General features: G+C 41.8%; 2 protein-coding genes across 7 annotated transcripts; one reads left to right on the top strand and one right to left on the bottom strand.

Annotated features, from left to right (window-relative positions):
• The first annotated feature begins 24078 nt into the window (after positions 1 to 24078).
• On the top strand, positions 24079 to 37910 carry SGO1 (shugoshin 1). Of its 4 annotated transcripts, XM_036332735.1 has the most exons (10): positions 24084 to 24215; positions 25016 to 25152; positions 26466 to 26614; positions 26696 to 26892; positions 29150 to 29226; positions 31019 to 31077; positions 31929 to 32015; positions 32197 to 33000; positions 36438 to 36627; positions 36848 to 37910. In XM_036332735.1, coding segments are annotated over exons 2-10 (1674 nt in total). In that variant the 5' UTR covers positions 24084 to 24215; positions 25016 to 25150; the 3' UTR covers positions 36957 to 37910. The 4 variants fall into 4 exon arrangements, with proteins under 4 accessions (XP_036188630.1, XP_036188628.1, XP_036188631.1 ...); XM_036332737.1 differs by lacking the exon at positions 25016 to 25152 and having other exon boundaries at positions 24079 to 24215; XM_036332738.1 differs by lacking the exon at positions 31929 to 32015 and having other exon boundaries at positions 24086 to 24215; positions 36848 to 37391.
• An 8284-nt stretch (positions 37911 to 46194) lies between these two features.
• Positions 46195 to 134534, bottom strand: KAT2B (lysine acetyltransferase 2B). 3 transcript variants are annotated; one of them, XM_036332731.1, is made up of 18 exons: positions 134205 to 134534; positions 110384 to 110510; positions 91866 to 92011; positions 87666 to 87758; positions 86142 to 86323; positions 80437 to 80628; positions 75701 to 75807; positions 71356 to 71481; positions 69788 to 69924; positions 69233 to 69441; positions 68073 to 68199; positions 61496 to 61606; positions 57455 to 57598; positions 54540 to 54654; positions 52537 to 52573; positions 52221 to 52284; positions 52042 to 52126; positions 46195 to 48259 (listed from the first exon to the last, which is right to left on the bottom strand). In XM_036332731.1, exons 1-18 carry the CDS (start codon positions 134517 to 134519, stop codon positions 48066 to 48068), a joined length of 2511 nt encoding a protein of 836 aa, XP_036188624.1. In that variant the 5' UTR covers positions 134520 to 134534; the 3' UTR covers positions 46195 to 48065. The 3 variants fall into 3 exon arrangements, with proteins under 3 accessions (XP_036188624.1, XP_036188625.1, XP_036188627.1); XM_036332732.1 differs by having other exon boundaries at positions 52227 to 52284; XM_036332734.1 differs by lacking the exon at positions 134205 to 134534 and adding an exon at positions 113827 to 113933.
• Between the last annotated feature and the right edge of the window lie 9645 nt (positions 134535 to 144179).

Raw genomic sequence — 144179 nt, 5'->3', positions numbered from 1 at the left:
GAAACTGGCATTTAATCTTCTAAACTTCTATCTTTCCTAAAATATATCAGTTTGAAATAGAAAAATCATGTAATAGTATTTTTTGAAATTCATTATTCCACATTCCACTCTGAGTTTATGATTACTTTTGTTGAGAGAATAAAACATATGAAAATTTCTTATTCTACTCACATACTGTATGTTAGAAATTAAAGTTTATATAACAGTAGTCATTTTATTCTTTAAAAATTCTATCCAGCACATAAGAAAACAGCTGGACATTTTTTAAATATAATTTTGAAGAACAATGGTATTTCTAGCTCAAAATTTCTATTTATAAACTACAGTATAATGGGGAAGGCTTTTTGTCAAATAAAAAGTATATTGTATTTCTATTAATAAAAGTAACACATGTTCATTAACTCATGACACGGAAATACTAATATGTTTTTAAAAGAGAACAAAAAGTAGTAACCATTCATAATTCCTCTACCCTAAAGTAACTAATATTTACACTCTGGTAGATAATATCAGGCTATTTGTTCTATACATATTCACATATGTATCTAGGGAGTACAAAAATAGTATCACTATAATACAAGTTATTTTCTAGTTTCCTTTTTTTCTAAAAGATTAGAAGATATAATATTATGTTATATAGATGCACTGTGTTCCAAATGTTAATATATTACCTTTTGTATATATCCAATATCCTAGTGTCAAACATTTCTGTTGCTGCCAATTTTTCTCTATAAAAGACAACTATAAATATAAAATTAGCAAAGTGCAGCTATATTAATATCCAATAAAGGAATCTTTTAAAAAGTATTAGAAAACAAAGAATGACTACTTCATGATTAAAAGGGTCATTTCAGCCTGGCCATTGTGAATCAGTGGTTGAGCGTCAACCCATGAACCATAAGGTCACAGTTCAGTTCCGGTCAGGGCACATGCCCGGGTTATGGGCTCAATCCCCAGTAGGGGTCATGCAGGAGATAGCCGATTGATGATGTTTCTCTCTCATAGATATTTATCTCTCTATCCCTCTCCCTTCCTTTCTCCCTAAAAAAAATCAATGAAAACATATATACTTTTTAAAGGGTCACTTCACTAAAATGATACAAAGATTTTAAATTTGATCACATCTGAAACATCCTATCTAATAAAAGAGAAACATGGTAATTAGTGTACATCCGCTACCCTTCCCATTGGCTAATCAGCGAGATATGCAAATTAACTGCCAGCCAAGATGGCAGCCGGCAGCCAGGCAGCTTGAAGCTAACATGAGGCTTGCTTGCTTCAGTGACAGAGGAAACCAGCGTTCCCCGCCTGCCGCTGCCGGCCTCTGAGCTTGCAGTTTGAAACATTGTTACAAATATAGAAGCTAAACAAAACCCCAGAAACCTGCTTTCAGCCCGCCGGGATCTCAGAGCTGGAGTTGATACAGTATTTCGATTATAGAACCCAAACAAACCAGATACCTGCTTTCAGCAGCAGAGGCCCCAGAGCTGGAGCCAGAGCTAAAGCTGGCCCAGAATAAAAAAAAGAAAAAGAAAAAAAGGAGCAGTTGGGAGCTTCAGTCACCCGCCAGCCTGAAAACAGCCCTCAGCCCCTCACCCAAACTGGCCAGGCACCCCAGTGGGGACCCCCACCCTGAAGGGTGTGTGACCAGCTGCAAACAGCCATCATCCCCTCACCCAGGCTGGCCAGGCACCCCAGTGGGGACCCCCACCCTGATCCAGGACACCCTTCAGGGCAAACCAGCCGGCCCCCACCCGTGCACCAGGCCTCTATCCTATATAGTAAAAGGGTAATATGCCTCCCAGCACCGGGATCAGCAGAGCCGCGAGGCCTCCCAGCACCAGGATCAGCAGAGCTGAGAGGCCTCCCGGCACCGGGATCAGTGTGACAGGGGGCAGCACCCAAACCCCCTGATTGCCCTGCGGCTCTGTGTGTGACAGGGGGCGGGGCCACAACCTCCCTATCCACCCTCCTCTGTTCGTGACAGGGGAAGGCGCCCCAACCCCCTGATCAGCCCTGCTCTGTGCCTGATAGGGGGGAGCTCCCTAACCCCCTGATCGCCCTGCGGCTCTGTTTGTGACAGGTTGCAGCGCCCCAAACCCCCCCCCCCCCACGGGCCCTGCTCTGTGTGTGACAGGGTAGAGCCATAATCTCCCCATCGGCCCTGCCCTAAGTGTGAGAGTGGTGGCGCCCCAAACCCCTAATCGGCCCTTTTCTGTGGGTGATAGAGGGCGGTGCCCCAACCCCCCCACCCTACGGGCCCTGCTCTGTGTGTGATGGGGTAGAGCCATAACCTCCCCATCGGCCCTGCCCTGAGTGTGACAGTGGCGGCGCCCCAACCCCCTGATCGGCCCTGCTCTGTGGGTGATAGAGGGCAGCGCCCCAACCCCCTGATCCGCCCTGCTCTGTGCGTGACAGGGGGGAGCTCCCCAAGCCCCTGATGGGCCCTGCTCTGTGCGTGACAGGGGGCAGCACCCCAAACCCCTGATTGGCCCTGCTCTGTGCGTGACAGGGTACGGAGCCCCAACCCTCCTGATGGGCCCTGCTCTGAGTGACAGGGGGTGGCGCCACAACCTCCCCATTGACCCTGCCTTGAGTGTGACAGGGGGCGGTGCCCCAAACCCCCAATCGGCCCTACCCTGAGCGTGACTGAGGGTGGCATCACAACCTCCCGATCCGCCCTGCTCTGTGCATGACAGGGGGCAGCGCCCCAACTCCCCAATCAGCCCTGCTCTGAGCCCAACCAGGGGCTGCACCTAGGGATTGGGCCTGCCCTCTGCTACCCGGGAGCAGGCCTAAGCCAGCAGGTCGTTATCTCCCGAGGGTTCCCAGACTGCAAGAGGGCACAGGCCGGGATGAGGGACTCCCCTCCCACCCCCCCCCCCCCCGAGTGCACAAATTTTTGTGCACCGGGCCTCTAGTAGCTTTATATTTAAAAACAAAACTTGACAGAAGAAAAATATATATGTTGACAATAGAGAAAGAATTTATATGAGAAATTTAATAAAGGATAATGAACCCAACAATTAAAAAAATACCTACACTTGCCCTGGCCAGCTTGGCTCAGTGAATAGAGCATGGGCCTGTGGACTGAAGGGTCCTGGGTTCGATTACGGTCAAGGGCACATTCCTGGGTTGCAGGCTCGATGCCCAGTAGGGGGCGTGCAGGAGGCAGCCAATCAATGATTCTTTCTCATCATTGATGTTTCTATCTCTCCCTCTCCTTCATCTCTGAAATCAATTAAAAAAAATATTTTTTAAAAAAAACCTACCCTTTTTAAGAACAAACAGTATATAAAAATTGACAATTTTCTACACATAAAGCAAAATTCAACAGTTTTTAATAATTATTTTCATATGGACAATAATGCAATTTTAAAAGGATGTTACAAAGAGAATTCTTAAAGTACATTTGGAAATTAAGAAATTTTCTTAAATTCAGACTAAAAGAAACCATCAAAATAAAAATTAGAGATTATATGGAATTTAATTATAAAAAATAATAGTACCTGTAAAAAATTTATAATTTAGTTCATTAGGAAAGAAGAAAAGCTTAGCATTAATTCACTGAGCTTGCAACTTAAGATGTTAGAAAAAAACAAAATAATAAAGTAAAAAATAAAATGAAATAGAAACTAATTTACTAAGGAAAAAATAATCAGAGAAAAAAGATCAATGAACTACAAGTTGACTCTTGAAAAATACTAATAAAATAGACAAGCTGCCAAAACCGGTTTGGCTCGGTGGATAGAGCGTCGGCTTGCGGACTGAAAGGTCCCAGGTTCGATTCCGGTCAAGGGCATGTACCTGGGTTGCGGGCACATCCCCAGTAGGAGATGTACAGGAGGCAGCTGATCGATGTTCCTCTCTCATCGATGTTTCTAACTCTCTATCTCTCTCCCTTCCTCTCTGTAAAAAATCAATAAAATATATTTTAAAAAAAATAGACAAGCTTCTAGCAGTTGATTAAGAATAAAAGACAGACACCTTCCCCAAAAATGTTAAAATGAAAAAGTAAACAGCATGGTGATTACCAGAGGGAAGGGGGATGGAGGCAGATAGAAGAGGGTAAAGGGAGGAGAAATGGTGATGGAAAGAGACTTCACTTTGAATGGTGAACACACAATACAATATACGGGTGATGTAGAATAGAATTGTAAATTTGAAACATATATAATTTAATAAACAATCTCACCCCAATAAATTCAATAAAAACTTTAAAGAAATTCAGCATTTATTTATTAATTTAAGATGCTTTAAAAACTCTTTTACCAAACTATAAAAATAAAATGTCACTGCATTAAAAAGAAGGCTTCAGGGGAATCACAGACGGCAGATGACTAGAAAATAAACCTCTTCACCTGAGAATTGACTACATTCAACCTCCTAAATCAACTAGAGATATGAAGAGCTATCAAGACACCTAAAGCCAGGAGACTGAAATCTGCAAGCACTAGTGAACGCCAGCTGGAGCCACATTTTCTGAATCTCCATCATAGCTGCACCACATCAATCCCCCTGTCCCTCACTCACAAACGGATTGCCTCCCAAGTGTGTTTTAGTCCATTCTTTGGAAATCAGGATACATTATTCTCATAGAAACAAGGTTATAGACAGTGTAGAATAGACCTCAGAAGTCCACTTATCCCATCTATAGATGAATTATGTTACTAATAGGCCCGCAGAATCTAACCATCATTGACAGTATTATTTCTCAGGGAAAACTTCTACCCCAAACACCATAGTACTTGTTTCTTCTTAATGTTGCTCTGTCCAAAGCACAGGGATGAGATTCCGGTGGCTCTATAAGCACCAGAAAGAAATTTTAATAAGTAAAAAGCATCCACGGTCCTAGACCCCTTCCGCCCTCTACCTATATCAAATCTCCAGTTAGACAGTCTCAGACATAACCAGTGACAGCATGAAAGAGTCCTGAGAACACCCAGAAGATACCGTGATTGGAACCTTTGATTCATTCCCAGCAAGCTTTGTAAAGCGGTCTTATGGCAGCCAGACCTAGAAATGAGTCCTCTGGTCAAGGTTCATGTCTAAGGTAAGTTTTTGAGTTCCATATTCAATCAAGAGCTGTCTGAACTGTAGCAAGTAAATATTATCAATAGGAGGTTAGGGGATAATAAGCACTCCCTTCCCTAAAGCAGAAGAAACCAAGAACATATTATTGAGCCAGAGAGGCCCATTGGCCTGTCAGTCACAGCACAGCACTGTGGATAAATGGACTTCCTGTAGATGCTCTACAACAACCTTGGGAGACAAATGGGTGACAGACACAGTTCCTTCCATTTTTTCATGAAGAAGAAATGAAGCCCAGAAAGTATAAGTGGCAGACTTCCAGAAAGCTTTTAAAAAATAAGAAGCAAGGAAGACAACTCGACTTGCATTGTGAACATACAATGCAATATACAGATGATGTATTATAGAATTGTGCCCCTGAAACTTTTATAATTTTATTAACCAATGTCACCCCAATAAATTCAATTTTAAAATAGAAATAAGAAATGAACCTTTCAAAGTAAGCCACTTCCCCCCTAGATGAAAAGACCTGCATCAAGTACAAGTATTTCCTGTTGAGACCTCCTAAAAGTCTTTTGGGATTTGTTGATAAAGCATCACTCGGGTTTCATGGAGGAAAAAATTGTAATTTATAACTGTGACATTTTGCAAATGTTTCAACTTCATAGCTAATTATGCTTCCTAGGACTTTTCCTAGATTTTTCTTGACTATTTGAATTAGTGATGAATTACTTGGCATATTTCTTCTGATTACATATGAAATTAAATCTTATTTCTAGTGGGTCCCTCCCCTTCTACTTCTTTTCTAATTATCTGGACTACTCAAAAAGAATATTTATGTCTACTCTCATTTCTCACAAATATGTGCTATATGTTTTATACATATATGTCAAACTTGCCAAATTCATCTTCCAACTCTAGAAAAGATAATCTTCTAGTCTACTTTATGCTCAAATTATCTTTATAAATTATATTTTATTATGCAAATCCATCTTTCCATCACAAATAAGACTTCTCAGAAATTTCTTTGGACTGAACGAGATGAAGGGTTTTGAAATACAGGGTTTTTTAAAAAAAAATGTGACAGATATACAATATAGAAAAGGAGAAAAACTGAACAGGCTGGTAACAATAGATGCCTCTTACTCTACAGTTACATAAGCCTCAAGAAATCCTTGTTACACTTTCATCAGGCATCTCAATTGAAGTTTTTCTTTAAGGCATTCAGCATGCCACCCTTCACAGACATTTTTCCCATTCTAATGAAAAGATTAATGTACTCTTCAGATGATTCATTTTTTAAAAATTCATTTCTGCAAATAGATGATACCAGCCTTCTCTGGCTTCATCTGTAGTCAAATGTAAGGCCCTTCACACTCACTGTCTCCCAGGATAATTAGCAAGAAAAAGTAATTTAAAACAACACAAATGCCAAAGAACAATAAGAAAGACTGGCCATCTTCCCTGCTTAAGTTATACTTCCTACTGTCTCTGCTGTCATTTGGGAGGCGTGAACCATACTGATAAATAGATGAAAAAGCTGTAGGTGGTCATACAATCACAATGGTCAGTGCAGGACAATGGATAAGGGAAAATGAGCCAGACCAAGGAACAAAAAAAAGGACTAGAGGCAAAATAGACTTCTTTCTTTCCATTAATCACAAGAGCCTCTGCTTCTGTCTTCCCCAGGACACACAATTCCCCTCCAAACCTGAAAATTATATCTAAGAATAAAAAGTGCATTTTAGTCTGGAGTCACCTTGTCATCAACCAAAGGAACAATCACCCACAGCAACTGGGCCAGAGACTAGATGGAAGGGAAGTTGCTGTTTTTATTCAGCTGCTGTCACCGACATCTCCAAGTAGCGGCCACAGCACTGAGAATGGGACGACCCTACACAGAGCTAGAGAGAGATGCTACTATATACCAATGACAGATTACAAATAATTTATTTTTTTTTTGTCAGTTTTATCAAGATATAATTGATATACATCACTGTATAAGTTTAGGGTATACAGGATAATGGTTTAACTTACATATATTTTCTGTGTATTGATTACACAATTAAGAAAAGAAGTTATCATAGGGAACAATTTTAATAAAGTCTTAAAATAAATCCAAGCTATCCTAACCCCTCCTCCACCACCACAGCTATGAGGAGGTTATGCCTTGCAAGCCACAGTCCCCCTCCCATCAAGGAAGATAGAAGATAATTAACAGCATCATGCAATCCCAAGGTCAGAGCTCACACACAGCAGGCCTGCTGTTTGTTAGAGACAGTCTCTCCAGTGATTTGCTCCGGCAGATCCAGGGACTTGCCATCTAGACTTGTGAGTCCCTCCTGACTGATTTCCACCTTAGACACTACTCATCTCAACACTGACCAAGCACCCACTACCAGTGATGTAATCTCTGCCACTGTTAGTTCCTAGCCTAGGAGACTATTATTACAGTAAGCTGTAATAGGGATATAACCAATGTCAATACAGGGTGTCCCCAGAAGAATAGCATTGAGTATGTGGAAAGAAAGATAAGGAAGTCTTTCCAGGAGAAAGAGGAGGGGGGGCAGGAGAGGGGGAAGGACAGAGATGCCTGAGGTCAATCTTAAAGGATAAGTGGGAATGAGGCAGCAGGATGGGGAGGCAGACAACTTGACAGAGAAGATGGCGTCTGCAAAGACATAAAGGCAGGAGATACACATGGTGCTTCTCAGACAGTCAGGTGAACAGAAATCCCTGGAAAAGCTTGTTAAAACGCAGGTTCTGATTCGGGAGGGCAGGGTGAGACCTGAGCTTCTGCATTTCTAACAAACTCTCAGGCGAGGCCAACGCTGCTGATGGGAGGACACATTTGCTGGGTGGAGAACCACACTTGGAGTAGCCAGGGGATACAGCGGTCCATTTCCAAACTCTGCTGCATATTGGAATCATCTGGAAATTCTAAAAAAGAACTGATGCCTCGCTCCACCCCCAGACATTGCTGATATAAAAGACTATGGGATGCAACCTGGGCATCAGGATTTTTTAAATCTCCCCCACATGTTTCTAATATTCAACAACATTTTGAAGTTTCTGGCATTCAAAGGGCCAAAAGAGGGCCCAATGTCTACGGAGAACTGGAGGGAAATGTAATGGGAGAGGTCAGCAGATGCCAATTATAAAGAACGCACCGCACCCCCCCCCCCTTCGAATTTCCACACTAAAAACTCTGGATATATATCGATATAAAGATAGATAAATAGATATAGAAAGAGATAGATAGATAGATAGATAGATAGATAGATAGATAGATAGATAGATGATAGATAGATAGATAGATAGATAGATAGATAGATAGATAGATAGACAGACATATCCCACTGCCTGTAAAGATGTCATTTTTTGAATAGCTAATAGACATCTCAAACTATTCTGTAAAAACCCAAACTCCTGATCCACTCTCACTCCCACCAAAAAAAAAGCTCTTTTCCACCTTTAGTCTTCCCCATCTCAGTCTCAGCTCCATCCTTCCTGGCACTCTAGAAATAACCCTTGAATCTCATACCCTATATCTAAACTGACAGCAAATCCTGTTGGTTTTACCTTCAAAATAGATCCAGAACTGTTTGGGATTTCTTCAAAATAAAATGGTAGGGGAGAACTGAGTAGGTTATAGATGAAAAATAATTAGACCTAAGCTGATCATGTTTTAAAGTTGGAGGAATTGATTGTATTCTCTCAATATTTAATATATTCAAAGGTTTCCACCATGAAAAGTTTGCATATAGCTTTTCACTGCCTTCATCACCACCTTAATGATCTAAGCCAGCAGTTCTCAACCTGTGGGTCGCGACCCCTTTAGGGGTCGAACAACCCTTTCACAGGGGTTGCCTAAGACCATCGGAAAACACATATATAACTACATATTGTTTTTGTGATTAATCACTATGCTTTAATTATGTTCAATTTGTAACAATGAAAATACATCCTGCATATCAGATATTTACATTACGATTCATAACAGTAGAAAAATTACAGTTATGAAGTAGCAAAGAAAATAATTTTATGGTTGGGGGTCACCACAACATGAGGAACTGCATTAGGAGGGTTGAGAACCACTGGTCTAAGCAATCACCAGCTCATACATGGATTATTATAAGTGCTCTTTAATTGCCTCTAAAGCCCTAGCTAATTGATTTTTAGTCTTGCTCCATTTCCATCTAGTATTCTCAACAAAGCAGCAGAGGCATCCAGTTAAGAAAGTTCATATTACTCCTCTGCTCAAAACTCTCCAACAGCTTCTCCCTCGCAGGAAAAATCAAAGACTTCATCGTGGCCCGTGATCTGCACCATCCTGTCCCCATTTCTTCTTACCTGTTTGGTCTTATTTCCTACTTATTCCTCCCTGTAAACACATTCACCTTCTTACTTTTTCACCAAAACATGCTGCACAACCCCTCCTTACTGACTTTGCAGGTGTTTTCCGTCCACCTGCAAACCCTGTCCTCACCTCCTTTGGGTCCTCCCCTCCTTCGGGTCCTCACTCCAATGCCATTTCCTTTGTGAGGCTTCCCTGACTTCTCTGCTTTCCATTTAAAGACCTGCCTCCAGCACTTCCCTGCTTTATTTTTCACACATGCTTATCATGTGCTGACATATCTGTTACTTTCTTTCTCCTCTGTATTGCCTTCTATCCTGCCTGCCCTACCATACCCAACTAGAATATAAGCGCAGTAAAAACAGTGATTTGTTTATTTGTTTACTACCTGATTCCAAGCCCCTTAAATAAGTTGTCTGGTCAGTGGTAGTTGCTCTATATATATATCTGTTGACTGGCTGGATGATTCAATTAATCAACTAACATTCACCCTGGCCACATTAGATAAGAGGCGGGTTTTTTATAAGATTGTTTTTGTTGGATAAGATTTTTTTTTTTTTTTTACTCCACATAAAGTACTTGGTATAGTGTGCCACAATATCAGAAAGTGGTAGTTCTTACATATTTCCCTATAGCAGCAGTTGGCAAATTTTTTTTCTATAAGGGACCAGCCTTTCCTTCGGAGTCATACAACCTCTGCTATAACTACTCAACTCTGCTATTATAGCACAAAAGGAGCCATAGACTACAGAGAAGCACAGGGCATGGTTGTGCTCCAGTAAAACTTTACCTACAGATTTGGCCCATGGGTTGTGGTGTGCCAGCCCCACCTTGTAGCAGAGCTTCCCAGTTTTGTTACTGAGATTAGTGCAAAAGAATTGCCTATCTTATGTCAAACAATGAAACCGAAAGCAGTAGAAATAACCAATCACTCAAAATAAATGAAAACTTCAAAACAATAAGAGGCTCAAATAAGCAATCCACTCAAGATTCAGTAAGGTATTTTGGCATAGCTTGATAGCACTTTGAATTTCTTAGAAATAATGAGGCATCTGACAGTTGATAAAGTTTTTTGGGGTTTTTTTAATCCTCACCCAAGGATATTTTTCCATTGGTTTTTAGAGATAGTGGAAGAGAGAGGGAAAGACAGAGAGAAATAGCAATGTGAGAGAAACACATCGATTGGTTGCCTACTGCATGCACCCTGACCACGGCCCGAGCCAGGAAGGAGCCTGCAATCCAACCGAGGTATGTGCCCTTGACCAGAATCAGACCCGGGATCCCCTCAGGCTGCAGGTTGACTCCCCTCTGAGCCAAACCAGTTAGGACTGATAAAGTTTTGATGAAATATGGTAAATTCTTTTCCCCTTAAAATACCTACAATAGTTTCTAGTCCCTGAACCTTGACTAACATTATGCGCTTTTATCTAACTTGCCTAGAAGAATTTGTGTATATTCCATCTATAACACTCTTTTGATCTATCAGTAAATTAGAAAGAAAGATAGATGGAATAACTTGCTCTTTTGAAACAAGGTTAATTCCTGAGTTTCTTAATATAATCTACACTAATAAAAACCAAACATGTAAACTGACTATACCTTCGCTACACCTTAAGCCACGCCCACCAGCCAATCAGAGCAACTATATGCAAATTAACCCAACCAAGATGGGGGCTGGCAGCCACAGAGCTGGAGCAAGCAGGAGGCTTGGTTGCCCCAATGATGGAGGAAGCCAACTTCCCACCTGCCGTGGCCAGCTCTGAGCTCCACTCAAAGCAACAAAGTTTCAATTATGGAAGCTAAATAAACCCCAGATAGCTGCTTTCAGCCAGCCGTGGCCATGGAGCTGGAGCGAGCAGGAGGCTTCCCTCCCACCCGCCCTGGCCAGCTCTGAGCTCCTCTCAAGGCTAAAAAGTTTCAATTATAGAAGGTAAATAAATCCCAGAATAAAAAAAAGAAAAAAGAAATAAAGGAGATGCTGGGAGCTTCCGTCGCCAGGGGGGCTCAGCCCCTCACCCAGACTGGCCAGCCACTCCAGTGGGGACCCCCCACCCTAAAGGGGGTGTGACCAGCCTGCAAACACCCATCAGCCCCTCACCCAGGCTGGCCAGGCACCCCAGCGGGATCCCCCACCCTGATCCAGACACGCTTCAGGACAAACCAGCCAACCCCCAACCATGCACCAGGCCTCTATCCTATATAATAAAAGGGTAATATGCAAACTGACCCTAACAGCAGAACGACCTGGAATGACTGGTCACTATGACACACACTGACCACCAGGGGGCAGACGCTCAATGCAGGAGCTGCTCCCTGGTGGTCAGTGCGCTCCCACAGGGGGAGCTCTGCTCAGCCACAAGCCAGGCTGACGGCTGCCAGTACAGCGGTGGTGGTGGGAGCCTCTCCCGCCTCCTCAACAGCGCTAAGGATGTCCGAATGCAGCTTAGGTAGGCCTGCTCCCTGCTGGCAAGTGGACATCCCCTGAGGGCTCCCGGGCTTCCAGAGGGATGTCTGATTGTCAGCTTAGGACAAATCCCCCGGGGAGCGGGCCTAAGCCAGCAGGTGGTCATCCCCCAAAAGGTCCCAGACTGCGAGAGGGCCCAGGCCAGGCTGAGGGACGCCCCCCCCCCACCCCCAGTGCACAAATTTTTGTGCACTGGGCCTCTAGTTGTTACTATAATTCTTAATGTAATTGTTTAAAATTACTTTATCTTGTTTATAATCTTTTCAGGATAGTGAGCAAATTTACATTATCTATTTTTATAAAATCTGCTTTATCCACTTTTTTTAACCCCAGGACTAATTTGCCTATCTCTAGTTTTCTTATTTCCCTTCAGGATAACCAATACTGGCTCAGCGATCTAAACTAGAATTTTTCATAATATTGAAAGAAGCTGTAATTTAGATCACTGACAGCTTCTTTCAATATTATGAAAAATTATCCTTTATCAATAAGAAAGCAGATTCATTTAGGATATTAGAGTATGCAACATGTAGGACTATCTCTCGCAAAATGGTCTACTCATAGCAATACATACTGAGAGGGGAAGAAGCCAGAAATGCATGAGATTTGTGCACTAAAGCAGAACAAGGGTTGAGGGAATAACTCAAAACAAGCTTTCACTTCAAATAACCAGCCAGATGTCCAAAGGCAAAATGAAAGTAACCACATCACAATTTCCAATTAAATCTATCTTCCAGTGTATTAATTCTGTCTTCAGCGGGGTCAAAGCTACTTTTCAATCTGTCCACTGAGTTTTTAATGTCAGCGGCTATATTTTCCATTTCTGAAAGTTCTATTTGGTTGTATTTGTTTCTTTTTCTCAAGTCTTCTTGGTCTTTTTTGTGGGTTCTGCTTTTTGGGGTTTTTTTTTTCATGGTTTTTGTTCCAGTTATATCCTTAACTATTTCAAACACACTTATTTTTATCTTTACTACCCAGAGTTCTTTTATCTGAAGTTCTTGATAGTATATTACTGCTGCTTATTGTGTATGCTGACTCTCACTGGTGGCATATTGTTTTCTTTGTGCTTTGTAATTTTGTATTGTGAACTCTTCAGCAACCTTCAGAACTCTACTGCTGGGAATTTTGTACTCTCTGGATTAAGGGAGTTCCTCCAGAGAAGTTTTACACTTACTTTGCCAAATGCCCAGGGTTTTCACAATCTCACACCTGTTTCATGTTAACTTATTGGCTGAAAGTATCCAGAACCATACAGATAGAAATATTTTAATCCCAACTCAATAGGGATATAGTTATAGATTTTCAAGAAAGATTTTTTTCTATCTAAAATCTAAAGGAAGACATATAAATATTCTTCAGACACTATTCTGTACCAGTAACTAGATGGTTTTGCTAGAGTGACTCTTCAAAGGCCCCAGCTTTCTATGGGGATGTCAAATGCAATCTTAAACTCATGGAATCCCACAGAATTATCTCCTATTCCTGTGTAGGCACTAAGATCTAAACATCTGTGTGATGAAGACAGGATTCCATCTCCCGCTCCTGAACCCGCTCCTCAGCTGTCACACCATCCAGCGTAGTTTGGCTCATGCTTTCTAGCAGAAAATTGTATTTCTTTTCTATTTTATCTAGCAGGTGTGTTTTATAACAGGAAGATTTCTGGGTAATCTAGTTTGCCATACTGCCAGAAATAGCAGTAGCGAATGTTAGCATGCTGCCATAAATAATAGTAGGATGCATTAAAACTAAGCATCTCAAACCTGAAGAAAAGCCATTACAATTTTTCAGGGATTGATAAAGTCATGCAACACTAAATATAGGATTTTACAAAGTGTCGTGAAATGTGGTAATAAATATTTAGAAGCTTCTTTTGAGGTTTCTGATTTTAAAGCAAAGGTAAAAAAGCACAGCCACGTCCATTGGGGAAACACTTGCTCTGTCACAGTTAAAATGGCTGAAATAATACCCCCCAAAAAGCATACGGTGAGACTTAAAATATATATCTTTGTCAGGAAATATTGTTGGATGATATATGGAAAGCATTATAGAAGAGTGAAGAAACAAATGTTGGAACAAATTACACAGTGTTGAAGGTTTGCTGTATATGTGGATGAAGAACTAATGTTTCTAACTCATTTCACCTATGGTATTCTCTGGATTCTGTTTCCAATAATAAAATAAGAGCACAAGAGAGCAAAGTGCTCCAGAAGATCATGGGTGAGGTTAGCTTTACAAAACAAGACATTTAAAAATATAGGGGGCTCCTTGCAGTCCTTCACAGAGGGCAAATTTCTTAGATCAGGTTCCCTGGAAAGCAGATGCTGAGGAGAGTTGCATATAGAAATTTTACTGGAGAGTGCTCTCAGGATCAACTATCTGGGAAGTGAAGTAGGCAGGATTAGGCAGAGGGGGAAATTGAACTGAGATACCACCATGTCCTCAATCAATCCCCTGGAGAGCTCTGGAGCTGGGGTGGCCCTTCAGCATTGTCCCGCCTTGCAGCAAGCTGGCCAGGCCTCCTTTATTCCAGCACCAACCAGTTATGGAATAAGAGCTGCCCTGGAGTGGGGAAGGTGAACTTGGGTGAGGCATCTTTCTTCCACTGAGTGCAATACCTAGAGAAGACCTATCAGCCACCAGCACAGTATGAAGGACTGTAAGCCGTGCACCACAGCATCTGCTAAAGCAATGACACAGAGGACTGCAGCTGAGGCTGTGGCAAAGTCTTTAAAAGAACTGGCAGACTTAAAGATGAGTTCTTCATTTTTCCTGTATAAAAAATTAACTGACCCAAATGTGCTAACCTGTGCTATACTGACAATTAACAAGAATGTGACACAATGAAAAATAAATTCAATCTAATACACCTGTAGAGAACATAGTTAGGTTATCTGACTTGCTTAAACAATAGAGAACCCACCTCTATGGGGCATCTCACTGAGAAGTAATAGAAGGGACCTCTTATAGGATTTGTTAGGTGACTTGGGGAAGAGTTCAAGAAAGAGTTCAATCCAGGGTTTTGCTCTGGATTGGATGTTACTCTTATCTAGAAGGTGAGAAGAATGGAGTGAGACTAAAGCTGTCATTGGCAGAGAAGCAGCAGTCATTCATATCAGCCAGGATATGGGGAATGTTTGGTCATGTTTGTGGATTGGTCATCATTATCCTCATCTGGCTGCAGGCATAGATGTCTGCTAATGATGCAGAGTAATCATAGCTGGAATCAACTCATGCACCTATTTCCCGGGATACACCGCAGGGTTATCCATTAGTACCTTCACCGGATAAATGAGCAGGGCCAGGTTGACCTGCACCACATTCACATTCCCTTTTTGCCTCCTCTGTGACAGTTATAATTTTGACTTCAGACCTGAGAGAAATGACAGGTTTTGAAAACAAGATGTCTGCCCCTTTTCCAAACACCATGCCTTGGAAAGCATTTATAAATCCCAGTCTCAAACTCTGCACTCAAGTACTGCTGTTCAGATCTACTACACCTGTTTCCTAATTCATATAACCTTGGGAGATATATACATATACATTTACACATATAATTTCACATACCTGAAGCCAGAATTTTCATAAATATTCCACCTACTGTAATAATTGGTTCCCTTTAATTGCTTTAGAAAATTTGTGCAATGTATTAAAATCAAGTGTTGGGAAACTCCATGGTCCCACCTACTTTTATTTTGGAATTGAATCTAACTCTGGACTACAATGTAATTATACTCAGTGCTTCTTAAACCTTCATAAAGCAATTCTTCCATGCTTAAAAAAAAGTGAAAATATTTTGTTGTTGAAACTAGGGCTGTGAGTTCTGACCTTTCACTGACAAAAACCATAATAAGCCCCTTCTGGTGCCCGCACTCCCACCTTGGTGTCTTATCTCTTGCCCTTTCTCCTCTGAGCCCATGCCCCTTATCCCAGGTGGAGACAGGAAAGTAGATCTCTCTCCAAAATGGGGTTTAGAACCTAAGTGGTCAAGAGGGTGAGTGACCAAAGACCAGGTGTCCTACAATTGGTCACGTACTGCAGTGGTCCTCAGACTTCACTGCATGTTACAATGACCTGGAAGCTTTTAAAAACCCCTAGTATGTGGCTTCACTCCATCTACCTACTCACCAAATCAAGCTACCCAGGGGTGGTACTAACAGTAATTTCTAAACTCCCCAGGTGATTCTAGTGCGCACAAAGTTTGAGAGTCACTGTCTTAGACAAGCAGCACTGGCAATACCTGGGAGCTGGTTAGAAAGGCAGAATCTCGGGTTTACCCTCAAATCTGCTGAGTCAGAGTCTGCATTTTAACAAGACCCCCAGGTGACTGGCATGCACATAAAGGTCTGGTTAATATCAATCAGAATCCCCTGGTGAGCTAATAAAGAGGCGAGGCCAGGTTCAATGAGATAAGCTAAGACTTTTGCCTCAGTGTCTTTACCAAGTTCCCCAGTGAAAAAGTTTCAATATCTGACCACCCCAATCTGTCTCTTCAGTAAGGCAAAACTTACTACCTCAGCGCACATTTACATTCTCCCAGTCTGACAGAGTTAGCTGACCACTGTTAATAGGAATAATTCACTATTTAATGTTCTGCAACAAGTCAATTTAATTGTATGATCTACAGCTAGAGTTAACCATATTTTATTTTAATTACAACTCCATACTATATTGTGACCAAAAGCAGATGCTATTAATAAACACTGCATTTCGCCAAGCCAGTGTGTCTCAGAGGTTGAGTGTCGACCCATGAACCAGGAGGTCATGGTTTGATTCCCAGTCAGGGCACATGCCCAAGTTTCGGGCTCGATCCCCAGTGTGGGGCATGCAGGAGGCAGCGGTCAATGTTTCTCTCTCATCATTGATGTTTCTATCTTTCTCCATCCCCCTTCCTCTCTGAAATCAATAAAAATATATTTTTAAAACAGAAATATAAACACTGTATTTCTATTTGAGCAACATAATATTTAAAACACAAAAATGCTGGAAAATAATAAATTCTCATTTTTTTCCTATTGTTACACACTGCACATGAAGCTGATACATTTCCTTTGTAACTAGCCATGCTAATATAATAGGACTGCCATAGAAAATCTAAAAATTAATTAGTTTGGGATTGTGCAACTGTGTGGGCACCTCTTGACTACTTCTAGAAATTATATTCTAGTTGTTGTACCTCCTTTGCAATTTGCCTCTTTCTCTGACACACAGTGCCATCTTAAGGCAAAACTTATCTTCTCTCAGTGCACATTTCCATTCTAGTCTTTCAGCAGTTCTAGGGTCAATAAAAATTCTGTTTATTTGAAGAAAGTTGTTCACAAAAGAAATTAGAAAATAATATCAAAAGGATAAACTACAAGGTAGATACTTGAGGATATCAGTATATATAAAAGCCTAATATGCAAAGTGTCCCCTTGGGAGTTCGACCGGGAGACCAGGAGTTAGATCAGTCGCTATGACGTACGCTGACCACCAGGGTGTGGCACAAAACAAAGGAAGGCCCGGCCTGATAGCTGGCCAGTCCTAGGGACCCTACCTATGCATGAATTTCATGCACCAGGCCTCTAATTTTGTATAACAGAAATGAACATAGAATAAATGTTTCTAAGCAAAATATATAATTGAGTGTGTATGATTCACAAAGTTTTTTTTAATTTAATGAAAAGCTGTATCAGAGTTTCGATCTTTGTATACTTACAATTAATTTGACTTAATAAAAAATGATGTGAGAGGATACTGGAAGAAGAGAGCAAATGAAACTTCAGACTCTGTTGTTTCTATCTCTCCCTTGTGCTAGAATAATTAGCCATACAGCTCTGTAATGAGTAGTTAAATTAGGTGAGGTAAGGTGGTTAATAAGGTGAGGCAGGAACATGTTGAGGGGGAGAGAATACAAGAAATCACTTCAAGAAACTGTGAGACTTTCAATAAATCACTTAACCTCCAAAATCTATAATTTGAAGGAGATTGAACTAAGCAAACTAATTTTATTCCAAGTTTAACATTCTTATTATTCCTTTAATGCTTTTAATTGTTTTACTGATACATAAGTGTTTACTAGTTCACTAGAGACCCACTGCATGAATTCGTGCACCAGTGGGATCCCTCGGCCTGGCTGGCAATCAGGGCCGATCGGGGCTATCTTGCCCAGTCCCAATTGGGGCCGTCCAGCAAGGGGGTTGAGGGGAGGGACTGCTGGAGGTTGGTCGGCTGTGGGAGGTTGGCTGTGGGAGCACACTAACCACCAGAGGGTAGCTCCTGCGTTAAGCGTCTGCCCCGTGGTGGTCAGTGCATGTCATAGCTACCAGCGGTCATTCAATTGTAAAGGTCACTTAGGCTTTTATATATATATAGATTACATCAACACATAAAATCAAACTCAGCATTAAAATAGCATAACATTGCCCTGGCCGGCTTGGCTCAGTGGATAGAGCATCAGCCTGAGGATTGAAGGGTCCCAGGTTCGATTCCGGCCAAGGGCACATGCCTGGGTTGCAGGCTTGATCCCCAGTGGGGGGCGTGCAGGAGGCAGCCAATCAATGATTCTCTCTCATCATTGATGTTTCTATCTCTCTCTCCTTCTCCCTTCTTCTCTGAAATTAATAAAGAAATATATTTTAAAAAATAGCATAACATTATGTTCTGTGTTAATAGCATAAAGCTTTAATGGAAATGACCCATCTCTGGCATGTGTGTACTCCCTGCCCTATGGCATACCTATGACAGTCACAATAAATTGACAAGGACATTATTTCCCTTGAGATAGTACTAACTCAGAATCCTTCTCAACACAAAATTCAACAGTCAATACTTCATTCATTCATTCATTCATTCATACAACAAATATTTATTTTGTGCCTCTTCAGGGATCCCATATAAAACAAAATAGACATGGGTCCTGTCCTCCTAGAACAGTGGTCGGCAAACTGGCCCCTTGAGTGTGGCTCTTCCACAAAATACCATGTGCGGGCACACACATACAGTGCGACTGAAACTTCGTGGCCCATGCCACGGGCCAAAGAGCCGCATGTGGCTCGCGAGCCGCGGTTTATCGACCACTGTCCTAGAACTTATGCATTTTAGGAAAGACAGACACTGAAAAAAATAAGTTCAACATGATAAAATGTGGCATGAAAAATAAAACCCTTCTTTTTTAAATATATTTTATTGATTTTTTACAGAGAGGAAGGGAGAGAGATAGAGAGAGTTAGAAACATCGATGAGAGAGAAACATCGATCAGCTGCCTCCTGCACATCTCCTATTGGGGATGTGCCCGCAACCTAGGTATATGCCCTTGACCGGAATCAAACCTGGGACCTTTCAGTCCGCAGGCCGACGCTCTATCCACTGAGCCAAACCAGTTTCGGCATAAAACCTTTTTTTACTATAGTTGGTTTCAGACGTAGACTCTGCTTAAGCTCCAAGCTTAAGAAAATATGTCCTGGAATTTACATATTTTCCTATACAAGGCCTTCCATTTACATTAACCATTCCTGTGAAAAGGAGGTATGAAATGTTTATTATAACCGAGCACATTGCTACCTTAACAATATAAAAATTCTATTATTAAGGGAAAAGAGAAGAAGGGATATCAGGTAGGCAAGAGTAGTCTCTATCTTAGTGTTAAAAAATGCATTTGTTCTGTGAATGAATAAAATCTTCATTAAAGTCACTCCAATTTCCTCAACTATCAACATTCATTTTCTTTTTTTTCTTCACCCAAGGAGTGAGAATATTTTTTTCCACTGATTTTTAGAGAGTGGAAGGGAGGAGGGAGGGGAAGCAAGAAAGAGAAACACCGATGTGTAAGATTCCTGGTCTAGGGGCGGGATCAAATCTATAAGCCAGGTAGGTGCCCCTGACCCGGAAATGAACCTGCAACCATCTGGTGCAAAGGCCAACCCTGCAACCACTGAGCCATGCCTGCCTGGGCAAAACATTCATTTTCTTTTATTTTTTTAAGTTCTGTGAAATAACTTTACTTTTTAAAATGTGTCTTTATTGTTGAAAGTGTTACAGATTTCCCCCTTTTCCCCCACTGACCCCTTCTAACTCACCCCCCGCTCCCTGCAATATTCATTTTCTAACTCTGTCTTGGCAATATTTATTTCCTTATTATCTTAGGTCATTAGCTTTTTTGACTATTAAATAATTGTTACATAACTTTCTGTTATGTAACAAGTCTGTACCTTGTTTTCTCAACTAAATTAAGTCCTATGTTTACCTTTTCCTCTTTACTTATGGAATATTATCAGTGTGCTATGAATAATTTCTCTTAATATGTGTGTTTGTTCATTCAGGCTACTATACCAAGATACCACCGTGGCTTAAACAATAGGGATTTATTTCCCAGAGTTCTGGAGGCTGAGAATTCCAGGACCAAGGTGTTGACAGATTCAGTGCTTATTGAGAGCTTCCTGGTTCATAGATGGTGACTTCTTGCTGTGCCCTCACATGATAGAAGGGAATAGGGAGCTCTGTGGGGGTCTCTTTTATAATCGCGTTAATCCGATTCATGAGGACTCTGCCTTCATGACCTAAGTAGCTCCCAAATATCCTACCTCTTAATACCATCACATTGGGCATTAGGATTTTAACATGTGAATTTGGGGGGTGGCGTGGGGGTGGGGGACAACCATTCATACCATAGCAAGAAGTAATTTCCAATATTTAAAGAGAATAACATACTTCAGAAAAGAGATAAGGGGAATAACCGCTTTCTATTGTGATGATTAATTTGATTGACTATATATCTCAAATTGCTTTAGGTGTACTTCCACTATGGATTTTTTAAAGTATAGTAGTCCCCTTTAAGTGAAGTGGGGGAGATATGTTCTAAGACTCCCCAGTGGATGCCTGAAACCACAAATAGTACCAAACCATATATATATAGTTTTTTTCCTATATATACATACCTTTAAGAGGTAGCATTGCAGATGAGCTTCCATCTAAGTAGAACTATGTGGTGTGAGTACTCAGGTATTCTGTGGAAACAAGAGAAAAAGGGTTAATAGTTGGAGCAAATCATAAACTTCGTTTCCGGGTCTAAAGATCAATCAGTCAAGAAATTTTCTAGGTTTGAGATCAAAGCATCTTTTTTTTTTAATTTTACTTTTAGCCTATAGATTTTTTAAACTATCTTTTTTTTTTTTTTTTTTTTTTTTAGATCGAAGCATCCATCTCTTCAGGTGGCAGAATGATGACAGTTTCAATCTGATGAATTTTCCTGGTTTGCAGTTTGAATGTCTGGTGATATCAGGGTGTTGTGGTGAACTCTCTGAGTGGCCTGCACAGACATAGGCATGAAGAAGGCACATATATGATCTGCTGTGGTGATGTCTCTGAAGTTTATATTGAGTGGTTCCCCTTTAGCTAGTTAGAATATGGAGAAAAGGATAGTTTTAGGTTTTAGTGATTCTAAGTCTAAAAGATGGGAGAAATTTGGAAATGTTGGTTTGAAGAGTTGTAGCCAGATATTAGGGAAACTAGAGGAATTCAGGATCCAGTCCAGTTTTCAGGTAGATAACAAAACCTCAAAGACAGTAAACAGGACTAGAATCTGATAATGGGTACACAATAGTTTTCTACTGCAATACAATTTTTCTCTCTACAGTCACCTCATTTTTACCAAAGATATTCACAGTAACGCTATTTCATTTGCAAAATAAGTCCTAGTCTCATTAAATTTGGCCTAGTTTTAAACACATATAGCAGGAATAGTAATTTTATGCATGTTTTTAGAGATGATATTTCACTTAAAGTTTTGCTAATATCCAAAGAGCTTTATTGACTCCATAAAGTCAACTTTAGTTTCTTAAAATTGTCTGGTATTAAAGAATCTCAGATTAGATTTTAATAGTTTCTTGAGGCTAAAAAGCATGAAAGTTCAATGGGATTCAAAGTGAGTACACAGTTCAGCCCTGGCCAGTTTGGCTCAGTGGATAGAGCATCGGCCTGCGGACTGAAGGGACCCGGGTTCAATTCTGGCCAAGGGCACATGCCTGGCTTGCGGGCTTGATCCCCAGTGGGGGGCATGCAGGAGGCAGCCAATCAATGATTCTCTCTCATTATTGATGTTTCTATCTCTCTATTTCTCTCTCTTCCTCTCTGAAATCAATAAAAATATATAAAAACAAGTGAATACACAATTCAAAGATAAAACTGTTAAGAATTACAAGAAGGCCATAGACTATTAAACCAAGTGTGAAGCCCTTCTGAACACATGGCCCCAAGTACAAAGTAAGTGTATCATGGAAGCCATTTAGTGAGCATCCTGCACACTGTATGGCAATAAGGCAGCAAAAGGCAGTTACAGACACATATGCATCTCATATATTCATGTGCATGTTCTACTGTCTCATCAGGCTTCACTTACAAGTCACAAGTTCAAAGATAAATGATTAAGCATTTCAAGATGGCAAGAGCAGAGCATTAAACCAACTGCAGGGCCTTTTGGTTGAAAACAGGTCATGCGCCCATGAATCCAGCCCTGCTCTCACCTTTCACTTCATACCCTCTGGCCTCAAGTAATTAAAAAACCTCTCTGCTCCTTGCTTCTTGATTCTTCTGCACATAGGCGTCACACTGCCCAGGTGTAGCAAACTGAGGACTAATGGAGGTAGTCTGGTGGATGACACTGGAGAACAAGTTGTTGTTGGATGTAGAGAAGGATATTCTAATCTCTTCCACTGAAACCAGGAAGGAATGAGGTGAGGCTTAGACTAGGGTAAGGGTGTAAATGTTATCTTTCTAAAAATTTCTTTTTACTTAGAAAATAAATAGTATACAATCTTATATTGGTTATGTCAGTGTGCGCTGTACGGATTTAATATTTTTATATCTTACAATGTGATTACCCCACTAATTAAATGTGGGTTTTTTTAACAAACAAAAAAAAACCTATAACTTTCATAAATTGAATGTCTAAATTCAAAGCACTTGATTAGGTTGTTTATCCATTGCTTTATTGTCCCAGTGAATATTTATCAACTTACTTCAAATTGCTAAACAGATGTTAAAGATTTAACTATGAACAGGTAGATGGAGTTCCTACCCTTATTCAACTTGAATAACCAGGCAATGGATGACAAGTCAGTGCCACAAGGTAACCCAGGGGAACATGCATGGCACGAAGGAAGCACAAAGCAGGGCACTTAATGGAGCTTTGAGGACAGATAAGGCTTCTGCAAGAATTTACCTCGACAATGACACCTGCAGCATGCATAAGAGTTAAATGTTACATGGGATGCGGGGGCGGGGAAACCCTTCTTGATGCACAGCACAGTGTGGGCAAAACCAGCAAGAGGAATTCCAACGAAACGCAAGAAAATTCAGAACAGCTGGGACCAGGAATCATGGGGATCTTTCAGGACCAAACACCTAGGAGCTCTTAAATGCCGTGGCAGCCTAAATTTAGGAGTTTCCTAATCAATCATATCTGCTTGGTCCAAATGTCACCATGAAGAACAGAAAGGAGTGGAGCCAGCGGTCAGAGTAGGCACCTGCGCGGCTCATGGAACGAGACCGGGTAGTGGGCTGGCTTAGGGGATGGGAAATAGCGACGTTTGGACGTGGGAAATATTCAGAAAATAGAACTGGGTGACTGGACGTTGAAAGGCTAAGGGAGAATAACCAATCAATCAGAAAGATTCCCCAGACTCCAGTGGGGAACTGGATGGACGCTGGTGCCATTTCCTGCCGGTTAAAGAGCCACAGGTAGCCGGGTTAAGAGAAAGAGCCCGCCGCCGAATATCTCAGGTATCTGCAACTTCCCCAATAAGATCCTGTGAATCCAAATGTGCTCCCTACTGTCCTTCCTAAAAGCTGCCTCGGTGCAGCAGTTCGACTGCCTGGGCGGGCAACCAAACAAGGAGCTTCTTCTCGCAAGAGGGAACCCTAGAGCACAGCCTCGAAGATGGGACGCCGCAAAACTAAAGTTAAAACAGGAAGCTTCTGAGCCCTAAAATACCCACCCTTCAAAGGACTGGGAGCGGCTCCACCCCCAGAAGCCAACAACTCAGAGCGCAAAAGTGCCGGCAGGTCCACCCGCTTGACAGCCGGCTCCGCCCTCCCGGGACTCGGGAGGAGAGTGCCCGGATGTGGATGCTTGACGACAGTGCGTCACGTGAGGACGCCCGGGGGCGGGGCTCTGCCTGCGTCGGCGAATGCGCCGCCGCCTCACGTGACCGCCACCCAGCCAGCCAATGGGCGAGAGCGGAGGCGAATTTCGAATGTGGCTGCGGTAGTCGGCGGGTGACGGGAGACGGGGCTGGCGGTCCGGGAGCTCGGTACACGCTCCGCCGGGTGCTGTCGCGGAGCCTGGGGATGTGAGGAGGAAGACAGACGCGGCAGAGGTGGTGGCCAAGGTACGGCTGCGGGCGCGCCGGTGGGAGGCGGGTCTCCTGGCCCTTTTCCGGCAGCGCGCCTCCCGCCCCCCCCCCCCCCCCCGGCCCACGGGCTTTCCGGAAGCCCCTCGGAGAAAGAGGAGGCCGCACAGCGTTCGGATGGGGATCGGAGGCGTCGTGACCCCGATTCCTCTTCCCGCTGGGTCTCTCTGCCGTTCTAAGTTCGGCGTCCAAAAACGGAGGCTGCGGAGTCGGACTCACCGGGTGCCTTTGTCCTGGCCACCCGACCCGCGCTTCCCGAGGATCCAGTTTCCTCTTCTGTGGAATAAACGGGGTCCGGAACCTCCTGTCCCGGAGAATTGTGTGAATTATGCGATGTGTAAATAAAACACTTAACGATCGTTCAAAGCCAGGCTCGGCATAAAGCACAGAGCCAGGCAGCTGTGTTTTGTGCTTTTGCTTGGCCGGTTCCCCCGGAGAAGCCGGCCTGACAGTGTCCCGGTGCCCTGCCTGGGCGGCTGGAATGATGGAGGAATTGAGATGCAGGTCAAATATTCTGCGTCCTTTTCAATCCAGAGCGCGACTGTCATCCCGCGCAGTGACTTGTTTTCATTCATTCTCTCCACCACGCTCCCTGCTGTGCCATCATCGGCCTAGACAAGAAATGAAACTGACACGGCATTGCTGTATGATTTTAAGTTGACTACGTGTGATAACTACATTTTTTTCGGGGGGGGGGGGGTAAGATAACACTTGGTTTTTAAAATACCTTCACTAAACTAACTTGGTCCATTACTTAATCTGTAATCAAACATCTCCAGCTCCAACTTCAAAAACGACACTGTGGTACCTTGTGTTATACAACCCACTTAACATAAGTGCTTCAAGAAATAGTTGTGCCTTCCCTGCTGGGGACATCCCAGGGTATATGTTATTGATGTCGGCGGAAAGGAAATATGTAAGTGAGATCTACAGTATCTATACCTAAGACCCCGGACACTGCAAAGGGGGTGAAAAGTCCTCCAGAAAATGTAAGTTTCAGGAGTAGATGTGACTAAGGAGAGGAAGGTGGCCTCTGTAGTGAAATTGTTTGCATGGATTGTTGTAGGAAAGAACTACTTTTTGCGATTTTAAGATCTGCACAAGTGCAGTCTGAGGTAAAAGATGTTCATGGGAAGTAGTGTGACAAGCTTAGTAGCAGAATGCTGAAGCCTATCTGGTTTGCCTCAGTAGGTACACTTACGTACTAATATACTCACTAGCATATTCCACTGTCAATGCATGTTTTGCTAATTTCTGCTTTGCTATATTCAGGATGTACTGGAGTTAGCAGGCCTGAGTTTTAGAAAACTTTGAGGACACTGGCCTGTTTCTGTGCGCCAGTTCCTGCTGGTTCTAGCTCTGTCGTTGTTCTAATAGCCTATGAAAATTGTATATAGTGCTGCATAGTTTAACTAAACCTCAGATCACTTTGACTTTAGTGAGAGTGTATGCATGTCTAAAGTAATACTGAGTTAAAAGAATATGGAAGAGAAAGAATTAATCAAGTGACCTAATCGGATAAACAATAGAGAAAAACTGGAAAACAAAGCCCAGATATATGATTGCCTCTCATCTAAAGCTGTAAGCCGAATAAACACTAAAAGTTGGTCATAGGTATTGCCTGTAGGAGACATTAGTAATAATGACATCAAAATATAATATTAAGCTCTAACCGGTTTGGCTCAGTGGATAGAGCATCGGCCTGCGGACTGAAAGGTCCCAGGTTCGATTCCGGTCAAAGGCATGTACCTTGGTTACGGGCACATCCCCAGTAGGGGGTGTGCAGGAGGCAGCTGATCCATGTATCTCTCTCATCAATGTTTCTAACTCTCTATCCCTCTCTCTTCCTCTCTGTAAAAAATCAATTAAAAAAAATTATATATATATATATATAATATTAAGCATTTCCAGTAGTGCTTACTATATGGTAAGCCCCCAATGAGTATTTGTTAAAGAATAAATAAGTGGCATATTACAGTCTTTGGGTTGGAAATCCATATTAAACCTTCCCTATAAAGTACTTGAAGAGGATAATATGCCAAAAATATCAACAAGATTTAAAAGCTGCAAAATCTAGGTTATTACCAGGTTAGCTATGTACTTTGAGCTAATTTTTCAGTTACTAAATCTCTGTTTAATGATTCTTTATGAACAGCCTCTGTTTTCACACTTGCTTTATATTTGATATTTTTTTAAAGTGAAATATTTTTTATTGTTTTAAATTCCTAGGCAGAAGATGGCCAAGGAAAGGAACCTCAAAAAGTCCTTTCAAGAAAGTCTTGAAGAAATAAAGAAACGAATGAAAGAGAAAAGGAATAAAAACTTGGCAGAGATTGGCAAACGAAAGTCTTTTGTAGTTGCACCATGCCAAATAATCAGTAAGATTTTCATGCTGTTCTTTTGCATCACTTTATAAGTTTAAATTTAATAACTAATAAAAAAAATTTATCCTCTTTTAGCCAACACTTCTACACTGCTAAAAAACTACCAAGACAACAACAAAATGTTAGTTTTAGCTTTGGAAAATGAAAAATCCAAAGTGAGAGAAGCCCAAGACATCATCCTCCAGCTGAGAAAAGAATGTTACTTCCTCACATACCAGTTATATGCATTGAAAGAAAAACTTACTTCACAACAAACAGAAGAACCTGCTCAGGTATTTTCATTACAAAAGCTCTTAGGGGAAAAAAATGGTAAAGTATGAATTAGTAGTTTAGTCACTTAGGCTAGTTTAATTAATTACTGATAACTGTAAATCAGTACTATAAATCTTAGCTTTTTTATGTAGTTTTGCTACATCTAGTGGGGTTTTATAAAAACTGTTAATTTGGGGGTGGGAGCATTTATGTGCTTCTAGAGAATCATTTTTATCTACTAGGTGGCTAAATAAAGATTATTCATTAATTCCCAAACAAGAAATATCCTGAACATTTTTCTGTCCACATTTTTAATTGGATTCTGTTTGTATCCAAGGTTCTATAAAAGGATAAGCCAGACTATAACAGACATGGGAAAAGCTTGGTTTAGAATATTCTTTGTGTCTCATTGAAGGTTAATCCTGAGAAGAGTAATGATGAGCCAGTTTCTTCTTTTTCCCAGAAGCCACTGCCAGGGAAATGCATGGGGCAGAGAAAGAGAAAGCAGTGTTGAGTTTCTAGTGTTAACAATTACGTTCTTCCCTGGTGGCCGTTTGATTGCTATACCAGTGAAGACAGTTGTGTTAGCAGGAGACCAGAGAAGAAAGCCAGACCATAGTGATTAGAGTAGGGACATGGACCTGAGAAAGGAATTAAAGTCACCTCTCTGTTGACAAGAGTCAGTGAAAGAGTTCTTGCTTCCCTGCAACTAAGGTGATTCCACATTTTTTCTATGTGTGATATATAGAATGTATGTGTATATTATATTCCTATCCAGTGTAGTAGAGAATTTTCCTTATAAAGGTAAAATATGATTTCTTTACCTTTATGTGAGGTTGGATTATTTAATTAAAATTTTTTTCCTTCAAAAATGCATCTTTTCTAATTTTTTTCTTTTCCTTTTTCTGGCAAATAGCTTTAAAATACTGCCTATCTGCTAATAACTTACAAATTTATAGCTCAAGACCTACACATACACAGCACAACTATTTGACATGGCCACTTAAATATTTATAAAGGATTTTAAACATATTCTGTAGGGAACAAAACTCTATTTCCCACCCTACCAAAGATATTGTGTACTTCTATCTCCCTCCTTAAGTCACGCATCTCAATAAAACAACCTTCCCCATTTGTTCAACTCAAAACCTTCCACTTGGCTTTACTGCCATAGCCACAGAATTCCAGTCCTAGCTAATATCATGTCTTGTTTCGTTTACTATGATGACTTCCTAACTCCTTGGCCCTTTTCAATCCATGTTTCACAGTGGCCAGACTGATGTTTTTGTTGTCGTTGTTAATCCTCACTCGAGGCTGTTTTTTCCATTGATTTTTATAGAAAGGAAAGGAGGGAGAGAGAGAGAAACATTGATGTGAGAGAATGCCCTGACCAGGTCCTGGGATCGAGCCTGCAACCGAGGTACAGGCCCTTAACTGAAATTGAACCTGAAATCCTTCAGTCCTCTGGCCAGTGCTTTACCACTGAGCCAAACCAACTAGGGTCAGACTGATCTTTTTAAAAATTGGGTCATTTGTACTTCCCTGCTTAATATTTAAGTGACTTTCCATCACACATAAACTAAAATTTAAACTCATGGTTCTCAGAGCCCTACATTATCTAGCCAATGGCTTTTTTCTAAACACACAAGGTTTTTTTGTATATCATGACCTTTGTATTTGCTGTATCCATGGCTTTCTCTTCCCCCAGCTCTTTCAATGGCTGGCTCCTTTGCATTCTTCAGATTTCAGATGAAAATCACCCTATCTAAAAGAGCCCTCCACCTCAATTACTTTCTGTCACTTCACTATTTCCTTTGTAGCATTTAATACACTGAAATTATTTATATACCTGTCTTTTTTAAGAAAAATTTCCCTACACTAGAATGCAAGTTTTAAGAAGGTAGAACTAAAAAAATGTTTAGACCCATTTTCTGGAACAGTGCCTGGCACCATGATAGACTATCAATAAGTGTTTGTTGTTATTTTTTTTTATTATATTTTTATTGATTTCAGAGAGGAAGGGAGAGAGAGATAGAAACATCAGTGAAAATCATTGATTGGCTGCCTCCTGCATGCCCCCCACTGGGGATCAAGCCCGCAATCAGGGCATGTGCTGTTGTCCAGAATCAAACCTGGGACCCTTCAGTTCCCAGGCTGACGCTCTATGCACTGAGCCAAACCAGCTAGGGCAATAAGTGCTTATTTTTTAATAAATTAATGTTTTGGGATGAATATTTCAGTTTTACTAATGTTTTCTTTCTTTTAATACATTCACAGAACCATGAAGTAAGTTCTTCTGGAATGAACTCCGGTGATGACAAGAACTCTGAGGATTTATTTGTGAAGGATTTACCGTTAGTATCAAATTCATTGTTATGCTTATTGATATCAGAGGAGATGTAATTCTGTGATCCATTTATGGAAGGATATTTGCATCATATTGAGCCCTATTTTGAGCCTCATGTTCTCTCTACTGAGCATATAGTTAAAAAAACTTGATGTGTTAAAATTCTGTTATAAATAGCCAAACCAAATCTTTCTTATAGTTACTTTTTTGATGTCTAAGAATAAGAAGCTTTTCTAGAATTTTTAAATTATTCCCTTCAGTTGTATTTTTCTTATGCCAAGTTTTTATTCTAAGAAGGATTGGTTATTCAAATGATGGTATTTTGCTAGTACTACAGATAAGTCTGTTTTAGAAAAGAAATATAATAAAACATATTTAATACCACTGTCACATTGCCTTGCTAAACCAACTTATTCCTTAATACAATCAGATCCCATATATCCTCTTGTCCTTCTCTTGGATCAAGTATACTTTGTTTGTTTATGAATTACTGCGATATAATTAAAATGCACAGTTGGTAATTATACAGTTCAATGAGTTTGACTAATGTATAGTCAAACCAAGATCTCAGTTAAGATACAGCCCTAGCTGGTTTGACTCAGTGGCTAGAGTGTCGGCCTGCGGACCATCAGGTCCCAGGTTCGATTCCGGTCAAGAGCATGTACCTTGGTTGCAGGATCCTCCCTGGCCCAGGCCCTGGTTGGGGCTCATGCAGGAGGCAACCAATCAATGTGTTTCTCTCACATTGATAATTTTCTCTGTCTTTCCCTCTCTCTTCTACTCTCTCTCTCTAAAAATCAATGGAAAAATATCCTCAGGTGAGGATTATAAAAAGAAAAAACAAGATACAGAGCATGGCCATAACTCGAGCCTGAAGTTTCTCAGTCTTAACACTATTGACTTTGGGCCAGGTCATTCTTTGTTTTAGAAGGCTGTCCTAAGCATTCTGGGTATTTAGCAATATCAAGTGGGAACTATTGCCATAAGCCATTTATTTCCTCATATCCCTTTGAGTCTGTGCCCCAGTCCTCATAGAGATAATCACTAATATGATTTCTATCCCCATATTAATTTTAATAATTAATTCTAAAACTGCTGAACTTTAACATCTGACAAAATATTTATGTAATGGGCAAAAAGTAAAATGAGATAATTGGGTCTTTATAAGATTTTTTAAATTGTTATTAGTTTGTTACCATGACTGTGTTGCCTAAACCTGTATTTAAATTTTGATTTCTAGAGGTGAAAAAATTATCTACAGTAAATAAAAAACAAAGTTATAATTAAAATGAAACAGCCAATAATAGTATTAGAGCATAGAGAAAATTCTTTTTCCATGCACCAAAGGACAGGATTTTTTATTTTTTTAATGAACAGTGTTAACTTCAGAGTAGTCAGTAGTTAAGCATCATAAAAGCCAGTACTACCAAAAACTCAGCTAATGATAAAGCAAGCTCCTAAAGCGTGGAATAATCACACCGCATTCCTTTGGTATATTTTATGTCAATTCCCATTGGCTGTTTCTCCAGTTAAATGAAATTATGAGTTATGTCATGTTTTAAGAAAGAACTGTCCAATTTTATATATTAGTTAATCCAGTAAGAATTGAATGTCAGTCGTAACAAATCGGCCTCCATGTAATCAGTACAAATGTTGTTTGGTTTCCTTTGATGTAGAATAGATGTACAGACTTAGAATGAAATTATGAAATATAATATTCTACTTTCAAGAAAAATCTTAAATTTATTTTTATTTCATAATTGTTAATTAAATTTCTATTTTTCAATGGTATTTCTAAGGCAAGCTCCTCTTCAGGAAGATCACCTTCCAGAACAAGGAGAATCGTTCCAAATAGAAGGTAATTCAAGTGAAAATCTGAAAATATAATGTGAAGGGTAAGATGAGGTCTTTGAAAAAAAGTAACATAATTAAATTTCTCTAATTTTCCTTTTTAACTTTTTAATCTTTTCACCTGATATTCTTCTACTTAAAGCATATCTGTTTATTTTACAAAAAATAATAAGAGTTTTAAAGTATATCCATTTATTTTGCCAAATCTATAATTAGAAACCTTAGCTATAACTGTGGCTGCAATTTCCTGAACCTGACAACATATTAAGATCTGTGTTAGGCATTTTACATATATTATCTCAACCATCACAACAACCTTGCAATATAGGTACACTCAGTCCCATATTATATAGACTCAAAGAAGTAACCCAGATGGTAAGAATCAAGCTTTAAACTCAAAGCTAACCTCCAAAGCCATGCCCTTCTTTCTACTTTTAAATCATTGTGTCCCTATTCTCAAATATCAATCCTCTACTTAACTAAGTTCTAAAGAAGGGAAAGCATTTGAATAAGCAGTTCCAAATTTTCCCACTTTAAAATGCAGATTATATTTCCTACCTGAAATGCTTTCCAGTTATTCCAATTTTTCTCATTTTTCAAATAACAACTTAGTTTCACTTTCCTTGTGTATTTGTCCTACTTTGGAATATGAGATCCCTTTTCTCTCAATCCTATACACATAGATACATGTAAACTACTAGTTATTCTTTAAATGAGGGGCACATAAAACCCCAGGTTAGAATATTTTTGAATATTAATATAAGATTCTTCCACAGGTGATATATAAGCTATCAAATGATCACTGCCAAATAACCGGATGGTAATATTAATTTCTCTACATTTTTATTTACTTACTAGAGGCCCGATGCACGAAATTCGTGCAAGGGGCTTGGCCTTCGCAGCCCTTGCTTCATTTGGAAGGACGTCCAGAAGGTCGTCCAGAAGGTCATTTGGCTGTCCCGTCTAATTAGCATGTTACGCTTTTTTACTATAGATAGATTGTAAATGTGGAGAAACTACAGAATGGCTTCACTTATTCCATTTTTAACTTTGACTTCTAAGATCCTTGAAATTAAAATTTCCATAAAGTAAAACTATTTTTCTCATTTGTTTTTTAAATTCTCAGAGCAAATGCCTACTATTCCTCCAGACAGTCTGGGATTTGATTTGGATTCAGCTGAAGATACATCTACTGATAATATCTTACCTAGAACTGTATCTCTCCGCCGCAACTTAAAGAAACATTTTAACAATTTAGGCCAATTCAACACCTTCGATAATTTTGAAATCAGTCATATGTCAGAGCAGTCTTCTGGGTTGGAAACAATTAGATTTGTAGACCCACTAGTAGACATGCACAGAACTGAAAATGTAGAACAAAATATTTATCAGTGGAACAAGGATCAAATTAACATATCACCAAAGCTGACTCACCCTGGAGGATCTGCTAAAAGAAAAGAAAATATTTTAGAGTATAAATCTGAGCAAACTAAAAATAAACAAAGAAGAAAAAGAGGAGAGAAAAGAAAAGCTAACAGAAGGAGAAAATCAAAATATGTATGTAAGTATAAAGGAATCACAAGTAAAAATAGAAAACCTGTTTCCAAAAAAAAGGTGGATGATTTTATCACTTCCAATGATGCTTACAATTTTAATTTGGAAGAAGGTGTTCATCCTTCTCCTTTCCGACAAAAAATGAGCAATGATTCTAAAAAAGAAGAAGATGCCAATGTATCCGAAGTGAGCAGCTATGAATCAAGTAGTTCAGAAGAGGATTCTGATGACCTCTATTTGCCCACTTGCAAGGACAGTCCAAGTCTCACCAGCCAATCAGATAGGAGCCCAGCCACCAGGCCTCGATCTACAAGAGCACTACGATGTAGGGATGAAAAAGAGATGGAGAGTTCTCAGCCAACAAAAACTCCTACCAGTAAGTGATCTACTTGTTTGCCTGCATTTTTAATGTTTATGATAAATGATCACTCCTGATGCTTATATACTATACTTACCATCTGTTTCTCTGGGGGAGGTTAGAGACTTGCCATCTGTCTCTTTGGGAGAAATTAACAGTCTGATTAAATAATGGAGGGTCTAGGGGTGGAAATCACTATTGCTCTGAACTGCTTTAAGGTAATTTAGGTTCTCTTTAAGAACAAATATGGGGGGAAGTAGAAGAGGTTAAAATGGGGAATAAATGGTGACCAAAGGAGACTTGACTTTGGGTGGTGAACATACAATATACAAATGATGTATCATAAAATTATACACTTGAAACCTGTATAATTTTATTAACCAATGTCACCCCAATAAATTCAATAACAATTTTAAATTAAAAGAACAAATACTACTTGTGGAGGAAGCATTTCTACTTTTAGTAAATGAAGCTTTTCAAGGCAAGGAAAAACTTTTTGTGGAGTTAGGTTGAATTAAAACATCTTTCATAAACTCACCTGAAACACCCCTTAAAATGAAATCAACTTAAATCCAGGACCTGTCATTTTAATTGCTTCGCTTTATATTCGATTTGACAGGAACTATGATTTTAAATAATTTTCTAGTTAGTGGATGTGGCCTAATAAGACCAAAAAACTCTTTCCTCAATTGATGGGCTTAGTATTCTTTTGTAAGACATCTAAAAACTGGCTTAGGCCCTAACCGGTTTGGCTCCGTGGATAGAGCATCAGCCTGTGGACTGAGGGGTCCCAGTTTCAATTCCGGTCAAGGGCAGGTACCTTGGTTGTGGACACATCCCCAGTAGGGGGTGTGCAGGAGGCAGCTGATCGATGTTTCTCTCTCATTGATGTTTATAACTCTCTACCCATATCCCTTCCTCTCTATAAAAAAAAATCAATAAAATATTAAAACATTAAAAAAAAAAACTGGCTTAGAAGATCTTGCCTTTGTTAGATCAAAAGTCAGCATGATTCAGAGGTTGAGGATATAGCCTGCACCTGCCCACAAAGATTCTCATCTGGGATTTAATTAGTTTGGAAAAAATAACATACACAGTCAGGTTTTATCATTCTCAAAATTGATCCTAAGAACAACTCTGTGAAGTAAAGGTGTAATCATGCTTGCTTGTTTGTAAGGAAACTAAAGCCTAAAAGACTTTCCAAGGCCAACCAGTTAGGTGGGATAGCTTACAAATACCTTTTTTAAAAATATGCTATGACTCGAGGCCCAGTGCACAAATTCGTGCATAGGTGGGGTCCCTCTGGGTGGCCTGCAGGGATCAGGCTGAAACCCACAGTCCAACGCTGCCTTCAGCTCCTACCTGCTGCTCCTGCTCATCCCAGCCCCACTGTACCTGCCGCAGGCTTGCGCCCAATCAGTCCCGATCAGGAGAGGCTTGCGGTGCCGCAGCAGTGCTCACCAGCTATGAGCCCTGTGTCTGGCGCCCTCCCAAGGGGAGTGACCTGCAGAATCGGGCTGAAACCGGCTCTCTGACATCCCAAAGGGTTCCAGATTGCGAGAGGGCACAGGCCAGGCTGAGGGACCCCACCAGTGCATGATTGAGCTGGGGAGGGACTGCAGGAGGGCTCCAGGGCATGTCCAGCCCATCTCGCTCAGTCCCAAACAGCCAGACCCCAGCAGCAAGCTAACCTACTGATTAGAGCATCTGACGCCTGGTGGTCAGTGCATCTCATAGCAACTGGTCGACCAGTTGATTGTCTGCCCCCTGGTGGTCAGTGCACGTCATAGTGAGCTGTTGAGCAGTCTTAGCATATCATTAGCATATTATGCTTTATTGGTTGTTCTGCTGTTCGGTCTATTTGCATATTACCCTTTTATTATATAGGATGATGCTAGAGTCAATCACACAATTTTGGCAAAATGTTGATAATTATTGAAGCTTGGTAACTATACTATTGTCTCCATCTTTGTGTACATTTGAAAATTTCCATACATTTTTAAAAGAAAACATGCACATTCTAAATAGTGTTACTCAGGGTGTGGTCCCTGGACCTTCAGCATGAGGGTTACCTGGAAATTTCTTACAATTGCAGAATCTCAGGCGATACTCCTTAATCTTGAGTCAGAATCTGCATCTTTTTTAAAAGTTCCCTGGGAGATTTGTGTATACATTAAACTTTACAGAATATAACAGTTGATCTGATGTTTTTACTTAACCATATTTTCCAAATTGAAAATTAGAATAATTAGTATAGTACAGTATGCTCATGTGGGTACAAAAAAAAGAATATTTGTGCCCTAACGGGTTTGGCTCAGTGGATAGAGCATCAGCCTGTGGACTGAAGGGTCTCAGGTTCGATTCTGGTCAAGGGCATGTATCTTGGTTGCAGGCACATCTCCAGTAGGGGGTGTGCAGGAGGCAGCCAATCGATGTTTCTCTCTCATCGATGTTTCTAACTCTCTATCCCTCTCCCTTCCTCTCTATAAAAAATCAATAAAATATATTTTTTTTAAAAAAAGAAGAATATTTGAAACCCAGATAATCCTAGAGAACAGGGTTACTAAGTATAAAGTCATTTTACAGTCACAATGTAGTTAGTTGTTCTCGGGAAATGATTTGCTTTTCAAAGCTATTTGAAAAGATTGTTTGTTTTGCTGTTTCCTTACTGTATGCTAGGTATCTGTCCCCCAGTATAGATATTGTTCCAAAGTAGAATAATGTGGGTACGTATGATAGGAAAAACACTGGATAACTCTTTAACCTACTAGCTTTACTAGAGGAAACTCCATTTCTCCTGGTTTACACAGAGGCTGTGATTTAGAGTTCTCATTTATGTAAGAGAATGAGTTTAAGTGGCTTTATAAGAATATAGAAAGCCACTTGATGATAAGTTTTGGCACTGAAAGAGATAGAGGCCTTAATGACTCTAAAGAGCAAGATGTGACTAAAATGGCCCTGACCAGTTTGGCTCAGTGGCTAGAGCGTCGGCCTGCGGACTGAAGGGTCCCGGGTTCGATTCCGGGCAAGGGCATGTACCTTGGTTGTGGGCACATTCCCAGTGGGAGGTGTGCAGGACGCAGCTGGTCGATGTTTCTCTCTTATCGATATTTCTAACTCTGTCTCTCCCTTCCTCTCTGTAAAAAAAAATCAATAAAATATATAAAAAAAAGATGTGACTAAAATGAAATTCCATAGTTAATTTTCAAGAATTTTAACTTTTAGTAAACTATCGTGTCAGTTTTTCATATCTACAATACTTAGCATTTCAATGTCATCTGGGATGAAAACCTGATAAACAGGTTTAAAAATCTGTATTATAAAATGCTGGATTCTGTATATATTTCGGATATGTAATTGCATACGATTTTATTTCCTATGGGGGGTGTGTGTGTGTGTGTGTTTTGTTTTGTTGGGTTTTTTGGACTCATATTCAGTAAAAGTTGTTTTTGTAGGTGCAGTACCTGAAACTCACCAGTCACCTCGTTTTAGCCTGAAGGATATCACCAATGTCCCCTTGTATACTGAAGTGAAAATTAGAAAACTTTCTCTTTCTCCACAACAGAAGAAAGAAGGCCCAGGAGGGTCTCTGCCTAAGCGTAGGTGCACAGTCAGTGTGAACTATAAGGAACCCACACTCGCTTCGTAAGTATTTAATGTGTGGGAACTCACTTTTAATGATACAGTTGGGGGGCGGGGGGAATAAGGTAATGGAGCTTTGTACAAGAGTGAATCTTACTTGATATATAAAATTTTGATTAAAAAAACTGAAATGGGAATATTAACACTGGCCTATTTTACAGTAACTTTATCCTAAAGAGTAAGTCAGTATTGGGGTGCTGAAGAGCTCTTTTTATCTTTATAGGAAACTAAGAAGAGGAGACCCTTTTACAGATTTGTGTTTCTTGAATTCACCTGTTTTTAAGCAAAAAAAGGATTCCAGACGCAGTTCTAAAAAGAAAAAAAAAGTATGAAGCAAATACAGTAAAGCATTTGTTGGACATGGTTTAAATACATCCCAAAGAGAATAGAAAAAGTAAATAAGTAAATTCATCCCGCAGCCCTTTCTATTGCTCCAAGAGAGAATCTATAAGATAGCACACAAGTGGGGTGGACTGTGCCATAGAATATTCTCTTGATGGGACTTTAGATCACAGATGTTTTTTAAAAACTATACTTCAAATGTGATCTTTTTGCTTAAGCCTTTAATAGATTTGGTTTATTTTTTATTTTAAATATAAACAACTGGACTGAAGCACTATTATAGTTAGATTTCTTACACTGCCTAACACCCATAATTTTAGTCAAAATGTATCTTATGCCAACATTTTGGGAATTAATGATTATTCAAATAACATATTGTAATTAGAAGCTTCTGGCCCTTTTACTTTTCCCTTTAGTGGGGATTACGAGAATGACTTTTGAAAACAGGCTGAGGATCTTTTGAAACTCCTTATATAATATTTGAATAAAGTAAATTCTTGATATTCACAGTAGGGTATACTCTATTGTTTGTGTCTCCCTTATACCATTGTTGTATTTAATTTTTCAGATAAAATGTGCATGAGTTCATGACATTAATTTAAAGGAGAAAGAAGTGCATGGCTTTGGAGAAAATTGATATTAGAGTGAGGGACTAGTTAAGTAACTAATTGAACCCCAAGCTAAGCTCTGGAAATATATTGTTCAAAGTGATACCTCAACAAAATCACAAATTATTATGTCATGGACTTTCAGGATAGTTACTTATTTAGTCAACTCAAATGTTAAATGACTGAATGCCAAGGATTTATTTGTATTTTTGATTAACCAATGAGAGGGAATTAGTTCAGTTCTGAAAGTTTGAAGCCACTGCTTGTATATACCTCTTTAAACTTTAAAGTACTGTAGATTATCGATTTTTAAAGAGCAATAAAATTTATATAATATAGTGTTTGTATTTTTCTTATTTGTAAGATATTTTTCTTTTTTTTGGGGGGGGGGCGGTTAATCCTCACCCAAGGATATTTTTCTATTGATTTTTAGAGAGAGTGGAAGGGAGAGGGAGAGACAGAGAAACATCGATGTGAGAGAGACACATCAATTGGTTGCCTCCTGTATGTGCCCTGACCAGGGCCAGCGATCAAGCCTGCAACTGAGGTACGTGCCCTAGACCAGAATCGATCCCAGGACCCCTCAGTTCTATCCACTGAGCCAAACTGGCTTGGGCTGTTTTTCTTTAAATATCAAAGAGTATGCATGTGGTCATCTTACTTTCTAGCCTCACTGTTCTCATCCTTCTTGAACACTTCTCTTCCCACTTTGGTTTTTTTCTGTAGTCACTACCATGAAGCTCTTAGCTCACCCACCATACTCTCAACATTTCTCTCAACTTTTCGTTGTGGAATGATCAACCAATTCTATTTTGGTGGAGGATTCTTCCAATCCTGACCTCCAATTTTCTTGACTATACCTCCCTGCATTCTGTATCAGGCACACCCCAAATCTTTTCATCAGCCAAAATTTTATTTCTGACCTCCAAAGCCATGCGCTTCTTTCTACTTTTAACGTCCCTGTTCTCAGATACCAGTCCTCACTGATTTGAATGTCCTACTTTCCCATCACAATCTCTTCCCCCCCCTTTATTTGTTCAACCAGTCCCCTTACACCTGTTCTTTAAATTCATAAAAACTCTTAAATGGCTGTCTTAATGTAATTAAGATTAAATCCAATTTAAAATTAATTTTTCAATCATAGTAGCCACATTTCAAATGCTCAGTAGCCACTTATTGGGGACAATGCAGACAGAGTATTTCCATCTCCACAGAAAGTTCTATAGGACAATGCTGCTCTGGGCCAGCAGTGGGCAAACTATAGCCTTTGGACCAAATACAGCCCTCTGCCTGCTTTTGTATGATCTGCAAGCTAAAAAATGTCTTGTTTTTAAATGGTTGAAAAAAAAATGAAATCTTGGCTATTGATTTGGTGGTAAAAACACTAAATTTGAACCCAATAAAGCACTTACATAAAATTTTTGATTTCACCTTTTTGGCCTGCAACCTAAAATATTTATTTTCCAGCCTTTACCGAGAACGTTTGCCAACTCCTGCTCTAGATATTTATTGCCTTTACTTTGGTAGATCGTTCTCTGTTGACATTTTCTGACCTAGTTTTGATCCTTCATCTTCAAAATCATCATTCCAAATTTGGTGTTTTTGTTCTTTTAATATTTCTGCATTCTTGCTGTAATGTTTATCCATAGACTGTTAAGGATTGTTTTAACATTTTACATGAATGTTATATTGTATATACCTCTTTGCAACTGACTTGTAACTTAACTGTGTAAGATTTATCCATGCTGGCAAATGTAGGTTATTTTCATTGTAGAGTATTTTGTTATATAAATAAATCAGACGTTCTTCTTTTGAGATATAATTTGCTTCCACTTTTTCATTACTACAAATTATTGCTTCAGTGAATATTCTACATCCTTGTACATGTGTTAAGTTTCCATGGAGTTGATTACCTAGAAGTGGCTCTGCTCTCTAAAGTGGTTGTACCCATCCTCCTGACACCGGAAGTGTATCACTCTCCTAATAGCTTAAGTTTCCAGTTTCCCCATCACTATCACTTGGTGTTACTGAACATTAAAAAATTAGCCAGACCAATAAGTGTGAAACGGTTTATGTTTTAATTACTTAAAAGATTTTATTTTGTGAGAATTCATGTGTTTATTGGTCATTCTCATTCTTTCTATGAATTGCTTATATCTTTGGCCCACTTTTCTACTAGAATATCTTTTCTAGTACAGTTTCTTTATATATTCTAGCATTCTTTGTCTTTATTTACATGGGTTACTCCAGTTACTGGTTTATAATTTTCTTGTAATTTTTTTTTTCTGGCTTTAGATTTAGGCTATTTAGATTATTATACTAGCCTCATAACATGTTTTCTGAAAAATAACCTATTTTCTGTGTTTGTGTAGGATACTTTTTCCTTAAATATTCAACAAATTAGTGAAGCCATTTGTGCTTTGAGTTTTGTTTGAAAAAAAAAGGTTTTTCATTATAAATTTAGTTTAATTAATACGGGGATGTTTAGGTTTTATATTTCTTCTTTAGTCAGTTTTGCTAATCTATCACACAAGGTATTATTCATTTCATCTAATTATCAAATGAGTTGGCATGTTGTTGTTTATCCCCTTATCCTTTTAATATCTTATATACAAGAGCTCTAGTTATGTCCTCTCTCATTCCTGATACGTACTGGTAATTTGTACTTTCTCTTTTTTCTTGATAAGCCTAGCTAGAAGTTTATCTATTTTAAAGAACTGGTAATTACAGTGAGTTGACTTTCTGTTCATTCATTTCCTATTTCATTGATTTGTACTCCTTCGTATTCTTCCTTCTACTTTGGGTTTAATTTGCTGTTTCTCTACTTTTTTAAGGTAGGCTGAATTCAGACCTCTCTTATTTTAATGAGTATTTTAATGCTATGTTTCCTCTTCAGCACTGTATAAGCTGTATCCCACAAGTGATCTATTATTTTCACCTTCATTTAATGAAAGATATTTTCTAATTTTGCTGTGACTTTTTGTCTTTTTTACCTCTATGCATTCTGGATAGCTTGTAGTGCCATATCAAGTTTACTTATGTTTCCTTCTGCTATGTCAAATATATTGATCCCATCCAGTGAATTTTTCACCTCTGGAAACTCCCATTTGGTTCTTTTTAATATATGGGGTGGGCAAAAGTAGGCTTACAGTTATAATACAATAGAAAATACAAGGATACAGTATTTCACATACTCACCTGTAAACCTACTTTTGCCCCACTGTGTATCTTCTATTTTCCTCCACATTGTACTCATGTCTTTTTTATATCCTTGAGCATACTTATGTTTATAAATGCTGTTATAATATCCTTGCCTGCTAATTCCACTATCTCATTCAGATCTGGATCAGTTTTTATTGGTCAATTTTCCTCTTATGTATACCTTTCTTAAGACATGACGTATCTAGTCTCCACTGAATGTGCCATGTGTTTAAGAAGGTCTGTGCTCCAGTTTCTGGGTGTAAATGACTCCCAGCCCTGTGCAAGCTCTGAGAGTTGTGTGGCTTCTCGGTAATTATTCTTTACCTCACAGCTGTTCTTTCCCTAGCTTCGTGAAGTTTCACCCTACACATGTGCAGGTTAGTATTTCACTAAGACTTAGGGACCCCTAAGCAGATTCTGGAGCTCTCTCTGCATAGCTCCTTTGCCTTCAGTACTCTGCTAGCAAATTCTAGCTTCCTCGAGGATTCTATCTTCTCAACTCAGTGGTAGTATTGGACTCCGTTTGGATTCCCTCTTTTGAAACTGCCATGGGAAGAAATATGGGCTCATTCTGCTGATTTTCCTTCTCTCTAGGATCATGGCCCTATTATACCTGTTGTCCAATTTCTGAAAACAGTTTATTAATATACCAAGTCAAATTTTCTCATATTCACTTCCAGTGTGTGAACAAGTGCCATAGTAGTTATACCTTCATGGGCCGAGGTGGAAGCCAATGATTTACAGTGGGGCCTTGACTTACGAGTGTCCCGACTAATGAGTTTTTAGAGATACGAGCCATCTCTCTCTCGGCCGATTTTTTGCTTAGAGTTGCGAGCTAAAATTCGGGTTACAAGCCAGCTTTAAATACCCCACCGCTAGTTGGCGCAGCGAACGTCACAGTGAAGGCCACATCATCAGCCCAGCATCACGTGTCTCGTTCACTTTTTGATTTGACATACGAGTAATTTGAGTTACGAGCTCCGTCACAGAACGAATTAAACTCGTAAGTCAAGGCCCCACTGTATTCTGCTTTGGAGTCACTGATTTTTATTAACAGTCATGCCTTTTATTGATTACAAGAGAATTCTTAGTTTCTTGAATATTGCTTTTTCCTCTATTCTCTCCTTACACAACTTCTAATACTAATAATTATTCGATTTTGACTTAACTAAATTCAGTACCAGGCACTGTCCTAGGCATTTGGGATACCTCGGTAAGCAAAACAAATACGCTGCCTGAATGGAATTCACATCGTTTTACAGCCTAACCCAGGGGTGGGCAAACTTTTTGACTCGAGGGCCACAATGGGTTCTTAAACTGGACCGGAGGGCCGGAACAAAAGCATGGATGGAGTGTTTGTGTGAACTAATATAAATTCAAAGTAAACATCATTACATAAAAGAGTACGGTCTTTTTTTTTCAATAGTTTTATTCATTTCAAACGGGCCGGATCTGGCCCGCGGGCTGTAGTTTGCCCACAGCTGGCCTAACCTCTGTCTCTTAAACCCTTTTCCCTAGTTCTTTACCTGTGTTGTTTCATTTCATCAGTTCTATGTTCCAGGTCACGCATTCTGTCCTTGGATGTATCATACATAGCCTATTTAGCCCGTTTTGCTATTTTTAACAATTATACGCACTTATTTTCTTTCAGAGTATTGATGTTGTTTTCACATTAGGTGTCTAAACTTGGTATTTTTTTTGTTTGCTAACTTTTATGATTTGTTTGCTCATGCTTCCTAGTTTTCTATGAACTCATCCTTCATGGGACAAAAATTTGATCGTGCTTAACAGCTTAACTTCCTACTAGTATTTCCCTTAGAGTCCAGTATTCTCAATATGACATATTATGGCACTATACCGTCTCAGACCATTCCTCTCCTGTTGGGTTATCGCATTAACGTCATTCTTGACTGCTTCAGGGATTTCTCAGCCTACACTGTTTCTGCCTGCCTGCCTCCAAACTTTGCCTTAGTTAGTGCCCACATTTGCAGCACACAGATTAAGTCATTTCCTCTGGGAAGCTTTCCCTAAACTCCCACTTACCAGATTGTCCCTTTTTTTTTCTTTTTCTCATATATGAGCGTTTATTCCAATACTGCCAGCAGCAGGGGAGAGCAGCAGATCCACAAGTATCTGCTCTGCAGCCCCCCTTTAGCCAGCTGCTTATGTAGGGTAGGATCGTCTCTTCCTTTTTATAGTCAGCACTATACCCATGGAAGCTCCAGAATTTCCTTACAGACAAGATCCTGTGATGGTACTCGTTTGAGGTTGGGGAAGGGAACAAGGGAGTGCTTAGGCAAACTTGAAGCTACAGATAGTGGATAAGTATCTTAATTTAACTTGTATGCTGATGAAGCTACCCTTGGTACCACCACTGTAAGCTCTACCTTCCATTGTAGCCTTCTTCATAGTTGTAATTATTCAATGTCTGACCTCCCCATGAAAATGTATACGACTGTGATCATTTTTTACTAGCACACACTCTAGGTTTCGGTAGCTCTTGTGGGCCTATTATTAACGCCCAGGCTCCTTAGCAAGGTGTTTCCTGGCTTTCTGCAACCTGATCCCCACAACACATCATCAACCTTCACCCAACCTCATAGTAATCTCTCACCACTGAATTCACAGGTGTTACCTTGTCACATGATTCACATTTCATTTCCAGTAATAGATTTAAGTCTTCAAAAGCTGGCCACTCATATTTATAAAATATTTTAAAAGATATAGGAGGGATATAGCACAAAGCTACAACGGTGTGTGTTTGAGTGTTGAGAGGAGCAGTGCTGGCACACTTACTTAAAAGCAGTCTGTGGGAAAAAGATTTGAATTAGAGCTTGATTACAAGTTTATTATAAACCAAGTGTACTCTATCCAACTGAAACAGCCTACAGCAACCAAACCCGAGGACTTTCTTATAGCCCTTTGCCATTCTGTTGCAGGTCTCTGTTCTTGCATATTTTAAAGCATAAATTAGATGCCCCTCTATTAACTGTAGAAAATGGGAGGTTACCAGAGAACAAATGAATTTTACGAAGAGTCCAAGAACCAGGGTAACATGTAATGAAAAAGTGCACAAAGTGAACATGTGCATTATTTTAAGAAGGTCCTTAGCTTCTAAGTTCTCCAAGGGATTTCTTTTAAAGAACTTTAAACCTAGATACACTAAAACTGGCAACCTTTGGTTTAGCTCCGGAAATCACACACACACACATTACACATGTTGTTTCTCATCTTTTAAACTAACTGCCAAGACCATATTGGCCTTCCCAATAATAAGAGGGAGCAGGAAAGTTAACTTGCTTTCCTTGCTTTGCTCTACTCTGTTGAAATTATATTGCTCTTTAATAAACCCAAAGAAAACCTCCAGCTTTGTCACTGTTACAAGTTCCTTTTTGCACAAAACAAAAGATGCTCCCATGAAGAATCCAAGGCATAAATATCCATAAAATGCAATGGGCTTTTCATGATGCAAGAGTGTTCTCACCTCCTCAGCACCTTCTGTTTACTTTATTAAAGCTCTTTCTCCAAATATAAATGAAAAGCTGCTTGGTTTCTTTTCTTCTCTTTCAGTTCATTTTTCATCTCTTTACCTGTGACATTACTAACACTATATATGCTCTGCCAATCTCCATCTTAACTTGTACTAATAGCACTGATACACCCAAAGGACAAAGTAAATAGCACCACACCACCAAGAGCCGTAAGACTCAAGTAGAGCCATTGATTTCAGTCCCTGCCACCACTTTCCTTACCCCCAACCACCACCCTCTACACACTCTCACCTTTTTCTGCCAGGGGGAAAAAAAATGTTTAAATAGTCAAGAAATCTAAAAATGTTTCAATATGTGGGGGTTGGGGGGGGGGCGGAGAAGCCAACTTAATTACTACCTCTTGCCGTTATGACTTTTGATATTCCAAAGTAGCTGCCCTCTTTTCTTTGGGGTTTTTACTTTGCTAAAAGGAGAATGCTAGTTAAGGGGCAGAGCAGAACAGCTCAGAACATTATGGAAAATGCCAAGGGCTGCCACTAGGAACCCTTCCTTGTGCAGGTTTTAGACTCAAATAAACACTGAGGGTTGGTCTGAAGAGTATCAGCTTAAAGGGGATGGATGACACATTAGTAACCTGCTCACAGTACCTCAGTCTGATCCTATTTCTACTTTTTAGGCTCCATAATTACAAATTTTGCTTCCAGGTAATATGAAGGCCTCAAAGTCTTCTTTCCACTACCTTCTTCTAATGAAGACAACCAGTTTTTAATTGTGTATTGAATAATCAAAAAAATTAGAGCGATTTTTGACTATGAATATATGGGGTGGGGGTGAGAGAGAAACTCACCTCCATTGCAGACATTTCCTTTCCTGTAGAAGGACATCCTTCATCCCCTGGCTTCCTCTGCCCCTCATTCATTCCTCCTCAGGAGGGTCTTACCTAACTGGTGAGCCAGAGTGAAGAACTGGACTGGGTTGTTCTGTTCCTTCCTCACCTGCGCCTCTTCAGAATTGTTCTGCCTTCACACAGCACCATTACTCTTGGCCGTGTACTGGGCTTAATGATAAAGGCCATGCCCTTGGATGGGGAAGTTGGTAGTGGTGCAGAGCTGTTGGCGATACTTGATAAGAATGTCTACCGAGAAAATAAACTTCTACAAGATACCAAACAGTGCCTCAGTACAAAGCACTAAAGCCAGTCCAAGATACTTGTAACATCATTCTTCATTAGAAATCTAGATGCCAGTCAAGATTTTCTTACAGTTGAGGCATTTTTTTTTCATTGTGAGCATTCTGAGTATCTCCTCACATTCTAGGATTCATTATCAGAAAGTCCAATATCCCCAGGTACATAAGCCATATTCTCCAATACACACTTTATTATTAATAAAGAGATTTTAGCAATCATATATGCCTATGCTCTTGACTTCTCAGTTCAGAATTCAGAAGAGGAGAGCTCCTTGGTGGGTCCTCATACACCCCAACAGGACACAGTGTTATTTCCTACAGTCCGCTTTTTTTGTAATGGAAGCTCATATGGGAGAAACGTAAAAATCAGCTGTATTTGTATCTCTCTGCTCACTCATCTGTTTCACTGGTGCAAAGTAGAGGAGCTGGGGGGAATTTTTTATTTCTAAAGCAGTAACAGTCTTCTCTAGCTGGACTGTATTTTTTCTTATTTAATGAGTGATGGTGGGCAAAATGCAGTGGACAACTCAAGAGACACAGGTACAGTAAGCGTCCCTCCTCCTGAAAAGCTCTCACTGATGAGCTGGAGATTTTCATGAAACTTCCCACAAATGCAATGCTTCTAAACATCTTCACAAAATGCGTTAAGAACTAAGAATGAAGGATACACTCCTTGGTCATCAACCAGATCTTTTTTCCCCTGTTAAAGTCAATCTGCTAGAAGAAAACACACCACCAGATTTGAGAGCTTTTTAAAATATAATTTAAAACTATTTTGTACCAGTACAATATATTAATTTTACAAATGTAAAATTTTTATCAGCTGTTAAAGCATTTGCAAAAACCACACATCCTACTTCAGCTTTATTGCACAATATCTATAAGAAAATATTAATTTTTAAATTAGAAAACATAAAAATGCTTTCAATATAGAAGAGACCATCTGATTTTAAAGACAATACTCTATAAGAATGTCTACCCAGAAAATAACGAACTTTCACAGGATACCAAGCTGGACAGATGCTTCGGCAGATCCAGTACAAAGCGCGGTGTAAAACCGGTCCAGGATACTTTACCCAAATTGTATCATCATTCTTCATTAGAAATCTAGATGCCACTCAAGGTGGTTTCTTATACTTAAAAAAGTTGAGGCATTTTTTCATGTGAGCATTCTGAACTTCTCTTGCCTTATTAACAAATAATACTTCCAATTTAACAGCCATTTGCAAGTTTTTTTCCCTTTATGCAGATGATCTCTGGCAGTTGTTTTGAATGACTATGAACTGATCGTCTTTATTCGTTTATGCTGATAGAAAACATCAAGTTAAATACATTTTTAAAACCCAGTTCTTTACAAAAATCAGTTTATAAATGTGTGTCACAAAAATTAGTGTCGAGACCATCAAGAATGGACTTCAGTTGCTTTATGTTAGCTGGTTCTCCCAGAGTTGGGATGGCAGGTGTCCCACTTATCTATGTAGTGTTGATCAGGAACGAAATCCAAGCACTAGGATGGAATCCCAAGACAGATTAATAAGGCTGTACGATGGGCTTTAGTGGGATATTACCCTGGGTCCATAAACCGATGTACGTGTTAAAATACTGACAGCAAATCTTGGTGGTAATTTAAGTCACCTTAGACAATATACACAATCTGAAGATGCAAAGGGAAAAATGTCCATACATAACATTATCAGTGGGGTGTTGTGTAGAAAAGAAACCCCTATTTATTAGAACAAGAATCCAGCATGTTTGATACATATATAGATTATACCTCTTTTCTTATTAAAGCATGTTGATTCAATTAAAAGTGTTTTCAAATGTATGCCTTTGTGGCCCAGGAAATTGCCTTTTGGAACTTACGGCCTGCATAAGCAACGTCATATATAATAGTATACGTTTGTGTAGAGAAAATAATTATTAAAATAGTGGTTATGCACTCACAAGTTTTTTGCAGGTAGATAGAATTATCAAAATCCCAGGTGCTTATTAAAAAGTTTGCATTATTTAGAATTTCTTCCTTAGGAATCAAAGCAGTTACTTTTCTGGAACGGCATCTTTCAGAACTGCTCAAAGCACCTCATCTAGATGAGTGTTTTTAAAAAATATATAAAGTCTACAGTGAGACTTCAAACATCACATATTTCACCTTTTATGGGCTTTTTATCACATATCCCTTCCTTAGAAATCCTTCAGAAAAAAATAAAAATAAACTCTCACATTCTATTAGAAAAAAATGGGAACATTCATGGTCTGACTTTTCTGGATTCCCCCAAATCTTGGTACTATGTGCAATTTCCTCATATACAGGTTTTGAGGAAACCCCTGATCATCTCCTATTGAATATTCAGCTAATGGACATGCCATAGAAAATTGACATTAATAGTAGTAAATAGATTAAAATCTATTTCATAAAATAAAAATGTTCTATGACTTCCATTTAAATACGTATCTGAAAAGCTAAGAGGAGGTTTTTGTTTTTCCAAAGTGCTAATACATTTACAAATATCTTCAACACATTATGTCCAATTTTTTGTAAAACTAAACCACCTTGCTTTAGGCACTCTGCTTGATGAGTTTCTAAGAAGCGAGGGGTGGCGGGGGGAGAGAATCACTTGTCAATTAATCCAGCTTCCTTAATCTTACTGAAGAAGAATTTCTCCAGGATATTGGCACATTTGTAGTATTCACTCTCAGGGGGGTTGTACTCTTTGCAGTTGGTGAAGACTCGCTGTAAGTCTGCCATGAATAATTTCTTAGACACATAGTACCTATTCTTGAGGCGTTCACTCATGGTTTTCAGATCTGCACAGGAAAGAAAATAGGTTAGCACTCTTTGACCCCTTTTGAACACTAGCTGACAAAAGTGAGACTGGGAAGGAAATCTTTCATCACTTAGATTACAGTTTTACCAGTCCAATGCCTTTGTTTAAGAGAAATTCATATAATCAGGGAAAACAGTTCTTAAACCTTATGTTCTTCCTTTGTGAGAGTTTCTTGGATAAAATCACAGCATTTTAACATGGAAGGGACCATTATTAGTCATCTGGCCCAATCCCTTATTCAGCACAAGAAGCTAAGTAGATGAGCAGCAATAAGCTTGATGAACTGAGTACTGTCAGTTATTCATTCAGATTTATACAGAAGAGGCATTATCTACATGGACTAAGACAGGTGGAACATGTGTATTGAATCATTACTCAAAACAGAGTGAGTTTGTTTTACGAAAGTTGCAGTTGCCTTGGTGTTGCAGAGACAGAACTAAGTAGAGAAACTGATCATAAATACCTCTGCAAATAAATACACCAGTGACCTTACAGGTAAAATGGCTCAAATGAATTTAGTTTCATGCCCATCAATGGCATAAGAATGACAAACTTCATAATCTATTTTCTAAAGCAAACAAGCCTTGCAAGACTATTGTAAAAAGAATCATTTTCCCAATATGTCTACTTGCTTTAAACTGTATTATTTTTATAAATGAACACGGTGCTTCATCTAAACTTATAAGAATACAATGGGGCTTCGTTAATCCTCGGTCTCAGGACTGATTTAAAGAATTCCATGCAGATTAGAAGACACTAACATCTTCCACTTATTAACATTAACTTATTAACATTGCCTACTTATAGGTCCCTAGCTGTCTCTAAGCCTGGTTCTATAATTAAAATTTACATTAACATGGAAAAATAAGTCAAATTCACTAAAGAAATACTTCTGAATATCAATAATCCAAATTCCCACTATATTATCAAATTTTCCAGAGGGAAAGAAGCTTATAACCAAATACACTGGGATTATCATTTAATAAAATAGATAGATTTATGTGCAACATCCCCAAACTGGGAGAAGTTAATTTGCATCAAAATCCTAAATCTACCAAAAAGAAAAAATGGGAAATATCTACTTTTGCTTATTTCCTTTGACTCAATTAGAGTCATATCATCACATCTGAGTTCAACTTTCAATTTTTTTTTCTTCTCTGACTGAAATAGTTTGGAAAGTGAGAAAAAAAAAGTATTAAGACACACAAAGGTTCAGCAAATATTCCACTAAATGTCTCATCCTAGTGTGATTGAACATATAAAGATGTCTTCTTGTTTAAGAAAGAAAGAGCAATTAAATTGTGCCTCTCTAGATAAAATTAGATGTTTGCCTTTCTTCCAACTAAATACCTGCCACTTAAGATATGCTGCCAGACATAATGTTTTAGAAGACATGTTTAACCAAAAGAATAAAAGGGGGAAAAGACAATGAAACTTCACAAAAAAAAGTTTATCTAAAAGCTTTTCAAATTATTTTTTGGAAGGCAGAGGGTAAGAAGAGATGGGGAGAGCCTAAAATATAAAAGAAACAAAATAAGAACCATAGAAGTGTTTGGGCTTTTCTGAATAACAACAACCAATTCTGCATATTTCCACATTTCCTTTCTATTATAAAGTGATAATAGCATATTTCTCTAGCCTTTTTAGATTATTTCAGTTGACCAAACAGCATAAATTAAAAAAGGTGATTAAACATCAGTAATTCCAAACATGGAGACACCATTAAATTAATCTATTTTCATCCCCACCCACCCCACCACCACCACCACCAACTTGGGAATTCTGAATAAATCCAAAAACCCTGCCTAGAAACCCAGGTGTGATAAGAAGATATGCTTGGGTCAGACTCTTCTGACAATGTTCCCTACATAAAACAGGTTAGATCTCATTCACACAGAAGAAAAGAGTTTTTAGGGCACAGGGAAAGAGAAGAAATGTTTTAGGGAAGAGCCAAGAAGGAAATGAGGAAAAGTAAAATTACTGACTTGTCAGTCTTATCCTTAAACACATGACCATCTTAGGGGGCAAGACTGCATATTTTGCCCAGGACCTAAAGGTATCCCAACAAAATGACTGTAGCTCCACTAAAGAGCACCATTTACTGTGTTCGTTGACTTTGTCCAGCACACACCTTAGCCCACCACTGGTCTTACTCAGTGTGGTCAATTTCCTCCTCCTGAGCATTCAGTTATACACACAAGTGGGAAGCAATTGCAGAGGCTCACATGCTTCTCGGACTTGGCCAAGCAAAAGCCTTCCAGAAAGCAGCTGTGAGTGGACGATGACAGGCAAGCCCACTAGACCTACCACTGCAGGTCTGCAGAGTGCACGTGGATGGGCTGGAAGAAAACTATTCTCTGCAAATGCATACAACCTCCCATGAAGGTTTCACAAAAGAAGTGGAAATGATCCCGAAGATGAGGATGCAAAGGTCAGTTAACTTTTGAAATGTACATAAAGGGTTTTCGCGTATTGTTTTACATCATGGAAAATATTAATTCCCAAATCACCTTTCCATTCAGAACTCAAGACCCAGTCAACCCTCACTTTGGTTTTCATGTACTGAAATACACAGAAGCAAGGCAGAGAGAGATATAAAAAAGAAAGAAAAGCATATGGGTGCATGTCTTCTTTAAGGAGTAGAGACTACTGAAATCATTACCAGGACTATAGAAAATGTTCATGTGAAAATGAATGCTACAGAAAACATCTACAAATAACTCTGTTATCAGGGAGCTACTGCATCCCTTTAACTCCTCCTTTCACACTTCAATCCCTCCTTTGCACCAGAAATAGATGACAGGGCCCTAACTGGTTTGGCTCAGTGGACAGAGCGTCAGCCTGCGGACTCAAGGGTCCCAGGTTCAATTCTGGTCAAGGGCATGTACCTTGGTTGCGGGCACATCCCCAGTGGAGAGTCTACAGGAGGCAACTGATCGATGTTTCTCTCTCATCGATGTTTCTAACTCTCTATCCCTCTCCCTTCCTCTCTGTAAAAAATCAATAAAATATATTAAAAAAAAAAAAGAAAGAAATGACAGGTAGAAAAGGGGCAGAAGACACAGGCTCTCTCCAAAAAAATGGCCACACAACCGACTGAACACCAAATTGGTTTAATTTGGGGGTTCTCAATTCACTCAATCATTCCTTTAAGTACGCTGCAGGCACGGTGGCAGTTTCCACAAGTCTACATCTCTAGTGGTGTTTTTGTTGGTTTGGTTTTGGATGTGGGACAACGCTTAAAATAGGAGTATAAAGAGTGACATTAATAGTATTCATCAAGAGCCTAAAAAATCAAGGACTGTACTAACCTGGGTTTCTCCCTCTGAAAGTACACCAACCAGCTTCACCTAACTTCTCTTGCACTGTCTTCAAAAACTCTCAGACTCAAAATTTATCAAGGGACAACCTGATGTTTATCCATTTGCCACGGGTAGAATATAAGCGAGGTTATGTCCGAACAGCCAGCTTCGGACCTAGTGCTGTCCACAGTCCCCACCTGGGCTTCTGCGTCTAATACGCTGGTGTGTGGGCTCTCAGATAGCTGCAGAGCGTTTCCCATGAACAGAGCCACCCACTTCTCCTTTGCCATCACTGTTCCTGACATCACCGCCCTCCCCGGGTACATGGGATCCCGCCGCCCATCACACACACCCTACCCTACGACTGAAGAGTACAAATTATCCTCAGTAACCATTTGTCCCCCACACCACCATCCAGAGAGTTTTAAATCTATACTTAGAAAATGTTCAATGGCATTACCCATGGGGAACCTTATAACTTCATAATATCCCGGAGCTTCTGTTCTCTTCACAGGTTCCATGAAGGGCCAAGCGCTTTGATGGCTCTTGGGGAAAGAAAAAAAGTAAAGTATCAAATATGGAAATTCCATGTGAGACATCATTTCAAAATATTGGCGACAGGTGAATGGAAACGCCCACCTTCACCTGCTGGAGGATGCTCTTGAGCGTGCTGTAGAGCTGGTCAGAGTCTTTGGGCTCTTTACTTGAAAGGAAAAGAGTGAACAGCAAGGAACGACGATTAGTGTCTTACCCTCTTGCCAGGTGATTCCTATTCAGCTCATTTTTACAAAAACACTAAAACTGGATTCATTCCTGATTTTTTTTTTTTTTAATGAAAACTGAAACCCAACAATTGTATGGATGATTACACTGGGTTTGCCCATATTCTCTAAGTTGTTGGGGGGGGGGGGGAGAGAATCACTTCCATTATTATCTTCTCACCCATCACACTTACCTTTTCTCTTTTCCACTCTGTTTCCAGCCTGTCTCTCCTATATGACAATGAAATAAACACTGAATGAGAACTGCTTTTGGCAAGAGAATAACAGTTAACACTTAACCAAAATGCAATAAATCGCAGCCATGCCTTCATAAATCTGTCCCTGGGAAGACACTGAAATTAACTGCAGTCCGGTACTTTCTAATACGGCTAGCAGCACAAAACGTTTCCAAGACTAACAACACTGCTCAATATGTTTTTTAAAGAAGGAACTCCAACCTTTCAAAGAAAATCACAAAAATGACAAATGCCCAGTACTGTGGGTATGTGTATTTTTTTAAACTCTAACTCAATTTTTTGCCATCACCATGTGAAAGAGTTAGGCTGTTATTTTAGGTCAGAACAAAGTCTGTCCTAGTCTCTATTTTATTTGGCGCCTGCTTGTAATGCAAGACGGTTTGGTGTAGCAGAAAGAAAACATAGTCTAGAGTCCAGTAGACCTGGAGTTGATTTCTTTTTTATTTTTCCTAATGTAGTTTTATTGATTTCAGAGAGGAAGGGAGAGGGAGAAAGAGAAACATCAATGATGAGAGAGATTCATTGATTGGCTGACTCCTGCACGCCCCACAATGTGGATCCAGCCCACAACGTGAGCATGTACCATGACTGGGAATCAAACTGTGACCTCCTGGTTCAGAGATCAATACTCAACCACTAAGCCATGCTGGCTGGGCTGGAGTTGATTTCTTGCTTTCTCCTTAAAAGCTGACTTACCCTAGGTAAGTTATTTAACCTTTTGGCTCTCAATGTATCAATCTATAAAACAGAACTCTAAAAATTAGGTGATATTATCCCATAGAAGAATGCCTGGCACAAGATGGCATTCAGTGATACGGTAGCTATTATTAATTGGGATAATATGGGAAAGTAAAATTTCTGGGTCTGGCAGTGAAAGCAAGATGTGCTGTAGAGTAGATTTTTGTAAAAAAGAAATAGATATGAATCATATCATGAAAAAACAAATAATGTGGCTTTCTTTAGTTTGCATGATTTTTTTTTGCTTTATAAATCTTCAATATACCAGAAGACCTGGACTTGAACCACATGAAAGTGCTGATATTTGATCTACCAAAAGAACTACTTTGGCCCTAGCCGGTTTGGCTCACTGAATAGAGCGTCGGCCTGGGGACTGAAGGGTCCCAGGTTCGATTCCGGTCAAGGGCATGTACCTTGGTTGCAGGCACATCCCCAGTAGGGGGTGTGCAAGAGGCAGCTGATCGATGCTTCTCTCTCATCGATGTTTCTAACTCTCTATCCCTCTCCCTTCCTTGCTGTAAAAAAACAATAAAATATATTTAAAAAAAAAAAAAGAATTACTTTGTACATTTTAGTTCAATACAACTCACTGCTAACATACTCTCAGATAAGAACCTTCAAGAAAACTGTTGTAAAATAGGGAACCGGAATCAAATTATGTGATTTCCAATCATCCTTTCTAGAAGTTTGGAAACACTAATTTACCCAAGCACAGATCTATATGCAGATTGCGACCATGATGGCAATGAGATATGGTGAGAACAGCAAGCTGTTCAGAGGAGATAAGAAATGGGCTGCTCCTCACCAAGCCAGTTACTGGCCATGTGCCATGTAAGGTTAAAGGACCTAACCAGCTGGAGACTGAATTTCCCCATTTGTAAAAAGCAGAATCCCCTACTTTCAAGGTCACATGTGGGTAGTGCCTAGCACTGTGCCACATATAGCAGGCTCTCAGTACATGATGGCTATTAACAGCTACAACAAGGGGTCATCGACGCTCTCTTTAGTTTGTTTGCAATTTGCAGTAGAGAAAAGATATCAAAGGAAAGCATTGGCTGCCTTCTTAAAATACTAGAAATAACACAGATGGAGAAGGGCAGGGCAAAAAGCTTTTTAAAGTACTGCACTCCGGTAATAGTTTCCAACCCTTCTGGTGGCATTTCCAAAAGATTTTGCTTTTAAAAGAAGACCCATATACATACTAATTCCAGGAATGCTTTCTATGGGGATCTGTCGAACTCCATCTTTAAAACATGAAAGTCCAGGGTAGACTTTTCGAATCTGGGCTTGTTTTCTTTCTATCAGCTTTTTAATGATCTGTAAAGCACAGGAAGAAAGCGTGGTCAGTGACAGAAGTCCGTGGCTCCAGCCCAAGTCAGCCAACCTACGGAGCTATTCCCCTAGCAAAATCAAGTCTTTAGGAAACAAAAGGGGAGAAAGGGGTGAATTCTATTCAATAGGAGAGTCATGAAAGCATTCTATTACATCATGTCCATTCAGTAGCATTCATACAACCTCTTCAGTACTTGCCCCCTCGGAAAAGTCGAATTGAGAGAACACACTTGCCCCAGTGCCCACTGTCCTCTTTAGCACCAGAGCCAATTCTTTTGCTCTGTGTGTGCGAGGCGCCCCTGGCAGAGCTACAGCAAAGCAGCTGAGATCTGCTACCCAGACCAGCGCATGAACCTCTTCACATCCATGACTAGGAACTGTTCCTTCGGACTAAAGGACTCGGAAAGTTCCCCAAGCCTGGGAGGGTGACCTTACTACTAGAATTTTTCAAGGCTTGAGTCACAACCTATGCTGTTTGCATGAAAAAAGCAGCTCTAAAGTCTACTAAGGCATCACAACCAGGATGTGACGCTTTTGAGAGAGGTGTTTGTTTTATAAAATAGTTCCTAATGTACAGAGGTAATTAGTTCTAAAATAATTCCCAAAAGAAGAAAAACAGCACCAAAAAATCGCCAGGCTGCCCAGTTCAAAACACATCTCCCACAAAGCCATCTCAGATGACACAGGCCCTATGGATCCCACCGTTCTCTTGGAGTCAACACTCAAGAAGTAGTACTCATCTCTCCACTCTGTGCCACCGGTCCAACGGCGCTGGGCTTCTCTAACCACACCTACAATTTGATCTGCTAGAAAAGCCCACCATATATTTACAGTTTGTGTGCTCCCACCATTAGTCCCTATCTTCCTCAAAGTGGGGGGGGGGGGGGGGGTTCAAAGTTGGAATAAAAGACACGTGTAAAAATCATTTGATTTCAGTGGAAGAAGGTACTATGTGAATCCAAATATTTTACTATGGTGACCTGAGATCTCTTCTAGAAGAACTAGGTTAACAACTCCAAGCCTGCATCATCCATCCACTCAACAGTGTGTTAGAGAAGGCTGGCGATAGAGAAGGAAGGTGAGGAGAGAAGGATAAAAGATCCAAGAGAAGAGAAAGAGGAAGGGGGAAGGCGCTTTATCTTCTAAAATGTTGACTGCTTTTGTTAGCTCTGTGCTTAGGGCTTTCCCGTTCACGGAGGAAGAACCAGCAGATCTGGACGGTGTGAATTTGCAGACCCAGCCAGGGGAATCCTGCTCTCAGCTTAGACTGAATTGGGAGATGAATTGGGCTGCTGGGAGGAGTGAGGAATGAGCAGCTAGCAGCAGCCTGGTGGCTTTAGTTGGCCAGCAGCCTCTAATGCTGAACAATGAGCTGCTGAATTCAGACCTGCTCACGAAGCCCCAAAGAGAACAATGAAGAAAGCCAGCTCTTCAGAGACAGACAGAGAGAGGAGCCTGCTGTGATTTTATTGACTCTCCAAGTACCTAATTTGGAATTCTCTCTTAGGCTGACATTTTGACCAAAAAAAAAAAACAACAAAGGTTGTTTTTATTTTCTAACTTAAAAGGCAAAACAAAACAATAAACACTTTTTGCTCACTTCCCTAAGAAGCATAAGAACAAATCTGAGCCACTTTAAGTAAAAGGGAAATATTTATGGAGCACCTCCTATGCACCAGACACTGTGTAATGTCTTTTATATCGGTGATATAATAATAAATAACTGAGATTAAAGAAAATTAGTAGAAACCAGAAGAAAAAAAAATAGATCGAAGACAGAAGAACTTCTAAAAGTTACGTCCAGAGAAAAGAGTACTAAAATGAATAACAGAAGTATAAAGTGGGGGTGGGGGATGGGAGTGGGCTACAAGACGTTAATGGGGGGATAGGAGGACCTATGTAATACTTTCAACAATAAAGCTTAAAAGGGAAAAAAGAAGAAGTAAAAAGTGGAATTCTATAGAATGACACAGCTGCAAACTCCTAGTCTTTGAATCCAACAAACTAGAGGGGCGAGGAGGTGATCCTGGGCTTAACACACAGAGGTGATTCATTTATTAAATGGCCTCTGTGCACTCCCAAATTATGCTCTTTTTGCATTATCTTTTTCCTGTCTTAGAGATATAAAATTGCTACAGAGTCAAATTACCAATCTTTCCCTTTACTGCTTCTCTTTCCGTTCATACGCATAAAAAGACTTCACCCCAATATTAGATAACAAGTCAGTTAATACCTAGAAATGTAACCTTCAGAACTTGCAATGTGAGAGGAGAGATGAATACATGCTAAGATAAATGACTGTGTAAGATGATGAATAACTGCAATGAATGGATCAAACTAGTGCTGGAGACTTTAAGGAAGGAATTGGAGCACAGGCTGAAGTGGTTCAATTTACGTCAGGAGAGGGGGAGGTGGGCAAAGGAGGAAGACCTCAAGCAAGAGGGTTAAAGCATCAGTAATGGCCTTTGGAGAATAGTTTAGAGAAGAAAATTAAGAACTAAGTTTAGGAAAATGCTTGAGACCAGAATGTAAAAACCCTTGAAGGTGAAGTTAAGATAACTCATCATGTTTAATAAGTCTTGTTGTGTGTTTTTTATACCAGTGTAACAACAGCTGATGCTCTCAGGAATGGTAACCTACAGGAGACAGACCAAGGATCTAGACAAGCCACAGCAAACTGAGATGATGATAGCCAGTAAACCCATTTACACAGAGCCCAGTGATATGCAACTCACCCCAACTAAGACTGCCCTGTACAGAGGAACATGAGTCAATCTGTGCTTACCTCCTTCTGCTTCTTAATGATGACAGAAAATTCTGTGTATGGGATCTGTGGATTTAGCTCACATCCCATTAAAGTGGCTCCTTCATAGTCCTTGATGTAGCCAACATATTTGGTTTTAGGTATTTTAATTTCTTTGGAGAAACCCTGCAAAGCAAATAATAAATTCATTCATGTGGGCATAGTGCACCAAATATATATCGAGTGCTAACTATGTGCTAGGTACTGTGCTGGCATCAAGATATGCTTCTTTCGCCCTAGCTGGTTTGGCTCAGTGGATAGAGCGTCAGCCTGCAGGCTGAAGGGTCCCGGGTTCAATTCCAGTCAAGGGCACATGCCCAGGTTGCGGGCTCAATCCCCAGTGTGGGGCATACAGGAGGCAGCCAATCAATGATTCTCTTATCACTGATGTTTCTATCTCTTGCTCCCTCTCCCTTCCTCTCTGAAATCAATAAAAATATATTTTGAAAGAAAAAAAATGATTAAAAAACAAAAAGATATGCTTCTTTCAAGTTCTCATCATACTATTATTATGGGAAGGAAGAGCACGAAACCCTTCTACGAAATTCAAAAGCATCAAAAATCAAACATGCAGCCCTAGCTGGTTTGGCTCAGTGGACAGAGCGTCAGCCTGCGGACTGAGGGGATCCCGGGTGCTGGGGTCCAACCCCAGCGGGTCCAGGGGTCCCCAAAGGTGTGGACGGAGTCGGCAAAGAAGGAATGACATGGAGGCAGCGTTCAGTTGATCAGCAGCCTAGCCAGGATCTCCAGCCAAGTTCTGGTCTGGATCTCCAGCGAAGTTCTGCTTAGGATCTCCAGGTTCTCCAGTCAGGTTCTGTAGCCAAGTTCCCTCGCTAGGTTCTCCAGCCAGGTTCTGTCCAGGTTCTCCAGCCAGGTTCAGTCACCAGGTTCTAGTCAGGTTCTCTTGCCAATTTCTGTAGTCAGGTTCAGTCCAGGATCTTTTGCCATGTTCTCTCGCTAGGTTCTGTCTCTAAGTTCTGAGGTCAGTTTCTGTCCAGGATCTTTTGCCATGTTCTCTCCAGCAAAGTTCTTCTGTCTCTAGAGAACGTTCTGTGTAGGTTCTGTGCCTAGGTTCTGTCTCTCTTGGTTCTGTGTTCTAAGTTCTGTGTTCTAAGTTCTGTGTTCTAAGTTCTGTGTTCTAAGTTCTGTGTCTTGCTGTCTTGTTACATCTGTATTTATACCAGTTGATTCAATCCTATCAATCTCTATTACAAAGGTTAGGGTGTTTCTTATCTCCATTCCAGGGAGTAAAGATTATGTAGCTTAAGCATGATTGTTCATAGTTAAAGTGATTAATTACCCGCCTGGCACTTAGTTGAGAGGTTTTATTCCCTCCCTAACTTCAGGGGAAAATCCCTACCTGGGGAAAAAACCTTTCTCAAGAGAGGAGACCCTGGTCAAAACACACAGCGCCAAGAAGGTGAGCAAACATATCAAGAACAGTATGCCATATATGCCAGGTCCTTTGAAACAGCAAGGATGGACCGGCTCCCGGCACCCGGGTTCGATTCGGTCAAGGGCACATACTTTGCAGGCTCCTCCCCGACCCGGGCCTGTGTGTGCAAGAGGCAACCAATAGATGTGTTTCTCTCACATCGATGTTTCTCTCTGTCTTTCCCTCTCTCTTCCACTCTCTCTAAAAAAATCAATGGAAAATGTCCTTGTATGAGGATTAACAACAACAAAAAAACGAAACAACAAAAAAAATCGAACATGGAAATAGGAAACAAGACAACATTTAAAAAAATAATTCTAGTAAAACACAATCATACTAACAAGTGTTGTGTTTGTTTGTTTGTTTTTTTAACAGAAATGAGTATTAAGTAAAATAAGGTTTAATTTTGCATTAAATTGCACAAATTCTCCCAAAGTGGGGGCGAGGGCCTCCAGGACTCTTAACAAATCAACAACTAGATTGACCTAAAGTCTGAAAGAAAAGCTTATCAAAAAAATACAGCTATTAAAAAAAAAAAAAAATACAGCTATTAAAAAAAAAAAAAATACAGCTATTAAAATTCTGACGTTAAAAAAAATGAAACCCCAACTTTTCAGGCAAAAAACTTTCAGACCATCACAATGTGTGGCTGTGTCAGTGACATTAATGCTTTGCAGCATGTTCATTTACATGCTTTAAGCTGTAATAACATAGTGCCACAGGGTATGTATTCATGTATATTTATAATATAAACATAATTTTCCTTACAGTGCCTATTTCAGGTTTTTTGCAGAAAATTACTTGGGCTTCAGAACTATCACCGGCAGTTTCCTCCCTTCTCTTTCAGCAAAAACTTATTTTCCAAACAATTATTACCACCGCCTTCCAAGGGGACTATAGGCAAGTCATTTAAGGATCGTGGCTGAGATCTCACACTTTGCAATGTCCTCACAACCTAGGAAAGCGGACTCTTAAGCCCTCAGTGAAGCAATCCCACTGAGTTCGGTCAGATAAGTTTAATTACAAAAGCCTCAAATGCATCCCCAAAAATGAGAAAAAAATATATACAGGCCATTAATTACCTGACGTTGGAAGAGGGAATGCTTTCTACTCATATAAGAGCCTCTTTTTTTTTTTTTTTTTTAAAAGAAGTTAATAGACTTATGTTTTAAAATCTTTAAAATTGGGTAAATTAAAGAAAAAGCTATAAACAATGTTAAAACATGACATGCGACAGGAAATCATAAATAAAAGGTGAAACTCCTTATATACAAAGTTTTCATAAATCATTGTAAAATAAATATTTTAATTTCTATTTTTCTATATTTGCCTCTTTTCTAAGAGGCAAAATACAATGAATTGGCAATTCAAAAGAAAAGAAAAATTAATATAAAGGAGTCAATGAACAAGGAAAAAAAAGTTAAACCTTACTATGATCATCTAAATGCAAACAAATACAATCTGTTACCCAGGAAAGAGGTAAAAGCCTACTTTTCAATTATCACCCAATTTCCTGAGCCCCCTTATATACCACTGACAAGAACAGAAATTGTTACAGTATTTGGCAATGCGTTACAAAGCCTTAACTATGTCTGGAAGCAACTCTATTTCTAGACATCTACTCAAAGCAAATTACCACAGATAAGGGCAACATACACGCACACACACACACACACACAGTCACACATGTACACTTACATACAAAAAAAATACCTAAATGCACCCAAAATGTGGAATTGGTTTAATAAATTATTTTCTATTTATAAAACATTTCAGAGAACTATCAAAAGTCATATCAAAATTATCAGAATATATAAAGTAAAAAAAGCATGTAATTAAATTACAGAATGAGTCAATTTTTATATTTATATACACTCACAAACACACACAGGAAAAAATATTAGAAGGGTATATATCCAAACATCAACTAACATTAAATTTCTCTGGGTGGTAAAATTGCAAGCAATTTTTCCTCTTTTCTTTGTGTTTCACTACACTTTCTAAATTTTCTGCAATAACTGTACATGACTTCTGTAGTCATATTATGTAAAGAATGTACAAGGATTATAAAGCACTGTGAAAATAAGCGTGCAGCCAAAGAATAATCCTTTAAAAGCCAAGCTGAAACCTCTGATAAGAAAGGACTGAGGGCAACCAATCTCCCAGCCTGCTGTGCACGATGGAACCAGCACCGTCTGGAGCTTTTCCTAACCATGGGAATTTCCTCTCTGCTCTAAAGAGAGGCTTTCCACAGATTGAATCTATGTCTCTCATACATGGAGAACTCGGCTCACCCACACTGGGATGAGATACCATAATTTAGAATGACAGGATGCAATATTATATTCACTCAGAGATGGCATTCATTCACTCAACAAGTATTTATCTAGTATGTACTCTGTGCTGGTCGTACCCTCTGAATCCAGTCTGAACCTTACTTAAGGCTTATAAAATAAATGTATGTCCTTCTTATAAGTAGAAAACAGTCAGTGAATGGGGGCAAAGGAAAGACTTATTGGAATGAAGGCTACCTGAGTGCATATTTTAAAAAGGAACGACAAAACAGTGTTGCACAGTGAAAAACTTACCTGTTTCTTGAAATATCCGATTGCATATTCATCTGCATATGTGAGGAAGTTCAGGATGTCATGTTTTATATGAAATTCTTTCAAATGATTCATCAGGTGTGTTCCATAGCCCTATGTGGAAGGAAGTTAGTATGTAGACAAATGTATTAGGTTCTGAAAAAAAAAAATAAGTCCTACAAATTCATCAAAAAATACCGGTAAGTTTAGGAATTTGTACTTTAATATATTTTACCAATATAATACTAACACAATTTCTTGCATTTCTGGACGTTGAAATGAGTTACAAAACCAAAACATTCAAAATCCTTAAACTGAGATATAATCATTACTTAGAAATACAAGTTTCTGGTTCTTTGAGAAATAACACATGAAGGCTATAAGCTTCAAGTTCAACACTAAAGTTACTTGCTGAATATTAATAAAGCTTTAGGAGTAAATACAGATTATGAATTTCTGCTTATCCTCAAAGTATTTGAGAACCTCAGATGAAAGGAGCAAAGTAAACAAACAGCGCTAATCTTTACTGGAATGTTAACTAATCCGAGTGTTTCCTGTTACTGCAAATCAGCAGTTCAACTGCATCATCTTATACATGGGATGTCAACGAGGTCTTATCCAAACAAGGTCCGAGAAGCCCAGAGTCTCTGAGAGAGCCTGAAGACATTAGAAGTAACTGAAGCGAGTGAACAATGTTGAAAGAATGAATGATTGAAACATGAAAAACGAAACGCAATTACCAGGTTTCTCAGTGATGTATAAAACTTACGGGAAATCTATAAATTTAAAATGACTGTTTTAGAACCTCATAAAAAGAGGCAAAATCCAAGCATCCAGACACAAATATCTTCACATGAGTATTTTAAAACTCGGTGACACGCTTTTATAAAGAACTCAAATGCGCTCACAGGTATGATCTCATGAAACTGTAGTACCTCAAGGGAGAGGGACCTCTAGAAGCCATCTGGTCTAGTTCTCTATCCCATGTGAGGCTGGAAGTCTACCTCTTCTGGAAATTATTCTCCTACTGATGTTACCCAAGGACATTTTAGCTTTTCCCAAACAAATCACATCGCTGACACACTGTGAGTCCAAATAAAACTCAAATAAAAGGGTGAATGAAATCCCTCTCTTCTTGAGGACAAGAGAGTTAAGTGGGAAAGATAAACATATAAACACATAATTAGGGCACAGAGCTGCACTGTTCAATTTGGCAGCTACAGGCCACAAGTGGCTTCCGAGCAACTGAAACATGACCAGTCCAAGCTGAGATGCACCGGAGTGTAAAAGACACATAAGGAAAAAAATTCTTATTAATAACAATTTACACTTATTATATGTCAAAATGTCAATATTGTGGACATGGCCAGTTGAATGGACAATATGAAAATTAGTTTCACCTGTTTAATTTTACTTTTTTTTAAAGGTAATTTATTGTTAAATGAAGAAGTCACAAAATGGAGGGGGACAGAGGTCAAAGATAAATTTCTAATTATACTTTTTAAAAATATAGACATTAGAGCCCCAGCCAGTTTGGCTCCATGGATAGAGCATCGACCTGAGGACTGAAGGGTTCAATTCCCATCAAAGGCACATGCTCAGGTTCCAGGCTCCTCCACGACCCAGGCCCTGATCAGAGTGTGTGCAGGAGGCAACCAATTGATGTGTTTCTCTCACATCAATATTTCTTTCTGTCTTTTCCTCTCCCACTCTCTCTAAAAATCAATGAAAAAATATCCTCAGGTGCGGATTTAATAAAAATAAACATACAGACACTAGAAATTTTAGAATTATATGTGTGGCTTGCATTTGAAGTTCACGATATATTTCTTTTGCGCAGCATTGATACAGAGGGATGTATCTGTACCTATAACAGAGAAAAAGGCTATAAGATCATTAAGGGAGAGAAGGAAGAGAGTACAGAAGGTAAGAATATGTGTGAGCTAGGCCTTAAAAGAGTTATATCCTATGGAAAACAAGGTAAGGCAATAGATTGGCAATATAAATGTAAGGAAAAATAAACCTATACAAAAGATATAGAAAAGTGGGTGTACAACCTAGGGGTGCAAAGAAGCTTCTTTAAAAAAAACATAAAATGCAAAAGCATAAAAGAAAGGACTAATTTACTAAGTAGACTACTTCAAATTTTAAAACCTTAAAGATATCCTAAGATATCCTAAACAAAAGACAAGTGACGAATTTGGAAGGGTATAATTGTAACATATATTATAAAGATTTAATATAAAAAATACATAAATATATTCTATAGGATCAATACCAGAAAAAGAGAGACAGCCTTAAAAATATTGTCAGAGGAAAGGAATAAGCAATAAATATTACTGACAAATATAAAAATGATATATGATCTCAATAGTAATCATAGCACAGGAGAAGCAATATTTCACTCAATAGTATGAAAATTTTTTTTCTTTTTAATCCTCACCTGTTTTCATTGATTTTTTAGAGAGAGAAAGAGGAGAGAGAGAGAGATGCTTCGATCAACTGCCTCCCACATGTGCCTCAAACAGGGATCAAACCCACAACCTTTTGGTGAATGGGATGACACTCCATCCACTGAGGCACCCAGCCAGGGCAGTATACTCAAATATCTTTACAGCTCATAGTACCTAGTGTCAGTAATAATAGGGGGACATGGTACTCTCAACACCACTGGTGAAAATGTAAATTGGTAAACCCATTGAAAAGGGCAACCTGGGGAACAATTTTTTTAATTTAGAGAAGCCACATTCATTCATGCAGCAATTCTACTTTTCAGTGTCCAGAAAAACATTTACAAACAGCATAAATATTGTCAATAGGGAAATGATTATATAAATTACGATGCATCCACATTACGAAATATAAAATAGCTCCCTATCCATACTGTTCAATGGAAATCTCTGCAATGATGGAATAGTTCTTTATCTATATGGTAGCCATTAGTTGCACTGTGGCTACTGAGTACTTGAGTGACTAAAAAACTGAATTTTACATTTTATTTCATTTTAATTGAATTAAATATAAATTTAAATAACTACATGTATGCAATGAATTTGAAGGCTCCCTAAGACATAATGGGAAGTTTCTTTTTAGGTATGTACACTACGAATTCTATTTACAATGACTACAGAACACACAGTCACCTATTACATAGAGGTACATTCCCAAGCATGCAAATCAGTAGAGAAGCAACTGGAAGGATGCTCACCAAGCTGACAATAGTGGGGCAGCAGGGACTTGAAGGGGGAGTGGTATTTTTGTTTATCTGAAAATGTATTTGTGTATGAGCTGTCTAATTTTAAATTATTTCTGAAGAAAAATTTTAAAACTGGAGAAAAGAGAAGGACTGACTACTTGGAGGGAACTGCCTATGCATATATATAGTAATGTCTAGAGGTTAGTAGGAAATACGTTTTCTGATGAAATTCACTTTAACTTAGATGTGATTGATGCAAGAAAGCTAGGCTTTTGTTGTATATACCTTCTATCTAGTAAGAAATTAAGAGAACTATAAATTTCCCCCTTTCACCCACAATCCAATGACTTGCCTAAGAACAACAATAATTTTTTCTTTTGCAAACAGCTTCACAAAACCTACCTAAGATATGTTTCATCAGTGGTCACCTCTCCAAAGAAATTTTCCATAGTCCTAGTTGCTTGGGAGTATGGCTTGTGTCTTTTAACTTGAATCCTCTCTAGCACTGTGACTGGCATTAGGGGTAGCTCAAAGATTTCTTTGGTTAAAGAGGCATTGCCAACATTATGCTATTAGAAGCAAATGTTTAGATTTCCACCCCAGAACTATTTCCCTTGTTTGTAGGCCTTTATCTTGAATTGCCACCAAAAGGACTCTTTTCCAAGTCTGCCTGGTAACTTCAGTGTTTATTTAAATATTTATTATAGTAAACAAGTATTAGGTATGTAACTTTCCAGTTGCATGTAATATCGAATCCAAATAATTCTTAGTTGAGGAGAGAGTCTCAAGCCAGGTGAGGAACTTCTCAAATATCTTGTGTGTACTTTGAGCAAGGTAAATTCACATGCAAATCCCACTTCAAGCACTCGCAGGAATTTGGTGGTAAGCATGATACTCCAAAAGGAGTGGACAAAATTCTAAAGTATCATTTAGCCAAGATTTTTAATGTATTAAAGAAACATTTAAAACCACTTATGAACACTCTGTTTCCACAAATGGGTGTTACCAAGCACTGGATTCTACCAAACTCATCCATTCTATCCAGTTTTAAGAGGATAATCTTTTTTTGTTGTTGTTCCTAAACTACCGTTAATAAGTCACAAAAAGTTTTGGGGGTTTTTCTAGTTCTTCCTACTGAGTTTGTGATGTTTGGCCACCTTCCTTCAAGTCTTTAGAAAATTACATGGTTTGAGGGGGAAAAAATAAAGTGCCCTTCTGGAAAGTAATAAGACAAAGCATCCAATTCATATTAAATACCTTTAGTTCCCCTCTGGTATCCCTGAAAGTGTCCAAGTCAACCTTAATCAACCTTTCCAAACAAAGTGGTTGGTGTAGCTTTCTTTGAAAACAAAAATTATGCAATCTTTTTTTCTGAAATTATAAACCAGGGATTGATTTGCCAGCTCCTCTCCCTACGAAAAGCCAAACAAAATTTTCTTTTTAAGTAAGTTCCTAAACTCTGGACATTTGGAATTGTTTCTCACTTTGGCTAGAGGAAAATAAAATTTTAAAAAAAAAGTAATCGAAACAACAACAGCACCATCTAAAGACACACAGTCAGAACCTCTTGAAAAAGAACTAGACGTCAGTTTCAAGCAAATTTGAGCCCTCACTTTTCCGGTCAGAATGACAAATATAAGACTAATGAATTTTGCCCTTTGATGCTCAGTACTCTGAGCCAAAAGCAAAAAGCCCCATTTGTGCTTTGTGAGTATAAATAAGCTCAGTGGCTATAATTGGCACCATAAGCAGAGTAAGGCTGTTAATGAAAGCAAAGGTACCCACAGTACTAGCTGAAGCCTTCAAGCAGAGAATGATTGCTTCTAGAGACTTATTCTTGTTTTCTGCCAATGGCATTGCTTCTTTGTATCTGCATGAGGCAGCAATGCTTAGACCTGTACTGTCCAATATGGGAACCATGGGCCACGTGTGCCCAGGCATCATCTGAAATGTGGCTATAGTTCGAGCCGAGACAATCTCTAAGTGTAAAATACACACTTGATCTCAGAGACTTAGTACAAAACAAAGCATGAAGACTGTCTCATTCATAATTCTTCATAGCATTGAGTACCTTTGCAATGACAATACTTTGGATATACTGGGTCAGATGAAATAGATTTTAAAAATTAATTCTGCTGTCTTTTTAATGTGGCTGCTAGAATACGTAAGATCGCATGTATGCCTCACATTTGCCCAGCACACTGTATTTCACTGGACAGCACTGCCTCAGACGTTGGCTGATTTTTCTCAGCAGCCATCTAATCCTGAGCTGCTTATCTCTCCACCACCCGCCATACATTTGCATGATATTCTCTAGGGCTCCCCAAATACCAAATGAATAATCTTCTAAAGACACATTTCCTGCCTCCATTTCCCTAAGGGCAGCAGAATAGAACACAATCTAACCCAGATCAGAGCTCTTACTGCCCATTGAGAGTCTAGTTTATTCCAGTCAGGCTGTGATACCAACCGTGATATCAATAAAACAGCCAGAGTTCCGGGGGAGAAAGGGACCTAGGCCAAGAATACTCGGGAAAGTAAATTAGTCACACACACACACACACCACCCCCTAAAAACACTACATTCCAAACCCAGCATGAATACTTCTGAAACGTAGCCATAAATTTCAAATTTTTCACAGCTTCCCTTATGGAATTTCTTTAGTACCTGCCACCGATGAGGGACAAAGTCATAAGAAATCTTCCTGAAGTGTAAGCACCTAGATCATCTTCCTAATCCACATCACACCATGTCCTTGCTGATGGTTCCCTGTCACTAGTTGTGTGTGTGTGTGTGTGTGTGTGTGTGTGTGTGTGTGTGAATCCATGAGTAAATTAACAATGAACACTATGATTTATTTTCAATCATCCTTCACTTGCCACAGACTATACCTGAGTTTGGGGCTGTGCAGTGTCCCTGAACTTTGTCCCAAGGTCCAACAGAGCCTTGGTGGAAGCACACCTGTTGGAATGTGGAACGTTTATTCTCCTCAAGCACATACACATACACTCATGTGAGAGGATGCTTCTCAGAGACTCCTGAACTCCACTTTGAACCTTCTCTGGACATGGCCCAGAGCCCTTCCCAATCTCTGCAGCTTTAGTTAAGAAATATCACATTCTGCCCTAGCCAGTTTGGCTCAGTAGATAAAGCACTGGCCTGCAGACTGAAGGGTCCCGGGTTCGATTCCGGTCAAGGGAATATGCCCGAGTTGCAGGCTCAATCCCCAGTAGGGGGCCTGAAAGAGGCAGCCAATCAATGATTCTCTCTCTTCATTGATGTTTCTATCTCTCCCTTCCTCTCTGAAATCAATAAATATATATATATATATATATATATATATCACATTCTGCTTTTCTTCTAAGACCTTGGGTTACCCTTACCTTGACTTGCTCATTTGACGTTACAGCACAGAAAACAATCTCCGTGAATCCTTGGGATGGAAACATACGGAAACAGATACCACCAATAACACGGCCATCTTTAATTAAAGCAAGGGTTTTGTGTTTCCTGGAAAAATAAGATTATATCAAAGTTTTACCTATCTTGGTTATATAAATGTACTTTTGAGGGGGTGTTCCTTATTAACCAACCAGGAAGGAGTGGGCAGTGTTTTTCTTGCATTTCTACAGAAACCTCCTTTATCTAGTCACTATCTCGCCAGACCATTCCTTCATGTGGACTTTTAGAGCAAGCTTGCCCATACAAGGCTTCATCGGAGATTCCACCAGAACAAAATGCCAGCCACCTAAGAATGCTCTGAGGTTTACAAATAAAATACAGAGTACATGTTCCAGTACAGGAACAGGGGTACCCCCAATGCCAAGAGGTCCAGGGTTGGGGGCTAGGGAGAGAGTACAAAGTCATGGACAAAGTGACATATGTTTCTGAAAATTAGTCTTACTCAGAAATATTATGGAAACATTATGGAAAAGAATACAAAAGCCGCATGTACAACTTGCCAAACCTTGCATCATAGAACCCTGTCTTGACCTCTTTTCTGTCTAAAATGTCACTCTAATTGTCATATGCATAAATCACAGTCCCCATAGGCTATTGGGCTATATATATTAAAATACATTCAATTAGGGAAGTTTAGGTGTTGGGGGTTTTTTGAAGTCTTTTTTTAAAGAAATGAATTTTCAAAGTAAACTTGTCTGATAACCAATAATTTTCCCAGACCCAGGCCACCATGGTACCTAGTTAAGGCACCAAAATCAAGAATGTTTTGACTATTAAAAAAGTGGGGCATCTTCTTAGTGTTTATATTCTTTCATTGCTACAATGAATGAAGCATAGGATAGTCAGCAGCCACTTAAAACACAAAGCTTCATGATTATTAACAAAAAAGTTTGTGAACTGTTGAAAAATTAATTTTAATGCCTTAGACAAGGCAATTAATTTAAGGGATCCCTGTATCCACCGTGTGACAAGAGGCAGCAGGATTCAGTGGTTGCCTATGGCTGACTTTCACTTTCTGAGTAGTTCCTCTTTCCATTTAAAAAGGTAATAAGAAAAGAAGGAAGAGCAAAGCACCACTTACGGGTCAAAGACAAGCCGTGTGATGTACTCTTTGGGCATTCGGGGCAGCTGATGGGAGAACACGTTCTGTAGACCCACCAGCCACATCAGGATCTTCTTGTTGGGTTTCTGGTTCAGGGAATTGCCGACCACGTGAAACTCAATCACACCCCTGCGCTCTTCCATCCTGGCTGCCTCATCCCTGGCCGAATGTGCTGACAGAAGATTGTTCTGGGGTGCAGGAGACAGGAAAAAATTACACAGAGCTCTTCTCTGAAGAGAGTGGAGACAGGACAACTGTTAGGGTTTAAATTTTTCAAGATAGAAAGTTGAGGAGAAGTGACTTGAACTGTGTGAGATTACTAGTAAGTTTCCCTGTGATGTGATATTCATCAAGGGGAAATCACCTCTCCAACCCGCCTTTCCTGCTCTTCCCTACCCTGACCACCAAGTTAAAAGCAAACCAGGGTAGCACAGCACGCTAATTCTCAGTGATTCTATCCCCATTTTGGACAGCTAGAGTGGCTAGGAGAGCAGAAGAGGTCTACCAGCTGGCTGCCGGGTTTACCCCGCTGACCTCTGGTCCAACCATCACTGCAGGGTCCGTGATGGTAGACATGACCTCGTGGATTAATTCCATTGGAATATCCCCCATAACTCGGGGTTTCTTGGCCTCCTCCAAAACATGAGAGTCATTCATTTTCCTCTTTTCTCCTGTGATGACCAGAATAAAAGGGGAAACAATGGGTTATTTTAAACACAAAGCAGGTAACATACGTTGACTAATCCAACCAATTTTCTAATAACACTAATAGGTATGAAAGTCAAATCTCCATTTACCCAGAGAAGAGGTTGCAGTGGAAGGTGGAAAAAGCAGGGAAAAGGTCACAATAACTGCCAACCATAGATCCATTCTGAACACTTTCTATTTTCTATGATAATTTTTAACTTGATATAGGAGTTATTAAAGCATTCATTTCTTCATTTGTAAATGCAAGGAGTTACTCCAGTTATCATTCATTATTAGTCTCTAATTTAGTCCCTTTGTGGTCAGTGAACATACGTAGTCCTTGTAATAACAAAATGGCAACAATTTTTGAAACTTGCTTTATGGCCTAAAACATGACCCATTATTTATAAATGTATAGTGTCTTCTTGGAATAAACGTGTATTTTCCAATTTTTAGAGCAATGATCTCTATATATGTCCATTAGATTAAGTTTGTTGATCATGTTTTCAGGATTCCTATATTGTTACTGCTTGATCTATGAATTATTCAGACATGTTTCTTTGTTTTCAACTATTAGTTGATTTATTTCTCCTTGTAATTCTGTTAATTCTCTATGTATGCATATATATATATATATATATGTATATATATGTGTATGTATATTATGTCTGTATATATTTGAAATATACTAGTGAAATGGTGTGTTGTTTTTTGGGTTTTTTTGGCTGGTGAATTTAATTTTTTCATTCTTTATCTCTCACGATGCTTTTTTGCCTTAAAATGATGGCTGACAAAGTGAGCAGGGCCATTCTCAACGTGCCACATGCTGGGAAAGGCCAGGCAAAGACAAGAAAAACTTTCTCCCATTTTCCTTACTAGAGTGCATGGTGTCTTTTTGTCTTTTTCTACTATCATGTGTGGGGTTTTTTTCCTTACTTTTTTTTTCCTGTCATAACATGTACTTATTTTTACATACAAATTAAAATTTTCCTGTGATGTGATATGCATCAGTATTAACATGTTTTTAAAATTTATATGGTCTAATCTAACTGATTCTTCAGGAGTGAATCCCACTAAGCACGTCTCCATACAGTCATCTCCCTATCTTTAGTTAAAAAGGCAAAGAGCAACGTCGAGTATCTTGTCCAAAGGAGCTCAGCCACCAACCAGGCAACACACAGAATAAGTGACCTATTATAATAAACGATTATAGTTTTGTTTTAAGGCTCTGCATTTTGGGTTGATTTGTTACACAGCAATAACTACCCAATACAGCTCAAAATCATTTCCAGCCATCAAAATCCTGGCCATGAACAATCTGTAGTTGGTTTTAAGTCTACCTCTGGAACTTCTCATATTACAAAAGAACTTCTAGGGCAAATCACAGCCCTCTACTGTGCCCCCTACGTGCCTACCTGGGTTTGCCTCAAGCCCAGACGAGCCTTTGCCAGAAGGACTGCTGCTCCCACCATTCGGCTGCTCAAGGGAAGATGAGTTTGAAGTGTATGAAATCGTCCCAGCCACAGGAGGTGGGTTGATGACTGCCAAGAAAAGAAAAAGAAGGTATTAGATGACTCTTTTCTTGGGCAATGAGGAACCAAGTGCATGTGAGACCACCCCATTCCTGCCCAACACCACAAAGAAGTCATCTTTAAAGTAAAAGAAATAGGGTCAATGTGAGCATGATACTGAAGACAGTAATGGATTATAACCCACTGAAGAGAAGAGAAATATCTGAGTCCATATTGATAAAATCCGAAATGAACAGGCAAATAAATAAATGGGGAGAAGGTAAAGCTCTTCCTTACAGAAGAATGCCAACAATAAGATAAATAAGATAGGAACGGTGGCAGCCAGCGTATAATTGATTCAGGGACAATCATCTGTGCAGGCTAAACCTTCTGAGTACAATTCTGATATGACAGGACAGTTTCTAAGTATCTCCCCACAAAAGTACTTTTTTTATTACAAAAGAAAAATGGTAGCATTGCAGTGGAGAAACCTTGTAAATACCACCTACAAGCTTTAATGCCAACAATAATGGGAGAGGCCAACATCATGCACCTCCTGATATGATGCAAAATTGCCATAAACCACATCATTGAGATAAGAGGCAAAAATGGAAAATAGCCTATAGATTAAATAATAAGGTGTAACCTTGCATCAAAGTTAAAGTTCCTTACTTTGATAACTATACTCGTTAAGTAAGAGAATGGCCTTGTTCTTGGAAGATACCCACTGAAGTCAGTAAGAAGGCATGATGTTTGCAAGAAAATCATAGATAGTTAGATAGGTAGATAGGTAGGTAAATAGACAGACAGACATATAGATAGATACAGGGATATTTACAGAAACAAGGAGAGAGGGAGAGAGAGAGAGAAAGAGAGAGAGAAGAGATGATAAAGCAAATGTGGCAAAATTTTAACAACCAATGAATCTAGGTAAAGTAAACACAACATACAAAATTTTTATTCTAGTCTTTTAACTTTTCTGTACTTTTGAGACTATTTCCAAACAAAACCTTATTTTTAAAGCCTTTGTAAGGAATAGGATGTTGCTCTGCTGACTGGCTGCTGATGAGGGATACAGACATTTTCAGTGACTCTGATCACATATAGGACCGAGCATGGCAGTGCAGACAGATGTCCAGAGAGAATGCTCATCTAAGTTTCAAGGGAGCCACAGTTCAGCGTGCAGAGTACATTCCCAGCAGCCAAGACAGTGATGGAATAAGTAACTCAAGCAACAGAGAGATACCAGTCCACAGCACTCTCAACTGAACAGCAGTCCGCATGCAAAGACTCAGAATATACTGAAGTGCCAGGCTACACGGTGTTCCTTCCAGCATACCGGCCCCGTGACTTGCAAAGTACACTGGAGTGGTGCTACACAAAAAGGAAGCTCTGATGATTCTGCAGACATCTGAGTACCTTGCAAACCTTCAGAGCCATCATTATGAATGGCATTTATCACACTTGCATAGATGTGCAGACGTGCCAATTAAGACGATGATTGCACTCTTCTTTCCCCAAAGAGAACACATGGCAATTAAAGCAGAACAGGAGAAGACAGCCTGTCTCTGACGGCTCCGGTAATGCTGAAGAGTACAATCCAGCTTAACTGGGTTACAACCTTAGCCACAGAAATAGACACGTAATTCCCAGAGGGACAGAGACAACTTCTGCCTTTTCCATCCTGTGCTACGATAGATAATCTGCTGGAAATGGAACAGATCAGGTAGTGTTTTGAGCAGGCAAGGGTCAGGGGGGACTTTTGAGCAGGGAGGGTCTCTCCGGAAGACCCTCCACAAAACAGCCAAGTTGACCCTGCTGAATAGCTTTGGTGTCCCCCTCCCTGCCTGAAGGAGGAAACTGTTCTTCACTCATTCCTTCCGCAAGCATTGGCCTGCACATTCGCAACGCACAGCAAAGTAGCGGGATGTAGTGGTCAGAGCCCTGGCTCGTAATGCAGTCTGGTGTTTAGGAATTAGCCATCCCCGAGGGGCAAAACCCAGTTCTATCACTTAACAAGATCTGACCTTGGGCAACACTCATCTATATAAAGGGGATAATAATAGCAACTTCCCAGGCTTTGTGCTAAGGCTCAAAGACATGAAGCAAACTTCACAGGCAAGCACTTAATGGAAATATTGGTTATTATTATTGTGGCAAAACTGGGTCTCTGACCATCCAGGGTCACGCTCATAGAAAAGACCTACAGGAAAAAAAGTGGGCCTCGGAGAGCATGAGGTAAGCATGTATGAGCACGTACGACACCGTTATTCTCAAATACTGCTGCACATCAGAACCACCTGGGGAGCTTTTAAAATGTCCAGGCCACACCCTAGGCAAATTACACTGCACACTCTTGGGAAGGGATCAGAAGTTAGAATTATTTTAAATCACCATGGGTGATGCCTTGTGCAGCCAAGTTTGAGACCCAAGGATAGGATATACTCAAAGCTCGGTGAAAGTGGGGAAGAAGGGAGATCCAGTCCTGGCTAGAAGGCACAGGAAAATTAGGAAGGGGTTTGTGGAGAGACGCCATTTGCAAGCTAGCAGAGAGAAAGACAGATAAAGTAGACAGCACAGGGCAATCCCGAATCCATGCCCAGTCACCACAGAGAACACGCTTGGGAAATGCAGGTCTGAACGGAGCATGTCGTAGGCACAGATAGACCCCAAAGCTCTACAGGTTTTGGACCAGAGAGAGATGAGATCACATTCTATGACCTAAGGTTTAAAAAAAAAAAAAAAAAAAAAAGTTGTTTTTGGTAACAAGAACGCAAACAGGACGGGTTTGACCCAAAACAAAATACCTCATTCTTTAAGTATTCTGCTTTGAATTTAAATATATTTATACTCAAACTTGGGCTCTAGATGAAAAAAAACACACACATACACTTTTAACCACCTTCTCAAATGTGTGAATCTGAGTAAAAGAAGCCAGACTCAAAAAGTCCTGTGCTATGTGAATGACCTTCTAGAAAAGACCCCCCCAAAAAAAACTATAGGAAAAGAAAAATCTGTGGTAGCCAGTGCTGGGGGTAGGGCAACGAATGGACACACAGAGTACTGCAGAATTTTCTGGGTGATGTTATGGTCTATATCCTGATGATCACACAACGATATGTATTTGTCAAATTTCAGAGAACCATTTACTAAAAAGGGTGACTTAATTACTTATTTACCTTTTTTTTTTTTTTTAATCCTCCCCCAAGGACATGCTTAGAGAGAGGAACAGGGTAGGAGGGAAGGAGAGAGAGGGAGAGAGAGAGAGAGAGAGAGAGAGAGAGAGAGATCTCCATGAGAGAGAAATATCCATCAGTTGCCTTTCGTAGGTGCCCTGACCAGGGATCGAACCTGCAACCAAGGACTGTGCCCTGATCGGGAATCGGACTGGCAATCTTTGGGTGCCTAGGATGACACTCAACCCAACTGAGCCACTCGGCTAGGCAAAAAAAGGTGGCTTTTATTGTATGTAAAATTATTTTTGGAAAAAAACCAGCAAGAGTAAAATTAACTTTCCTGGAAGCGATATTCACCAGTCCCCACACTACACATTTAGCTAGAGCTGCTAAAATCTCTAACATCAAAATTCTGCATTCTGCCTTTCCCCATGGCCACAAATCAATGACTGCTTTGGCATCTCCTGCCAACCTTCTCCGAATCCTCCTAGTATCGAAGGCAGGAATTCAGATCCTCTCTCTGGAATCAGCCTGACTCTACAAGTCACATGTCTTCCATCCTCACAAAATGCCAGGTGATGCCACTGGCTGACCCAAGGCAATGACAAGGATGTCCTGGCCCCACTGGGAAGTTCTTCATGTCCTGAGACTCAAGACCACTGTCTTCCACTCATCCTGACAGTAACTTGATATACAAAGCAGACATCATGGATTCAGAAACTAGGCTGAAACCTGACTCCTGGGCATATCAGGCCGTTGACGGAGACTATGCGTGTCTTTAAAAAGAGCCAGCAGTGCCCTAGAGGGCCAAGCTGCCTGGTATTTTACACACACACACACACACACCCCATAAAACTGTAATACGCAAGCTAAGCAAACCCAGTAGTAGGAGCAATAGTTGTTTTCACTGATTTGCACCTGCTCTCCTCATTAATAGAGATGCAGATGCAAAATCTGCTGCCTCCCGTCTTCAATTTCTTGATTAAAAACACAAATAAATGCAGAGTGAGCTGAAAGTAACACTTCCTGGTTGTTCTCTGAATGCTGAAAAGAAAAAAAAAATTTTTTTTTACCTGTTTGGATCCCTAGCTGGCTGGTTCTGGAAGAGGCCGACAGAAAGTCCTGATCCCAGATAGGAGAGTTTTGACTGTAAACTTCTTCTTCTAACATGGACAGAAACCTAGACACAAGAGTAAAAACAATAGTAAAATCAAAAACAAACATACTGCCAGAGGGACCGCAGCTCTAACCCTCTATGGCAATCACCTGGACATCAGCATCGCACAATCAGCTCAGAGATATGCTAGGAAATTACAGCTCAAATGATGATTATTAGTTGGACGGTGCTTGCTTATTTAAACACCGGAATCCATTTCTACAAATTTATTTTCTTGGACTCTGTGTAGCTTCTCAGCAAGACCTTGGTCCTGCAGGCAGCTGTCATTATCAGTCAAAACTGTAACAAAAGTTGCTACCATTTATCGAGTGCTTGCTATGTGCCTGCACTGTTCTAACTTCTTGAATCCTCACTGTCTAAAATACTTTACTTTAAAAAAAAAAATACTTTACTTTTATTTATCCCACACACATATAGCTCTTACTCTGACTCACCTAATTCTCATAACCTTACAGATGAAAAAACTTACAGCAGAGGGAGGTTAAATCACTGGTACAAAGTCCTACCACTAGTAAAGTCAGGACCAAGAGTGAATCAGTGATTAATTACTAGATTATACTTCCTGTCATGGTATAGACCAGTGGTCGGCAAACTCATTAGTCAACAGAGCCAAATATCAACAGTACGATTGAAATTTCTTTTGAGAGCCAAATTTTTTAAACTTAAACTATATAGATAGGTACATTGTGATTAACTTAATTAGAGTACTCCTAAGGCTTAGGAAGAGCCACACTCAAGGGGCCAAAGAGCCGCATGTGACTCGAGAGCCGCAGTTTGCCGACCACGGGAAACCAAATGGATCTCAAGTTTTGGGGGCCCACAGAAATTACCTGGAGACCTTGTCTGAAACACAGCTACCCAAACCACCTAGACTTACTGAATCTGAGACTGTGAGAAGGGGCCTCGGGGACTACATTCTGCTTAAGTACCTTAGACAATTCTTATGCACATCAACACTGAAGAACTGCAGTTAAAATACCAACACAAATCTACACATCTGGTACTGGCACATCTTCCTGCAGACCACTTTTAAAGCACGTGAATTCTAGTGGAAGAACACAGAATACTGGCTGAGAGCTTGGGTTCCAGACTCCATTTACAAAGCTCAGCACTTACTATTTATAGGATCTTGAAACAAGTTCTTAACTCTCATCTTTCCTAGTTTTCTCTTTTATAAAATGGAAATATCAACAATAATTCCTGCATAGGGTGGTCATGAGGGATAAGCTAATGTTTATGCCTAAAATGGCATCTAACCTCTAGTAAGTGCTCCATTCATTCAACAAATATCGAGTGCCCCCCTTCTATGTGCCAGGCACTGGGTTAGGTGCTGGAAGGACAGGGTGAACGAGACAACCATGTGCCCTCATGAAGTGTAACGGTGTAATTAAGGTTAGCTAGAATAAGCCATCTGTATCCCTCTGCTGAAATTGTAAAATCCAAAAGCCCTTAAAAAAGATTTTCCATGACCCATTTGGCAACAAAATCTGACCTTAACATACATAAGACTATTTATAGTCTTTATAATTATAAATGATTTAATTTGAGGGAATTAACCTTAGCGCTAGAGCTGTGGCATACAGCACATGTGTTATATTCATTACCTTTATAAAATGTTTAAACTTTTGAATTGTAAAAATTATCTAGTACTACAATTTTAGATAACTCATCAAAGACCTGTTCTGGTCGTCATCATCATCATCATCATCACTATAACTAAAAGTACCAGTATTCTTCGCATATATCAACGCCTGCAAGATTTTAGACAGTTTCAGGAGAGAGGGAGGTTGGTTTCTTGGAAGTGAAAACAAGATAGGAAAAGGTCTGGCGGGGGGCGGGGGGGGGGGGGGGCGGGGATGGGAGGGAGTGTCTTCTGACTTACTGTTCATAGAAGATTTAAAAACAAGGTAGCATTTGAGTGAATACCTAGCCTCACTCGATGGTGTAATTCGTGAGTCACTTCTTGCTAAGCAAGCCACCAGGAAGGCATGTTTTAAAACACTTCAGCATAGTTCTTACCAAACACATTTAGGCAGACAGCAACAGGAGTGAAATTCCTTACTAAGATCACTTGTGGTCTCCCAGAGGAGAGCAGGTTCCTGATTCTTTTCCCCTTTTCCGAAGCAGACCTGCCTTCCCCTTACACGGCCCTCAAGGTTTCCCAACTGCCCTGTCACAGAAGTAAATTTCCTTTCCTTTTCTAGGCTCCGTCTTTGTTCAGTAATTACATGATCAGCACGCTCTTCACAAAGCTGGGCACAGACTCACCAAAGAAATATGCCATTAACGTGGGAAAATAATTATAGGTGTGTTATGTACGTATACACATGTGTAGTTATTTCATTATAATAGAAAACAGTCTCATATAATGACACAGGAAAGTGCTTGTTTTATAAACACAGGAACACAAAATTGTATGGGGAGTAAAAGAACACAACACATGGAGAATATAGAGAAATATCTAAAAGGCCTGAAGATAGGGCTGTGGCTCGTGTTTTGCTTCTTAACCAAATTTTCATCAATATCGCTTTTAGAATGAAATATAGATACTAAACCTTTTTGACAACAACCTTGTAAGCAGGTCGATGGGGGTGGGGGGGAGGCACAAGTTAAAGCCAAGTGGAAGAAAGGGCAGCATATGAAGAGGAAGCAGGCAAGGAGGAAGACCCTGAAAACGCCTCTGAGAACCCCGTGACCTCCCTGGGTGGTGTGGAGGGGCTGCAGCTCTCACTTGGCGATGGTGCCCAAGACTCAACCAGCACCTCAGGCTTCAACATATGTGTGATTCTGCTGCCAAACCTGTAGGTATAAATGCCTAACAGCCTCGAATGTTGTCCTAGCCCGTGAATAGAGATTTAAAAGGAGAAGAGGGTGGTAGTTTTACCCTACCATTAGTAAAAGAAAAGAGAAAGCAGCATTGATTAGCTCCATCGCATGAGCATGCCAGAACTATGGGCTGAAGGAACAAAACACCCTATAATTAGCAAATATCTGCAAGAAGCGAAATGCATTTGCTATGGGGGGAAAATTGTTACTCAGCAAGGTAATTAAAATTTCTCTTTAAGCACCATCAAGTGCGGGGGGGGGGGGGGGGGGCGCGGGGGGGCGGTCCTCTTTGTCCCTTGGCTTAGAGACCGAATGACAACTATAATCTGAAGACATAAAATGCTGCTTCTGTGGCAAACGTAACAGAGACATTGGTAGGACAGTTGCTTTAAGCTCTAAGGAGAGGCTCTTAGACTAGTTAAAAGGCAGCCCCTGACAGAGATGAGCATGCCCAGAGTTCATAAACCACTGAGGGGCAACATCCACACTGCAGATTAAGTGCTTCTGAATCTTGCCCTCTGGAGGAAGCCAAATTGTTCATGTCATGCCTCATTCTCAGTTGCCGGTTTCCTCAAAAAAAAAAAAAAAAAGACTGAAAATCAGGATGCTAGGAGCTACTGCGAACATTGGATGTTCAGCAAAATCTCATCAGACTCACCCATGACATCCTTTACCTAGGGCTTAGGAATGGTCTTAAGCAACAAAGGAATTTCCCGTCAATTTCTACCTAAAAACCATTTTTGTTGTTGTGTTGGACCTAACTTATTTTAAAAAATGATCTTTCCTAAGACACAAACTGGGTAATCCAGTAATAGTAACTTAATAATAAAAAACCCGGTTTCGCCACTTTGGTCAAACTCTACACCAGCAGTTCTCAATAGTGTGGAGGAGGAAGGCTCTGTCATACCTAGAAAGCCTCCGCACACGGTAACTTCTACCCCTCCCCTCCCTCCAAGCGCTGCTCTAGGCAGACTGACACCCACAGAATGAGCCGTCTGCTCCTGTCTTGCTGTCATCGCTCCATGACAAGTCATCCGCTGCACACCCAGCCCTTCTCACCAGCAGCCAGTCTCTGAGCTGAAGTATTTGGTTCTCAGACTGGAAAACGCATTTCCCGGGTCTTTAACACATTGCCTTCGTTTGAAAAAAATATTTAAGTGATTACTCATATGTTGGAGCTCTGGCAGGTGCACAAGCGTATGTATATTCTACGTGAAACTGAGCAGGGAGGCACAAGAGCATTGTGAAGGAGGCCCCTCTTTTCCTGTCCAGCTCCACCCTTAGGGTCTAGTTTACAAAGAGCGAGGGGGCAGGCCCACTGACTAGCGGAGGCGGGAGGCATTCAGCAGTCTTAGAAAGGGTTGGGGAGCTAGGATGGAAAAACAAAACAAAAACAAAACAGCCGCTTAAGCTCTCTTGCACCACTTCTGAGTAGATGGAAACTGCTTCTACACACTCCCCCTCCACCCCCCCCACATCCCCCTCTAGCTTCCTGGCAGCTGACTTCACAAAACAAAGCACCACCCCATTCTGTGAAGCTCAGAGACAATGGCACCCAGGTGGGATGAGGTGGGGCTAAGGGGGCTATGGCTGCAGTCAACACAAACTCAAGCTGGTGATGGATGGACTGTGCCATCCCCAAGAGGACGCGAGGAGGGGGCTGAGGAGAGGGTCCCTTTGTCCCTCCCCGGATGCTTCTCAGATCATTCCTGATCTTGTTATTGACGCAGGCTTTGGCAGGCATCTATCAGTTTCAAGCCCCCAGATGACGAGAAGACTTGCAAGAGTGCCCCACGCCCCCCTTACTTTGGGAAATGGGTGAGGATTAGAGTTCGTTTCTCAAGTGGCAATTTGTCTTTTTCCTGTCTTGCTTGTTCCAGGAGCTGTCGTCTCATAACGGTGAAGACTGAGCGAAGCAGTGTTCTCCCAAACACCTGGGTGGTTTCATATCGAGGTAGACTGTCACAGAACTGTGGTACGTTGCAATAACACAGCCACCTGTGACGAGAGGAGACAAGTGCCATCAATATCTCTTAACCCCCCCAGATCAGCTGAGATATCCAATTATGGTTACTCTCAAACCATTCACCGCAGCAGAAGACACTGGGGCGGCAATGACAAGCAATGGTATCACCACCAGCTAGTGAAACTTGCAAATAAGATTAGCTTGCCCTTATACCACCACTTGGGTCCAATTCTATGAAACTGTTCCATTCTGTAGTACTGTGCAGTGAGTCCTACAGCCAGACAGCCCAGGATCAAATCCCTGCTTTGTCACTTAACGGGTTGCATGACTTTGGAAATTGAATTATGCTCTGAAGTCTCCATTTCCTTACCTGTAAAACGGGGACAACAACCCTACTGCACTGGGTTGTTTTAAGCATTATATGAGCTCCTATATGGAAAGTACAATTAGAGTTCCTGGCACATAAATAGCAGTTTAGATAAAAGAAGAAATTACAGGGGAAGCTTTTGTGACAGAATCAGATTTCCAATATCTAGTCCTCTGAATAAAATTTAAGGTTTCTTTAAAATGCCTACATAGCATGCAACACACCCCTCTCGAAGCTTTGGTGGGAAGATAAAGATCTTCAAGACTGTTCACAAGTCAGAGTGCAGGAAGTAATAAGCTTCCACCATCTGTTGCTTAGGTACATTTTCAATGACTCAGACTCAAGGTCAAAATCACACTGGAGCATTACACGAGGCTGGAGGAGTGCCCAGGCCCAGAGGGGAACCAGGGGCTTTCTGCTGATCTGACCACAGTTCTGGGGTTCACTGGCTATGTAGGGCATACCCTGCAGACAGCACGTTCAGCCCAGGGAAGCTATTCAAAATCAACCCTCTTTCTTTGTGGTCTCCCAGAGCTGCAAAATCTCATTCCCAGGACCCAGCAACATGAGTGTACAGTGGGGGTCACAGAGGGCGGGCGGCCCCAGACCAGAGGAGGGTCAGAAACTTCACTGCAGATCCTTAGTCCTTGGCAGCAGATCTAAACATCCTCTTCCAGGGCAGGCCTGCTTTCTAACAATTAAAACCTAGCCACCCTGGGTGTCTTCCTGATCTCCTTTAAAGTGAGGGGAAGACCTCGAATGTGCCCCAGCAGCTCTGGGAAGCTCCCCAGGAATTCTCAGCCCCTTACTAAAGAGTGGAATATTTATTATTCATTTACTTGTGCTTACTGGCTTGTGTTGTGTGATTTTTTTTCTTACTCTGTATAGCTTCATATTTCGTGTGTGTGTGTGTGTGTGTGTGTGTGTGTGTGTGTGGTTTTTCATCTTTGGAAAAGAGAACTTTCATTAGTGTTAGCCTGTCTGCTTATATTTAAAATTAACCTTAAAACCCTGCTATCTTTTATAATCTTCACTCAACTTTTCTGTCTTAATAATTTGTACTCACATGCCATTCTACAATTACAATACCAAAATGGGGATCTTAAGTGTTGTGTTGCATTTTGTCAAGTCAGAAACAGTGATCTTGGTGGGTGTAGCAGAAAAAAAATATCTGTCATAAAATCCTAACATGTTATCCAGAACTTACTAGGTCATTTCATCTTCCCAGGGTCGAGGAAGAGAGCACAGACTGTTATTTTCTAGAAACATTTTTCCAATAATAAGTTTCCATTCATGTCCTTGATAATGTTTTACAGACCTCAGTTTATACATTTTAGTTTAGTTTTGCTTTGGTTTTACTTCCAAGATGGGTCTGATTTTATAAATCTGGAAAGTGCACAGTATGACAAGACAAAGAGACAGTCTGAGTGTGGTGTTTCGGTGCCGTTTTAATAAATGACATGGGCATCGCATGTAGTGAGATGGAAAGGAGAAAATGGGAGTTTGTGTGCCTTGTCTCTGCACACACATTCCTCCAAAGACTTCACCGGAGAAACGATTTTGCCTAAATGACTGCTTTCAGGTCTTCTAAACAGAAGTAAAAGGCGAGCTCATTCATTTTTGCATGCCTAATAGAGATGGCATGTGTATGCTATTTACTAATTGTTCAAATAACTCAGATTTTTTTTTTTTTAACAACATCATGATGATTTGCAACCACCTTGCTTTTCTTAACACATGACTAGACGTGGAGAGTTTGAGGGCAGGAGACTCTACTTACTTGCTGACTGAAAGCCCTAAGGATTTAAGTGGCCTCTCCCAGTTCACCGGAACTCACAGCTGGTTACTATTTGAGTTCAGACTAGAAGCTAGGTCTCCTATTCCCTAGTCCTGTGGTCGGCAAACCGTGGCTCGCGAGCCACATGCAGCTCTTTGGCCCCTTGAGTGTGGCTCTTCCACAAAATACCAACTTCTGCACATGGGCCACGAAGTTTCAATTGCACTGTATGTGCGCGCCCGCATGTGGTATTTTGTGGAAGAGCCACACTCAAGGAGCCAAAGAGCTGCATGTGGCTCGAGAGCCACGGTTTGCCGAGCTGCAGTTTGCCAACCACTGCCCTAGTCCACTGTTCTTTCCATGCCTATTGATAAATACTGTCCTAGACTTACCTGCCTAATTATGAATACTCCTTAAGCATGGTGGCTGGCTATGCTTCATAGAGCAACGATTACCTAAAACTTTCACAAAATCAACTGAAGTTCTAACTTGCCCTATAGTCTCACGAAACATCTCCCCCCTTTCAAAAGTTCTGCAAAACTCAGAATCTAAGACAAACTATTTGCCACTTTCCTTTAGCAGATTCTGTTAGTCAGATATATTTTAATGTATCATATTTTTCTGGCACTTGCATTTTCAGTTATTTCTTCTTGGAGTTATATTAGTGTACCATCATGAAATTCAGGGTATTTCAAAATTTTGCACCAGATTTTTTTTTTCTAAAACCACAGTGATTTTGGGGGGATATGTATAATGTATATTTGATATGTACCTATATTAATTATTAAATAGACCTTAACATCGATATCAAAGAGTTTCAACACATAATATAGTTTTCTTTTAATCAGAACAGAAAATATAAACCATTTAAGCAGTTCTGTTCAATCTACACATAAATTTCTCCTGGATAAAACGTCAAGAGTTAGCTCTGTAATGACCGTAATCATTTTCTGAGCCCAGTCTTTTCCACAGAGAATCCTAGTTCACCCCATTTTCATGCTGCTGTGAGCACCAGAAGTTTTCAGCCCCTTTGTTCTAATCGCAGCAATTGCTGTAAATTATATGCTGAGCCAGCGGTACAGGCCCCAAGGCTCGCTTACACATCAAGATAAAGTCTAGTGGTGCCTGCAGCCTGTAATATTACCCATTTTTTTAGGAGATTGGTATCAGTGAGACACCACGTCGCAGTCGTGTGTGGTTTTTTCAATTCCCAAGTAGTCGTGACAGTGAGGTTTACTCCGAAGCAATTCTTCTCATCATTTTCACAGGTTCTCTACTTCCCTTTCTTTGTCAACATGGCGTGATGGTGGGGCAGCGGGGGAGGTGTTGTCTACCTTCATTTCCTTATTTATTATTAACAGAAACTCTTGGTCTACATTCTACCTAGAAATCAGCAGGTTTCAGAACTCATCGGGGCATATTCATTTCAGTCTCTCAGCGGTTCCCCTTGGTCGCTGTCGGACTCCGCTCCTCTGCCTCAGCTGCTGGCTCAAGAATGCTGGGCTGGAGAGGCCCCTGCTGCTGCCTTTCTCCGTATCACCTTAGCTTCCAAAGTGATATTCCAACAAGCGCACTCATTCAATTGTACGTGCTCTAGCTTAATAAGAGGTCCATGTTGGCAGGGCCTGACTGAGTTTTAGGCAACAACACGTGTGGGAGGAAATCGATGACGAGCATCTTTCCAGCACCTGTTCTGAGTGCCAGAAACTACGCACAAACCACCTCATGGAACATGCACAACACGTCTGACACTTGGACAGAGGAAGCAGCTGAAGGTCAAGGAGGTGAAGTGACTGGTCTAGAGCACCCAAAACCAGGAAGAAATGGAGCCATGATTCAAACCCATCACTCATTCCAAGCTTAATTTCTATTTGTACTACTCCTTCAGTATTCCTAAACTCTACCCATTTCTTGGTAAATCCTAAGTGCTAACAGTGTTTATATTCTGCTTTCTAAAACACTGTAATATCTCCCATGCTACTTCGCCTTTAATTCTCCTTCTTGATGAAGCAACTTTCCTCTGTTCAGAGTGGTCAATACTTTCAGGGGTTCAGCATTGACAAACATTCAGCTCTGTCAATGGCCCACAGATGAGTTTAAAAGATATTTATGTTTTAGAAATTTATTATCTCAGCTCTTATTTCAAACAACAATTACAACAAATAGAGGAATTGTTGTTCATGTAAAATTCTGAAATGGAGGTGCAGATATGAAGATATAATTTAAAAATTGAGTTTGATGAAATCTGTAATCCCTCTAAAAGTCAATAATTAGGAGAAAATATTTTATAATTCAAACTGTATATACTGTAAAAAGGAGGAAGGAAGGGATAAGGCGTATTTATCTTGAAATCAGGCCAGTTATCAGAAAGCAAGGCTTATCTTAAATTATATCCATTTGCATGTCATCTGCTATTATAGAAAATAACCTGGGACAAGGGGTCTTTACAGGCTATCAAAAAGCACTCCGTACTTTAAATCAGAAACACATATATGCTCCATAATACCCCCTGAAGCAAGCTTGCTGTGCCTATAAAATCTATGGCAAAAGGTATAAAAAAGGTGAATAGAATGGATAATCCAAGTCACCTTCTTACTTTAACAAATGTAGGTCATTCTATTTTGTATGGCCCATGTTTAAGATTTTCAAAGGCAATTTTATTATTTTGCAGATCATAAGCAATAAAAATAAATTCCCACTTTAGGAAAAAAATGTGCAAAAGAATACTGGAAGAGTTTGATGCCAAAAAATAGGGAAATGATTAGGTAAATTATTGTACATCAATTCAACGGACTGTAATGTAACCAGTAAAATGTGTGAGATGATGTTAAGTGGGGAGACAAAAGGATGAGAACTCTGTATTTTCTTTCATTCTAACAAATATGAAATATTTACTTAAAGGGGCAAAGACTGGAAGACAATATATTTAATGATGTTAGTTCTGTCATGATGCTGGGACTAGGGTGATCTTTCCTTTAAAAAAATTCTTTAACTCTATTATATTCATGGTATGGTCATTGTTTTTTTGTTTGTTTGTTTGTTTGTTTGTTTCATTGATATCAGAGAGGAAAAGGGAGAGGGAGAGATAGAAACACTGATGATGAGAGAGAATCATTGATCGGCTGCCTCCTGCATGCCCCCTACCCGCAACCCAGGAATGTGCCCTGAAACATCATCATTGATGTTTCTATTCTTCTCTCCCTCTCCCTTCCTCTCTCTGAAACCAATAAAAAAATAAAAATGAAATAAAAACATCAAAAGAAAAGTAGGAGCCTGCAGACATTCTCTCTGAGTTGATGTCACCGTAACTGGACAACCCTAGCTTGCAGAGACAAGTAGCAATTTTATGTCCCCAATGTGCTCTACAGGGCCCAAAGGAAAAGAGCTCGTCGCCCGATTACCTTGTGTAGTTCTCTTTGTATCCAGAAATATCATCATTGGGAGATCGCAGTCTTCGTTGAGATGGTGCCTCCAGATGCCAATAGTTGATGCGGTTTAGGAACATTTTTGCCAACTCCACTATTGTCTGCCTTTCTTTGGATGGCAGGTGACTGAATTTGTACTGTACAAAGTTATTCACACCCTTAAAAGGAAGGAAGGCAATTTATTCAGGTAACTGTGCAATCACACTAATTCTGAACACCCACAGAGTCGGCACCCTAGGTGATGTCTTAGCAAAAGAGGACATTTCTCTCGTCACAAAAATCTTCCTTTTCCCTATTAGAAAAAAGGAAAGCCCAGAGGGAATCGTGCCTCAGATCACAGCGAATGAAAAGTGACAAGACAGAGAGGCTGTGAGTTGCAATTCTATGCCTGCTGCTATCCTGACAGGTTAAAAAGAAAACCAAAATCACAGGCTGAAAAGGTCAAAACCCCTTCAAAAATAAAATAGGAACTATTTTTCAGAATAATTCTTGCTGTAGTCTCAACACAGTGACTCGCCTATGATGATCTTGGATAGATATAATGTTTTTGCCTTAGCAAAATTTTAATGAAAAGGCTACCAGTACACCTTCCATTGAATTTAAACTCCACTAGAATTTAAACTCTTTACTATCACTCTTTATTTCAGAAAGCTTGCCCATCCCTCCCCCAAAAAATTATTCAAAATTATGAGCTTTTAAAAAAAAAAATCTGTGGATTAATTTAATCTTTTTGTAGAACACTCCCATTTACTCTAATGTCAAATAAAAGGACAATGAATTCTTATTTAATACAGTTTGGAGACAAAAATTCCTTCTACTCAAAACTGACTGATAAAAATACATTTATTTGTAAGGACTTTGATATCACCACAATCTTCTGTAATCATCCTCATCAAGAAATTCAGTCCAGTATGAGATTTAGTCAACCGGAAAATGACAGGCTAAAAAAGTGATGCTGATGAGAGATACTGACAACACCTAACACAAAAAGTCTACACATGTCAACAGATTCCCTGAGTAAATCGACTTCCTTCCAGGAATCACAATGGAGCAGGAAGTGAATTTCTGGACATAAAAATCTCACCTCTGTATTGCATTTTTTTGCTGGATTTACAATGTTTTTCACATTGCTACTGAACTCCTTCACCTCAATAGTCTTTTTCAGACAGTGCCGAGCAAAAGGACAAAGACTCAATTTTTAAACATCAACAGCAAGAAAAAGCACATTTCATGTGTTTTTACGAACAACATGTTCTACTTAATAGTTCTCTTCCCCAAGCACACAGTGAATTCTGAGTACAGAGCAACCCTAAAAGACAAAAACTAGATCATTTACTAAATTAAGTACTCGCTTCTGAGCCAAAGGGTCCAAGACAGTTTCCACAGCCTTGGTGAACATCTCTGGATCAGGGACGGAGGACAGAAGAAAGGCGTGAGAGGAAGATTAAGAGGCTTGTTCAACCTTAAAGCAAGAAAGGGGCTTCTCTTTTTTCTTTTTACCTGTTCAATGCTAGGTTTTTCAAATGGGGGTTTCTTCTCCAAAGAGCCTTCAACCACAGGTTTTCCTCTTTGTAAAATAGACTTTCTCAAGAGCTGCAAAGAAATAATTTTGAAAAATCAATCAAAGCCTCTCTCTCTCTCTCTCTCTCTCTCACACACACACACACACACACACACACACACACACACACACACACACAGCCTTTGAAGGGAAGTCACCATATTCTATTTATCTCAACAACATGTAAATAAACCCTTAAGTCAATAAAATGGGTGACTACCAGGTAACCCAGGTTTACCTTCACACCCATGACCAGAGCTATGAGGAACTGGACACATTTCACGTTCTGGGCATCCTAGAGCTCCCAGCAGTGGCCACCAGACACCTCTATCTATGTCCTTTCCCCTCTCCCCACTCTGTTTCTGGCTTCCCACTGACCCGGAGGCTATTGGAAATTCATCAGTTTATGTTGTTCAGCAGTTTATGTTGCCTGTGTACACCATGCAAACTTTGCACACGCCCATCTAGAACACTGCAGGTGGGCTGCCCCTCCAGAGGGTATTGTTTAAGCCCCTGGAAGGCTGAGGTCCATTTTGCACAAAGGAGGTGGGGTGGGGTGGGGGTGGGGTGGGGGCAGGCTGTAGCAGCTGTATGTCATAGGCATAATCTATGGGGCCCAGCGTCTTTGGGAAGGAATTTTGCAGGGCTCTCAACTGGCAACTTTCACTGTTGCGGTCTTTTTTCATTTCCTCTCCATCCACAGAATGCAGGCCAAGCATTCTGGCATCTCAATACCCACTAAACAAAACATTGCTCTTAATCCCTGCCCCTGGAATGTCAAGCCCTCAAGGGCAAACAGCAGAGAGAAAGGGAGCAGAGAGCCACTAATCAAGACCTAATTTAAAAATAAATTTAATATTGAAATTCTCTACCTTCCACCTTTGCTTGAATCTTCTGTAACCTTTACATGTGGGTCTGTTACGATATATAACCCTGAATCTATTTAAGTTACTTTTTACCCTCCTTTCTCTGCTTACCAGTGCTGCCTTTTCAACAGAAACAAAACAAGGCAATCAATCTCCCAGGGGTTAATGAAAATGAACCCCCAAGGTTGAAGGTCACCATGTGTCCCCACTAGGTGTGTCCTACAGGGCCATGTAAGTTATTAGGGTACATCATTTGTTGATCCTGAGGCTGTATCATGTCCATCTTTACCAAGAAAAATGTGCAGTAAGTGATTTTAACAACATATATAAATTGATCATGAAATTTAAATACAAATAATTCTGGTTGCCTACTTTTTTTTTTTTTTTTTTTTGGCCCAGTGAAAATAAGACCATTTGGGAACTTGGCGCATTGGGGGTTTCAATTGAGAGATAAACTGGTGGATTGGGGAGATGTTGAATCTCATTTCCTACAAAAGAATGAAGCTGGGATAAATGGGCATATAAAAAACATTTAATAATAGCAGCAAGCATTTGCATCCTTAATTTTGCCAGGCACTCTTTGTAGTTCTTTGTATATATTTTCTAATTTAATAGTCATAGCAATCTTTCTTTTTCAATTTTTTTCTGTATTGATTAAGGTATTACATGTGTGTCCTTATCCCCACATTGTCCCTCACCCCCTCCCCCACTCATGCCCTCACCCCGCTGGTGTCTGTGTCCATTGGTTAGGCTTATATGCATACAAGTCCTTTGGTTGATCTCTCCACACCTTACCCTCACCCTCCCCTACTTTCTATCTGAGGTTTGATGGCCTGATCAATGCTTCTCTGTCTCTGGATCTGTTTTTGTTCATCAGTTTATGTTGTTCATTATATTCCACAAATGAATGAGATCATGTGAGATTTATCTTTCTCTGGTCATAGCAATCTTTTGATGTAGGTGCTATTATTGTTTGTATTTTACAGATAAGGAAACTGAGGGAAAATGACTTGTCCAAGGTCACATGTAGTAAGTGCTGGGGCTGGTTTTGAACTCAGATAGCTGGGCTCCAGAGCCCCATTCACAGGCACTAAGATACACTGAGCCTTAGAAAGCAGCTTCTCACTGAGTCTATTTTCAACATCTAAGACTGAAGGTTTTCCACTGCTACTAAAATACATAATACATTTTAATTTCATTATTGAGACATATAAGACACAGGAAATGCCTTTCAAAAGCTAAGGAACGGTGATTTAGAACTTATTTTGCCCAAAAAATGATTGCGGGGGGGGGGGGGGGGGATGGGGGATAATACTGAATATTTTGGATTTGGTTTCCCAAGCAAATATATTTGGGAGGTAAGAAAGAGAGAGAAAATGTACTTCTAAGCAGAGCAGTGCTTTCCAGCCTATTTGGTTGGTTAGAAACAGAATCGAGAGGAGGCTGACAGGATGGAAACGTTGATACCACCTTCACTTCCAACAGGGCAGCGGGGGCCTGCCAGGGAGCTTAGTTCCAAGGCAAATAATAGCTGCAGTCAAGCAGGCGTTGTTTTTCTTCAACGAAGATCTTTTTCCAAAGAAGCTCTAAACAGTACGAACCTGCCAGGGTTCACTCTGATGACTCAGGCCTCACAGCCATGTCAACAAGCTGTCACCTGGAGTAGCCTAGTGCCTGCTAAAGGCTCTGGGGAATTCAGCTATTCATTCATATATTCTCTCTCTCTCTCCCTCCCTCCTTCCTTCATCTTCTTCTCTCTTTCTCCTTCCAATTAACCTTTTTAGAGTTAATATCTCCACATGACCCCAAAATTTAAAAATATAATTCTCCCTCCCACTATCCCCTATCTATCCCAAACACACTATTAGTTAATAAAAAGGGAGAAGAAAAATTACATATCAAGTAAATTCAGCCCGGAAAAAAAAAAAAAGCTATAGAAATTGGACACAAAATTTTCACTGAGATTCCTAACAACCAAAGCAAAAGAGGGGACTCAATGGAAAATGTATCTGTCCTTCTCATATACAATGAAGCCCAGCACTCATTAGAAGAAGCAAGTGTGTCCTGGCTTTGAGCTCTGAGTGGAGTGTTTTGGTTTTTGTATTTGTTTTTAAAGATCCTTATAAAGGTTACACACTTATAACATAATTCAGTAGTTGCCAACCGGTGGTCCGTGAGGTCCGAAAGGTTGGTGACCACTGACAATAGTTAACAGTGCCTTCAATAACCAATGTTTTAAAAAATCATTCCTCTATCAGCCTTCTTTCTGAATCTACGTTTAGCAACCTGAAGTTTTTCTATCTGTTCCCACCACGAGTTTCCCTCCCACATCTGTCAGTCCTGACTGCAATCGGAAACCCGGGGAGAAGTGTATCTGTGGAGAAGAAGGGACACGACCCAAAGGAGCTGAGGCAGAGCCGCGAAGAGGCAGCTACGGGGAGTGGGAGTGATAACCAGTGACTAGTGTCAACAAGGCACAGCGCACAGTGGTAAGATGTCACAACAAATGTGGAAACTCGATTGTTCCCCTTGCAGCATAAGAGTCAAGGCCCTCGGGCCACCCTAACCCCAGCCTCCCCCTGCCCACTGGGCTCCACACGCTGGCCTCCTTGCTGTTCCCACATCACATCAAGCTCACTGGGTGCACAGTCTACGTACTGTTCTCTCCGGCGCCTGGAAGGCTCTTCCCCCAGCCCCTTTCAGGGATGGCTCCTACCGCCCCATTTGCGTTTCTGCTCAACCGCCATCTCAGACAGGCCTTCGCTAACTGCCCTTCCTCACTACTGTATCCCCCCACCCGCTACCATCCCTGCCATTCTGATTCCACTTACCCTACTTTGTTTCTCTTCACAGCACTTAGCACCACCTGCAAATATATTATTGACTTGTTGGTTGTCTGCCTCTTCTACTGAAATGTCAACTCCACGAGGGCAAAGACTTTGTTCTGCCCACTGATCTAACCCTCATGCCTACATGAGTGCCATGCACAGAGCAGGTGTGCAAGAAACATTTGTTGGACGGATGAATGGATGGGTGGATGGAAAGAAATCTGGAAGCATAAGCAAATAAAGGCATACATGTACAAAGGCTCTCAAGCAGAGTCATATGTCCAACGTATGGTGTGTCATGAAGAAACGCATGCTTCAGCAAACCCTGAGGGCAAAATGTATCATGAGCTGAGAGCCTTCCCACCCGTGACCTGGGGTACAGAAACGAAGCACATTCGGACAATGAGAGGAAGAAGAAAAGCCTTTTAAAATGTTAAAACCGCACCTTGAATAGGTAGAAATAAACTTGTTTGGTGTCTGCATCCTCTTCCTTATGGACACAGGTAAAGAGATACTCCACATCCAACACGATTCCCAGGAGTCTGTTCATTTCTTCCTCCGACACATTCTCCAAGTGGGAAACATGAGCAGCTGAAGACAAAGATCAAAGGAACATAGGTGATACGTTAGTTGGAAATTGCAAACAATCTTGACTTCAAAATAGAAGGTTCTCTCTCACGAACCTTCCAAGATACCAGTCCATTAGATTGCATGGTAAGTGAAGGATATTTCTGAACCCCTGTAAGACCTAAGTCTTCTCACAAAACGGACTTGTAATTAAGAGACTGCCACCTTGCCGAAACCGGTTTGGCTCAGTGGATGGGGCGTCGGCCTGCGGACTGAGGGGTCCCGGGTTCGATTCCGGTCAGGGGCATGTGCCTGGGTTGCGGGCATATCCCCGGTGGGAGATGTGCAGGAGGCAGCTGATCGATGTTTCTCTCTCATTGATGTTTCTAGCTCTCTGTCTCTCTCCCTTCCTCTCTGTGGAAAATCAATAAAATATATTTTAAAAAAAAAAAAAGAGACTGCCACCTTGTTGAGCCTTAGCCTCAAAAATGGACCAGGGGCTGTTTTCTAAGTCTGGTCGTGATGGTGCTAAATTCTTAATAGATTTCCATATAAGCAAATTATCCACCACATCAAGAGGGTTTGTGGTTCTAGAGGTGGATCCAGGATTTGAGAGTCTACAGTTGAAGGTCATTAAAACTAAACTCCCTGAAAGTTTAGTTCTAGATCCTGTGAATAGTTACGTGGGTCAAGAATATCATATTACTGTAAAGACTGAATGAAGGCCCTTTCCCTCAGCCTTTCTGAGACACACTGAAACCTCAGTCTCTGAAGCAAAGTTCCTACTGGAGCTTGAGATTCAACATCCTCCATGATCAAGCCTCCAAAACCATTTTTCCTACCTCTGCTGTGTCATCTTACTATAGTTAAGTGACCTATCCACTGACCTTCCTCTCTCCCATGCCTCTCGTCTACCCAAATGTAATCCATTTTTCAAGGTTATCTTATTTAATCCTCAATCCCATAAAGTAGGTTATCAGTAATCCCACTTTACAGCTGAGGAAACTGAGGCTCAGAGAAATGGGACGCTGTTTCATCCAATGTCACTCAGCCAATAAGAACCAGGGTCTAGCCGAGACCGGTTTGGCTCAGTGGATGGAGCGTCGGCCTGCAGACTGAGGGGTCCCAGGTTCGATTCTGGTCAAGGGCATGTGCCTGGGTTTCGGGCACATCCCCAGTGGGAGATGTGCAGGAGGCGGCTGATCGATGTTTCTCTCCAATCGATGTTTCTAGCTCTCTATCTCTCTCCCTTCCTCTCTGTAAAAAATCAATAAAATATATTAAAAAAAAAAAAAAAAGAACCAGGGTCTAAAAGGGAAGAATGTTGGACTCAAATTCTAAAGCACCCACAAATTTTTTATGATTAGTTGATTCACTTCAAGTCCTTTCCCACTTGAAAAGGCCATCTAGGTAAGCCATCCAATACTCACCCCCTAGACCTCGAGTTCCTGTGGGCTGGGATCATGTCTCTCATTTCTGTGTCCCCAGCACCTATGACTATGCTTGCCCCTTAATGGGCACAGTCCTCTTAGGGGTTGCTCTTGGTGTGCTGGTTTAAAACGCTTAGACATGCGCCCTGGCTAGTGTTTCTAATGGTTAGAGCATCAGCCCAAACACCAAAGAGTCTCTGGTTTGATTCCAGGTCAAGAGCACATACCTTGGTTGCAGGTGAAATTGTGGCCCCCAATGGGGCATGTGCAAGAGGCAACCAATCAATGTGTCTCTCACATTGATGTTTCTTTCTCTCTCTCTCTCTCTCTCTCTCTCTCTCTCTCTCTCTCTCTCTCCCCCCCCCCCTCACTCCCCTCCCCCCTTCCTCCTCCTCTCCCTACCTTTTCCTTCCAATCTCTCTAAAAATCAATGGGGAAAAATATCCTGAAGTGAGGATTAACCAAAAAAAAAAAAAAAAAAAAAAAAAAAAAAAGCTTAGACATAGAAGTGCTTGAGATGATCTAGAACAGCTGTTCTCAACCTGTGGGTCACAACCCCTTTGGGGGTCGAACGACCCTTTCACAGGGGTCGCCTAAGACCATCGGAAAACACATACATAATTACATATGGTTTTTGTGATGAATCACTATGCTTTAATTATGTTCAATTTGTAACAATGAAATGGAGGGTCACCATAACATGAGGAACTGTATTAAAAGGGTCACGGCATTAGGAAGTTTGAGAACCACTGATCTAGAAAGACTAAATATGGACAAGAGTGATAGGCTTTTTCTTGACTTTTTAAAGGAAGATGGACCTGAAGGTTATTGAGGAATACTTCGAGGTGACAGCATGGGTCAGTCTACTCCAAAAACCACAGTGCTCTTGTCATTAAACCACAATCTCAATCAGGAGCCTGGAATAGAAAATGCTGGGAGTACCCTACCCATAATCCCTTCCTACTACTCCAGGGCACACCTCCTGGCTTCCTGTCCCTATCAGCTCTGCCACCCTCTTGCCCCTCAAGAGCAGCCTTCAACCAAGACTAGAGAAGTTAGAGTATAAACTGCCCTCCCTCACCCCTCAGATGGAATACCTGTGAGGTAACCATTCTACACTGGCTCCCACATTTTCCCCCAGACTTAAGCACCGGCTGCCCACAGTGAGAGCTGGCTTAGTAACTCACTCTTTAGTGACCACCTTATCCTCCTTGTCTCACTTTTCCACTCCCTACCTTCATCCCAAATAAACTATTTGCACTCAAATCCTTGTCTTGCAGTCTGCTTCTGCAAAGACTCGAACTAAGATATCTGATCAAAAGCAACTTTAGAGAGTGAAGAGGATTAAATACCCAAGAGAGGGGGCCTTCAAAGGTCCATGAGGAAACCAAGTGAATGAAGTTAAAATGCCACGGGCAGAGGCCACCCAACTTAAATTCCTTTCTAATGTGGAAAAGTAATGGGAAGGCAGAGTCATGGGCCCAAGGTCGCAGGCCATTGCCAATGAGTGTGCATGTACACACACCTACACGTACATGGATATACCCCCTATAGAGCATTTTTTGAAGGTAAGAGGGAGGAAGGAAATCTTGGTGATCTGTCTGCCTAGGATACTACAGAGAAAATCTAATAATTCATCTAAACCTGAAAATCCCAACAATGTATCATTACATTATCAAATAGAACAGGAGTAATAGACTGAAGTGTTTCTAAGAACATAAATAATTTACATGGTGGAAAAATTACAAGTATATATGTGTGTGAACACGAAAGCCACTATTAAAATTGATTAGTTTACACTTGGCTATGCAATATGTGGCTTCCTCGCTTTCTAAGAGAGGCCCAAAATTAGGCTTCCCTTTAAGTAGTGCATTTGCCAGGTCATTCTTTTCTGAAGACTGCAAAATTTCCCTTGAGGTCAGCCTGAAGCCTTGGGAGACAGGCCTCATTCTGAAGACAAGTAGGTCAAGATTTTTATGTCAGTTATTTACAGAAATCACTTTATTTTAAACTATTTTCACCCTGTAATGTTTTCATCTCTTTCTAGTGATAAGCTATAAAAGTAAACAGTCTGCAATATAACATACATTCCTTCAGATTCTCCATGTTATGAGACACTCTAAGGTGCTAACATATAGTGCGTTTAACTCATAGAAGAATGTGCCATGAGTTATTGTTTAAAACCAGTGGCTCATAAAACACTTTAACCCACAAAAGACTTTACCCAACGAATTCTTTTTTTTTTTTTTAATATATTTTTATTGATTTCAGAGAAGAAAGGAGAGGGAGAGAGAGAAATAGAAACATCAATGATGAGAGAGAATCATTGACTGGCTGCCTCCTGCACGAACCCGACTGGGGATCGAACCCACAACCCGGGCATGTGCCCTTGACAGGAATCGAACCCGGGACCTTTCAGTCCCCAAGCCAACACTCTATGCCCTGAGCCAAACCAGCCAGGGCTACCAAACGAATTCTTAATCAGAGTTATAAGGAGCTAGATACCCCTATTTTCAGAAGGCAGGGGATGGGGAGAGGTAGGGCATCCCCATCCTTGTTGGATTCCATGGTTTGAAAACTAGTTCAGAACCATCTCCTTACATATTTTGAAGAGGAGAGAAGATAAAAATTAAAATGCGTAAGAAGTGAGACCTGCAGAGGTTCATTCCCCTCTGACTCTGCTGAGGAGGAACTCCAGGACCTCTCCTCACATCTTTAAGGGGGGGGGGGGGGGGGATGTAAAGGAAGCAGCAAGTTTCCAAGGAAGGAGGGAGGTGAGGCTCTTCTGGACAAATGAGGGCAACCCTTACAGCAGAGATGGTATCTCTTCCTCTGAAAATGAAGGAAAGGTGGGCTGGGCTGGGCTGGGCTGGAAGGGGGCGCTGAGGCAGAAGGATGACACTGTATGGAAAGGGTTAAGCTTCCTAGAATGAATGATGGTAGAGGGAGGATCAGAGGAAAGTAGAGGGAGTAAACCACCTGCCTGAGAAGGAAAGAATAAGGTAGACAAGTTGCTATGAAAGAGAAGCTTCCCTCTGATAAGAAAGCCAGATAAGGCCAGTTATGACTACACTATAAATACTTAAGTCTCCTGGCTGCCATGCTCCCAGACTCTTCCGCTCTGGGCTCCTTTTGACCAAGACTCCTTTTTGATCTCTGAGCATCGAACTCTGCTTTTTTCCTCTCACCGAATCCGCATCACCAGCTAACTTCTCCTCAAGCTCAGATCTTCAACACACCTCGCCTCAGTCTTCCCATCCCAACACGGTGAGTGGTTCACCATCGTGGCAAAAGGCTCGAAGAGTAAAAGCCTCATGGCCCTCCTCTAAGTGGGGACTCCCTCTTGCCAGCCCTGTTCCTGCCAGGAGCCTGTCATCCATTCCTTCACTGTCCTGTACCTCCCACATATTAGCTTCCAGTCACCAGATTCAGCCGAGCGTCCTCATTCTCTCAGAGCCATCACTTTTCCCCACTCCTCCCTCTGTGGTCATTGGGATATCAAGTCCACAGAACCAAAATAGTCTCCAGGCTGTCCTCCCTGCTATCACATCCCTCAAACAACCCCATCTCTCCCAAAGCTGAAGACTGCCCCTGACTCTTGGGGGCTGCTGACCAGAATTAGGTAGGACTTACTCAGGAGCCCACAACCAACCCCAACCCATGCCAACACCCAGGTGCACTTCACATTAACTGTAAACTACTTACTTTACTGAAAATCAACTCATATTTAACCAAAACAAAGGTCACTCATTCGTGAAAGAAATCCTTCTCTTAATCTTTTCTAAAGAAGCCTTTTGGATGCAAAAGGTTTCCTTCAATGATCTAAAAGCATGTTTTTCTTAAAAAGATATGTCTATTATTTACAAGTGTAGGGATTTAGAAAACGCCTCCTCAAAATGTTCCTCTTTGGCATGTGAATTATTTTGAGCTGAAGGGAGTCAAGAACCTGAGACTCATGAGAAACTTTTACTTCTCCCTTAAAGAATTTAAATTAGGGGCCTTGCCCATTAGTAAGAATTATCACCAGAAATAATGTGTTGACCAATCTATATGGCAGGGCAAACTACTTATTACTGAACATCTGTTAACATCCGCAACGACCTTCCTCCTCTCTGAAGCCCCCTAAGTGCCTTACCTCATCCTTAGCCCAAAATGTCACATACACCTCATTTTAACTTTGTCTTGGAACCTCTAGTGTATGTGAGATTCCCATGTGTATGTATGTAATTAAATTTGTTATCTTCTCTTGTTAATTTGTCTCACGTTAATTTAAGTATTAGACCAGCCAAAAGAACCTAGGAGGCTAAAGTTTCCTCTTCTACACAAAATTGGGAGCATTATTAAAAATAAAGTGAAATAAAAACCTTTAAACTACCATGCACAAATCTACAGCAGTTAATCTGCCACGGAGCTCATAACACTAAGTCTTTGTTATTTAAAGCTTTTATATGTTCCCTAACTTCCCCCCCCCAATAAAGTTTGCTTCAATGTACATTGTATCATCAGTGTGAGAGACTACCCCTTACCCCACCCTTGCAGACAGTGGAGAATCATTCCTAATAATTTAATCCAACTTTCAAAAAAAAAAAAAAATGAATGCAGGTCCCCCACTGTCTTGATCTACATTCACTTGAATGCCCTTAGAGTTGTTTGATTTCATGTTAGTGGCTATTTGTACTTGTTCTTTTGTGCAATGCCTATTCATGTCCTATGCCCGCTTTTATAAAATGTTGGGGTTTTTGTTGTTTGTTTGCCTCGAAAAAGCTTTATGTCTGTCATCTTCAGGGCAAATGTTCCTGGATTTGGTTGGGATTCATTTGGTTGGTTGGTTGGTTGGTTGGTTGGTTTTATAGGATTTTTAAATTTTTTAGAAAGTCAAATCTATGGTTGGAATTTCTTTAAGGTCTTTTTTGCAAAAGTCCTTCTTACATAAACAAAAGATAACATGTATTTTCTCCCAGCTCTTTAATAGGTTTTTTTAATTTAAAACATCCCTCCATGTAACTGTCAAAGTCATAAAAGAAAAAGGCTGAGGAACTAACTGCTCCAGATTATAGGAGACTAAAGAGACCTGCTACAATACGTGATTTATAAGAAGAAATATATGTATTTGGTCTTCTTTCCTGGCCCAGTGCTTCTAAAACCACTGCAACTTCATAAGTAATGAGAGCAATAAAGGTGAAATGAGTGTTTTTTGTTATGCATAACAAATCCCTTTCAATCAAACCAGAGTTTATGTTAATTAAAATGACTTTGGGAAACCCCTAAGGATTAGGGGAGAGGGGGTTTGGTTACCAGGGGAACCAAGAGAGTGATTAGAGAGTTGGAATTTTCAGGCCATGCCCTCCATCTCCAGGAGGGGAGAGGTTCTGGAGGTTGAGTCCATCACTGAAATAGCCAATGGTTTCATCACCCATGCCTGCATAATGAGGCCTCCACTATAACCCTAACTGAAAGGGCTGGGAGAGCTCCCGGGTCAGTGTACATGTGAGGTGCTGGAAGGGTAACACACGTGGAGAGGCACAGAAGCTCCCAGCTCCTTCCCCCACAACTGCCCCTGTGCGTCCCTTGCATCCAGCTGTCCCTGAGTTGCATCCTTATATAATACACTGGTCATCTAGCCCATTTGGCTCAGTGGATAGCACGTCGGCCTGCAGACTGAAGGGTCCCAGGTTCGATTCTGGTCAAGGGCACATGCCGGGGTTGCAGGCTCGATCCCCAGTAGGGGCGTGCAGGAGGCAACCAATCAATGATTCTCTCTCATCATTGATGTTTCTATCTCTCCCTCTTCCTTCCTCTCTGAAATCAATAAAAATCTTTAAAAAAAAAAAATACACTGGTCATCTAGAAAGTAAACTGTATTCCCGAGTTCTGTGAGCCACTCCAGAAAATTATCGAACTTGAAGAGGGAGCCAGGGGAACCTCAAATTTATAGCGGGTCAGTCAGTAGCACAGATAAGTCACTGGAGTTGAGATTGGCACCTGAAGTGGGAAGAGGAAGGGGGACTGAGCCCTTAGCCTGTGGGGTCTGCACTAACTACAAGCAATCAGTGTCAGAACTGAGTTAAACTGTAGGACATCCATTTGATGTCCACCAGAGAGCTGGAGACTTGCTTGGTGTGGACAAACCCACACTCTGGATGTCAGAATTGTTGAGTGTGAATAGACTTAATGTTTTTCTTTCATACAACAACTGAATATAGATGTGATTCCAGACTAGATGTTTAATGAGAGGAAAATATGCTGTAAAGAACATTTTGGGGGTCAACTGATAAGACTGGAATACAAACATCAGATTAAATAAAGTATTACATTAATGTTAAAAATTTACTGAAGTTGCTAACTGAACTGAGGTTATGTAAAATAATAAACTTGCTTTTAGGAAATACATATTTAAGTATTTAGGGGAAAATTCATGATGTATATACAACTTATTCTTATATAGTCCAGGAAAAAAGAAGTATATACATATAAATACACACACACAACACGTACAGACTCATATATATATCGCATGTCATATATGAGTCTGTGTATATGTGTGTTTATGTGTGTGTGTGCAAAAGAGAGAGAGAAAGAGAGAGAGAGAGAGAGAGAGAGAGAGAGAGAGAGAGAGAGAGAGAACATGATAAAACAAATAGGGCAAAAAGTTACTAGTAGTGTTAGCATAGGTAGCTAGTTAGGTATTGAAAAAGAGAAGCTAAACTGGCTAAGCCTGACTAACTAGGAAGCTACAGCTTCACAGACACCCCAGTGGACACATGGGACTTAATCCTCGAGTAGCCAGGAAAGACCAGCTTTCCAATCTCCAGGGGAATGACTGCCATTAGCCAGATTTGGGGGTGGGGGGACAACAAACAATAAGAGGGAAATTCCTTTGTTGGACACACACACAGTAGAAGCCAAGATGGAGCATTCGGGGTGGGGGGGTGGGGGGGTGTTATACTAAACACATGAGTAGTGGAAGCCAGATGATGAAGCAGAACTTTGAGGCAGAATAGGAGCAAAAATAGTGGCCATAAAGAGGAGTCGCCCCAGCCCTAACCGGTTTGGTCAGCGGATAGAGCATCGGCCTGCGGACTCAAGGGTCTCAGGTTCGATTCCAGTCAAGGGCATGTACCTTGCTTGCGGGCACATCTCCCGTGGGGAGTGTGCAGGAGGCAGCTGATCGATGATTGATGTTTCTAACTCTTTATCCCTCTCCCTTCCTCTCTGTAAAAAATCAATAAAATATATTTTTTTAAAAAAAGAGGAGTCGCCCCTGGGAAAATCTGTGAAAAGGATCGGATAGGTTAAGGCAGCCGTGGGCAAACTATGGCCCGAGGGCCGGATCAATAAAACTATTGAAAAAAAAAAGACCGTACCCTTTTATGTAATAATGTTTACTTTGAATTTATATTAGTTCACACAAACACCCCATCCATGCTTTTGTTCCGGCCCTCCAGTCCAGTTTAAGAACCCATTGTGGCCCTCGAGTCAAAAAGTTTGCCCACCCCTGGTAAGGGCACAAAACCCAAAAGACTCAGGAAAGGGATTGGATAGGGGGAGGCACCAACGTAGACCCAGGAAGAGCCAAGAAAGACACCGGATAATTTGAAAGAAAGCTTACCCCTTCCCAAACCAAGGCATTAAAATCAAAGTTTAACAAAGGCCTGAGGTGCACCGTGGCAGCTGCGTGGGATGAAACACAGCATCGAAAGTGGGCCAGAGGAGAACAGGGACTGAGCGAGACTACTGAAGGTCTGGATGCCAATGTGGGGGGTGATGGCAGAGCATCTCCAGGCCCCTGGCCCTCCTCCTGGGCCTGGCGAGGCCCCAGAGGCTGGACTTCTTCCACAGTGAGCTGGAGCTAAGCCACCTGGTCATGGCTGAGACAGTGTGGCAGCCTTTTCAAGGGCATCTGTGCCCTCAGCACCCTTCCACTTCCAATAAATCTGACCACTGAACCTCAAATCCTCCTATGCACGCACTCCTGGAATCCTTTTCTAACGACTTTGCAGGAATCCTATTTCCGGATGGGTCTTGCGACCTGCCTTGGTCCCAGTCCACATCCGACAACAGTAGGTAAGTATGGGCAAGAGATATACAGGATGCTCTTCCTTCCTTATTCTCATGACTTTTCTGAAATCTGAAATTCTTTCCAAATAAAAAGGTTTTGAAAAATCTTTCCTCCACCTGGAATTTGACCATCAAGTGGAAACAACCCTGCTTTCATTTCAGTCTTTCGAGAGGCTGGTACAAAGCATCGACATCATTACCCAAGAATCATGGGGAAAGCTCCCTCTCAGGCTGTGTGGAGGACAGCGGGGAGGGGAAGGGGGGGTCAGAGGACTGGGGGAGGCTCTGCTGTCTTGACATCTCAGCAGGAGGCTGTAAGGTGGCCCCTCTCAGTGCTGTGTCAGACTTGCAAATACCCAGGGGGCCACAGAGTGAACCGCCAAAAGCCTGCTGCTAGGAATCGAGGCGCAGCTGTTGCCTGGCTGGGAACAGGAAGCACCATGTCACCGTGTGCTGTGACCCTCACTGAGCTCTGGTGCCATGTATCACTGGCCGGCACTTCGCTGAGGACAGCCTGCCCAGTTCCCACAGGCCCGGCAGGGTGAGCGGGCAGCAGCTGCGCAGGCAGCTACCGTGTCTCTGGCTCCTTTCGCTGCAGCCAGCAAACGGCATGGCAACCGTAGGATCTGAAAGCTGCTCAAACACATTTTTGGTTCGTGACCATTGGCGGTCAAGGCGAAAAGGGGTGAAACAAATTCCTTCAATGAAACCTTCTGAATTGACACTGTGCAAAAGGCTTATTTATAGTTTAAAAGTGGTCTCATCTATTGTCATCTCAGCTCTGGAATGGAGAACCAGAGAAGTTTCAGCTTACTAGTAAGAGCCCTTTCGATGAGTTCATTCCAGTAAAAATATAGTGCAAACCACATATGTCCATTTAAATATTCCAGTAGCCACTTTAAAAGAATTAAATAAATTGGTGAAATTAATCTTAATAAGTCATATTTAACCTAATGCATACCAGATTATTCATTTCAACAAGTAGTCAATATAAAAACATTATTAACATTTCACATTCTTTTGTCACACACAGTCTTTAAAATCCGTGTGCATTTAGCATTTGCAACACATTTCAATTCCGCTTGCCACACTTGAAGTGCTCATGGCCACACGCGTCTAGTGGCTTTGGTGTTGGCCGGTGCAGGTACAGATGACAAACTATAAAAGCCTCATGCGAATAAAAACAACCAGTCACCTTGTGACTTACTATTGCTGCATCTAACGAATATTTATTGATGAAGGAATAAACCCAATTTTGCCCAAGGAACGAAATATATTAGGAACTAGAGCAAACGTCAGCCTGGTCTAGAAAACCAACAAGGAGATAGATAATTACAGCTATCCACGAAGGTGCATTGCAACTGAGTCCCGAGAAGGTCTTTATTTTCTCTAGCCAGTTCTCTAGTAGTGAAACCTTGACGGTGAGTAGGGATCCCCTGGCAGAAAATGAAGGAAAGGCATTGCAGTGGTGGGGCCTCCACATCTAGGCAGAGGTGGGAGAAAGTGTGAAGAACCTTCAGAGAACAGCCAACCCAGGTAGTGGGGGGAGGGCCGGACAGTAGAAGCCTGAACACTCCGGCAGGCTCAGCTAAAGTTGGACATCATTCTGAGGATAATGGGAAGCTCAGAGGGGTTAAGCTGGAGAATGTGATCAGAGTAGATCACTACTTCCTTGGGAAGATGGGTGCACAAGAATGGAGGTAAGTACTCCCAGCGCTGGTGCAGGTACAACCAAAGAATACAGAGAACAAGCCTGAATTTGGGCGGTGCTGGCGGGGGGGTGGGGGGGGGGGGTTGCAGGGAAAGAAGCTCAACAGGACTTCATGACCAGAGGAAAGGAGGGAAAAGTAACTTCTATCAAGCAGGACAAATATTATCAGTGTATCCCCTTCACTCCTGCTGTCCCAGACTCACAGGTCCCGACAACTCTGAAACCTGTGTGTGAAAGGCGGCATTAGAAAAACAGAGGACACCCAGCCAAGAGAAATACGCTGACTCAGGTGGCTGTGTCAGCGTGCTGGCTGAGCGCCATGTCATGTGGCATCTGCACAGTATGATGTGTAAATGGGAGCTAGGGGGTGATTACGTGGCGGAGGTCTATGCAAATGTGGTGAGGCCAAAGAAACTGTATTGGGCCAAATGACTTGCCTATGATCTAAATGTCTGAAATAGTCCATGAAAATAAAACTGGTCGTCCCTTCAGACTTCATACTACTCAAGAAACAAGTTCTAGTGTAATTGTTAATGCTAGCTCTTTATTTTCCTTGGAAAGTTTCTACTGTAAATAAGCAGGTAAGCAGAGGTAACCATAGTAATAAACAACTGCCACTTTCCCCTACTGTAATGTTTAAATATGTGCGTGTGTGTGTGTGTGTGTAATATGTACCTAGAGTATATATTAAGTATAAATCAGAAAGAAAAAAAACTGATGGCATTGAAAAATAATCAAAACCTACATAAAACTGCAAAAAAAAATATTACTAGTCAAATGTAATAATCAGTTTGTTCTGGCACAGTTCAGAACAATAGCCTCAAAAATGTCAACAAACATTCCAATCGTGTTTTGATTACAATAGTGTTTCCTCTTTTCCTGGTCACAGAAGCAGGTTGCTATTTAAACAAGCAGGCTCAAAATCAGGAATTTTTATTGCTACTAATATAAGGAGAAATGTTTGGGCCAACTGAAGTGCTTTGTTAGAACACTTTGTCAAATTTTTATAAATAAGTTTGATTGTACTAATCCCAAAGATCAAATGATTTCAAAAAAGGGACTAGAATATTCTAGGCCAGCACTATGCAATAGAAATAAAATGTGAGCTATAGACATATTTTTAAGTTTAAAAAACAAGTGAAGTTAATTTTAATAATAAATGTTATTAACATAATATCTCCAAAATATCACTTCACTATGTAATCAATATTAATCAGATAGCTCACTTTTTTTCATAATAACCTTTCAAAATCTCCCATATAGCCCTGGCTGGGTGGCTACATTGGTTGGAGCATCATCTTGTACACCAAAAGGTTTTGGGCACATTACCCAGGCAGGGCACATACCTAGGTTGCAGGTTCAATCCCCTGGGCACATATAAGAAGCAGCCAATCAATGTTTTTCTCTTACATAGATGTTTTTCTCTCTCTCCTTCCCTTCCTCTCTCTCTAAGGTCAGTAAAAGCATATCCTCGGGCCCTGGCCAGTGTGGCTCAGTTGGTTGAGCATTTTCCCATGCACCAAGAGGTCACCAGTTCGATTCCAGATCAGGGCACATGCCTGGGTTGTGGGCTCCATCCCTGGCAGGGGGAATGCAAGAGGCAGCTGATGGATGTTTCTTTCTCTTTCTTCTCTCTCTCTCTCTCTCTCTCTCTCTCTCTCTCAAAAAATAAATAAATAAATAAAATTGATCACTAAAAATCTTTTTAAAAAATTTTAAAAAGCATATCCTTGGGTGAGGAAGGAAAAAAATTTTGCATGTATGCTACACTTACAGCACATCTCACATTGGAGTAGCTACATTTCAAGTGTTCATTAGCCCCATTTACCAAGAGGCTACAATATCAGACAGTAGGTCTAGACCAGTGGTCGGCAAACTCATTAGTCAACAGAGCCAAATATCAACAGTACAACGATTGAAATTTCTTTTGAGAGCCAAATTTTTTAAACTTAAACTATATAGGTAGGTACATTATTAACTTAATTAGGGTTCTCCTAAGGCTTAGGAAGAGCCACACTCAAGGGGCCAAAGAGCCGCATGAGGCTTGTGAGCCGCAGTTTGCCGACCACGGGTCTAGACTAACCATTTCATTATATGGATAAAGATACTGAATTGCAAAGAGGTTAAGGGACTTGGTAAACTGCTGAGCCAGGCCTAGAATTCTTGCTTCCTAACTCCCAGTTGAATGTTCTTTCCACGTGATCAGACTATTGTCAGTCCTGTGTTTCATACCCAGGAGACAATGACGAGTATCAAATTATAGCAGGCCAAGGATGCCTGGGATAGAAGTGACTGTCAGGAGACAACAGGAAACCAGAGCTTGCTGTCAAAAGAACATGTACAGCTGAGCCAAGAGATGCCCAACAGCAAATCAATAGACTAGACATCATCTCAATCGATGAGCCTGAATGTTTTGTTTTGACAAGTCCAGCAGCATTACACATTGACACATGTACATTACTGGGGACTAAATTAACCATGCTCAGAATAGTGCCGGTGAAAATAGAACAGCATACACAAGGTATCTGAGAATTAAGGCTTGCATGATGCTTAAAAGAATTCCCTAGACCCCAACTTCTACTTTGTGGGTAACGATTGAGAAGTAATCTGCATGTAAGTGAAACAAGTCAGTCATAGAAAGACAAATACCACATGTTTTCACTTATATGTGGTATCTACAGAACAATATAAACAAACAAAACAGATACACATTTACTGATACACAGAACAGACTAATGATTGGAAGAGGGGAGGGGGTTTGAGGACTGGGTGGAAAAAAGATGAAGGGATTAAGAAGGCCAAATTTGTAGTTACAAAATAGTCACAGATATGTGAAGTATAGCATAGACAATATAGTCAATAATATTGTAATAACTATGAATGGTGCCAGATGGGGGTACTAGAACTATTTGGGGGGGGGGGGGGTGGAGGGAGAACACTTTGTAAAGTATATAAAAACAAATAAATGAATAAATAAAATATCCATCTTTAAAAAAGAAGTAATTTGAATGAATAAGAAAAGATGTCTAGCAACTTGCTTAAAATACTCTGGCAATAAAAGAGGAAGGGGAAATGGCAAAAGTAAATAAGGTGATGGGTAGAAACTAGTTCATTAAACTGTTCTTTCTACTTCACATATGTGAAACTTTCATAATAAAAAGCTTCTTAACGGGGAAAAAAGTTTTTCTATATTCTTGATACTGTGGTTTCTACCTTTACATACGTTTGAAACTTTCCATAATAAAAAGTTTTTAAAAGGGCAGAGGTAGGTTGGAGGAAGCATAATCTCAGAAAAAGGTTTTCTACAGCCTTGATACTAAGATGCAATGGCATTCTGGAAGTAATTCCAAGAGTACTTGAAAAGGTGCAGATATGTTAATTTTAAGAAAGCAGACTGAAGTGGGGGAAAGAGGGAGAAAGGAAGAAGGGGATAATATTTTGAAAGTATCTGTATATATAAAAGCCAAGGAACCGGAACAACCAGGAGACTGGTCGCTATGACGTGCACTGCAGCGGCCAACTGGCCTGATCAGCACCCCCCAACCTCCTGTGGTCCCTCCCCGCAGCTGTCCCTGCCCCCAATCGGCACCCCCCACCCTGATCAGGGGCAGGGCCAGCCGGCCAACCTCCCGCATCCCCTCCCCCCACTGGTCTGACCCCAATCAGTTCCCATCAGGGCGCCGGCCAGACCCCACTCGTGCACAAATTCATGCACCAGGCCTCTAGTCTATAATAACCCCAAAACCCTAAGCAAATCACTGTCAGAACTCAACATACATCCTTCCAGATCTTTTCCTGTTTATATATATTAAAATATGTCATATTTTCTAAGCTAATAAAATGAGATTATACTCATGATGCCGTTCTTGAGTCAATATCTATGCATTTTGGAATGACACCCTGAGAGACAGGCATGTGGCAGTCACCACACCAATCAGATCCCCTTCTCTGAACTAATACCCACAGGGATGGAAGCAGCCAGAACAGGATCATCCAGCAGGGCAGAAGGCCCATAAATTGCTGCAGCTGAGATCCTCCACTGAAACCTAATTTCCCTTTGTTTTCAGCTTCTGAGAGCTCCGGGTACCTGTCTTACAAACACTGTTTTCTTATTTAAACTGCACAGAATTTATATCTGTTGTTTGAAGTGGAAGAAGGGCTCATAATAATACATTAATTTGCCAGGCACTTGCCAAAACCGGTTTGGCTCAGTGGATAGAGCGTCGGCCTGCGGACTGAAAGGTCCCAGGTTCAATTCCGGTCAAGGGCATGTACCTGGGTTGCGGGCACATCCCCAGTGGGAGATGTGCAGGAGGCAGCTGATCGATGTTTCTCGCTCATCGATGTTTCTAACTCTCTATCTCTCTCCCTTCCTCTCTGTAAAAAATCAATAAAATATATTTTAAAAAAACAAAATTCCCCAGGCACTGTTCTAAAATCTTTACATGTATTATCTCACTTAATCCTCCAAACAACCTTATGCAGTAGATACTCCATTTCTGAAAAGAGAAAACAGGTCCAGGCAGATTAAATAAAATGCTCCAACTCACAACTATTGGTTGTACAGCCAGCATTTGAACTTGGGCTGGCTGACCCTCTAATTCCTAAACTATAAAACCTCCAATTAAGCTGCTTTATGACCTGCTTTTTTTTGGTTAAGAATATGTTAAGAATATCTTTCTATGTAGTCAAATACATCTTTTTCTAAAGGCCATATTAAATTTCATAACATAGATTTTCCTAATTTAACCAATTACCTCCTACATTGGGAAGTTTAAGTTGTTTTCAGTTTTTTAGTATCATGAGTAAGTATATAATAACTGTCCTCTTGGTTAAACTTGAAGGTACATCTTAACTTACAAATAGGTCAAATTTTTGCAATGGATTTGTCAGGTAAAGGGATCTACACCATTTTTTCCCCCCCCATTCTATTATGCATTGTCAAATAATGATATTTGTTTTCAGAGCCTGATAAGAAATATGAAAGGGAGGCCAGCCGGCATGGCTCAGTGGTTGAGCATCGACCTATGAACCAGGAGGTCACAGTTCGATCCTCGGTCAGGGCACATGCCTGGGTTGTGGGCTCCATCCCCAGTGTGGGGGATGCAGGAGGCAGCCGATCCATGATTCTCTCTCATCACTGATGTTTCCATCCCTTTCTCTCTCTCCCTTCCTCTCTGAAATCAATAAAAATATATATCAAAAAAAGAAATATGAAAGGGACAAAGTTGGCTTTTCTTTATAAAAGACTATTTCTGCCTTTGAGTATCCATGTGTGTTTACATACTCAGAGTAGAGACAATCTGCTCAGCTAAGAGGCTTTAAAAGAACCAAAAAGAGCCGAACCGGTTTGGCTCAGTGGATAGAGCGTCGGCCTGCGGACTGAGGGGTCCCGGGTTCGGTTTCGGTCAAGGGCATGTACCTTGGTTGCGGGCACATCCCCCGTAGGAGGTGTGCAGGAGGCAGCTGATCGATCTCTCTCATCGATGTTTCTAACTCTCTATCCCTCTCCCTTATTCTCTGTAAAAAAATCAATAAAATATATTAAAAAAAAAAAAAAGAAAGGCAAAAAGACTCTGTTTTTCAATGTTAACTGGTGTAGGATAATCGAATTTTCCCAATCAATAGCAAACACAGTTCAAGCCCAATGCGCAAGGAGCTCCTGAGCCCAGCTTCTTATTGCATCATGTTTTCTGAGGCAATTCTAAAGGGCACTCACTCAGGGATCAATTGTGAAAAAAGTGAGTGATAAGCAAAGTTGTTTCTATAACTTCTATAGCCTTTCCTTTGCACTGGGCAGCTTCAAAAATCAGCACCTACATTATGTTAGACACCAGTTAAATCAACACAATGATGGAATTATTTGTGTGTTTACTTCTTTTGTGAGACCGACGTTCTCAGCTTCCTTTTTCAGAAGATGACTCCAGTACAGTAACTTCCTGGGAAGATCAGGCTATCTACTGTTTTGCTCTGTGAGTACCAAGATACTCCCCAGCTGAGTACAAAATAAAACCGCAGACCACGCTGACCTGGAGGGCTGATGCTGTACCATTTCATGTCAGCTGGAAGCTTGTGAGAAAGATGATGTCCTAAAGAAGCCACCTACGTATAAATGGTCAGGCGGAAAATGTCCCTTTAGTGAGAACGCTCTGCCCAGTATGTCCTTGCAATAGTGGACAGTAAACTGGACATAAAGACATTCTTTGGGGCACTGGATAACTGAAGACAAAAACATAAGTATAATCTTCCAACTGGAAGATTTTACGAACTGGAATTTTAATATCTAATAGGGAAAACTACCCCTTAACTTTGATCTACTCAAACAAAATACGGTTTTTAAAAAATATTGATCTTAAAACTATTTACAGGACAAGAACATATTAGCACAGTCCAGTTGAGTAACCCTGGCAGGGTCTATCTTGCCACGGTGACAATGATTATCTCACAGGGACAGATAAAGTTGAAAGGGAAAACTCGAGTCAACATTTACTGAACACAAGCCCTATGAAGAAAGAGCTACCAGATGAAGGAAACTACAGAATATGGAGATAAAATGAAGCATTTCCAGAAAGTCTCGGGAATCAGAAAATAATAACAACAAGAAGACAACAAATCAGCCCTAGCCGGTTTGGCTCAGTGGATAGAGCGTCGGCCTGTGAACTGAAGGGTCCTGGGTTTGATTCCGGTCAGGGGCACATGCCCAAGTTGTGGGCTCGATCCCCAGTGTGGGGCATCAAGGAAGCAGCCGATCAACGATTCTCTCTCATCATTGATGTTTTTCTCTCTCTCTCTCCCTTTCCCTTCCTCTCTGAAATCAATAAAGTATTTAAAAAAAAAAAAAGACAACAAATCAGTTGGTTGAGGTTTCAACCTAAGGGGTCAAAGACTCTCAGGTCCCCATCAGAATGAATCAGGACACTTCACACATCACTCTACCTCGGTCGCCCGTCGTTCATCTCATCTGGCGATAATCCCCACGTCCAAGGCAGCTCTTGAGGGGACGGGGAAGAGGCAGTGCAAACAGTGCAGGGCTTGTCTCTCACTGAAGCCCTCCCCAGCAAATTCATGGGACTCAAGAGACTCTTTTGTTGTTGCCTCAAACAGAGCAAGTTTGGTTAACCCACGGAATTCATGTAAGTTAGGCCTTTCTGGCAACAATGACATGGGTCGAGTTTCCTGGAAGATTGAGGAACTCACCTAGGGCATGGCTACAACTCCGGCAGGATTCTGTTAGGCTGACAATCATCTGCTGCAGATCGGTTCTGGGGGGAGTGGGAGAAGGGTTGGGGTTTTTCCAGCCATTGCATTTACAAGACTCCTCGGCCTAAAAAAGAGAATAGAGCGAGAGAGACAATATTATGCTACAGGCAGGAACAGACTGAATGTTTTACGCGAGAACAATACACGCTGGCTCTGTGACACCTACCCTCTCCACTCCTGACTTTATAATTTTCTAAATATGCACAGGCAACAAAAAGAGAAAAGACAAAGAGGGTGTCCGAATCAAGCATTTTGGGTTTTGTTGTTATTTTGTGGGTTTTCTGCTGGCTGGAATCTGAGTACCGCAGCTCAGACAGCAAACCCAGACGCTTAGTACCAATGCCCCAAGCAAATGCCCATGGAGTGGCCCATTCCAAGGGCGTCCATCCAAAAAGTTTCCCAAAGCGACAAGCCAGACTCCTGAGGTCCCTGAACACAGCTGGGGGCCAGGCCATGGTGAGTCTTGCTGGCTCCATGGCTCCAGCGGCAGGTCTGTCCCAGGGACCAGAAGAAAAACCCATGGGAATGAAATTAGCAATCTAAGGGACACGAAGAGGGACACATCCAGCTGAAGCCACACTTGCAGGCTCTTCCAAGTCCTCTGAGGGCTCCTACCTTTAGGAATGGAGAGGGCCTCGTTATGTAGTCTGGGATTTCTACCCGTGTCTATTTTCCAGGTGTCCTGTATAGAACACTCTTATTTTAGCAACACTTGCTAGAAACATTCCTTCACATTTCCCACTAACTCTTCACACTTCCCTGCCCTCTTAGAGAACAGTGAATGTGATTTAGCCTTTTTGTGGTGACTTGGGTTATGAAGTGGAGGACAAGCATGGAAAGATATCAATTCTTTTCCATTACTCTACCAAGCTACCACATTGAGTACTTCCGGGGTCATAAGGATTGACAGGCTAGCATGCTTGCATTGAGTGAGTCCAGCCATTTATAATTCTTCTACCCATTAGCACTCCACTGCTCTCCCATTTACTTACTACTTCAATTCTGCTGTGGTTGGGAAATCAGGAAATGTTAGAGTAACATGTAACATGTGCTGATTCATTCTGGGTGAGAGCCTTCTATGTACACTGTCCAATAAGGTAGCCACTAGCCACATAAGGCTATTGAGTACTTGAAATGTGGCTAGCCCAAGCTGAAATGTACTGTAGATGTAAAATACATACCAGACTCAGAAGCCTAATGCAAAGATGAAATAAAATACCTCATTAATAATCTTCACATTAATTGTATGTGGGAACATTGGTATTTTAGATACATGGTGTTAAGCAAAGATATTAAAGTTCATTTGACCCGTTTGTTTTCACTTTTTTAATGTGGCTACCGGAATATTTAAAATTACACATATGGTTCACATTATACTTCTACTGGACAGCACTGGCCTGTAAAACAAACTGCATAGATGCTTGTGCTTGGGCTTTGTGTTAGATCTTTGTACCCTCAGTGGTCTTTTCTCCCTGCACTGGTTCCCCACCCCACCCCCTGCCGTGCACCAGATTGCTGAAGTGAGCAGAAGTCTGACTTGTAGAAAATTACACAACGGCTGCTGCCTTGACCTCATACAGAAAGTTCTCCCAAAACAGGGACCGTTTCTGAAGTGTGTAGATGTGTGAAGCGTAAAAAGAATAAATAATTGGCAAGGCAAGAAGGGTCAAGGTGGAAGAAGGAAAATCCTTCCCAGTGGTCCCTGGGAATCTAGCCAGCCTAACCTGATTGCTTTTCACAGTTCATCACAGTGAACACGGAGAGGCAGGACCAAGAGGAGGACCTTACATCAGCAACCACAGCAGCACAACCTCTGATGCGCAATTCACCCTCTGATGCGCAATTCACCCTCTTTTGTTTGGCCAGGCATCAGGCAGCACCTGGTTGCTACCTCCATTGCTCGGTTACTAGGTTGAACTGGGCCTTGAGATTCTCTGCAAGGAGCCCTCCACCTCTGCTGCGACTGGAAGGATCTCAGCGGCCATGTGCTTGAGGAAGACTCTCGTGTGAACTTACACCCCAGAAAGTAGCCCCACGATCCTTCTAGAAATAAAGGAAACCAGCCCCACGGTGGACCACTCCCTTCGTAATCGTGGAATAACTACTTCAAGGGCCTCCCAAAGTCTCCAGCGTTCCTGAGCAGCTGGCTTGATCCGAGTGCCCTTTCCAAAAGGCCTTTGGTTAGAGAAAGAAAAATGATGACAAAACAGCCCCAACAAATCAATTAAGTACAGCAGGTCAAACCTCAAAGGAAAACACTGTAATAGCCAGAGACTTTGAGTTTGGAGAACAGCACTCTAAGCCAGAGAACTCCTATGCATGTGGAGTTAGGAGATATGTGAGACCAGTGAGACTCACCAGAAGCAGTGTGACCGAGGGGAAAGGTGGGGGAGGGGGGTAATAACTCCTTTGTGTTAGCATTTTCTAGGATTTTTGTGAAGAGGACAGAACATATGTAGTTTAAAATTCCTAAATTATCTCTATAAGCAAATATATGATAAATAAAATTACCCTTTCCTTTTTTATTTATGATATTTATCTTAAAAATTCAACCTAGCCCAGCTAGTGTCGCTCAGTGGTTGAGCTTCGACCTATGAACCAGGAGGTCATGGTTCAATTCCAGGTCAGGGCACATGCCCAGGTTGCGGGCTCAATCCCAAGTAGGGGGTATGCAGAGGCAGCCGATCCGTGATTCTCTCTCATCATTGATGTCTCTATCTCTCTCCCTCTCCCTCTCCCTTTTCCTTCCTCTCTGAAATCAATAAAAATATATTCTTTAAAAAAATTATGTAGATTGGTACCACAGACTATTATGCCATCTTTATGGAGAATAAGGCTATTTGTACTGACATGGACAATGTCTAAGTCTTTATCAATGGCAGAAAAGCAAGCTATAGAACAATACATAGCATAAAGTAATTATGCTTTTAAAAATATACTTGAGTAAACAATTTAAATATATATGTATGTGGATATATAGAGGAACTAGGTAGATACATACTTATGTGGGGGGCAAGACTGGGGTAGGGGAAGGGACATTCACATTGTACTATGTATTCTTCTCTATGATACTCATATTCACAGGCTGCTTGCTAATTTTCTTTAACATGGATTCATCTGAAGAAAAAAATTCCGATGACAGTAACACAGCTCAGCATAAATCAGTTGGTGGGAGGGATGGTAGAAACCACATCCTTATCACAAACCACATTTAAGAATTTAAGGATCCAAAACATTTCTCCCTGTAGAGTTGCTTATAAAGCCTCTATCCCCTCACTGAGGTCCAAGCCAAAAAATGACAAGCTTGCAATTCTTGGAGAGACAACACAGATTTTTTTAAAGATTTATAAATTTTAATTTCATTATTGCAACAGACTTACAGCAATCAGCCCAGAAAGAAATTTATGCCATTTCTTGTCTTAACTTGGCAGAGAATAATGGCGGCGTTCGTGGGGGCAGATGAATGGGTGGGTGCAGGGAGCTGATATAGGGTTAAGCCTCGGGACTGACCTGTGGGCAAAGTCACAAACAATTCCCAGCTTAGAGGGCACAGTCCTCTTAGCATAATTACGCTTGACTTTATAACACTCCCTAGATCTTATCTGGGAAGCTAATGGGCTGAGGAAGTGCAGGAAGTATAACCATGGTGTAAACAGTGAAACTCACAAGAATAGTGTAAACAAGTGAAACTCACAAGAACAGTGTAACTTTGGTAACCACTACCTTGTTTACCTCTCACTACAAAATAAAGGCTCAGCTTGCCTTGGGATCTCTCTCTGAGGCCTCAGCCAGGCACAGGGAAGATCCACAGAGACTAAGGAAAGCTAGAGAGTTCTGAACGCTGTCTCCCTGTAAAACATTCATCGACTCCGTCCACACCTTGGGGGACCCCAGCAGGTGGGTCACGAGGGAGACTTGTAATAATAAAGCCTTGTATTTCCCCTACTCAATATAAAAATGTTACATCCCAAACATCAACCACACTTAACTGATGTGTTTGATGAATTCTACCAACAATAAACACTTAGGCTTAAAAATGTAACTGAATACTTTTCTTTCAAAACTGGCTAACTTTGCTTCCTCCACTGAGTCTTGGGATCCCGGCAGCTTTTACAAAGTAGATTTTTATTTGTTTTGTTCAGAACGATGGAGACTTTTCCCAAATGAACAGAAAATTCCCTAAAAACAAAGAGGAGGATGAGGGAGAGAGAGAGGAAAAGAGTGAGGGAGCAAACACAGGGCAGATACTGAGGAGTACAAAAGCTCTGTCAGACACACAGCACTCCAACTGTGTTGGCCAATACATGGCAGCCAGCCACATGCGGATACCAAGCCTTTGAAAGGTGGTAGGCCCAAGTTCAGATGTGCTGTAAGGGTAAGATACTGGATATCAAAGACTTAGAACCAAAAAAGGGGAATGCTAAAATATCTCATTAAAAATTCTTTTACAGCCCTAGCCAGCTTGGCTCAGTGGATAGAGCATTGGCCTGCAGACTGAAGGGTCCCAGGTTTGATTCCGGCCAAGGGCACATGCCTGGGTTGCGGGCTCGATCCCCGGTAGGGGGCGTACCGGAGGCAGCTGATCAATGATTCTCTCTCATCATTGATGTTTCTCTCTCTTCCCTCTCCCTTCCTCTCTGAAATCAATAAAGAAATATTTTTTTTAAAAAAATTCTTTTACAGTGATTACATGTTATAATGCTATTTTGATATTGGGTTAAATAAAAGATGAAATTACTTAAATTGAACTGTTGGGTTTTTCTCATTTTTTTAAATGTGTAGTGGGTTCAACAGTGTCCCCCAAAGTTCATGTCCATCTGGAACCTCAGGATGGGACCTGATTTGGAAACAGATATGATTACTTAGGGTTCTTTTTTAAAAAATGTATTTTTATTAATTTCAGAGAGGAAGGGAAAGGAAGCGAGAGATGGAAACATCAATGATGAGAGAGAATCATTGATCGGCTGCCTCCTTCATGCCCTCTACTGGGGATCGAGCCACAACCTGGGCGTGTGCCCTTGACCAGAATCGAACCGGGACCCTTCAGTCTGCAGACCAGCGCTCTATCCACTCAGCCAAACTGACTAGGGCTACTTAGGGTTCTTGAGATGACATTATCCTGGATTTAGACTGGGCCCTAAAACCAGTAACTGATGTTTTTCTAAGAGAAAGGAAAGGGAGATTTGGACACCTCAAGTCACAAAACACTCATGGAAGGCAGCCATGTGAAGCAGAGGCGGAGACTGGAGCGCTCCATCTATGAGGAACTGCAAGGATGGCCAGGAGCCACCAGATACTAGGAAAACGCAAGGAAGGATTCTCCCCAGAGCCTTCAGGGGGAGCAGGCCCTGCTGACACCTTGACTTCAGACCGCTGGCCTCCAAATCTGTGAATAAAGGAACTTTCTGTTGCTTCATCCACCCTGTTTATGATCATTTGTTATGGTGGCCCCAGAAAACTAATATATCTGGCTACTTGAAAATGTGGTTTATATTATAATCCTATTGGACACCACTATAGAAGGAATCCACGCCCCAAACCCAAGTCTTCGCTAGGGACCCCAACAACTTAGATACAAAACAGTCCCAACAGTTCTTAAGTGGTTCTAAGTGGTTAAAGATATTCCCCATTGAGATAGTTGAAAGTCCCTGGGGCTTTGCTCACTTGTTTTAGAATGTTTTTGGGTAGGATATGAAAAGTACTTCCTACAAGTGTACATATGTCATGCAACACTTCAAAACCCAAGTGCACAACATTTTTAATGCATGTGGGACTTATGGCCCAATTTACTAAAGAGGACACACTTAGTCCTTTAGAAAGCATTCGAACGTTATCCTTTAACTGCCAGCGAAGCATTTCCCACCAGATGTTCCATGTTGCTGCCACCATGCCCTTGGCCTTGGCCTTCCTATCTCCTGTCCATATGTTCAGGCCTGGCCACTGTTCTTTGAGATAAGAGGTCTCCCTTCAAAACACCTTTCCCATGTCTCTCCTTAATGAGGCAAGACAGCTGCTGTCTCAAGGAACTCCCAAGGGGAATGGCCTTGCTGTGTAATAAAGTACCAGCTGAAGGACGGCCTTTTAGGGAGTATGCTGCCAAGCCAATTACTGCAGCAGCTAGCACCCCGGGCACAAGGAGGGGAAGGCTGTCCTGATGACTTCACCTACCCCCAAAGCAAGTCCCTGTACACGTGGCAGAACCACACAAGAAAAGGCCACTGCACTGCTTTCGAGAGGGCTAGGATTAAAATGTTTATGCCACCAAAGGATCCAGGGTGAGGGGTCCAGAGAATGCAACGGACGCTGTCATAGCAGGCAGAAGCCAGGATGGATGGTGAGAAGGCAGCTAAACTGGATAAACAAGTGATCGTGACCCAGATGACAGACAGGGGTGCAGGGCGCCTGCAGTTCACTCGGTGTGAATGAGTAAGATGGGTGTGAAGATATTTGGGTAACATCCAGAACAAAAGAAAGACAGCCAAGCTGTCTAGTAAGATTCTGTCATGCTTCACATACTGGGAAGTCATTATTTACTGGAATACTTAAGCTGGTGACAGGGATGTCTCACAGCAAGAATACACCAACAGGAAATTTATGGAGTAGAACTGTGAGTTCAACATTTAGTAAGCACCTAAAATGAGAAATGCGCTTGAATATTTGTGTGAGGAAGGTATTAATTATTCCCAGCATTCAGAAGACCTAAGATTCTGAGGATATAAGAGACCTGCCTGGGCTTATTCAGTGCACCCTGCAGAAGCACTGAGTGCAGGCAGATAACTGGGCCTGGGGTGGCGTATGGTCCTCACTCCATTTTACTACCTCTCTGCTCCAGGCCGGACAATGGCAGAATGCTTAAAAGTCAGGGACCAAAACAACAGTGAGATACAACTTGACACTGATGAATGATGTTGCTGTGGACATCTGTGTGTCATCACTGTGTGGATGCATGTTTTCATTTCTCTTGGGTTAGAAACTAGGAGTGGGTTTGCCAGGTCATGTGGTAAATTTACGTTTAACATTAAAATACATTTTATTTGAGCCGAAACCGGTTTGGCTCAGTGGATAGAGCGTCGGCCTGCGGACTGAAGGGTCCCAGGTTCGATTCCGGTCAAGGGCATGTACCTGGGTTGCGGGCACATCCCCAGTGGGAAATGTGCAGGAGGCAGCTGATCGATGTTTCTCTCTCATCGATGTTTCTAACTATCTCTCTCCCTTCCTCTCTGTAAAAAATCAATAAAATATATTTTAAAAATAAAAGAAAAGAAAATACATTTTATTTGAGTTGTAAAATACACATCGTGTCCAACCTGGAGCAGAGAGTTAGTGGAAACAACCTGATTGTCGATCAACGGGTGAATGCATAAACAAAATGCAGCATATCCACATATTGGAATATCACTTGGCAATAAAAAAAGAATGAAATGCTGATACATGCTACAACGTGGATGAATCTCAAAAAACATTATGCGAGGGTAGGGGAGGCCAGGAGATTGTCAAGGGCGAGGGGAAAAAAAGGACACATATGTAATACTTTAAGCAATAAAAAAAAAAAAAAAATTAAAAAAGTAAAATAAAAATAAAATAAAAAACATTATGCTAAGTGTAAGAAGCCAGTCACAAAAGACCACATACTGTATAACTCCATTCATATGATTGTCCAGAAAAGGTCAATTTATAGAGATAGAAAGGAGATGAGCAGACTGGAGCTGGGCTACAAATGGGGTTGACCACGAATGAATGCAAACACATTTTGGGGGTGACAGAAACTTTCTAAAGCTGGATTATTATAATTATACAGCTTAGTCAATTTCCTAAAAACCACTTAACTGTACACTTAAAATCGGAGAATTTTATGGCATAGAAATTATACCTTAGTGAAACTGTCTTTTAAAAAGGCAAGAACTGCCCAGCCGGGCATGGCTCAGTGGTTGAGCATCGACCTATGAACCAGGAGATCATGGTTTGGGTCCTGGTCAGGGCACATGCCCGAGTTTCGCGTTGAAACCCCAGTGGGGAATGTGCAGGAGGCAGCCAATCAATGATTCTCTCTCACCATTGATATTTCTAACTCTCTCTCCCTTCCTATCTGAAATCAATAAAAATATATTTTAAAAAATAAGTAAATAAAAAGCAAGAATTTCCCTAACGGTTTGGCTCAGTGGATAGAGTGTCAGCCTGAGGACTAAAGAGTCCCAGGTTTGATTCTGGTCAAGGGCATGTACCTTGGTTGCAGGCTCGATCCCCAGTAGGGTGCATGCAGGAGTCAGCTGATCGATATGTCTCTCTCTCATTTATGTTTCTAACTCTCTATCCCTCTCCCTTTCCCTCTGTAAAATTCAATAAAAAAAAAAATGAAAAGGCAAGAATGGCAAGCAACTGTATCAGCACTTCAAATATGGATCTTCTGCCAAGTGGTCCCAAAGTGCATCCCAAAATTGAGGGTTAATTTCTCCTCACAAATTGAGCTTAATTAATCACATTTGAAAAGGAAAAGAAAAAAAAGACCAGCTCATAGGGATCCTGTCTGTCTTTTTCTGATCTAAAACAGTATCATAGCCGAAACCGGTTTGGCTCAGTGGATAGAGCATCGGCCTGCATACTGAAGGGTCCCAGGTTCGATTCCGGTCAAGGGCATGTACCTGGGTTGCGGGCACATCCCCAGTAGGAGATGTGCAGGAGGCAGCTGATCGATGTTTCTGACTATCTCTCTCCCTTCCTCTCTCTAAAAAAATCAATAAAATATATTTTTTAAAAAAAAAGTATCATAACTTCCAGTGTCTAGGTGGCCATACCTCTGCTGTCAAAATTTGCCTGGGCCAGAGAGAAATAGCAAATAAGAGGCATAAGTGAGTCATAAAGTAGGTTGCCCTGTTTTTAAAATTAGTGGAGAGTTTGAAACAATTAAAACTCGCTAAGAATAAGGCCGTGTGGCTGGTGTTCCTTTTGGGCGCCCTCCCTCAACACCTTTGACTTGCTGACATCCAACTTTCTGGCATGTTCGCAAATTCACTCGAGCTCAGTTGAAATCTAACGTGGATTTCTGTACAGTGACTCGAGCTCCCCTCCTTGAACTGCAGTGTAAAATATAAGCTACAGCTCAGGGTGAGGGAGGGGAGACTAATAATTTCGGGGAAATGACTAAAAGGGGGTGAGGAGTGAGACTGGGATGGAGAGGATTGGGGTAAGAAGGTTTACATTTTCATATGCTACCACCTGAATTTTCCTCTTAGTGGAGTTGCCTGAATTTTCCTCTTAGTGGAGTGCATATATTATAGATAAAAATCTTTTAATCCTATGTTAAAAGCACACCACCACCTGGAGTCTTAGTGGAGTGCATATATTATAGATAAAAATCTTTTAATCCTATGTTAAAAGCACACCACCACACATGCAGTTGTGATCGCAATAAATTTTGTCTTTGCAAGTGAACTGCTTTGGAAGCAGTGTGAGTAAGGCTCTTGAGATTTGCAACCCTGCTTCTCGAACTTGAACCCACTCAGGAATGCCCTAGGAAATCTTGTGGAAATGCAGATTCAGGTTCAGCCGGTTCAGGGTGGGGCCTGAGATTCTGAAACACTGTGAGGAGCAAAGATGTGAAGGGGAAGAAAATGGTCGGGTGGATGTATCAATACTGCTGCCCTCTCCCCACATTATCCTTCCATATCCTTCCACTGAAAGGACTAAGTCATCCTTTCCAGGACATAAACCCCATTTCTTTCTCCACTGGGTGACAATCCTTCCAGGTCACCCAGTTGTACATGGAAGGCCAGCAGACACCATCAAACTACGATTTGAAACTGGGGTTTTAGAAATCCGGGGATTTTTGGCACAAGTGAAAAGAAGAAAGTGGGAGTGGGGGAGGAGGTCTGACCTCGGGAGATCAGATATGCCTGGAATTGAAAGTGAAAACAGACTCCAAGGGAAGAAAAGATCACCCTTTTCTCACTCAGTAGCAGAGGCGTCTCTGAATAGCTTAATTACAAGTGCCATTTGGGTCTGGAAAGCCACAAGAAACAAAAATAATTGAACAGAGTGGTCAAGGATACAGAAAGAGAATGGAGGTGAAGAAATGACCTGGGGCAAAACAAACTGGGTAAAACACCCTATTTGAGAGCTTTCCCATGCTAAGATTAGTCCAACATCAAAGCAACAGAAAACCATGGGGACAGCCCTGCTTGGAGGAAGTCCTAATGCCTAGGCTGGAGGTGAATAAGGAGCTGTCCTTTTTATGCTAAACTAGAGGACCGGTGCACAAAATTCGTGCACTGGGAGGGGAGGGGGGTCCCTCACCCTGGCCTGCGCCCTCTTGCAGTCCAGGAGCCCTACCCCTGAGCTCACCAGCCATGATGAGCAGCACTCCCCCTGTGGGAGCACACTGACCACCAGGAGGCAGCTCCTGTGTTGAGCATCTTCCCCCTGGTGGTCAGAGTGCATCATAGCAACCGGTCGTTCCACCATTCAGTCGATTTGCACATTAGCCTTTCATTATATAGTATAATCAGGTCAGGCTGAATCAATGACCCAGGACCCTCAGGCATTATCTAGAAGGTGCTAGAATGACTCCAGTGCTACTAAATGTCCTAGGGGTGGGCCAGACCCTTCATTATATCTGAGTCACCTCTCCAGGACCAAACCCAAACATGCACCAACTCTGAAAGAGCCTGAGGAGGCCCTGAGTGACAGCAGGGCCAAGAAACTAATGACCCAGAACTCTAAATCCAAGGCAATTCCTGGGCCCTGGTGGTGTTTCTCCCTGGTTAGAGCATCGGCCCTCTCATCCAAGGGTTGCAGGTTCAATTCCCAGTCAAGGGCATGTATCTGGGTTGCAGGTTCAATCCCCGGCCCTGGTTGGGGCACGAGTGGAAGGCAACCAATCGATGTGTCTCTCACATTAAGGTTTCTCTCTTTCTCCCTCCCTTCCTTCCACTCTCTCTAAAAGTCAATGGAAAAAATGTCGTTGGATGAGAATTATCAACAACAATAAAAAAAGAATTCCTGGAATCTCTTTGAACACACACGCACATCTAATCTCAAGACTTTATCGGTGAACTTGCCAAAGCAGTCAGCTCAGTCTGACACTGGAAAGATTTATCAAACTATTTGGCTGGCACCGAGCAGCCCAGACAACCAGCTGACCAACAGGATTTTTCACTTGTCAGCCTGCTGTTTTGGCACCAAGTCAACCGGGATGAGCAAAATAAACAACACCATATATGTTGCTTCCTTGGGCAGCTCACCATCTATCTCATGGTATCAGTCATTATCTGGGCTGATGACTCGCAACTACACATAACCAGTCCAACCTGAAAAACAGAACCTCCAGTCCACATTCCCAACTGCCTGCCTCTGGCATGTGTGCCCAGGAAGTTTTACACTGAGGCCTGCCCTCAACCCCAACCACCTCCTTTGCAACTATCTTGTTCTTTTTACTGGCATCACTGTTCTCCCAGCTCCTGAGGCCCAACTCATCTGCATTCAGTACCTTCATCCTGATTCTTCTTTCAGAGTCTCTCCCAGATAGATACCTTCTCCATTCGCTCAGGGACCCAGGTTAGGCCCTAATCGCCCCTCTAAAGGCACAGCTTCCTCCCCACTGGCAATGCATTGCCACGACCAGCCCTCCTTCTAGCACCCACTGTCTAACACAGTGATGGCGAACCTATGACACGCGTGTCAGAGGTGACACGCGAACTCATTTTTTTGGTTGATTTTTCTTTGTTAAATGGCATTTAAATATATAAAATAAATATCAAAAATATAAATCTTTGTTTTACTATGGTTGCAAATATCAAAAAATTTCTATATGTGACACGGCACCAGAGTTAAGTTAGGGTCTTTCAAAATGCTGACACGCCGGGCTCAAAAGGTTCGCCATCACTGGTCTAACACATCACTCAGCTTGGGGTGGGGGGGGGGGGGGGCATTTAAGAATGTTGTGCATTTCTGTTTGATACTTTCCAAGGAAATTTCAGCCTGCATCATCTTATTTTCTCCTCCCCACAAGCCCATAGGACAAGTAATTCAATGCTTGGAGAAGGGGTGTGGCTTGCCTGAGTTCACCCAGCTGGCAAAGGAGCAAGGAGCCAAAACCTAGAACTCCTCACTGGCACTCTAAATATCTTGTGCCTCCTCCTTCTTAAAGTGCAAAGACACGTTATTCTCAAGTGGATTCGGTTCAAAATTTTCTACCTAAAATTCAAAACCTTCTATCAGTTGATTTACTTCTTCCTTACCTAGTGGATCCTATTTCTCACTATTCCTATTTACTCATTTTTTTCCCTCATTTTTCTTTAGCTTGGCTAGTCTCTTTTGTAAGCTCCAATAATTATGATTTAGCACTGCTTTTTTTTTTTAGCACTGCTTTTAACTGTAGTAATAGCTACCATGTCTTGAGCATTTAGAATGTTCTAGATACTATACCAAACTGCTAAATAATCTCATTCTATCGTCAAAACAACAGCTGACTACTAAGAGACCTACCTAATTTAACACATCCCAAATAGAATGATCCCCACCCACCCCAAACTTGCTTCCCCCATGGTCTTGCTTATCTTGGTAAATGGAACTATCATCCTCTTTCTGTTGCTCAGGCCAGCAACCTAGACATTAGTTCATGTCTGTCTTGTATTTACACATCATCCTCTAACTGCCCGTTGCCACTACACTTACAATATAGCCCCAAATTGTGTGCTTCTCACCCCTCCACTCCTGCCACCCTCAGCCAAGCACCACTATCCATGTATACCCAGACTGCCATAACTCCAACTGGCCCTGCTTCTACTCTTTCTCTTGTATACTTTATTCTTCCCAAAGCAGCTAACGGGGATGCTTTAAAAATGCAAATTTAATCTGAATCCATTGGAAACAGCCCGGATGTCCCTAACAGGTGAATGGATAAACTAACTGTGGTACATCCATACAGTGACATGCTCCTGAGCAACAAAAATTTTAAAAATTAAGTACATGTGACAGCATGGATGAATCTCAAAAACACTATGCTGAATGAAGAAGAAAATAACATACCATGTGATATCATTTATATGAAATTATAGAATATCAAAACTAACTTAGGGTGACACAAATTAGCCCAGTGGCTGCCTCTGGGAGAGAGGGATCTGAATGGCAAGGAGCAGGAAGGAACTTTCTAGGGCAATGAAAATATTTTTTTGTCTTGCTATGCATTTGTCAAAATGGATCAGAATTAAAGGTCAGATTACTTCACAGTGTTAAAAATTACACTTTGGCAACCTGGCCCCCATTGACCTCTTCCAACTCTTCTCCTACACTTGCCCTCCCACCCCGCTCCCCGACCCATCTAGCCACCATGGTTGCCGGGCAGCTCTTGAACATACCAAGCCCTTTCTGACCCTGAGTCTTTGCACGCCCCACCTGGCACCCTCCCTCTGAGCTTCATGCAGGCCCCAGGCTCTGTCCCCTCTGCAGAGGGAGCTTTCTGGCGCTCCTCTGAAGGCACTCTCATTTACTTCTCTGTTTCCATCCTGTGGGTGGCACTTACCACTTTCTGTTATTTTCTTATTTACTGTCTGCTTCTGCTCCCAGAAAGCAAGCTCTGCAAGAGTAAGGACCCATCTGTCACTGTATCCTCCACATCTACATCAACGCCTGGCACATTACATAACAGTTTGTCGAATGAATGGGAAAAGTTGACAACTGTCACCATCTCCATTTTGCAGCTTTGCGACCTGAGGCTGGCCAAGGGTCAGTCATCTCCCCCGGGGTCCCACACCAGGATTCACACCCAGGCCGTCTGTCACCCAGGCCTGCATCTCAACCATTCTGAGGTCTTACTTCTGTTTTGCTTCTTCGTGTTTGTACTGTTCACTCGCCCTGGCCTGGGCCTCTCGCCGACACTTCCACCTGCCCCAAGCTCATGATGGCTTCTCTCTCCATTGACTTCATGCTTGATCATTCACTTCATGTTTTTCTTTCTTTCTGTATCTGTCTCCCCAGCAAATGAGGGGCCCCTAGTGACTTTCCCTTCCTTTTGTCACTCACCACACACCTAGGACAGAGCTGGGCACAGGTACCTAACCAATACTCATGAACGTGATCCCTTGGAGGTGGGGGTGAGTCAGGTAGCCCTGTGGGTATGTGCAAATCCTGAGTTACATGACTCACTTTGCTATTTCAAAGTATGCTGACCTTAGCTTCCTTGGCATCCGGCCATTCAGTTTCAACACCAGCTTGTTAGGGCTGATGCAAATTAGAGCTGCCACCATCAGGCACCATGATATTACTCAGGTCTCCGTGCTGTACTTCTGGAATCTCCGGCATACCGCAGAAGCCTCGCAGAAGCACGCAGTGAATGGGGACTGATCAGGATGGTGTGGGATTAATGGAAGCATCCTCGCGTCTTCCCCTGAGGTCACTTAAGGGATTACTCAAAGCTTTCTCCTAAGGTTAGGTGGTGTGTTATTCCAAGTCGATCATTAGAGATATTATTCACACTTTTTTCCCCAAAGTAAATGCATTCATCTCCTGATTAAAATAGTTAGCCCTGTGTCTGGCCTCTGAATGCAAACAGAAGAAACAATTAAAGAAAGCCTTGCCGTAACCGGTTTGGCTCAGTGGATAGAGCGTTGGCCTGCGGACTGAAAGGTCCCAGGTTTGATTCCGGTCAAGGGCATGTACCTTGGTTTCGGGCACATCCCTAGTAGGGGGTGTGCAGGAGGTAGCTGATGGATGTTTCTCTCTCATCCATGTTTCTAACTCTCTATCCCCTTCCTTTCCTCTCTGTAAAAAATCAGTAAAATATATTTTTTAAAAAAAAAGAAAGAAAGCCTTTAGTTAAAGCAGGCAGCAAAGCAACAAGAAATATAGTTAGAAAACACGACTTGATAGGCAATTGGTATTTTTTTTCTAGTTCACTACCATAAGGTGGACTTTTAGAATACAGCGTAAGTTTTAACTTCACAGGTTTTAACTCGCTGTTCTCACAATACTCATGGATTTCCTTGTGAGGATTTAATTCTCATTTGAGGAAGAGGAAATGGTGGTCAGAGAAGGTCGCCTCATTTGCTCAGAGAAGGGTTCAAAGTGGGTGTGACGTCTCCTTGCTCCACCTTATAGCAGAAGTCCAAACCATCAGACCAGCACTGCCTGTCATCAGGCCCACGGAAGTTCATGGGAACCCCACTCAGCTACTCAGGGCTACCCTGCTTCTGACCACACGGCCTTGGACAAGTTACTCAACCTCTCTGAAAATCCTCTTTAAGACAAGATTTTCCTCCCTCCAATCTCACAGGTGAATATGAAATTCACTGTGAGTGTGAAATGACACATTCATTTAGTAAGTATTGAGCACCTACTATGGAAAAGGCTCGGTCCATGGACCTGGGATACGGAGTGAGCCAAAGTCCCTGCTTCATGGAGCTTCTATTGCCATAAAAGAAAACAGACAAGAAAGGATTTAAAATGTACATGTGAGTGCTTGCTTTAGCAGCACATATACTAAAATTGGAACGATGTAGAAATTAGAGGAAATTAATTTAAAAAAAATAAAATAAAATACACGTGTGATTTCCAAGGATTGATAAATGCAGTAAAGGAAAACAAAACAAGATAAGATTATAGAGATGAGATGCTATTTTAGATCCAGGGCAGGGGATGGGCTAGTCAGGAAGGCTTCTCTGAGAAACTGGCCCTTGAGAACAGACTGAAATGAGATTTGACTACAAGCCATGCGAATACCTGGAGAAGAAAAGTGTGCGGCACAGGGGGGACCAGCATGCACAATTACATGCCAGAGATGAAAGCAATTCAATGTTGCGAAGGATTCAATTCCATTTCAATTACCACTAGGTGATGAACTGTCATAAGGCGTTTGGACAGGAGCTACCTAAGCAGCAATCTTCTGAAGCAGCCCGTGGAAATACATGTCAAATGAACAAATAAATGGCAATGGGTATAATGCCCCTGTGTACGTGCACACACAAGTAAAAAAGATGAAAATTCAACCGTGTTAAATCTATCGATTATGGCAACATTGATCAGTGGATGGTCCATATGATTCCACTAACTAAGAAGTTTATCTCATATTTTAATACAAGTTTTCTCGGCTACACTGTCACTATCACAGAGGTATTCATGGCCACTAGAGTTTTATATACTAGGTTCTGCCCAGTCTTCCAGAAACGCTGGCCCAGGTCCCAACGTGTGTGGTTCTGCCAGCCCTGCAGGACACCATGGATAACTATAGTTACCTTCCGGAGTCAGGATGGTGACAGCGGAACTTCACATGGATATTTACCAGCAAGGACTCGCGGGTACAGACACCAGGGGACAAGAACTCTGCAGTCTGAGCATGCCACCGGCTGTGTCATCACAGGCCCCCTGCACCCACCTTCCCCACATTCTGCCGCTCCCCCTGCTTGGCCAGAGACACCTCCCTGATTTCTCGTCCTGGCCTCGTGGGTTCTTCCCAGTGTCCCTGAATTTCAAATTCCCAGCTTTTCTTTCAAAAGCCTCATTAAAATTCATCTTATCAAGCTGTCCATATCCAATGCTTTCCATCCTGGGGCAGGGGAAGGCTTCCATCCTGAAAATGGCTGGCCACTTTGAACTTGTTTTTCCATTTTTAAAATGTGCCTTTACCCACTACTGCTGGCTGCCACAACACAGCTGCAGCTCACAGACATGGTCAAGTGGAGTGACAGAAGCCAGATACAAAAGAGTTCATACCGTGTGATTCCAGGTATAGGACGTTTAAGAAAGTCAAGACTACTCTCTGGTAATGACATCAGAATAGGGGTTCCCAGGGATGGGGAGGGGGCACAAGGGAACCCTCTGAGGTGCTAGGAACGCTCCGTAGCTTTTTCCAGGGGGCAGTGGCATGGATGCACGCGCATGTAAAAATTCACCACCTTACTGTCTGATAGTAAGATTAAAAGTTAAAAAGGGCCGTCTTAGGAAGAGCTGACTTCAAAAAAATCCCAACAGGCGTTTCCTTACCTCTCTGGTATTTCTGGCACCTTCTACAACCTGAGTGGGGATCTCTTTCATCTTCCTTCCTTCCTGCAGGAAATTCTACTGGGCCATTCTCGATGGCCAGCTTTAAAACAATCAAGGGCATGAGTCTGTCCGTCTGCCCTGGGCCAGTAATAAAGAAGCTTATTTTGCTTTATGGCTTCCACAAACTAGAAAAGCCTTTGAACGTCCCTCTCAATAGGGGGACAATAAACATCAAGTGAGAGCAGGAGAAAGAACAAATGAAATCCTCTGAAGACCATTTGGAGGAACGGCAGCCCCTCCGTGGGTTATGCATACACGCATACGCGTTCTTTGATCCAAACCCCATGAGGAAGTTTGGGAAGAGAACGCAGGATGGTGCCCTGGAAAGAGAGCCCCCCGTGGGCCAGCTCTTCCCTGGGCAACCACCGCAGCTTGAGAAAGTTGCTAAGCCTCTGCAGGCCTCCGGTCCCTGCTAGTCAGGTGACCTTCCTTTACCTTGCTCTTAATCCCAGGGAGGAGAATCAAGTGACATGAGGCCTACACTCTGGCAAAACGCGAACAGCTGAGACCAATGGAAAGTTTTTAAAACTGAAATAAAAGAGACGGTCTGTGAAAAGCCTCTGTTCCAAGAGCACTTTCACATCTGCTAAATGATTCCGTCTTCACAAGAAGTCGAGGAGGTGGCACCTTGACTCCTGCGTCACCCAAGAGGAAGCTGAAACCCAAGGCAGCAAGTGGGTGCCCAAGGGCGCTCGGCGTGCAGAGAGAGAGAAGGGCAGATGCTCCAGGTTTTCACCAAGTAGCCGGGTCGTCAGCGCCTGCTATTCTGCCACCACAGGTGCCTGCGGGTTTGAAACCCATCAGGAGTAGGAAACCATTAAGAGTACAAGACCACTGAGCACTGTCCTAAAGAGCAACCTCTCTCTCATTTAGAGACAAATGAACTAAATCAGAAGCCACTGAGCCTCGGGAATGCGTGTTTCATGGGCACTGTACTGAGGATCCAGATCTTTCATCTGAGAAGCAGATGTTCTGATTGTTTCAAGGTACCTCCCATGAAACTACATTTTATCCTCAAGACTCCCTAGGGTGGGTCTAACGCTGTGGATTTACCTGAGAGACACAGAAGAAAATCCTGCCCTGATGGACAGGTAACTAGATTTCTTAGTAGTAAAAAAAAAAAATTAACAAGAAACGAACAACACACACACACACACACAAAAAAAAAAACCCACCAGCGCCACATCACAAAATGTTATTTGGAAGCATATGCTTCCTAAAACAAAACAGTCCTCAGCAGATTTTGGGCTGTTTTGCCCTATAAACCACTTTCTCGGTTACATAAAACTGCAAATTGCCATCTGAAGGCTTTGCAGGCTTGAATTTCCATCTTCCCTGGAAGTTTATGAGCAAACAGAATTAAACTTGGTCCTCTTTCTCTCAGACTTTTTGTACTGTGCCTGCCAAAGGAAACATTTTTCCTCTGTGTGTTGGCTCCACGATACCGCCTTTTAGAGAAGTCACCGCACATGAAATAACTGTGTGCTATAGACTTATGTGGCTAAAGACTGACTTTAAAAAAAAAAAAAAAAAACATTTTCTTTACCCCCTCCGTGTTTTGTGCTTTGCTGTAGCAATACTACAGATCTAAAGAATCTCGGAAGAGATTTATTTTTTTAAATTAAATCTTCATCGTTGAAAGTATTACATATGTCCCCTTCCCCCCCCATTGACCCCCCCTCTCCTGCCCCCACTGCTGGGCCCCAGGCCTTCACCACCCTATAGTCTGTGTCCATGGGTTATGCATATATTCATACAAGTTCTTTGATCCAAAGAGATACTTTTAATTGTTTGTGTTTGCAAACCCACAATCAATGGATATAAATACCTCCTTAAAAAAACAAACTCAGGGCAGGAGATGGAAGAGTTATTACTGGACTGCAGTGAGGGATGCACAACTGCATGCATTTACTCAAAAGCAACTGACTGCACACTTAAGGGTGTGAGTTTTATGACCTATAACATATACCGCAATAAAGCCGTTGAAAAGTGTGCCCATGATTCACAAAGTGAGAGGTTTCAGATTTTGAGTGTGATTCAAGTTAGCATTAGGAGCATTGATTTTCCTATGCTGCCAATGTATTTATGGTACTATGGGACAACAGTGTTCCTCTACAGCCGCTTTCTCAACTCTGGTGCTACTGTCATCTGGGGCCAGACAATTCTTTGTTGTGGAGGGCTGCCCTGTGCATCATGGGATGTTTAGAATCACTAGTTGCCAGAAGCACTCCCCTCCCCCCCATTACAGTGGCCAAAAATGTCTCCCAATATCCCCGGGGGGACAGAACAGCTCCTGGGGGACAGTCACTGCTCTAGATGTTGACAAGCTGGAAAAGAAATTTGCTCTCTGAAAAAGTGGCTGACAAATAAATACAAAGTGCTGGGGGGGTGCCTCCCCCTCCCCCGCCCAGCTACAAGAGGCTTGCTCAGGTGCCCCATTCACCCCACCCAGGACAACATAGGACACTTCTCTCCCCGTGGCACTGCTGCCCCCACTCTGAAAATTATACAGTCAGTGTTCTATCTAGACTATAAACCATTATTTTTTAAATTAAGGCTAATTGAATAGCCCTGTGCCCGTGTGACTCTCTAGGTATGGCACTCAGCCAAGAAACGAAGTCACTGCGTTTTCCATAAATGCTTTGTGGCCACTGATTCCGAGACAATGAGTAAAGCACCAGACAATTCAACTTAGCCAGCGTTAACCCGGCAATTTCAGGTCCCAGGAACTCTGGGAGCCTTCTCTCTCTTCATTTCAAGAGTGAAGTTCCCATGTTATAGATGAACTATTCAAGGCTCAGAGAAAAACTGCGTTGTGCCCAAGATCACACAAGTGGCAGAGCTGAACTTTTTCTTGACTTCCGAGTTAAAAACGTATCCCCTGCTCCGAGCTTTAAGGGCTCACCATGGGCCAGACACCCTGCTGGCTGGCTGCCTCACACATATTAGCCCATTTTAAATCCTCATTGTTGAGCCATAAGGGGGCATTATTATTCCTACTTTACAGACAAAGAAATGGAGGCTGAGGTGAAGTCCTTGTCCAAGGTCACACAGCTGGATAGCCTGAAATTTGGAACTCCAATTACTTTGAACTCTGTAGTCGGCCACTACACCCTACTGCCTCTCCTCAAGTATAAATGGCATATTTCATTAAGAATCGGTCAATACACTTTCATAGATAAATTACACTGTAACTCAAGGAGATTTGTATTTGGGCTCATACTTTCACTTAGGGTTTCTTTTATAACACCATAAGCCCCGTCCTATGAACATCTGTGAGCTTCCTAGAACTGCATGAAACATTCCCTCTACCCAATTGTCAAAAAGCAGTCAAGCTAAAATTTCACTCCTGCTACCCTAACGGTTAATAATTTCTCCAGTTTTTTCTTCTCTAGCTCATTCAGTCAGTCAATAATGACTTCACTTAAAATCTATTCAAACATATCAAATAATTTAATCACAATTAAAATCCATGATAGAAGCACCAGGAAGGAAAAGCAAGTACAGTAGGGTTCAGAAAACGTGTAACGAGAAGGCAGGGCAAAGCGATAAAGGAAATGCAAGGAACCTGAGATTTGCCAGAAAGTTGAGAGTTCATTTAAAAGTGATGTGGAAGACGTTTGGCCCTGGCGAACAGTATGTGCAAAGGCCCTGAGCAAGAAGGAAACCATGCTCGAATGACCCTAAGAAGGGGCCCGAGATAGCAATGGCCAGGCCCTACAGGGCACTGTGGACTCCAAGACAGAGAAATTAAAGGGTTCTAAGCAGAGGCAACACATGGACAGATCTACATTATTAATGATCACTCTGGCTGTGTCACAGGCCAGCCAAGTGGCTCTGAAGCAACCTTTGCCAGAAGACAGTTCAAAATACTCTACCCTGGATCCTGAAAAACAAGTTTTTCTTTTCTCTTTCCCCGCACCCCCCCCTTTCCCCGGGGTGTGGCACACCACCCTGGCTGTGAACTAGCTCACTTCTTTTTCTGTTTCACTTGTGGAGTTTAAAGGCCAGATCTTTTATGAGGTCTGGGACCTGTTTTTCTTTCAATAGCCCTCAGTAAAGTACCTCATCTCTTTCCAGGTCCCTCCTCATTCCCTAACCTCTCTACCCTCTCTGACCTTCCAAGGGGCTAGTCAATACCAAAAGGTAGGGTAAAATCTGGCCTTTATACAAAATGTAGAGACACGCTGAGGGAAAAAACCACTAATTCTGCTCTCTTTGCATCCTCTCACACCCAGTTAAGCAGTTAAAATGAATAAATAAATAAAAGCGAATCTGAGATAAAGTCACTCCCGGGGTGGTAAGATTCCTGGATTCCCCAGTGCCCTCTTGGCCACACACACACACCGCAATCTGGAGGCCCCAGCCAATGGAGCGCCAGCTCCTGCAGGCACAGTTCCAAGCTACAACTGCTTTCAGTTTCTCCACTACCAGAAACCTCATGTCACCCCACTGACACTTCCTCCAGGAAGCCGTTCCTACCCCAACGCCGCTCCAGCTCAAGAACTGCCCTGCTCTGACTCCCAACATCACTCTAAGAAAGCAGTTTGGTTTTGTGATGTCATTGTAATGAGTTCACTGCCCACTTCGCCAGGCCCCCGACACATGCACACATGGGCACATACACAGAAGGGCAGAATCTGGGTATCACAGCCAGGCATGTATCTAGCACAATGTCTGGCCACCCAGTTGAGACCCCTGTAAATATTGACTGAATGAATGAGCAAATACAAATGGACGCTTTCAGAGTCTTCCCAGGAGCAGGAAGAGAGGCCTTTATCAAGAGAGGATTTTCCCTTCCTATAAATACGATTGTGAATGTGAACATAAAACACACAAATCTTAGGAAAGATGCTACATCTCACTCTTGGAAATCTGAAGGGCACATATGCTCATACATAGCTTCAGATAGGACCAACACGTCAGGAAAGTGTTCAGATATCTACGCAATAGCAGGCAACAGGGAGAGAAGGTGCTCATGACGGGAACCCAATAAAAAGCCAGGACAGACACAATGAGCTGACAAAGTTCCTACATGAGCCCACTCCGGTTGCTAAACAGCAAGTCCACCAAGTAACTGACCTTGTTCTTGACCTTGCTCTTGATTAGACGAATGTCCTTCATAACCAACTCCTGGCCCTTCACCTTTCTTAGGAGCACACACCCCCCTTTTTTTTGCATCCCTTCTTCAGAAATGCCAATCATGAGACATTATTGTATCACAGTTTCAGTTTCCTTGGATGAATTCAAAACGGATGAATAATATACTAGTATTACCCAGGCCTGAACGAGGGTCTTGCTACTTGGAGTGTGGTCAACAAACCAGCATCACATCACCTGAGAGTTGGTCAGAAATCTCAGCCCCTCTCCCCCAGACCTAGTGATTTAGGATCAACCGTCTAACCAGCTCCCCAGGTGACTCCTGGGCACATTCAAGTTTGAGAAGCACTGAGCTGGATCTTACATTCATTCAACAAACATTTACTGACCCAGTGCAGGGCACACAGTAAGTGGTCAACCTATACATGAGAATGTGAAAGGTGTGGGGAAAAGGTACACAGACGTTCCACTGTGGTTGAGAAGCTCCTGTAAAATACTAAAAACATCATGGACCCGGGAGAGAGGTTCTCGCAGGATTAATCATCTTTGCACCAAAATTCAGAAGTGGCCAGGGCGGCTCGGCTACGGGAATCTGGAATCTGGGAACTTGACCCTGTGTGTGCAGCGAGCGAGAGAAGACGTGGGAGGTGTGTGACGGTGGCTCTTCCCCGACTCAGCCACAGGCCGCAGGAGCTGACAAGGCCAAGTCCCCGCCCCCCTCAGCTGTCACCCTGTCAAAACAAAGCCGCTGCTGACAGCGCTGGGCCAGGCTGCCCCGCGGCCTCGGGCCATCCTCCCGCCGCGGGAGCACGACGCCCACATCTGGATCTGCAGCGGAGGGACTCCGGGGTGCCGAGAGCTGGGACGGAGAGGGGACGGAAAGCAACGTGTCCTCGAACGGAGCAGCGGCGCCCGCCGCGCTGGGCTGTCACCTTGCCAAATCCTGTTTACACCCCGAGCAGCTGGGACAGCGTTTTAACTAAACAAGTAACAAGACAATCGTGACGGGGCTGTCACCGCGCGCCGCAGCGCCTCCGCCCTCCACGGAGAGCGCCTCGGGCTCCGGGACCCTCGCCTCGGGCTATACCCACCTCCCTCTGGGCGCGTTCCGCCCCTTCTATCTCCCAAAAGGCGCAGGGGTTCCGGGAGCCTATCCCACCCTTCCTCCCTCCCTCCCCCAGCTCCTCCCAAGGGGACACGGGGAGAGGACGAGCGAAGAAGGGGCGCTCAGATCCCTCCTCCCCAAAGATGTTCCCCTGGCCCTGGGGCGCGCGCCACACAGTGAGCACCGTTCCCCTCTCGGGAAGGCGCCCGCGGCGAGCTCCTACAGAGCAACAAAGCCCCAGGGCAGCCCGGGAGCGCGGGCACCGGGGCAACTCCTTCCTAGGCGACGGAATGCAAGGCTCTCCGTCTTGGGGAGTCCCCCCCCCACCCCCGCCGCCCCTTCTTGCAACTCAACAGCACCCGTGTCCGAGAAGCTACTTGGGCGCGGAGGACAACAGCACTTCCGCGGTGCAGCGGCCCCAGGCGGGAGGCGGGAGGCGGGGCGCGCGGGGCAGGGAGGGGGCGGGGGTCCCGCGGGCTGGGCCCGAGCCCCTCGGGCGGCCGGGGAGCGGCGAGCGCGTACCTTGCAGGCGGAGTACACGCCGAGTTTCTCCAGTTTCTTGGCCCGCGGAGCGGAGCGCAGCTGCGCCTTCTTCAAGGCGATTCGGGCCGAGCCGCCGCCTCCGGGTCCTTCGGCCGTGCCCGCCGCCGCCACCGCCGTCGCCGGTCCGCAGGCGCCCGAGCCCCCAGCGGCGGCGGCGCACGGGGAGCCCTGCGGCGGCAACGGCGGCGGCGCGGGGGGCTGCGGGGGCAGCGCCCCGAGCCCGGCCCCGGCCCCTGCCCCGGCCCCTGCCCCAGCTCCGCCGCCGCCCGGCCCGGCCCCGCCAGCCTCGGACATGCCGCCCGCAGCACCGCAGGAGGTGCCGAGTGTCAGGCGCCGCCGCCGCCGCCAGGGTCTCCCTCTCGGGCTCTGGTCTCAAGGAGAGCGAGACCCTCCCCCCACGCCCTCCCGCCCCTGCGCCCACCCCCCTCCCCGCCCCCGCCTCCCCCGCGCGCCGCTCGCCCCGCTCGCTCCGGCCGCGGCCCGCGCTGGTGGCGGCGGCGGCGGCAGCTGCTCCCCCAGGAGGGAGGGGACTAGCGGCTCCGCGGCCGCCGCCGCCACTGCACACGCCCTCCCCGGGTTCCCCTCCCCGGGGCGCCGCTCTGCGCCCCGGCTGCGGACATGTTCCTCGGGGCTCGGGACGAGGGTGCGTGCGGGCGCGGCCAACCTCTCGGGGATGCGGAGCCGGCAGCACCCCTTCGGCCTCTTTCCCGAAGCCCGCGGGGTTTGCGCGCCGCCCCCCCCCGCACCTCTACACCTAGCGCTCCCCCGCCAGGGGGCGAGGCCAAGCGCGGGTGGGGTGGAGGGATGGGGGGCGGGGATCGGGGGCTGGAGCCCAGGCACCTGCTGCCCGCCTGTGTCTCCGCGCCCCCCATAGCCGACCCCCCGCGGTCCCCAGCAGGGGGGCGGGGGCGGGGGGGCCTGGGGGGAGGTAGCGGCGGGAGGGAGGGGAGACTCCCATTTGTTCTTCCACTTTGTTCCACCCTCTCAGAACAGAGAACTTCCTCCACCCTAGCGGGAGCCGGAGGAAAAAAAAAATTTTTTTTGAAAAGTACCCGTCCATGCTAATCCTTTTCTTTGTTGCTCATTCACCAAAATACAGGCGTCATGTTTTCTGTTTCTCTTTTTAAATGCTTTTCTGTTCAACTTTTTTTTTTTTTTATCTAATTATGAACGCTTTCTTTCTATGACAATTTCTGGATCCAATCGGCCAGAGGAAGAAAGAGACTTAATATTTTCGGTCATTTTTGTTTGAAAGCGCTGGTCGTTGAAAGAATGGTCGTCTAAACGCACTGTCAGAATGAAACCTTATGCGCAGTGGGAAAAGTTTGAATACAGAAAGTTTGTTCACGGGGCTCATCTGGACGTGGCGGGATTATAAAACTTGCTGTTTTGTTTTCTATAATGTTTCCGTTTTCAAAATTAACACCACCAGCAGGATAGTAATCAAGAAAAAAACAAAACAACAATAAGCACCCAAAAAGATGAGTGTCGATTTTGGCCGAAAACTTACAAACAACACAAAACATATCAACTCAGCGTTTTCAACTATCTTTGAAACTGTTAAAAACTCTTGTTGTCCTTGTTGGTGACAGCCGTGGTGTGTAGTAATATGGAATGAGCATTTCAGTTTTTCATTTGGAAGCTGTGCGCCCTTGGTAACATGTCATAATTTTTATGTCATACAGGTCATACTGTGAGTATTGTAAAATTCTTCACATGCCATAAAGCTCTCACCCACCTCTGGGCAGTGTCGCCTTCAGGAATGTACTTTTCCCTGGAAACATTCCTCTCCCCATCCCGTGTCGTCCAATTAATTTTCTCTATCCTTTTCTTGATTCTCTGTTCTTTTGCTTTTTAATGCAGAGTGAGCCATGTGGGAAAGTGGAAACGTTTTCGAAGTTTGTAGATCGAAACAGGGATGTTGGGGCAAAAAGAAATATCCTGTCCCCACTTGAGTCCAGACTGAAAGGTCTGAAATGTCAGGCTTCCATTTTCAGGACAATTCTCCGGGTGCCGGCTTTCTTAGCATGATGTGCTTGGAGTCACCATTGTTACTCTCTCCCGGCTCTGCTGTTTTGCAGATTTTTTGCCATCCTCTCCAGAGCAGTAGGGGAGTCTTTTTTTTTTTTAACTTGATTTTTTTTTAAATGTTTTAAATAATTCTTTATTGTTGAAACTATTACATATGGCCCCTTCCCCTCCCCCTTTTGCCCCCTCGATCCCTCCCCCAAGCCCTCCCACCTCCTCCGTCCTAGGCCTTCAGCACCCTATTGTCTGTGTCCTTGGATTATGCATATATGCATACAAGGTCTTTGGTTGATTACTTCCCACCCACCCACCCTCCCCCACCTTCCCTCTGAGATTCCGAACTCTGTTCCATGCTTCCATGTCTCTGGATCCACTCCGTTCATCAGTTTATTTTGTACTTACTTAGATTCCACATATGAGTGCGATCATGTGATACGGGTCTTTCTCTGACTGACTTATTTCACTTGCATGATGCTCTCCAGGTCCCCAGGAGGGGAGTCAAAGGCTGTGACCCCTTGGTCAAAGTCTAACATCATGATGTTAGGAGGTATTGATGGGGGTTTGGGTCCCACATGCAGGCATTTATCAAACTGATGGACTAGTCCACCTGAGATGTGTGCATTTCGTGGGATATAAATTTCCCTTAAATATTTTTTTAAATCACGATATTAAACTCTAGCCCTAGCCCGTTTGGCTCAGTGGATAGAGCGCCGGCCTGCGGACTGAAGAATCCCAGGTTTGGTTCTGGTCAAGGGTACATGTCCAGGTTGTAGGCTTGATCCCCAGTATAGGGCATGCAGGCGGCAGCCGATCAATGATTCCCTGTCGTCATTGATGTTTCTGTCTCTCTCTCATTCTCCCTTCCTCTCTGAAATCAATAAAAATATTTTTTAAAAAAGATATTAAACTCCAGTTAATGGTGCGCATGCTGAAAGTTTAGGTGCATGCACGTGCCCTGCTATCTGCGGTGTGCTTTGTGATGCATCAAAAAATAAGATGGATTGATGCATCCATGAATGTGCAAATAAACAGATGAACAGATATATGACAAAGGAGAATAAAATGTTAAGGGTGAAGGTAGGTAGTGGATAGAAGTGTTCACTGTGCTGTTCTTCCAAATTTTCCATTATAAAATGTTGGGGAGTAGGGAGTCCTAGATGTAAATATTAACTCGACGTGTCAGCTCCTGCTGGGGCTGACCAGCAATCCCTGAATGACAGGTGAACAGATGACTCAGACACAGTTTGACTGTGCAAGAGAGGGCTAAGGAGTCCCCAGCTTTAGTAGCCAGAGCAGCCTCTTGCAGGGGTGGGCAAACTTTTTGACTCGAGGGCCACAATGGGTTCTTAAACTGGACCGGAGGGGCTGAACAAAAGCATGGATGGAGTGTTTGTGTGAACTAATATAAATTCAAAGTAAACATCATTACATAAAAGGGTACGATCTTTTTTTTTTTTTTTTTTTAGTTTTATTCATTTCAAACACGGGCCGTAGTTTGCCCACGGCTGCTCTATTGCCTGCCTCCTTAGGCCTTTATTGAAATGTTTATCTTAGATACAATCAGTAGGGTGAGTAATCTTGGGAGGACACATGTTTACATTGTCCTCTAGGCAAGAGCATCCAGGGATTAAGCATAAGGATTCCAGTAAACACCCGGGGGTCTGCACGTACACAGACTTGTTTGGAAAGGTCAAGGAATAATTAGGGGCATGGCCATCGACACTCCCCTAAGTGTCCCCTAAGCCTTCCACACACTTCCCTTTTACCAGAATGTCCTCCTTACAACTTTCCAACCAAGTCTCTTGTGCTCCCCAACAAACTCCCCCCTCAAGCCACTGCCAAATGCGGGATTCAGGCTATTTCCAGGATGTTTTGAAGCAGAAGAAATTAACCTCATTTGAATCCAACCTGGAAACCATCACTGTCTGAAGGATGAATTGCTTGTGACATCAAATGAACATTATTTTTCAGTATTGCCCTGCTCAGAGCACCCAGATGACACACTGCCTTAGGCTGACGGCCTAGAATTTCAAGGCCTATTCAAAGTGCCTTATAAGCACCAGGCAGGGACATTTCCAGGGCAAAGGATTTGGGAGGCTTTCTCAGTAGGCTGTTGTGAGCGTTTAGATCCTGTGTGCAGAGCCCCTTTAAGAAGTAAATAAAAGGCAATGCTTTAGTTTACAAAGTACTTACAACTTACCTCCTGAGTTAAGGAAGCCGCGATTAGAAAATAAAGGGCGTTGAGAGTAGGAATTGTAAGGGGCAGGTTGACCACCGGAGGTTACTTCTGGCATATTAATACTGTTATGAGGCTGTTACAAAGAATGACCTTTGTACAAGTGAAACAGCATAGCTAGATTTCCAATAAATACTTTCAAATGGACCCTTGTACAGTATAATACCATTTGTTAAAAACGAATTCACATCAGCATATAAGCACAATTCTGTATGTGTTCAGCAAATGCATATAAAAATGCAAAAGCAGCTCTAGCCGGTTTGGCTCAGCGAATAGAGCGTCGGCCCACTGACTGAAGGGTCACGGGTTCGATTCCAGTCAAGAGCACCTACCTCGGTTGCAGGCTCAATCCCCAGCCCTGGTTGGGGCATGTGTGAGGCAACCAATTGATGTGTCTCTTTCACATAGATGTTTCTCTCTGTCTCTTCCCATCCCTTCCACTCTCTCTAAATATCAATGGAAAAATACCCTCAGGTGAGGATTAACCAAAAAAAATAAAAACGCAAAAGCAAGAGAAAGATTTATTATTTTTTAAAAATATATATATTTTATTGATATTTTTACAGAGAGGAGGGGAGAGGGATAGAGAGTTAGAAACATCGATGAGAGAGAAACATCGATCAGCTGCCTCTTGCACGCCCCCTACTGGGGATGTGCCCGCAACCAAGGTACATGCCCTTGACTGGAATCGAACCTGGGACCCTTGAGTCCTCAGGCCGATGCTCTATCCGCTGAGCCAAACCGGTTAGGGCAAGAGAAAGATTTAGAAAGACACAGCAAACTCTTAAAAGCATTTGCCTACACCTTTGAGAGTAAAACTTATTTTCCTCACTTTTGTATATTCCCAGTGCCTCTGTAAACTGTTTCTGATCTGTTCATATCTGTCTCCATGGCCATCACCTCTCACCTCGACTCAGCCGTTCTCAACCTATGGGGTCACGACCCCTTTGGCGGGCGAACAACCCTTTCACAGGGGTCGCCTAACACCATCCAGCATATCAGATATTTACATTACGATTCATAACAGTAGCAACATTACAGTTATGAAGTAGCAACGAAAATAATTTTATGGTTGGATCACGACATGAGGAACTGTATTTAAAGGGCCAGAAGGTTGAGAACCACGGCTTGACTGATAGCAACTTCCTAACTGGTCTCTCTGCTTTTACCCTTGCTCTACCACAATCCCCTCTAAACAGTAGTACAGAGGTTTACAGCTGTAAATGCAAACCTGATCCTATAATTCCCTGTTTGAAAACTTCCAGTGGCTTCTTGTAACATTTACTGGTAAAATAGGACTTCAACTCCATAGCCTGATTGGCAAGGCCCACCTCCCCTGCCCTCTTCTCCAATGAGTGGTCTACGCCAGCCACACCCTGGAAGCTCTTTCCCTTCTCAGGGCCTTTGCATTTGCTGTGTTGCCAGAAACGCTCCTCCAAACAGGATGGCTGCCCCAAATAGCTGTCGTGCTACTTTATTCAATTTTAGTTGTTCTTAATAACAGTTTTCCATGTTTAATGTGAATAGACTTACACGTGTTTGGTTGAGCATTACCCTTGTAAAAAGGGCTTTTCCCCATTGTTTTCTGTTTTAAATACTAATACGTGCTTGTTTTACCAGCCTACCTGCCATTTACTAGTGTAATGAAGGTGCAAACCCAGTAGAAAAAAAAAATGAAGTCTCCTTTCTTCTGAACTCAGGCTAAATGGCTGACAGGTTTCTAAAGCAGTGTGTGACTATCTCTTCGAGCTACTTGAAAATTATATAAGAAACTCAAATTTCCAAAGAGCCAAACTTAGGCATGACCTAGATTTTTTCCCTAAAAAATGAATATCATGAATTTTATTCTTGTTAGTGCCAGATAATTGCTTTAAAAAAAAAAAAAAAGTAAGGAGGATTCTAATTCCCTAACTTGTGACTATGTTCATACACATAATTTTGTGAATTAAGAAAACAATTTTTTATCAGGACAGGTTTTCAAGTTTAGAGTCCCTTATGAGGCCAAACCAAATTCCTTCATTCCTTTGTCTTAAGTCTTGGTATGCTGAATACATTGCAGCAGACTCTCTAGGTCTAAAACCAGAGCTCAGAGTAGTGTATTTCAGCTTATGAAAGAGGGGCTATATACCAGAAACCAAAGGAGGAAAATGGAAAGTAGTATGGCACAGTAACGACACTATGATATCCTCACCGAGCACAAGCGTGATATCTGTGCATAGTAACATATTTTCCCAAAGCACTATGTATATAGTTATAAAACATTTCAAACACCTAGAAAAATATCTGTACATACACCAACTAGATTTTCTTTTTAAAAACTTTTTTATTTATTTATTTATTTTTTTTTTTGAGAGAGAGAGAGAGAAAGGAAGAAAAACATCAATGTGAGAGCGGAACATCTATGGGCTGCCTCCTGCACACATACACACACACACACACACACACACACACACACCACCACCACCACCAAAGATCAAGCCCAGAACTCAGAACTCAGGCATGTGCCTTGACCGGGAATCAAACCAGTAACCCGTTTGGTGCACGGGATGAATCCCAACCAACTGAGCCACACCAGCCAGGGCTAGATGTTCTGAATGTGTTCATTTACCAGGTGTACATATAATTAGTTCGAAAAATCCTCCTTCATATCTCTTTATCTCCCTCTGGCTTCTGTTTTTTAACATTTACAAAATAAACCCTGTAGAGAAGGGTTGGGTGGACGTTTACTGTAAAGAGCTAGATTGCAGATTAAGCTTTGTGGGTTATAGTCTCTACGGCAACTACGCAATTCTGCCCTTGCTCTACCACATCCCCTCTATCCAGTAGTACAGAGGTTTACAGCTGTAAATGCGAACAGATCTAGTTCTGGGAAAGAACACTTTTTTCTTCCTCTCACACAGTGGGAAAGCAAGCAGGATGTTAGCACATTATAACGACCCACCAAACACTCCCATCTTTCTTGCTATTGTTGTTCTGATCTATATTTTTTTATGACACAAACCAAATTCTTATTTTACTGAAACATATTCATTTGCTAGGGCTGCCACAACAAAGTACCTAAAACTAGATGGCTAACACAGCAGAAATTTCTTTCCTCATGGTTCTAAGGTTAGAAGTCCAAGATCAAGGTGTTGGCAGGGTTGGTTTCTTCCGAGGCTTCTCTCCTTGGCTTTCAGGTGGCCATTTTCCAGTGTCTTTACTTATTTACTTTAAAATATACTTTTATTGATTTTTTACAGAGAGGAAAGGAGAGGGATAGAGAGAAACATTGATGAGAGAGAAACACCAATCAGCTGCCCCCTGCACGCCCCCCACTGGGGATTGAGCCCACAACCAAGGTACATGCCTTTAACTGGAACTGAATCTGGGACCCGTCAGTCTGCGGGCCAATGCTCTACCCACTGAGCCAAATCTGTTAGGGCCTTAGTCCTCCCTCTGTGTGTATCTGTGTCCTAATCTCTTCTTCTTCTTTTAAAGATATTTCTTTATTGATTTCAGAGAGGAAGGGAGAGAGAGAAGCATCAATGATGAGAGAGAATCTGCTTCCTGCACGTCCCCTACTGGGGATGGAGCCCGCAACCCGGGCTCGTGCCCTTGGCCAGAATTGAACCTGGGACCCTTCAGTCCGCAGGCGGACACTCTATCCACTGAGCCAAACCAGCTAGGGCCCAATCTCCTCTTCTTATAAGGACACAAGTCATATTGGATTAAGGCCCGCCTTAGTGACCTCATTTAATCTTAGTTAGGGTCTTTAAGACCCTATCTCCAAGTATAATTGCACCCTGAGGGGCTTGTACTTCAATATATGAATTTTTTGGTGGGGAGGTAGGGCACCAAAACATGAAGTAGGCCCGCAATTTTCAATGGTGTACCACAAGAATTTTGAAAACATCCAATACCTGACTACTTAGTCAGGGACACTGACTTCTTTTCCCTTAATTGTAAACTAAAAAAAATGTTAACAGCAAACACAATAGCCATCGATGTGAATGAATCAAAATTACACCTTTTTTTTTTTCTGGTCAGATTGGCAAAAATATATTTTTCAGTAATTAGTTTATGTATGCCATGAGACAAAAAAAAGGTTGAAAATTGCTGCAATAGATAATTAGCATATTTAACATATTTATGCCAACATGTTTTGACAACTCCCATGTTCATGGTTTCTTGCGCTATACTCCTTCAATCTAGGTTTGTTTCTTTTCTTGCTGAATATACTCTTGAGCAGTTCTTTCAGAGAAGATCTAAAGCATTACTTATTCAGTCCTCCGATTAGGGAAGGTCTTAAATCGATAGGAGGTGAACATTTGCAACAAGTGTGTTGTATCTACGTAGGATGAGTTTAATATATTGTGAAAGTCTGTAAAGAAGAACGACAACTTTTACATTAAAATGGTATTTTATGTCAATTCATTTTGTTCATTAGATTCCACAAATAAGTGAGATCTATGTGATATTTGTCTTTCTCAGTTTGGCTTATTCACTTAGCATAATATTTTCCACGTCCATCATGCTGTCCCAAAGGTGCATATATTCTTTCTGATTGGTGTTTTTTTGTTTTGTTTTGTTTTTATGATATATTTCCAGAAGTCAGATCGCTGGGTCAAACTGAAGTTCCATTCTTAATTTTTTGAGGAAACTCCATACTGTTTTCCATAGTGGCTGTACCAGTCTGCATTCCCACCAGCAGTGAACTAGTGTTCCCTTTCCTCCACATTCTCACCAGCACTTGTTGTTTGTTGATTTTTTTTTTATGGTAGCCATTTTTTTGATGGAAAAGTGTGAGTTGATATCTCACTGTGGTTTTAATTTGCATTTTTCTGATGATTAGTGACTTTGGCCATTTGTATGTCCTCTTGGAGAAATTTCTATTTAGTTCTTCTGCCCATTTTTTAATTGGATTGTTTGTCTTCCTTTTGTTGGGTTGTATGAGTACTTTATATATTTGGATATTAACCCCTTAATCCAATGTATCATTGGCAAATATGTTCTCCCATACAGTGGGTTCCCTTTTCATTCTGATGGTGGTTTCTTTTGCTGTGCAGGAGCCTTTTATTTTGATGTAGTCCCATTTGTTTATTTTCTTTGTTTCTTTTGCCCTAGGGGATGTATTGGCAAAAATTCTGCTCCGTGAGATGTCTAAGATTTTACTGCCTATGTTCTCCTCTAAGATTTTTTATGGTTTCATGCTTTACATTTAAGTCTTTTATCCATTTTGAGTTTATTCTCAGAGGCTCTTACTTTTATTGGTCTGATGCGTCAATAATTTCTACAATGTGTAGTCCTTTTGTGTCCCATTTAAAAACTTGTTGCCTAAGGCATGTTTGTAAAGATACTCGCCTCTGTGTCCTTCGAGTTTCATTGTTCTTATCTTTCATAATTGGGCCTCTGTTGCATCTCAGTCAATTGCTCTGGCGTAGTGTGAGGCAGCAGTCACCATCTTATTCAAATTTGCTCTATTTCATTTTTAAACTATCAAGTGTTAAATGTTCCAAGCAGGAGTGCTTTTATAGCATGACCTTATAAGCTCAGTCTTTCCCGGAAGTTCACTGTAGCACCTTTTAAGAATAGTCTTGTACCCCATTAAAGACTGCATGCTCTTTAATTAGTGTTGAAAGCAGCTTCCCCCTTAACCTCAGGCAAGAGGAGCCCCTACTCTGCAACCGTAGTTGAGAGAGTTACACATGTCA

This window comes from Myotis myotis, unplaced genomic scaffold, assembly GCF_014108235.1.
Source record: "Myotis myotis isolate mMyoMyo1 unplaced genomic scaffold, mMyoMyo1.p scaffold_m19_p_13, whole genome shotgun sequence".
NCBI classification, from domain to species: domain Eukaryota; kingdom Metazoa; phylum Chordata; class Mammalia; order Chiroptera; family Vespertilionidae; genus Myotis; species Myotis myotis.
This window is presented reverse-complemented; position numbering and strand designations above follow the sequence as displayed.

Bases quoted from the DNA above. Each gene is read 5' to 3' on its own strand.
- SGO1 (XM_036332735.1), top strand. The intron at 26,893-29,149 runs GTATTTTCATTA...ATACATTCACAG, and splicing joins AAACAGAAGAACCTGCTCAG to AACCATGAAGTAAGTTCTTC. The intron at 32,016-32,196 runs GTCATTTGGCTG...TTAAATTCTCAG, and splicing joins TCCAGAAGGTCGTCCAGAAG to AGCAAATGCCTACTATTCCT.
- KAT2B (XM_036332731.1), bottom strand. From the start codon at position 134,519: ATGTCCGAGGCTGGCGGGGCCGGGCCGGGCGGCGGCGGAGCTGGGGCA. The intron at 71,482-75,700 runs GTAAAAAAAAAT...TTTTCTTGGCAG, and splicing joins CCAGCTAGGGATCCAAACAG to TCATCAACCCACCTCCTGTG. The intron at 54,655-57,454 runs GTAAGCACAGAT...TGTGCTTTACAG, and splicing joins TCATTAAGAAGCAGAAGGAG to ATCATTAAAAAGCTGATAGA.